The sequence below is a fragment of the Rhododendron vialii genome, chromosome 6a, assembly GCF_030253575.1.
Source record: "Rhododendron vialii isolate Sample 1 chromosome 6a, ASM3025357v1".
Taxonomy (NCBI): domain Eukaryota; kingdom Viridiplantae; phylum Streptophyta; class Magnoliopsida; order Ericales; family Ericaceae; genus Rhododendron; species Rhododendron vialii.
In genome coordinates this window covers 34,198,406-34,342,210 of record NC_080562.1, presented here as the reverse complement: position 1 = coordinate 34,342,210, position 143,805 = coordinate 34,198,406, and the positions used below count along the sequence as shown (strand labels likewise).

Genomic DNA, 143,805 nt, shown 5'->3' with positions numbered 1-143,805 from the left:
TTAAGAAAACTTTTTAAAAAATCCACTAAACACCAATAAATATCAATTTTTATTTCTTTTTAAAATTTAATTAGGCTACTTGACAGTGAAGAGATATTGTTTTTTGGATTAATGCTAAGAAAATGAAAGGGAGTGTATATAAGTATATATACATATATATAAATATATATATATATATATATATAAAAATACGCCTGGGCGGGTTCGGGAATTTTTACCCCGACCCGATACCCGAAAATGGGATGGAAAACCCACCCCGTTCGGAACGGGGCGGATTCGGGGCGGGGCGGATACAATTGCCATCCCTTGGTCAATCCATATGCAAGATAATTTTTCTATTTCGTAATCCGGAAAATAACTATATTGAGAAGTTAATTTTAAGGTTGAAATACACTGATAAATATAAGTTTCCTTTATAATTGGTCCCAAAGAGTACTTATTATACTTTGAAAACAACGCATCATAGCCTCGTAAGAGTATCAACTCTCGAAAGGGAGATAATGCATGTAATTTTTATGCATTTGAAACAAATCGAGATAATTTACAAATTTTTGGTTGAGTAAAAATAGCAAAATTTGCCTATAAACGATCATATACCTTATGAAAAATTAAGGCGAGTTGGGTTGTACCTATATGCAGGGTCGGCTCAAGAGTTTTTAGTGTACAAACTCGAATAAAAAAAAGTGTCATTAAAGAATTAATACTTAACAATTTTTATAATAACAATTACAATACAAGAAAGTCAAACCAATATAAAGTTCTACTAATAATTACATACGAACACAAAATACAAAGTCTCCAAATAGACAAATACATATTATCTCAAGAACGCATGAGTATCACTTGAATATTATCCGCGTTGCATTTCTAGAAGCAAAAGTATCAATTAAATTGAATAATCCACCTCTTTCATCAAGTTATTTTCAATTGACAACATGAATAACCCAAGTAATAAAAATTTTAAAATGTCCTTAAAATTTGAAAATTTTATAATGCTTAAGACTTAAGCCTCTTGGGCCTGCGCCGGCCCTGCCTATAATCTCGGCCGGTTTTCTTGACAATCAATCCTTATGAAAGATTGTCAGCGGTAAAAAACTTCTTTTGATCAGTCTGCAAATCTAATCACACTAGCATCATTTTTGGAGGATTACAACCGCACCGAGCTGTCTTTTCCGGTCCAGAAGCGGATTGCAAACAAGCCGGCCCGATTCCTTCTTCACTCTGTCTAGCCTAGCTACCAGCTAGCAGCCTAGCATGCACAAATTAAAGCCGACTGCTGGCATTTCCAACATTAATGACCTCAACAAAAAAACACACACCCGTCATAAAAAATCACACTCTCAGGCCAGACCCCACCAAAACCCAGTATTTATTAGTATCACCAGCCACCTTACCCTATACTAATACCACCCTTTCTTCGTCACTCTCTATGAGACAGACAGAGAAACCACAACCATGGCACTCCTCACCTACCTCGTCCTAGCCCACCTCTTCCTTTCGCTCGCCGCCACCGGAGCAGAAAAAGTCCCGGCCGTCATCGTGTTCGGAGACTCTTCCGTCGACGCCGGGAACAACAACGTGATTTCGACGATCCTGAAGAGCAACTTCGCGCCGTATGGGAGGGACTTCTACGGCGGCCAGGCCACGGGGCGGTTCTCCAACGGCCGGGTGCCGTCTGATTTCATATCGGAGGCTTTTGGGTTGAGGCCGTTTGTGCCGGCTTACTTGGATCCGATGTACAATATCTCGGATTTTGCTGTCGGAGTTAACTTTGCCTCTGCTGGGACTGGCTTTGATAATGCCACTTCTGATGTGCTGGTAAGTCCCCTGAATAAATGTGCCTTTGCCTAATATGGTTTTTTACTCGTGACAAACGATGTAATGTCAAAATTTGACTTAAATCTAGTAAGAATTCGGAAAAAAATAGCTAAAACGACAGGGTCAAAAAGTCACCAAAAGTTAAGCCAAAGGAACCTGAACTATAGTAAGTATTTTGATTGAGAATAATTTTTTTACGGAGCAGCATTCACGGCTTCTTTTGAATAAGTTATCTACAACGACACACAATCTCATTCGTCCTGCAATCAATGATCAGGAAAGAGTACGGTAAAACTTATGTCTTGTTCTCTTTACTCTTCAAAAAATTCCCTCTATATTTTTCCTACTTTCAACATTTCTCTATATCTCTCCACTTATTACCCCTACTATTTTTCAAATTTTTTTTTAAAACCCAATCCAAACATAGCATTAAGTTTATTGAGCCTTCGTAAATAAGTTTATATGATTTTGATTACTTTCCAGAAGATTTTGTTTGGGTAAAAGTACCTTGCCTATATAATCTTGCAGCAAGACCTACTTTTTTTTACTTTTTATGCCGAAATAAATGAAACCTTTTTGTACATGTACTATGTGCAAAAAAAAAAAAAACTTTTTGATAACTTCAGGCGTTAGGACCAATTTATGGGAGAATGATACCCCACCGCTATTCCCCCAACCGAACCGCCCACCGCACGCACGCTGGGCCCACTCCGGTCACCGGACGGCCGATCTGATCCGTTCAAAAATTCTATAAAAAAAAACTGAGTGGATCTTCGCGAGAATCAATGGCATGCGACATGTGTAAGTGCTCGAACCAATCTTCCATCTTTTAACGGCTCGGATCTCTGATTTTTGGAAGTTCGGATCGAGTACCTACACACGTCGGATGCCGTTGATTCTCGTGTAGGCCCACTCATTTTCTTATTTTTAGAATTTTTGGACGGATCGAATCGGCCGTCCGGTGGCCGGAATGGACCCGGCGTGCGTGCGGTGGGCGGTTCGGTGGGGGAACCGCGGTGGGGGTATCATTACGGCAATTTATGTGTGTCTTGGTCTAATATCACCGTATATATATTACCAGACCCTATTTAAACCGAAAGTAAAATATTGCGTAGATTACCTTAGAGCATCAGCAGTGGAATAAACAAATGTGAATAATCAAAACATGCCACATCAGATTTTGATTATCCATTTAGAGGTTGCTAAAGTTAATAATGTCAAATCCTACATTGGTTATTTTTTGCCTATAATCAAAACAAATGGGCCCGTCAAACTTTTTTCCTTCATTTCACGCATATTTTTTGAAAAAACGGTTTTTGAAGAAAAAAAACAGCTTATGTTAAAAACAGTTTAAAAAAAAGTTTTTCGAAACAAAAAACAGTTTTTCAAAAAATACACTTTTGTTCACTTAAAAACTGTAAATTCAATTTGGATAAATTTTGAAAGAATTATATTTACACAAATAGTTTTGAAATTTTAAAAACTATAAATACAGGTTTTTAAAAACAGATTTTGCGTAAAAACAGTTTTCTATAAAAGAGTTTTGAAATTTCAAGAACAGATTTTTGAAAAACACACTTTATTTACTTATAGTTATTTAAAATTTTTGAAAAATTTGTTTTTTTTTGTAAAAAAAAAAAAAGTTTCTGAAAAAAACATAAAAAAAATCTGAAAGTTTTTTAAAATTATTTTGTGAAACATTGTTGAGAGAGAGCATGGAAGAGAGAAGGTTTTTGTGTAATGTTGGTGTAATTGATTGAGAGATAAAATTTGGTTATTGACAAGATATTGCTAGTTTTGATTATTGAAGAGCCAAAATTTGATGAGTTGTTAAAAAGTTGGTAAGTTTGGTTATTTCAATGTGAACACTTTTTTGATCCAACATTACTAACTTTAACAATTTTTTGTTTTACTTATTCCACTATGATGCTATTATACAATACTGTTTGTTTTGATGTGCACCTGTTTGATGCGACAATGACCATGTTTTTGTATGTTGCGTATAATGTTTTTTTCTCGGGAATGTTACATGGAAATAAGAAAAGGAAAATTCTAAAATCAATCTAATGGGCTGACAATAATGAGTATGTGAATGTGTATTAAATGATGTATAAAGTACACAGAAATATATATATTTCTTGTCTTTTAATGTGTTTATTGTCAGCCCATAGCAAGACCGATAAGAAAATGCCCATTTTTACCTAACCACTAGTTGTCCATGCTGCTACTTGCATGCTGTACCGGTAGCACCTGTAGTTCTGTACAAATATGGCTCTTTTGTTTGACCGGATATTAGCAGTTGCGTCATGTGGACTACGTGGTTAGATAATCACATATATTATGTTTTATGATAGAAAAAATAAATAATTATTTATTTATCGTTACAAAGTGTGAACTAGAACACAGAGAGTGTGATATTATGAATCTGTAATACTGTGCATCCGATTAGATTATACATCCCGCTCTATTAGTCCTGTCAAATAAATGAGTACATAGCGAATGACAGAAATCACATGTATCCGAGAGGATTTTAGAGCTTTGGACACCCCCTTTAACAAGGGGAAAAGGGGATAATTTTGGCTTCTATTTTTATTTTTTTGTCAATATTATATGCATCAATGGGTATTACGGGTTAACAGGTTTTGACGACTCTTTATAGACTCGAACCCCATACCTCCATTAAAAAACCAGGGGTAACTTTGGCTTGCGTTTGCAGTCTGTCATACCTCTATGGAAGGAAGTGGAATACTACAAAGACTACCAAACGAAACTGAGAGCTTATCTGGGAGACAAGAAGGCCAACACGATCATAACTGAGTCTCTCTACCTAACAAGCCTTGGCACAAATGACTTCTTGGAAAACTACTACACAATGCGCGACCGTCGGTCCCATTACACGATCGATCAGTTCCAAGATTTTATCCTCGGGCTTGCTGAAAATTTCGTGAAGGAAATATACGGGCTTGGGGCTAGGAAAATATCCCTGGGGGGGCTTCCTCCAATGGGTTGCTTGCCATTGGAGAGGACCACAAATTTTCTTGGTGGGAATGGGGATACATGTACTGAGACTTATAACAATGTGGCCTTGGGGTTCAATGTGAAGATGACTGGTTTGGTGGCGAAGCTGAACGAGGAGCTTCCTGGTGCCAAAGTGGTGTTCTCCAATCCTTACTTCATTTTCCTGCAGATTCTTCAGAGACCCGCTTTCTACGGTACGTCTTTGCTTTTGATCTCAATAGTTGTTGGTTAATTTGGATTGACAAAATTAGTTCTACATTGGCAAAAATTGTAGATCATGCATGCCAATGTCCGTGAAAAATGATTGGGCGACCCCTGTTCACAATGCATTTTTATTTTGTAGAGAAGTTATCTTATTTTTCTGTTCACAGGTCATGTGACCACAACTCACCTTTTCAATAGAAAATGGGATAATGTGGTTGCATGGCCCTTCTATTCACCGGTGATTTCCGTTCGTATATGTGTAACGCAACCTTGAATTTTCGATTTCATTCCCTCTATTATTACATGCAACCAAAAAATTTATTACCTTATTTTGTTTTACCGTTTTTCCTCTTCAAACCAGGTTTTGACGTTTCCTCAGTTGCTTGTTGTGCCACTGGGATGTTCGAGATGGGTTACATGTGCAACAGATACACTGCTTTTACTTGCACTGATGCAAGTAAATATGTTTTTTGGGATGCTTTCCACCCAACGGAGAAAACCAACCGCATCATCTCCGATCATGTGGTTAAACATGTTCTTAGTGGTTTCTTTTGATTTGTTATTACGTATCCGTTGTGTAATTGCAGTACCAACCATATTATGTGGTGGCTATATACGTTTGTTGTATCAATCACATTATCCTCGTTGTTAGTATTAGAAGTATCTGTTCAAAGAAGTGATATTAGAGTGGTGGTGGCGGCGACGGCGGCGGCGCCAGCGGTTGGCGCTAGTTATTTTGTTCTATTGCTGTACTTACTACGGGCGAGTTGTCAATCTCCATATGGAGTTACATATTGTGGTTAAATAAAAAAAAATTTTGTTTAAATATCGGCTATTAATTACAAGTTCACCTTTGAAAACTGTACAGATTTGAATGAATGTTATGTGTGTTGAGACTGTTCGTCTTGTAGAACTCATTTACCGGTATCCACATTGGCACAAGCCACAGCTCCCAATTGCCCTGAATTTTTTGGTTATCCATGCTTTTGTTTTGATGACTAGAAATCACATAAATATACAATTAGCACGACAAAAACACAAGAACTAAGTGCTGTGGCTTAAAATCTATGTTTAAGGCAATATCAGCAGAAATGCCTGTATAGAGGATAAGAATACAACGAGTAAAATTCTTATGAATTGAAAGTACTGCCTCCATCCTTTTTTTAGAGTTCAGTATTTCATTTTATGTTGTCCCTTAATAAGTATTCATTTTGTAAAGTTAATGGGTAAAAGTTGGTGCATTTTCTATTTTGCCCATAAATGTGAATTTCATTTTGAAAAGTTAGTGAGTAAAAATGTAATAATGATATCTCCATAGAGGGTAAAGCCCCGTTCGGACAAATAAGCTACAGTGGCTTATTTTTTGTCCTTATTCAAATTTTTTTCGTATCACTTGGCTTATTATCATTTTTTTTTGGGATTATTGCATCCTCACGACAAGAGGAATCTAAAAAGTAAAAAAATTTGACCGAAATTCAATTTTTTTTGAATAAAGACAAAAAAATTGGCTTATTGATTTACTTTCGTCTTTATTCAAAAAAATTTGAATTTCGGTGAAAATTTTTTACTTTTTAAATTCCTCTTGTCGTGAGGGTGCAATAATCCCCAAAAAATGATAATAAGCCAAGTGATACGAAAAAAATTTGAATAAAGACAAAAAATAAGCCAAAATGGCTTATTTGTCCGAACACTCCCTAAATATAGAAAGTGAAGGTAAAAGTTGATGTGAAAGATGTAATGATGATGTCTTTTTAATAAATTGAGGTTACGAAGCAGGACACTTAAAATGGAATGAAATGAGTAATATTTTTATTTTGTTTGAATGTAAATTGATTTGATTTGGAGTTGTATCTTTTGGGTGACACTTTTTCGTCGTGGACGGACGCGTCTTTTATGAATAAAGGTTCCTCTTCCTTTGGCGACCTTTCGTAGAGTTTTAGTCTATAGATATCATTCTTCTCATTCATTTAGGATGATGGATTTTTCCCTTTCATTCGTGTCCATTCATATGAGAGAGTACAAACACAAAGAGGTTCAACAGACTCATCAATTGAAGTGCTTCTTCTGTGAGGAGTTCGATCAAGTAGTGCTGGGAGATAGACATTCATGTAAACCTTAAGCACCGTAGCGGAGACAAATCTGTCTGTCTTAAGTACAGAGGGTGACACACTCACACTCGCCTTGATCGCCAACTTTGTTGCTTCGATTTTTAGGTTTTTGAGTTCCGATTTTATTACACTTATATTATCGGTTTTCATCACAAAAAGTAAGCATATTTTTCCAACACCCACTACGAAAAAACTGTTCGGATTGGATAGATAGCCAGCAGGTATTCACAACCTGAATGGAATCAGAGACCGGACCTCCCACCAAATCGTCTAAAAGCTATGTGTTGTTTAGTAAGCACCAAATCATCTAAAAGCTATGTGTTGTTTAGTAAGCAACGTCTTGTGGCACACAGTCTTATGCGGGAATTTGATGATGTATGATATGGGTGTATTTCCAGAGTCTGCTAATCTGGTCCCTGACCTTGGAAGCAAGAAGATGGCATTCGAAAAAGAATCAGTATTTCCTGCTCTGGAATCAGTAGGGGACCTCGTTCCTGCTGTAAAATCAGTATTTCCTTATTGCTCTTTATTCTGCCCACTCTTTTGCGCTTTCTTTCCCACTGCCAACTAGTTACTCCTACGGAAGGTTTTAAATTGCGATAGCGAAGGTATCGAATGATACGTAGTATGAATCAGGTGCAGTGCAGCAAAGGTGAATCTTTTAAAAAATGTTTGGCACTGCAGTGGCCGTGAAGCAGTCAAGAAATCGGACTCTGAGTGATACGTATCTGGAATCGATTGATACGGGAGCGAATATCGGGTAGCAGTGATATACCCGGGTTTGGCGGTATCGGAGGGCTGAAAAACAGATACGCAGCGGCCGATACGTTATGGCGGATACTTAAAGTAGTACTACCTGTTTAGGGGAAGGTCCAAACTCCAAAGGTTATGGACACAGATAGGCCCATACTTTTTTATGCACTGAAATTTCACAATCCCCATTTGGGCAAAGGCTGCGGCAGGGAGTTGAGTTCAAGTTCTGTTACTGCTAGTAATAGTTGCTTTCGAATGCAGAACAGATAGAGATGGGTCCGGGATGGAGAAAACAAAGTACTAAAAAAGTCTGAATGCAATCCTTATTTTGGTACACCAAGGCATTCAGTGAAATGAACAAGATTATTCACGCTACGCAAAGTGAATTTTCAAGAGGAAAACAATGTTCATAGTGTTGGTTTAATTTAATATTTTACTTTAATTTAATTTTAATCACGTGGGTTTTTGTAAAGGAGATAATATATACATATACAGTTAGAGATAAAGGAGTGGAAATACCTTTTGAATTGGTCTCCTTGTTTTACTCCTAATTATTAGTAGCATATTGTTGCGCAAACCCACTTTAGCTTGATTATCTCTTATTTCTTCTCATATATATCAGAGAAGTTGTTTGCTTAAACTGCATATAAATCTAATCTCTTTTTTCGGCTGAAACACACAAGTAAAAAACTCATATCAATATCTCCTTCTCTACCCAGCCTTAAAAACATATAAAGTGGTTATCATATATTTCCTACGTACTGTTTTTGTTCCGATTAAATACATTCAGCCATCTTTTTCTGATATAGATTATATTTTATTTGGATTTCGAGTGTTGGGAAATTATATGTTTGGAGAACTTGAAGGTCGATGTATCTTAGAGAAGGAGTACTATTCAACCCTGTGCAAGAGGAGGGTATATTGTTCCTTAGGAGAGCGCTACCACGTGCCTCGACCACCCCACAGGCTATTCTATTCCTTTCTCTATTTATTTATATTGCTGAATTTGATCGCTGAATATTATTCAGAATTATTATTCTACCAGAAAATTCCTATTTCATCTATTTTCTCCAACAATCTAAGGAACGATATTTGTTAGGGTTTTTTGTTAGGGTTATACTTGTTGTACTGTTGAGCAGCTCTGTTTTAAAAAAAAATATGGCATTTGACGATTCGAGTTCTTGCAAGCCCGAGAAGTTCAATGGTCAAAATTTCAGAAGTTGGCAACAACAAATGAAATCTTGGCTCACCACTTTGGATTTATATTCTGTGATTCACAAGGGTTTGGTTTCAAAAGGAAAAGAAAAATCTTCTGAAAAAAGTGGAACTTCTAAGGCTATTGAAATTGTCGAAATTGGCAAGGATTCGATCCCATCGAAAAAATCTACTGATGATGATGGTTTTGATGAGAAAGATTATTTGTGTCATGGTAGAATTTTGAGTGCATTATCTGCTAGTATCTATAATATTTTTTGCACTACTAAGACTGCCTTTGAGTTGTGGGAAGCATTAGAATTTAAATATGGGGCTGAAGATGCCGGTCTTAAACGGTATTATGCGGAAAAAATTTTGGACTTCCAAATGGTTGATGGAAGGTTAGTGATGGAACAGGCCCATGAATTTTAAAATATACTCTATGACCTTAAGAGAAAAGGCATTGATTTAAATGATACTTTTCTAGTTGCTTCTCTTATTAAAAAATTGCCTCCCTCGTGGTCTAAGTTTGCTAGAGAACAAAAACAAAAGCACAATGACTATACTTTTGATGAGCTTTTAGTGTCTCTAAATATTAAGGAGAAGCATCGTGAAAAACTAATTGAAATTTTTGCTTCTGATTTTTCGGCTAAGGCTCTCATTGTAGAAAATCTTCATAAGCTAACGTATCAAAGTTTTAAGAAAACCAACTCTACTAAAAAGTTTGTGAGCCATGACAATAATAATAATAATAAACCAAAGGGTGAAAATATTATTCAGGAAAAGGTAGTGGCTTGTTGGGTGTGTGGAAATACTAATCACAAAGCCAAGGATTGTTACTATCGTAAAGGCCAACCTCCCAAGCCTCGTGGGAATGATGTAGCTCCTAGACCACAAGCTAATGTCATCACTGTGGAGGCCAACTCCTCTATCCCTGCTAACAGGTATTTTGTTAGTAGTCCTGAGTTAAATGCTGTTTCAAATCAAATGTTTGGTTTATAGACTCGGGTGCTAACGTTCAAGTGTGCGCTGATAAAAATATTTTTCCATCTGATTATCAGGAATCAGGCACAAGAATTGTAAGCATGCGAAATGGGAGCATGGCCGGAGTACTAGGAGAAGGAAACGTTAGTTTGAAGTGACCTCGAGCAAAGTTATCACCTTAGATCGAGTCTTGCATGTTTTGGACATTAATAAAAATCTAGTCAGCGCTTCTTTATTAGTTCGTCATGGTTTTAATATTGTTTTAGATTCAAATAAAGTTGTCATTACTAAGAATGGTAGTTTTGTTGGTAAAGGTTATTTAGTTGATGGTTTCTTTAGTCTTAATATTGTGAATTTTGATTCGAATAAAAGTGCCTATAAGTTCTTCAGTTTCTAATGTTGAATGTTGTGGTATTTGGCATGGCAGACTTGGGCATGTAAATATAGATATTTATATTCGGCTTCTCACTTTTTGAATAAAGTGCTTTACAAAGATTGTGATAAAACTCCTTATGAACTTTGAAAAAATTCAAAAGCTTAGCTTAAAATATTTCAAAGTGTGGGGGTGTTTAGATTTCTTTGAATTGGTTAGGCTGGTATGCTCGTAGTGCTTGAGAAAAGGAATGTCAAGATTTTATTTTTGAAGTGATCAAAAGTAGATGTCGATTTGCAGATCATATTGCACCACACTAATTTGGAATTACAGAGTGTTGTTTGAAAGACTTTTAGGTGCATGTCGCTAGCTAGCTTGCAATGATGAAACAATCGATTCTGCATCAATACTTGAAATATGTGGGGGCCTAATCAGCCCATTCAAAAATATTAGTGCGTAGGCTAATTCTTAAATCATCGATCGATGAAGTCCTTATAGAATTAGCGTGCAGGCTAGTTCTTAAATCATCGAGGGGAAAAAGACTGAAGCTTATAAGTTAGTCACCTCGATGGACACCTAACCTTTGTGATTGGAGATTCCATGAATCAGGTTCAATAGGTAACAATAAAGCTGAATGGTGACTAAGAGGAGCACTAAAAATATTAGAGGGAAAATCCCTGGTCCTATTCCTATGGTGATAGTGCTCATGTTATGTGACGATAGGAAGAGCTTAGCTTAAGCTCTGAATGTGTCCAATGTAGGATTTTTACAGGGTGTTGGTCACAAATCACCCTTGGAGGATACATCTATATGAGTGTGGCTGTGAGAAATTAGGCTACTCTCTAAAGACACTCATGAAACAAGATATGTGCGCATGACCGTCAATTGCTCCAAACCGTTCCAGAACCATAATTGTTTCCCGTAATTGTGTGTGTGGCAGGCGTAAGTTTGATTTCAAGGACCTAGTTGAAGACTTTGTTCACTACGGTTCTTCAAACTGAAATTTATTAACATTAAGCGTAGGTTCAAGTTCGGAAGACACCTATGCCCATTGCACAGTAAAAGCACTCTTGTAAATTGATGAAAACTAACTTAACAGATTTGCTGATATGCTTATTCTTCAGTATGTAAGCTCAATAATAAGACAGGAAATAACAATCAGCAAATCTCAATTGTTAATTGATGAAAACTAACTTAACAGAGTAGGAAACCTTTGTTTTGGAGATGAAATACCAACAAAATCGACAACTCCAAATTAAAGTTTCAAAAAAAAGAAAGTAGAAATCATCATTCATGAAATAGGAAACCATTGGTTTACATCTATAATACAAATCAAACACGACAACTCCCTATTAAAGTTTTAGAAAATCTAGAGACCAATGTCCAATTAATAGAGTATACCCAAAAGTAAGAAGAAAGTTAATGATTAAAATTATGTTTCAATATTTTTGACTCAATCTGCACAACTTAAAATATTGTTTCATAACAAAATGGACAAAAGCAAAGTAAATTTATATAAGTAAAATAAGCAAAGCACAGGTAATATTTGTTGGAAATTCATAAATCACGCAACACACGTACTAAAAATCCAATAAAGCTAAAAATCCAATGCTTTAACAACGATGTTTTCACAACGATCTCATTGGTTCTTTGCCAGTCCTCGACATTCCTGCATAAAGAATATCGAGAATTATAAGATTTATCACAATTTATAAACCAATTTATCTAGAATCTAGGTATGACAATGGAAGGAGAAGGACAACTTATTAGTACCTTTGGAAATGTGCAAACATTCTTCTGACCAATTAACTTTTAACACGAAGGTTACCACAGAGGCACAATGTTCATGGTACATAGGTTGACGGTAAAATTTGAAGTTTGCGTCCAGTGTGAGATTAATTTTCTGACCAATCAACTTATTAGTACCTTTGGAAATAAATTGTTCAAGCCGTGCCTTCAGGCACGGGAAGTTGTTTACATAATTGGATATACATTAATTCCCGAAATCAAAGGGAACCATCCAGAGAGAGAGAGAGAGAGAGTTAGGCACGGGTGTGACAAAAAAAAGACCCAATGTTGTAAGGAAAAAAAAACTAATCTCTCACACTCACATTTTTTCTTCCAATTTTCGGCAAAAGAAACCTAATATGAGTAAAAATAGTTCGCGAAAAAAATCGAAGTTGCAAGAGAACTGAAAAAAATCATTTAAGAATCTCCCAATTTTCGGCAAAAGAAACCCAATATGAGTAAAAATTGTTCAAGAAAAAAAAATCGAACTTGCATGAGAACTGAAAAAAATCCTTCGATGTTTGAATCCATTGCAACGTTCAAGTAATCGAACTTACCTCACGCGGATCAAAAAAAAAAAACTTACCTCACTATCAGTAATGATCGTTCGTGGAAAATGTATGCTTGTGACAAACAGACCGTAAAAAACGTGGGTCTTCTAAATAGAAGGTATAATCAAAATTGAAAGCTTTGAAGTAGCAAAGATTCCAAATTTTCGGCTGAGAATGTACAGTATTATAAAAAGTATAAGATAGTATGAAGAATAAAATCTAATAATAAACAAACATTTGATCTTTTAATTTACTGATTTAAAAAAAAAAGTTTGAAAACCACCCTAATTTTCGGCTAGCTGATTGGACTGATTCTAAATAAACCATTCAATCCTCCTGTGATTTCGGGTATACTTTCCTAATATACTATTCCAAATACACACAATCTATATACCATTCCAAATATTTGGTAAATGTGGTAACATTAATTCTCAAAATCACAGGAAACCAATCTTAGACGAAATTGTGGCCTTTTCGTAGTAATTTTTTTTTTCCAAATTTATCCCTCGGTTTTCTACACTGTAATCTCAGCCGTTGAAAAAATGTGTACCGATTCTAGGGTCCAAAATATTATATTATATAGATATCAGAGAAGTTGTTTGCTTAAACTGCATATAAATCTAATCCCTTTTTGTGGCTGAAACACACAAGTAAAAAACTCATATCAATATCTCCTTCTCTACCCAGCCTTAAAAACATACAAAGTGGTTATCACATATTTCCTACGTACTGCTTTTGTTCCGATTAAATACATTCAGCCATCCTTTTCTGATATAGATTATATTTATTTGGATTTCGAGTGTCGGGAAACTATATGGTTCGTGAGTTCAATTTACTGCACAGAAGAGAACTTGAAAGTCGATGTATCTTAGGGAAACAGTACCATTCAACCCTGTATAAGAGGGAGTACATTGTTCCTTAGGAGAGCGCTACCACATGCGTCGACCACCCTATAGGCTTTTCTATTCTTTTCTCTATTTATTTATATTACTGAATTTGATCGCTGAATATTATTCAGAATTATTATTCTACTAGAAAATTCCTATGTCATATATTTTCTCCAACACATAGAATCATAATTGTAAAGGAAAGGCGATGAATTGAACGAGTACGATACACGTAGTCACATTTCTTGCCTCCTTTTTCTCGCTAGTAGATACTCGGTAAAAGGCAACAGCTTGCGTCCAGAGTGAGAAATGCTAAGTTAGCAATTGCTTCAGAAGTCCAAACCATCAAGAAATGGGCCCAACAGTGTATGTTGTGTTATTAGCTCTACGTTTCCTCCCGGACAGTTCCTTCTTACTCACAGAGATGCTTTGAGCTCGAGTGGAGTACTTTACTATATTTTTTTTCCTTTTTTTTTTTTTGTAATTTTTCAGCTTACACTTTTTAGCGCGATAGAGTCCGATTTAACGCTACTATTAAAGTAGTCGGTTATTCGCTCTCTCATGTTTCATAATGTTATTCCAATAAAAGCTACAAAGGCATCAGAATTCATAGCATCCTCAAAAGTACGTATATATGGTAAAAGCTATGAAAAGTAGCTTTGATTTGTTCTATTGTGAATCCATTAACCCCACACCACACTGCAAGGACCGTAATGGGCAGATGAACACTGGGCGTACAAGGAGGCTTGTCCACACTGCAAAGAGGCATCATACAGGCGCCTCCATTTCTGTTGGAGAGCTTTCATTTCCCAGCCAACCACCCAACTGTTTTTATTCACCTGTACCACATCCCCTAACCTATGCAACCACGTGAAAATTCTCTTTCTAATCAATATTAATTACTTTTTATTTGGTTGTTCTTTTGGTGGGTAGCTAGAGATACAAATTAAGTGATTGATTAATTGCGGCGTGAAGTAGCGACCGGGCAAACCCTCCAGATGATACAAGGTTAGGAGTGTTCAACACTTATTAGTTTTCTCATACTCACTCGGCCAAACTTCATCGGGTTCAAATTTAGTATACATTCAAAGAGTCGCTCCCTCTCTCTGGCTTCAATTTCTTTCTGAATCTTATCATTCACTTGGTTCCTATTAGTTTTTTAGTTCTTCATTCCTATATGATCTCCTTCAACACACGTTACGTAGATTTGTCTTTGTACATGGACAAAGAAATCCACACAGACAATCCGGGTTGACATGGTGGTCGAGACTCGAGACTTGAGACTTAAGAATTCGCTTCCTCTTTTAAGTCTTTAAGATTTTAGATTCGAAATCTCCCAGGTGCTATTAATTCCTTTGAGGTCAGTCCATATGCAGCAATTGGTTGTCCGGCTTTAATTGGGCTTCCTGCAAGTGGACGATAGGATTGGACCTCCAAAATTAGTCGAGATCGGCGTAAATTGGCCCGAACATGAGTTATGAAAAGAAAAAAAAAAAGTAATCCACAGACATAGTAGCTGTAGCATTTTTTATTTACGTAATAATCAACATTTAAGTGTTCAAAAATTAATAATCAACATTTGTCCCACATGAAGTTGGCCCCTCACAAATTCAGAATTGGGGTGGACGCCACCAAATTGTAAACATAGGGTTCACACTGTTGTGAGGGGCGTATGGTTCATGGGCTGCAAAATTTTGGTCTTGCAAATAGCAGAATTAACCCCAACGGGGTTGGCCGAGTGAGCATGAGAAATCACATAAGTGTTTCTCCTCCATGAGATTGTATGTTCGAATTCCATAAAAACTAAACATTTCAAACCTCGGGGCGACCGGAGAGTTTACCCAATTTTTAACTTCAGGGCCTCCGAATTAGGCGAGGTCCGCCCAAACTAGTCTAGACATCCGGTTATTAAAATTTAAAAAAAAAAAAAAAGCAAAATTGTTTGACAATTATATCCCAGGCGGCAGACATTCATGGGCAATATTTCTGTTTTTGTTCCTTAAAAACCAGAGACTTTTTGGCTTACTTTCACTGTTTCACAGTTGCATGTCCCCATCGTTCCAAAGAATTAAATGAAACTCCCCAACAAACTTATTGAAATTTCCACAACTGATTTAAATTCACATTTGTTCTCCCTCACCGTTATTTATTCAGCCCAAAGTCCTTCCAGTACTACCTCATAACCAGTTTTTCTCCCATCACAATGGCATTTATGCCCATCCCATGGCTTCTTTTGACGCAATTTCTAATCCTAGTTCTCAAATGCGATGGAAAAGTCCCGGCAATTATAGTCTTTGGAGACTCGTCCGTTGACGCCGGGAATAACAACCAGATCCCGACGATTGCCAGGAGCAATTTCGAGCCTTATGGTCGCGACTACGTTGGGGGCCGCCCAACTGGTCGATTTTCCAACGGCCGAGTTCCTACTGATTTTTTATCTGAGGCATTTGGTCTCAGGCCAACCGTGCCGGCTTACTTGGATCCAACGTACAGAATATCTGATTTTGCTGTTGGAGTGACATTTGCCTCTGCTGGAACCGGCTATGACAATGCTACTTCTGATGTGCTAGTAAGTACTCTATTGAATGGACTTCATGTACAAATTTAGGAATATCTTTTCTACTTATGCTGTATGTGCAATTTGCTAGTGTCTTTGTCAGCAGATATTTGACATTTTCAGTTCTTCTTAGGAAGGAAAAACTTTGAGAAAACAACATCCACCAAATAGAAAAATACATTGAGAGATAGATAGAGAAATGTGAGTAATAACTGAAGAGAACATGTATTTATGAGGGGACCGAGCCGTGCTGGGAGAGAGGTGTGGTTCCGAAAACCAAAACCGAACAAAAAGGTCGAAACAACCAACCACTAAGTAGTTTAGTATCATATTGTGGCTCTCAGAGACGAAGAGAGGTGTGTGCATATGGGGGCCAAGGCCCCCACGCGGTCTTGAGTTTTTTTTTTTTTTTTAAATATTAATATTATTTATTTTTGTTTGTTGAGAATATCTAAGTATTATATTTTGTATAGAGTGTTATTTAGACATAAAATGTGTTCGTTTTTTGTCTCAAAACCTAATTTCTCTCTCTATGCACGGTCTTTCTTAAGTTTTTCCTTCAATTATTGATCTCATTTTTTTTTCTATCTCTCTTTACTTACTATCTAAAAAAATCCCCCTCAAAATCTAAACCAAACAAACTATTAGATTCCCGAACCTTTCAATTTCAAAATCTTGTTCATAGGTCGGCCCCCGTGTTTACAAAATCTTGGTTCCGTCCCTGGTGGCTCTGAGATATAGCTTTAGGCTTTAGCATCTCAAAAGTCAAAATTTTAGGTCGACACTTCTTTCTAATCATAAGCCAAAGGGAAAATTAGTGTCGAGCAAATTGTCACAACACTAAGAAATCAAAGGTGCAACACTAAGGCGCGGCGAACACTACTGTAGAAAGAATGAAGGGACCAAAAAAATACCCATATAACTTTAAAGATTTTTATTATTTATTATTTATTGTTTTACGAGACAGATTATTCTCTCATAATATATCATTTTTAATTCAAAAAATAAATATTTATTTCCTTTTGCGGAACAGAGCCTTAAAATTGTTGCCAATCTTTAAGCACAAATGATTCCAAATTTGATGGTTTTTCACTATTTCTTGCAGTCCGTGATACCAATGTGGAAGGAACTGGAATACTACAAGGAATACCAAACCAAACTGCGAACCTACCTCGGTGACCAAAAGGCCAAAGAAACCTTAACCGGGGCAGTCTACATCATAAGCCTAGGAACGAATGACTTCCTAGAAAACTACTACACCCTCCGCGACAGGCGATCCCAGTACACCATAGAGCAGTACCAGGTTTTCCTCGTCGGAATCGCCAGGGGTTTCGTCAAGGCCCTGTTCGATTTGGGAGCCAGGAAGATTTCCCTCGGCGGGGTTCCTCCCATGGGGTGTTTGCCGCTGGAGAGGACGGTGAATTTTCGGGATGGAAATAAGTGTCTGGAGAGTTATAATGTTGTGGCCATGCAGTTTAATGGTAAGCTGAAGGGTTTGGTAGGGGAGCTGAATAAGGAGTTACCGGGGATTACGCTGGTTTTCTCAAATCCGTATTACATTTTAATGCAAATAGTCCGGAGACCTTCTTTATATGGTAAGTTTGGGCTTATTTTGAATTTTGATTAATTTTGAGGTTATGTTGCCAAAATACTCGATTTTTGATGGACTGACAAGCAAAAATCGAAAAGAGGACTGACACGCAAAAATTGAAAAGAGGAATCGGAAAGTAAAAATACTTAATATTTACCCAAATATTTTTGAAAATATTTAAGAAAAAAACACCAAAAGTTGGGTTTTTTTTGGGCTTTATCTTGGATATTTTCAAAAATATTTGGATAAAAGTCATAATTTTTTACTTATCTAATCCACAAAAGTTAGGCACAAAATTAACAGTAAGAAAATTAAATAAGGACAAAACAAGAAAAATTCCCAAAAAACTTTGTGGAACAAGGCCTAAATGAAGTCTGGAAAGGATTCGAATTCTCTCCGGTCCAAGTTTGGACTAGGCAGGGTTGTCCAAATTTGGATCATGCATTAGAATAAGTAATGGTATGGATTTGCTCAAATATGTAACTGTTACCAGTTAGAGTATTTGAACAAATCTGAATCATCAATCGCAGCAATGGACGTAACCTTGAAAATTACTAAATTTTAAACTATCACCTCACATGCATGTTGTAAATCGATCTCTACTGTTTTATTAACTAGTAAATAGATAGATATTAGTTAATCATCCCAATATTCCACGAAAACTGTGATATATATATATCTGTGTTTTTTCATTGCAAAAAATAGGACGTAATAACTAGCAAATGTGTAGTTTTTTTAAATATTTGATCCTACTGTCCATAAATATTGGTTTGCAGAATTTTCTGAAGCAGCAATGGCATGTTGCGCCACCGGAACGTTTGAGATGGGCTATGCGTGTGACCGGTTCAATCCATTAACTTGCAAGGATGCAAACAAGTTCGTGTTTTGGGACGCCTTTCACCCCACTGAGAAAACAAACCATATAATTGCTCAACATATGGTTACGACTGCTTTGTACAAATTTCTTTAATTCATGATTCTGTCAGAGGAGTACTGGGGGTGTTTTTCTACGTATTCTGTCAGAGGAGTACTGGGGGTGTTTTTCTACGTACGGTGGATGGCGGAGTTTTATTTATTTATGAATAGGCCCTTTTGTATAGTACTAAATAAGGGTTGATTGATTACCTGATCGATCGCCTGTATTTTGATCGAATAAACTTCCTATATATTGCAGTATATATTTTGGTTTGATTACTCCATTTCCAGCCCCTTGAAGTAGGGATGGCAATCCCGGCCGCCCCGCCCCGCCCCGCCCCATTCCCCACCCCAAATAGGTTGGGGATTCGAGGATTTTTCAGGAATCGGGTAGGGGATGGGGATAATTTTTTTTAAAAATTGGGGAACGGGTAGGGAATGGGTATGAGCCCCGCCCCGCCCCATCCCCGCCCCGTCCCGCCCCATTGTGTGTGTGTGTATATATATATAATAAATAAGTTATATAGATAAATGAAAATTATATAGGAGTACTATATATACATAAGTGAGGAAGAAATAAAAAAACTAAATTTCACTGTCAATTAACATAGAAGTAATTGAATTCATTTACCACGGATAGAAGATTAGTAGAAAGAAGAGTTCAAATCGATAGTTCTAGTCAGATAAATATTGTTCGCGTCTGATAAATATTGTTCACGTCGGAAACTCATGAAATAGCATCGTGTTGAGAGACTAAGAAACGAAGCTTTAAAGAGCTCTGCGTGTGTTGTTTGTTCTTGGCGTCTTGTTGCAGAAGAGATACCGGATTAAGAATACCGATTTTTCCTGTGGTTCCAGTTGGATCCCCGATTCTCCACGGGAATCACCGTTTCCCGTTTGGGGAGGGGATGGAGGGTAAAAATAATTCTCCGGTGGGGATCGGGGAGGGGATGGAGATGGATTTGGATTCGGGGACGGGGATAGTGGTATCCACCCCCTACCCGCCCCATTGCCAACCCTACCTTGAAGAAACAATGTCTATGCATGCATGAAAAAACTGCATTTCAATTTTCTGACTGACAATTTTTAATTCCCAAGCAAAAACCCAAATCAAATCCACTTGCCGAAGCAGCCGTCGAACCTCCCTGTCGAAGTCAAACTAACCCAATTAATCGTCACCGGTGAAGTAGCTGTGAAGGCACAAAAGCCAAATTAGTTTAGATTTTTATCCCAAACAAAACCCAAATCAAATTGGCCATTGAAGTCGCTGTCGAACCTCCCTGTCCAAGTCAAAATAACCAACTGAACAGGATTGGAATCCTCGCTGGCAAAGTAGCCGTGAAGGCGGGGAAAGAGAGAAAGAAAGCGCTTTAGACAAGTTATTTTCGCTAAATGGATTTTTATAGTTAGTATAAAGTGAGGAAAATGACATGTCTTGAAATCCGTATTTTTAAAGGTTTTAAACCCGTTTAGCTCATTTAGACGATAGGAAAAACCCAGGACATGAACCAAGTTTCAGAATATGAACCAAGCCAGCATCTTATAAAATTTGAAGTTCTATCATGTATAAATTAATTCCTTTTTTTCTTTTTCTTTTATTTTTTTTTTTTAGGAAATCCATCTTTTTTTTTTAAACGGCAAAAATCTTTGGTCTGGCCAGGGTTGACTTCCGGCCTCATGTCAATTTACTGTGTTGTGTGATCACCTTTGTCCGGCCGACTAATTAGATATTCAGTCATAGATTATTAGATCCTACTTAATTAGTGAAGTAGGATAAAATAAAATAAATCTGCTGGAGACTGAGGTGGGTACGTTTGTCATTTCCTAGGGAGACTGAGGTGGCCAAACTAAATCTTAGCCTAAGGGATTATGTCATGTAATTAAAAAAAAAAAACCATGTGCGTCCTCACTGATCTCATCATTAGGTGGAGCACCGTCATTTTTATTAGTATATGTTATCGTTGATCACTAAAAATTATGATCGGACATGCAGAGAGGAAGAAAGAATGGAACCCTAGCTTGACCTCTTGCTGGGGTGCAAGGACATTGGCCAGCTAATCGAGCCTCGTTGATAAAAATTCAACTATTAATTGATGAATTATATATGTAATCGCTGATTAATAACTATCACACGAAATACCCGATATTTATTAAATATATACTATTCAAAAGATGTGACAGTCATTAGTCAAGCGATATCACTCGTGATTAGGTAATTGCATACATCTTCATTAATTAGCAGTCCGACCAATTAGATACTAGTATGATTTTGGGAATTGATTATGCCGCGCGGTCCCCTTTCAACCATATATATAATCTCTTCTTTTTAATACACACAAATTCTCTCACATTAAACATGGGGCTCACACAACTCTCTCACATCAAACACACAACTCTTTAACATCAAACATCGGGCCCACTCATGTTTGATGTGAGAGAGTTGTTTGGGCCCCATATTTAATGTGAAAGAGTTTGTGTGATAATAGCATAGTTGTAAAAAGAAAAAGAATATGGAGGGTTAGTTCAAATTCGTATGAATACGGTCAAAACAATAATTCTAAGTATTCCGAAAATATCAACTATATTGAAACTTTAAGGGGGGGAGGTTAGAAATTGAATTTCTGTTTTCGTTCGGATTTACCAATTTTTAAACGAAATGGACCTATTCAGTTTTAGATTTCTAGAGTTTATTTTGGGCTTTACTTTACTTTACAAGTAGTCATTCATTTAGAGGGTGTTCGGACAAATAAGTCAAAGTGGCTTATTTTTTGTCTTTATTCAAATATTTTTTTGTATCACTTGGCTTATCCTCATTTTTTTGGGGATTATTGCATCTTGATAACGAGAGGAATTTAAAAAGTATAAAATTTTGATCGAAATCCAATATTTTTTGAATAAAGACTAAAAAAGTGGCTTATTGGCTTATTTTTATTTTTATGTGGGTTTGTTTGACTTATTTTTGGCGGGAAAGCCAATGGCTTATTTAGACAAACAAGCCCTTACTCTCGTTTTGAAGATAATTAAGCCCACGAAGTATCTTGATCAATATCAATAATAAATTATTCGATCATATATATATTCAAATAAATTTGTTCCAAACCAATGAGTGTTTGTTTTTTCATCGTAAATGTGGTGTAAAGTTTGATCGTTTTCCGATCAACATGATGTGTAATATTATGATTATATTTCTCGGCGAACTTTATAAAATCAATAGTTCATCTTAATAAAGTGGATTATCAAATAAATTCAGAAATGTCAAAATTGAATGACCAGGTTTTCCTCCAAACTAGAGAGGAGCAAATTCCATAAAAAATTAGGTCAATTGCCCCCTCACGTTTAAAAAATTATGAAATACCCCTTGTCAAATTACTCCTTCGATCTCGTCGTGATAAAGCGGCTAGAAAATTCCACGGAATATGTCTGAAATCATCAAATCCTAATTACAGTGGACCACACTGTAAAGGCTGCAAAGGTATATGAAAGCATCATTTCACATGCTAAAAAAAGATAAGTTGGTCCATTGTAATTAGGATTTGATGATGTCAAACATATTCCATCGATTTTCCTGACGGCTACATCATGACAATGGAGTAATTTCTTACGACACATGGGGCATTTCATAGTTTCCCAAATATGAGGGGCAATTTGTAATTTACAGAAACTGGGGGTGGTTGTGGTAATTTATCCTAAAAAATTTGGTCCACGACTCGAAGCGCGTGAGCAATGAAAATGATTTCTCTTCTTCACTTCCTATAAATTACTAAAAAAAGAAGGAAAAAAAAAAAAAAAAGTACTCCGACCACATTTTGGTACCCATTTAAAACCCCTCTTCTTACCAAACCACCACTAAAAAATCATCTCCAAGAAAACTTGAGAGAAAACAATCCCTCCATCTTTCTTTCACTCTAGCCATGAAAAAGCTCTTAAACAGCAAAGGCAAAGTCCACCCATCTCCACCACCAGCCGCCGCCGACCACCGATTGTCTTTCCTCCCGGCAACAATCCTGACCCTCGCCGCCGCTCTCTCCCCGGAGGACCAAGAAGTCTTGGCCTACCTCATCTCCTGCTCCGGCTCCTCCACCAGCTTTTCCGGCCACCACAACACCCCCGCCGTAGCCGGCGGCGGAGACCATTCTCCAGAGTTCCACTGCAACTGTTTCAGGTGTTACATGAGCTACTGGGTGAAATGGGACGCGTCACCGAACCGTCAAGTTATACACCAGATATTGGACGAGTATGAAGATGGGTTGTTGGATAAAAAGAAGAAGACGAAAGGGAAGAAGGAGAGAAGAAAGCGAGTTGTCGAGACGGGGGATAAGTCGAAGTGCGACTCGGGTAACTCAGGCGAGTTGGGGTCGGTGGAAGCGAGTGGCATAGCGGATGTGGAGGTGGTCAGCGGAGAGGATTGTGAGGTGGGTGGTGAAAAGGGTGCGGTGAGGAAGCTCGTGAGCTTCATTGGAGAGAGGATTTGGGGTGTTTGGGGGGTGTGAAAATTTTCTCAGTAGGAGGTAGGAAAATCTTCCTTGGTTTTCTTAGCCATTTTTGTACAAAGATTACGCCTTTGTGATGTTAGTAAAAGATGGGTTTTTCGAGGTATGATTTGCCTCCCCCCCTTCTTCTTTTTTTTTTTTTTTTTTTCCAGAAGTTGATGGACATCTCTCTCTGTTTGATCAAGGTATGTATGTATATATATATATTCAGGGCTATCAAAATTTACAAGAAACATTAGCTGAGTATTTCATTACAAGGCACAGTGGAGTATATATTTTCTTTCTCTGAATTTTGTTACTTCGTTTTCTTCTCTTTCTGTTTCCTATGGAAGGTGAGTGATTGAAATTTCCATCCATGCCACTTCGTATATTCGCCCTTGATCAGTTTGACCAAAGATTTTCCCTTAAGGGCCCGATTGGATGCAGCCATAGTTGTCCTCCATAACTTATCCGCCGGGATAAGGAGTTGATTGACAGTTTTCACCTCTTTTGGCAACCATTTCTTCCCCCTCCATAGCTTAATTATCTCCCTGATTATTTCTCTCCTCTAATCCGGCTAAGGGGGCATAATTTATGGGCGGGTCCTGAGCTGGGGAAGTTTAATCCAGGACAATCCACCTTATTTTTGACGATTTTGGCCCTCCTTCATTCACAAGGAATATTTAGCTTCTCCAAGAAAATAATTTCCTTTTAGTTGTCTGTAATTTAGGGGAATGGATCGGAAGATGATGCCGAGCATTTTTCTGTAGAGCGGGTGCAGAGTGGCCGATTCGGCCGTTCATCTCGGAAGTCAACGTCTCGGATCTTAACCGAATAATGGACGGTTCATATTTGTATGCGCTTAGATTCGATCCGAGCAGTCCGTATCGAGATAAATGACCGAATCGATCACTCTGTCCCGCTCTTCAGAAAACTGCTCGGCAAGTACTAATTACGGTACTTTGTATTCAATCTCGGAAATTTTCAGATATTTTTCTGAACTCAGTGAAAGACAAGTTTGTGGTCACTCTCGGAATTGTATTCTTTTTTAGGACTGTTTTAATTGGAGTAATAAGTTTAGTTGAAAGTTGAAAGTTGAAACTTGAAAGTGGAACTTGTCAAAGGGAGAGTTGGTCAAAGGTCTAAATTGGGTGGTGTTGATCAACGACCATAGAAAGAAGACAAAGCTGGCCTAAAAAGACGACTCCTTCCACTTTTTTTAACTTTCAAATTTGGGTGAATATTATTTCGAATGAATTGGATCGAGAAAAGATAGTTCTGCCCAATGTCGGGTTTTGAAGAGGGAAATTACTTTCACACTCTTCTTTTATTAATTGACATTTTTTTTATTTTTTCTTACTCCTTGAGTCATTTTATTCATCTGAATAGCAAATTGATACTTTCGCATGAATAAATACGGGAAAGAGAATGCCAATTGATAAAATAATAGTATTAAAATCATTTTCCTTTTGAAAACTACAATTTGGTTCGACAATGCTCAAGTCTCACATATCGTTAATATCACCTACACGTTGCAGGATCTTAATTTAATTTGATCCCGATATAAGTGAGGTGGACGGCGGAATCCTCCCCTACAAATAGTGATATGGTGTGACGGAGCAATAATCTCTGACGTAGGCGACGGGATACATACTCTCACTTCCATTTCTCCAACCGAAAAATTAGGAAAGAAAGTACTTATCTTACTAGGAAATTAGCGGATCTACAAAAAATTGTCCCGCAGCTAACCTGATGATGTTTTTGAGCCCATGACAGTAGACTCAAGCTTAAGGGTTTTTTAGTTGAAGAAATTAAAGACTGTTTTCGCTTAATATTCAGATGAATTTTTTTTTTATTCAAAATTTTCTCATTGGCTTACTAATACATCCCAAGCTTACAGTTTATCTAATCATTGTTGGATAGTACGAAGTAAAATTAGTAATGGGTGTTATGACAGCGCAATGAAATTTATCCATCGAGTGTTATAGAGTAGCAAATATGTACGTAAATTATAAGACATATATGCTTCTTTTCAGTTTTTTTTTTTTTTCAATCGGTAGGAGAGATCATTATATTATGTATAAAGTCAGTGCCGGCCCCGACGTTTGGGTTGCCTAAGCCCAACCTCAAGCTTGATTGCCTGCTAATTATTAAGTCATAAAAAATACAAGGCAAAAAAATTAAGGTCATAATGTGCTTTTAGTTTGAATTCTATCAAAAAATTAAAATTAAAGTGAAATTTGGGTTATAGTGCTTTATGATTTAGCATGGTTCGATTCAAAAAAAATTGATGGATTTCTATTTATTTTATCTTTCATTTTTTATTTTGATCATTGTTCTATATTTAATGATAAATTGAAAAAAGAAATATTATGGACCAACTTGAAAAAATACAAACTTGACTTAAAAAATGGTTAATTTTTTTATTGAAGTTTTTTAAATTGGTGAGTTCTGTGTATACATTATATACATTTTCAAATTTGCATACATCACTATGCGAATGCGAATGCGAATGCGAATGCGAATGCGAATGCGAATGCGAGTAGTTGTTTTTTCTTTTTTTGGAGGAGTTTGCCATGCCGTTAAGGTTCTTATTTTCTGTTTTACGAGACAGACTATTCTCTAACAATACATCACCTTTAATTCAAAAAATAAATACATATTTTAGAAAGTGGAACACACCCTAATTGTTGATGTCGAAGAAGTATCTCCAAAAATAAAAAATGGACACCAACAATAAATGCCCTTTCACTTCTGGACAAATGAGCGAAAAGTGGGTGCATTGCAGTCGATGAAAAGAGGAGAGAGAGAGAGAGAGAGAGAGAGAGAGAGAGAGAGAAGTGTTTGGCACAGGAATTGAACGCGCACCTAAATATATGATATGAGGGAACTTAAGTATGCCCAACTAACCAACAAACCGACACAATCATTCATGTTGTGTTTGCGTTCAAATAAAAATATATACGTATTTATATCTATATGGAATTTTTATTTTTTGGGTTGTCCTAATCCGGGAGTTGCCCAAACCGACAAACTTGTGGGACGGCTTACCCCAAGACCGGCCCTGCACACATGTGTTGAAGGAAGAGTATCGGATCACCATCGGGGGGCCAACCACGGGCACGGAACGGCTAACAACGGCCCGAAACTGGACTGTAATGGGCTGATGAACACTGGGCGTACAAGGAGGCTTGTCCACACTGCATAGAGGCATCATACAGGCGCCTCCATTTCTGTTGGAGACCTTTCATTTCCCAGCCAACCGCCCAACTGTTTTTATTCACCTGTACCACATCCCCTAAGGGATGCAACCACGTGAAAATTCTCTTTCTAATCCATATTAAGAGAAAAATGACGGCTCAGGACGTGTTTTGATAATTAATACCCGCCAAAGACAAGCTAAGAACATTTGTAAGTCTGAAAATGTCCTTGAAGGGTATTAATTATCAAAACACATCATTGGCCGTCATTTTCCCCCATATTAATTACTACTTATTGGGTTGTTCTTTCCGTGGGTAGCTAGAGATACGAATTAAGTGATTGATTAATTACGGCCATGAAGTAACAACCGAATAAACCCTCCAGAGTCTACAAGGTTTGGAGTGTTCAGCACTTATTAGCTTTCTCATGCCTACTCGGCCAAATTTCATCGGGTTCAAATTTAGTATATATTCAAAGAGTTGCCCCCTCTCTCTACCTTATGTGAGCTTGTACAGCAATAATGGAATATGACGTCAAAGCTATCTATACCATATCCTAAACACCTACATGACACTCGACCCCTTCTTCTTTTGTGGTTAACATGCCATGCAAAAATTTCTTAAGCCACTAATGTTCTTCTCCCCTCCATTTCCCCTCTTCTTTTTTTTCCCGGAAACCTCAAACCTCCATTTCATTCTTGTAGGTTTTATTTTTGTAGGAATCTTTTGCGAATCTTTTTCAATCTTGTAGGTATTATTTTGGACAAAGTCCACTTTGACCCCCTGTGATTATCCCCATGTGCAGAAACCCCCCCCCCCCCCCCCCCCCCCCCCATGATTTAAAAGTGAGCACATAACCTACCCGTGGTTTCTAAAAGGGAGTTCAAGGCTTACGCCGTTAACGGAAAAGGATGAAATGTCTAATATGCCCTTGTATATATATATAACTATACACACACAGTTTTGCCTTCCAAAAAAATTGGGTTTTGCCTTTCAAAAAATTGAACAGAGAGAGAGAGATAGGTTGAGGACACCGTGGGGGAATCTGGGGATGGGTAATGCAAGGCTGTATTTGTAATCCGGGGATGGGAATCACCACCGTGGCCGTGGGGAATCTGGGGATGGGGGAATCTGTAGTTGATGGCACTGGTGGGTCGGCGTTGGGAGGGCGGGATCCGAGACGGAGTCGAGTTGAGGCGAGGTCTGTACCGATTCTGGCGACGTCAAACCCACTAAAAAGACCAGAAGAAATTGAAAAAGAAGAAAAGATGGGTCTCCACCTCGTTGGCAACCGATTCCGGCGAGTCCGCCATGGTAAGTTGAGGTTCTGACTAGGTGGCCGTTGGGTATCATTTGGAATTGTAATGATGCTAAGGCTCTGTTTGGAACTTGTGGAAAGGAAAGGAAAGGAAAATAAAAAAGGGAGAAAATGGGAAGAAAATGAATTTTTTTTTTCTCTTGTTTGATTGTAAAATGAAAATGAAAAGAAACTATGAAGAAAATGGTTTTCTCTTGTTTGGCTTCAAGAGGAAAATGGGAAGAAAAGAAAATTAGCAAAAGTTAGTTGCTTTTCCTTTGTATTTTCTTTTCCTTGTATGCTCCAGAGCTTTTCTTTCTTTTCCTTCGTATTTTCTTTTCCTTTTCCTTAGATAGGAACCAAACAACTGCTAAGGAAATTTTTTTATTTTCCTTTCTTTTCTTTTACTTTCCATAGGTTCCAAACAAAGCCTAAAAGTTCGCCGGAAAAAATGGTGAAAACATGTGGTGGGCAGAAGAAATGGGGAATATTATGAGGAAGAGAGAGAGTGGATTTTTGTACACATTTGAGGGCAAAATGGTCCTAAATCCATGTATTTTCACTGCCTCACACGCTTGCAAGGCGAGTGTATAACACTTCCCGTTAAAATAGACGGAAAAGGATCTATCTGCTCATTTTTAGAAACCACAGATAGGTTATGCGCTCATTTTTAAACCACGAGGAGAGCATCTGCACATAGCGATAACCATAGGGGTCAAAGTGGACTTTGCCCTTTTATTTTTGTACTTGTCCAATTTACATTCTATACCAAGTAGTTTGGATAAAAAATCTTGGGGAAAAAACTGTAATAGTCCTTGTAGTTATGTGTTTGTGTCAATTTGATCCCTGTAGTTGTAATTGGCTCGATTTACACTCTGTACTTTCCATTTTGTTTCAATTCGGTCCAATTGCTAACTTCCGTTAGTCCGCCGTTAGTCCTTTAAATAGCAAAATCATATGGCCCCCTTTTTTGGGGTTAAAACAGATCCGTTCGGCTAAATAAGCTAATTTCCTTATTTTTAGTCCTTATTCAATTTTTTTTCGTATTTGTTAGTTTTTCGTCAATTTTTTGAAGGTTATTGCATCGTCATGACGAGAAGAATCTAAAAAGTAAAAAATTATTATTGAAATTCAATTTTTTTTGAATAAAGATGAAAAAACTGGTTTAGGTTTATTTTTCAACATTCTTAGTCAGGAATCAATGCATGAGCCAAGTGTAGGAAAATGAATGGAATGACAGAGCATTATTTTTTATAACTACTTGGACTGTTAAGTTAGGTTTATTGTAACCTAGTTGAGTGATTTGTTATGTCTATATATTAGGTTATGACATGGTAAATTTGAAACTGAGTTTATATACAGAGCTGCTACACACACAGCAGTCTGTGCACAGATTGTGCACAGATTTTTTTGTAGGGCCCACCACGGGTCCCACACAAATCATCCGAGCCGTTCATTAAATGTAAAACAGTTTTTCAAAGGTCCCTGTAAAAAATAGGCTTAATCCAATACCTATAAGTGCTTCATCCAACCATCTAACTTTTCATTCAGATTTTCGGTTAATGAAAAGTTATGTGGTTGGATCGAGCACTTATAGGTATCGGATTGAGCTTATTTTTCATGGGGTCCCTTGAAAAAGTGTTTTACATTTAATGAACGACTCGGATGATTCGTGTAGAACCCGTGGTGGGCCCCACAATAAAATCTGTGCACAATCTGTGCACAAAGTGTATGTGTGTGTAGACTTTCTGGTTTATATAATATTTTGACTTTTGGACTTGATTATTTATCATGTTATGACTTTTGGATTTATATCATGTTGTGGCTTTTGGACATGGTTCTATATGCATTTTTAGTATTATGTAGAAAAATAAGGCATCTCAGTATTTGTCCACAAGTTGAACATGTAGACAATATCAGGGGTTATGATGCCTCATGGCTGATCATTAAAATGCTGAATTCGATGACAACATTTTGTAGAAAATTATAACCAAATTCTTCCCAAGTGCCTCTTTATCAATGGAGAATGGAAGAATGAGCTGTGTTTTGGTTCAGAGGTATATTAGGACAAGAGGGGAATGAGTAACCCTATTCAACCAAATAAGCCAACTGGCTTATTTTTTTCTCCTTATTCAATTTTTTTTCGTATTTGTTAGTTTTTCGTCATTTTTTCGAGAATTATTGCATCATCATAACAAGAGGAATCTAAAAAATAAAAAATTACGATCGAAACCTAATTTTTTTGAATAAAGACAAAATTTAGCCAATAAGCCAATTTTTTCGTCTTTATTCAAAAAAAATTGAATTTCGATCATAATTTTACTTTTTAGATTCCTCTCGTCATGACGATGCAATAACCCCAAAAAAATTGACGAAAAACTAACAAATACGAAATTTTTTTGAATAAGAATAAAAAAATAAGTCAGTTGGCTTATTTAGCCGAACGAGTCTATTTTAACCCCAAAAAAGGGAGCCATATGATTTTGTTGTTTAAAGGACTAACGGCGGACTAACGAGAGTTAGTAATTGGACCAAATTGGAACAAAATGAAAAGTACAGAGTGCAAATCGAGCCAGTTGCAACTACAGGGACCAAATTGACAAAAATACTTAACTACAGGGACTATTTCAGTTTTTTCCCCAAAAATCTTTTGTACATCAAATGAAGTGACCATTTTACCCTCGATGAGGTATTATCTTTTGAATATTTTTTCTTACCTTTTCGTCTTTTCAAGTTTGTCTTCCCGAGGCATCGGAAATTTGTTTTGAAGAAAAGACGGAAAAAAAAACCCGGCCATAACATGCAAAATTAAGTTACTCCAGAATATTAGAATATTCCGTTCGCTAATTTCCAACTTATTGAATTTTTCAAATTTTGGTCAAATGTAGTTTTCCAATACCTCTTTCGAAAACAAACCCAAAATTAAAAAAATTCGAGGAAAACACAAAAGAAAACCTACCAAGACGAAAAGATTCCTAGAAGATTTCAACAGAAAATAAGCAAATAGACAAGGAATTCCAACTGGGCCCTTTTTCTCGCAATGTAATGCTTTGATAATCGCATTTATTTGTCTCGGTTAAGCCGTAGGACTCAGGGTTAGGTATGCTGACAGCACCCCCCTTACGGATTGCAAATACCCATCAATGTTGCAGCTCGGCGTCGGAACTCGTTGCCTGTTGATTCAATTAAGGCGCTTGGGTTCAATACCAGAGTGCCTGAAGGAGTTTCTGGCTGATCCAGAAATTTGTTTCGTTGGCGTTAGTAGTACGCGTTTTGCCCGTCGTATGCCGAGAACTTACTGCGAAATAGAACTAACAAACGGCATTGACGTGGGTGATTTGGCTGCCAAGGTACTTAAGAAGAGTGATCTTGATTGCCTTTGCCCATTGAGAAAAACAGCAGCTATTGCTTGGGTCTCTCTTTCGGAATACCCAGGACTGGAGTATGAGATAGACGTGGAAGCTAAGTTCTACACAGGCGATGAAATTAAGCGCATTGTGTACAATGTTTATGGAGCGCATCTGATTGGAACCGAGCTGTTGAGCTTGCTTTAATATGTGATCAGCTCAACGTTCTTTTGTTTTGTTTTTTGGAGTTGCGATTTATTTGGCTCAAATGCTAATGACACATGCTTAGTTATGGGTTTTCCCTATCAGAGGAATAAATGTTCTTCTTTTTTTTTTTATCGGCGAAGAATATATGTTTTTCTTTTTTCATTCTACCTAAAGTTTTGTTGCTCGTACAAATGCTAGTTTAACAGCGAATACGACAGTATTGTTTGACTTTTTCCATAATGACAAAAGAAATACTCCTAACAAATTAAAAAATACTACTCACACAATAACTCCCACACAACCGCTGACGTCATGTTCAAAACGACGTCATTTGTTAAAATAAATAAAAATAAAAATAATGTCTCGAACACAAAACCCCTTTCCCTTTTCCCCTTCTCGTTCAAAATACAGACCACAGAAGCGAGGGAGGGGCTCCCACCACAACGCCAGCTGCTCCCCATCGCCGGCAACCACCACCACCACCGGCTTCTGGCACCCCGACACTGTCCACGACAAAGATCTCTCTCTCCTTGTTGTTTCAAATAGATAGATTATTCCCACTATCTACTCCTCATCCTCATCAATTAAAGGGTTTCAATTTGAAAAATTCTAAATTGTTGTGCTGTCAAAAAAAAAATCTAATTCGAAAATATGAAAAACCCTAAATTGGAGTTGTTAACCCCAGAATAGTGGTTTGATGTGTTGGTAATCTTTGTTAATTGATACCATTTTGTCGGTCACCTTAATTTGATACGAATGGGTGCTGGAAAGGACACCTCTTTGTCTGCTTCATGAAAACCCTCTTACCAAATTCTCATTTGGGTTTTCATTAGTTTCGAACGTGAAAGCAAAAAAAAAAAAAAAAAAAGAAAGAAAGAAGGAAGCTTATACTTTTTCTCCTAGATTCTCCTTCATCTTTTATTGGTAAGATATATATTAGCTTTGCTTGATTAGGAGATTAGGTAAGTAGATGAAGAAAATTGTTACGCTTCTACAATTGAGTTTTAAGAACCAGCTCCAAAAATAGTGTGTTTGAGAGCTTGGGTTATCAATTAAGTGTTGAAAATGGGTCTCTAAGTGAAGGAATTTCTTGTATATGTTAGCAATTAGTTATTTACACCTTTAACATGTGCACTTCTATGCCGAAAGCTAATTAGGGAAAGCTGAATCGTTTTTCTTAAGTGCTAAAAGTCGAACTAATTGCTTGACGAATTTCTAGTCCTAAAATAATGGGTTGCCCCAAGCGTAGGGCTAAGACCGACTAGCACAATATCCGGTAAGATCGGAGTTGAATTCACAGAGACGATGATGTGTGCTGACTTTAAAACTCGGGTTGTTATGATTTAAACTGGCTCTTAGGTAGCCACCCCTTCTCGATTAATTGAGATTAACTAAACTCCCGAAATTGATTGTATTTTTCTAATAATTAAAAGAAAGGTACGGTTGTAGGGTTTTATTGCACTCGCAACCGATCCAGACTCATCTGCTCCAATTGGTATTCTTTAAAATGTTTGATTTTAGACTGAAAAAGATACCCCGCAAGATGCGAATCCCTATGGTCGCTGTTTACCCATGCACAGTGGAGAATGAGTTTTGGACCCCCATTTTCCCATTCACATGGGCTTTGACAATGCTCAAATTTGTCTACGGAAAATATTTTACCAATCTAAAATTATTTTTGTCCATTTTTTTATTTCAAAATAGGAGAAGAACCCGTCTGAACAACCGGCCATGGTGTGCTAATCACCCGCGACCCTACCTATATGACTACTCACTCATTATTAAATAAGAAACAAAAGAAATCCTAATTTGAGACATACTTCTATTTCTTGAGATGGAAAAATAAGCGAAAGATTTAAACTAAGCAAGCATAAACGAATAACTTTAATTAGAACAAAAGTTGAAAAATACTTGAATATTTGAACAAATGTTGAAAACTTCAAAAGAAAAGCTCTGAAAAGAAAAACGAACGAGCCAAAAGCTGCTACAAAATAAAATCTGAACTTCTGTTGTCGCCTCCGCCCACACTTCGTCCTATTTAAATAAGTGACGTGCCTATCTTTTAAAAACCCTTCTTTCTTTTCTTGTTAAATCTCAGCCGAATAAGCCCATTGTCTGTGGCCCACCATGTAGTCAAAATAGTATTGGGCCCACTTGGTGGACAAAAGTCCAAATCCAATTCTTATTTCCACTGAATCTATCCTCTGCCAATTCTTCATTTTCACTTGATTGAATTTCGACGGCCCAATATCGAACACCGTTTAATATTTTAACTTTACATATTTTTGTATCAAACTCTTCAAATACCTACAACAAAATAATTAAGCATTAAATTCCGAGTAACAATATTAAAAAGACTTAGCAAAGATAAATTAGAGGGCGCTTATGTAAATATTTACGCGCTTATCACTAATATGCTGAATTCTGTGCTTAGATGGTAGAAATTATTCTCGTATATGCTGGAAATTATAATTGAAAGCTAAAAACTGAAGTTTATATGCTGAAACTCATACTTTAAGTGCTGAAAATTGCTATATGGTGCTGAAACGATGTTTTTAGAGTGCTAGAGCTACTGCTTTAGTGCGGAATTATGGGAATAGATGCAGAAAATTATGTCTAGAAACTGAAATTAGGTGACTTTTGCACAGGACTATATATGTCCAATAAGTTGAATTTGATAAACTGTGAGTTGTAAGTGCTTTTTTTATGTGGTGGAACTTTGTCTAGTGCTGAAATCTACATTTCACTGCTAAAAATTTATATTTGAAGTGCACTAGTTCATGTTTGGTACATTTGGGGTGATGGCTAGAAGCAAAGTTACGAATAGAATTTAATTGAGTACATGGTTAGTTTGTAGCATTTTTTACTGTGCACAAAGTCAGTGGCAGACCCAGGAATTTGACATAGCGGGGCACCAATTTTCTTTGTAACGCCATAATATGTGAGTTATAGTTAAACACATTCACACCAAAATAATTTTAGCATTCATGATAATGTAATAATTTAAAAGTATATATGCATTTTAATAATAAGCTTCTTGGGCAAATAAGCGCACCTCGACTCTATGTGTTAAAACAAAATTATTACATATTCATCATCTATTTTTCTATTATTAACTCTACAAGTACAAGTTCGGGGACCAAAAATGTACAAATACAATGTGCGAGTTCACATTGAATACTACACAAATGATGGGAGACGTTGGGCAGTGGGAGAAACCTTGGTTGTGAAAGAGTTTTAGTGGATTTTGAAAATAAATAAATAAAAAAAGAAAACTTCGGAGTGCGGGGGGAATTGAACTGATTTAGTGGATTTTGAAAATGGATTTTGAAAAAAAATTAAAAAAAAGAAAACTTCGGAGTGCGGGGGGAATTGAACTGTTTTAGTGGATTTTGAAAAAAAATTAAAAAAAAAACTTCGAAGTGCAGGGAGGGTGGGGAATCGAACTCACGCCACTTAGTCCTTAATGCATGTTGCTTATCATTGCACTAAACTTCAACTTCTTACACATGTTAGCATATATAATATATATACACACAAAATCGGGAAATTTAAAAATAAAAAAAAAGGCGTGTGGGCAAGTGACCCCACGTGTCCTATGGTGGGTCCGCCCCTGCATAAAGTATACTTGGCACTAGTAAACTTTTTGGATAATTTGGCACTTTTGGTTTGTATTATGAAAGATAATGTTGTAATGGTTTGTGCTTGATAAATTGAAACATCTCTTAAGTTTAATTGAGTACATGGTTATGGTTTTATCCTTATTGCTCATTGTTATTCTCAAGTTATGGTTGGAAGATTGGGGAGGGCAGCTTAATTACATATGGCTGCTAACTTAAGTTTAAGAGTATTAGGTTGCCAATGAGGATTGAACACCATAGAGGCTTTGCTTTTGTAGAGTTTGGCACAAAACAAAAGGCAAATAATGCCGTACAAGCTCTTTCAAGTACCCATCTATATTGTCGGCATCTTGTACGTAGTATTTTACCAGCTCCTCAAACATTTTTATCTTCCTATATATATGGACCATAGAAAAAAAGCTATAACGGCCAAAACTTTTACATTCAAGTTCTAGAAAGAGCAAAATAAAGGGAAAGCTTAGAAGATTTACGGGCTAGAACTGCTACTCAATTTAGTGACAGGCAAGATGAGATGAGTTCAATAATGCCTTTGTTCATATGGCGCGGCCAATGGAGAGAGCCATCTTTAGTCAATGACTATATGGGATCACTTGATGGTGGAGCATATCAGGAAAAGTATCAACACATCCCAGTCCTTGGTTGATCCGAAACAAGTATTAACACTAACTATGGGACCAATAGTTTTGCAAAGACTAGTGGAGACTCGAAAAGGCAGTGACAGAGATTGAAACTATTCAAGTGAATCAAAGGCCAAGGAAAATGATCAATTTGTTGTAGTTTGGAATATCAATATGTACTAAGCTTTGTAATATGTGGGGGCTCCGTTCCGGTTGGTTCGTACTTTCTGAATGTGGGTTCTTGGTTAGCTCCTGTCTCCTTGATCAGTCTTGCAAAACGAAGCACGACTAAGAGACCACACCGGAGGTACTCCGGGATGGCCCCCCGGTGCAAGAGTCAGATTGCTTGCAAGAAGGAGTTAGGGATTAGGAGCTAGGGTTTTGTTTGAGCATACCTCTTCCAAGTAGGCATAATGAAATATTTATAGGGAACCCTTAGCTTGGTCTCCAAGATTGCACCAACGCTCAACAAGCGTCGGCTGATGTCACTGTTGCATCACATTTAGGGTTTTACAACCGTTTTCATGATGAGCTGGCACCTTCACGTGCCACCATCATTGTCCTCATAACCGTTTGGATAACGTCACGACCATCATCATTGTCATGGTTACTGTTCTGATGCGGATGAGCTGGATCGTCGGCCAGGCTACGCTCGGCACCGAGCATGTTGTGGGACCTTCGGCAGTTATCCAAACGAACGTATCCTCCACCCCGAGCAGGTGCAGGGAATGGAGCATTAAAGGAAGTAGTAATTAGAGGGACCCTCGGCTATGGTTGTTGATCCGAACGTCCAAAGAAAGATGTCTTGGAGTTGAAAGGAATACTAGATCACGCTCGGAATGGCCCGAGCCATTTTGCTCGGCCTGCTACATAATATCAAGTTGTAGTATTGTGAAACCTAATTTCATATGTAATTGATAATTGTGATAAGAATGACCCAGCGTGAGTTTTAAATTTATTGTATTATGGTTTTCGTTGTGAAATGATAATTTGGCAATAGATTTTGGCTATGAATGTTGCTTGTGAATGGTGATTTAGAATGGGAATTGTCCGGCGTGGGCTTATGCATAACCTCATGTTGTTTCTATTGTTGTTATTGTTGTACTGTCTGTGACGCGAGACGTCAAACCAAAAAACAGGGGAGACTATGCCGAAATTTTTCTAGAACCAAATTTCTAGTATTGATATTGCTTACTGAATTTACCTCAAAACTTTGTACTATTTTGTTTTTATTCTAAGCTATTGATAACACCTTGAACTGACCAAATCATCCTCCATAAAAAAAAACTTAGAAAATCTTATCTGATGGAACTATGAAATCAACAAGCAATCAAGTAATTACAGGAGCAGAAAGAAAGTAAAAAAGTGGTGCAATTTTATGAACAAAAGTAGAATGCGTCACATTAAAAAAGTCAATTTGAAACAGAAATCTCCAAACCATCTACCTTATGAAAGGTTATTACCAGACCAACAAGCAATTAGGTCTTTCAAGGACACAAAAGGGGACACAGGACACGATATGGATAGCTTTTAAAGAAACAAACGAGGACACAGGTCATAGGACACGATATAAAACAATACTTCTGTTCATAAAATTGCGCCGCTTTAGTTGTTGTTGACGATGGGTTATTCTTTTTGATTAATGAAAATGGACATAGACATGTTAGAATGTCAAATTGGCTATCTATATTCTTTTTGCTCATATTTTATGTTGAGATCATGATATTATTATTATTGAACATGAGATTCTATTCGATTTGACATTATCATTTCGTGGCCGAAGGAATAATAGTCAATTGAGTTTTTAAAAGCTTTTTCTGGAGTAAGATTTGGTCACTTGAGATTCTATTCAATTTGACATTAACCTTTTCCCTGGACTGGAGGATTGATAGTTTGGAAGGTTGAAGTTGAATTCATAGTTCCATCAGATAAGTTTTTGAGATTTTTTTTTTTATGGAGGATGATTTGGTCAGTTCAATGTGTTATCGATAGCCTTAGAATAAAAGCAAAATAGTACTAATTTTTTAGTTGAACTCAGTTAGCAATATAAATACTAGAATCATGCTAGTATATTTGGTTCTGGAAAAATTTCGGCATAGTCTCCCCTGTTTTTTGGTCCTAGCTAACGCCTCGTGTCTCAGTCAGTACAACAATAACAACAATAGAAACAACATGAGGTTATGCATAAGTCCACGCCGGGCATTTCTCATTCTAAATCACCATTCACAAACCACATTCATAGGCTACAATCGAAGTTAGATTTTGCAAAACTAAAACTTGATGCTACAACTTGATATTGTTAGGAAAAAACCTCGCCAATCACATAATATTCCAGAGAACAATTTCATTAACATTGATAATGTAACAGTTACATAATCGAAACAAAAAATAGATTGAAATAGTCGAGATACAACTGCATTTTCAAAATATCAAACTGAGTCCTGTGTGATAACATAATCTCCTTAAGAAAGATTCGCCGCCTACCGTGCGTGTTGTAGGATCTTGTTCGGCGTCTTCCTCCCTGGGTTGGCTCGGCTAAACCGCAAGTCGTCGAAACACCATCGTCGACCGCCTTGGCGAACTGACTACCGCCTGTGTCTCTCTCTCAAAGAACAATATGCTAAAATGATGTAAGTGCTTGAGTTTTCTGATGCCTTCTCCAAAACGTGATGCACCAATTTATAGTCAAATGGAGATCTTCACAAATGCTGGTATTGAATTAACCCCCAAAATGAAATCAACCATCAAGAGGAAGAATAATGCTGCCATTTATCAAGGTGGTGGGATTACGAGAGTTACTGAATCTACACATCAATACGTCTATTGATTGTGGTGCGTCCAGATATAACGAACCCGGTATCTGTTGCTTCGGGAGACCCTCCAAAAGTCCCAGTTTCATTCATCCGAAATTTCGTAAATTTTCAACAGATATTCCAACAAATTACAACAATTGATCATTTTCTTGGCCTTTGATTCACTTGAATAGATTCAATCTCTTTCAACGGCATGTGGCACCTCGAAGTTGTTGAACTGCCAAGCAGAGTCATCTATGTGCCAATATATCTCTGTTTAAACTTATGAATCATCTCGGTTGCTGCAGCTTTGTGGGATCCAAGCATTTGTATTTGGGTAAATTGGGTCCAAGTTTCTTTGTTGGCCACAAGCCCTAGCAGTTCTTTCTCCTCGAGTCCTTTCAGTGGTCCCAGGCTTGCAACGATATGAGCTGTGCTTTGCCAACGCATTTCTGAATTTCTTGATCTGCAAAATCACCACCATATCAGCAATTCTTCAGAAAGCTCATTTATTGAAAACAGATATTTGGAAAAGACAAATAATTGCTTTCACGGGTGTAGTCTTGGGAAAAATTTGACATTGTTCCCTTGTTTTATGGCCTAGTTGGACGCCTCACATCTCAAACTAAGAATGACAATTCAATAAAATTTACAACAACATTGGTAATTATCAAGGGAAAAAGGCGAAAATCATTAGGTTTCTAACTCTTTTTTAACTACTACAACAAATTCATAACCTTTCAACCCTTCCCAATCACCAACTTATGGTTATGGATCAACAAAAAATACACTAAATGGAAAGTCAAACTTAAGGCATAACGACTTGAGTCACTTGACTTAAAATAAGTTACAACTTCTGCAACTAAAGAGTAATTACATAATTACACTAAATGGAAAGTCAAACTTAAGGCATAACGACTTGAGTCACTTGACTTAAAATAAGTTACAACTTCTGCAACTAAAGAGTAATTACATAATTACTTTACTAATAACTTACACGATGATGAAAAGAAGTGTTTCTAGGAGAATAGTACAAACAAAACCAAGGATACCTCCAGCAGCATTCTGAAAAGAATTAGAGAACTATCAATTATTGTAGTATCAGATGAATCAGAAAAGATTAGAGAACAAAAATGAAATATCTGATTGGCAAAAAGGAGATCGTGTTTAGTAGTTCCCAAGTGGATTAAAAAGGTATATGAACTTAGAAAGGTGCTCTGAAAATACCATAACAAGACTATGGTTAAACAATGCTCTGAATGCAGCATATCCAAACAAATAGCCAGTAAACATAGTCACCACCACATTGTGCAAATCAGAAACAACCATGCAAAATTAAGGGTCGAAATCTAAATCCTAAAGAGAATGAACAACGAATATTCTTCCTTAGAACAACCAAAATCCTAAAGAGAATGAATACCCTAAGCCACTAACTGTGGTTTGGTGGTTGATTAACTAAATGTACAAGTTCTTGCAAACTATTCGTATAGACCGACAAAATGGTATCAATTTACAAAGATTACCAACACATTAAACCACTATTCTGGGGGTAACAACTCCAATTTAGGGTTTCTCATATTTTCAAATTAAGGGTTTCTCAAATTTTCGAATTAGGTTTTTTTTTTTCTTTCAACACAACAGAGCCGGTGGTGGTGGCGGTCGCCGACAATGGGGGAGCAGCTGGGGTTGGATAGTGGCGGTCACCGGTGGTGGTGGGAGGCCCTCCCTCGCTTCTGTGGTCTGTATTTTGATTGTGAAAAGGGAAGGAAAAGCGCCCCAGTTCGCGACCTCTTTCTTTTTTCTTTTTACAAAACGACGTTGTTTTGTGCTGAGGTCATGTTGACGTCAGTGGTTATGTGAGTTGTTGTGTGGGAGTTGTTGTGTAAGTAACATTTTTGTAACAAATTAGGTACTACACCCACAAGTGAAAAATTCTCCCAAGATTGGCAAATGACCTAGCTTTGTCATTTATGGCAAACTTGGAGAGATAGAGTACCCAACACGGATGCAACACACTTGACTTTTTTGTTTTATTTTTTGGCAAAATGAGTCAAATGACACTATTCATCGAGTAATAATAACAATACAAAAATGACATTCATGGATCATGTGAATGCTCTTGCAAATGAGGTTGTGGCCTAGCCCAAGTGGAAGGGTATTCCCTTGCCCCACGCTCATCCAGGATTCGAACCCTGGCCTCCCCTCCAACTCCCAATAATGTAATGTAGTGTAAAAATTAACTGAGTACCAAAAAAAAAAAAATTGCTCTTGCAAATATGATATGTCAAATCTATCCATCTATTTATAATAAGGGAAATTTTTAAAAATGGTCCCTCTAGTTTGCACGAGTTCTCATTTTTGTCCCTCTACTATTAATTGTATCAATTTTAACCCTGTAGTTTTCATTCCATCTCAATTTCGTCCTTCTCCCTGACGCCGTCCATGAAACAAACGGAATCGAAGGGCAAAATTGTCATTTTCTCTCACAGAGGGACCAAATTGAAATTTTATGCAAACCAGAGGGATTATTTTTAAAATTTTACATTTTACTTTCGTTTTTTGCAAATAAAATAAAAAAGACCATAAGTAATGTATTTGACAACTGAATTATTTTTTATTCGGTAATCAAACTATATTGAAAATTTTATATTTCATTACACATTACAAAAATATTAGAAAATGCACAAATCAACCCCTTAGCTAATGTCTTTGTATCATGTTCTTATAATCTTCTTATTTTTTCATCCAATAAAAAAATGTTTAAAATCCGTATTTATTTGTTATATGAGTGATCTTATGAGTAAGTCCCAAAATAAATACACTTATACCCATATTTTAATGTATTTGATCTCTTAATATTTAATAGTGTTTCATTGCTTAATTAAACACAATTACAAGATTTCTAAATACTACTGAACAACTTTTTCTTTTTAATCATGTGACAAAAAAATAACGATAGTGAAAATTCAATTGAAAAAAAAAATACAAGACTAAGACAATTATCATAAGGGTTGTTTTTCGAATTTTCTCATATTTTTTGTGATGTATATAATAAAAACTTTACAAAATTTCAACATATTTTTTATTATTCAATATAAAATGAGATGAGAAATATATTATATATGATGTATTTTAAATTTATTTACAAAAACAAAAGTAAAAAACAAAATTATAGAAATAGTCCCTCTAGTTTACATGAAATATCAATTTAGTCCCTCTGTGAGGAGAAATGACAAAATTGTCCTCCAATTCCGTTTGTTTCATTAACGCCGTAAGCGAGAGGGACGAAATTGAGACATAATACAAATTATAGGACTAAAAGTAACACAATTGATACTAGAATGACGAAAATGAAAATTCATGCAAACTAAAGGGACCATTTATAAAAATTTCCCTTATAATAATGTACTCCAAGCATGTGTAGTACAAGTACACACGATCACTCTTTTTGTTTTTAAAAAATTACAGAATCGTACAAATCCACGTAGACTCTTCTCAATTCCATCATTTCCCTATTCAGTATTCGCGTAGGGGAAAAAAAATTAACATTCAAACTTTACATGTAGCTAGTCTTCAAAATTGACTAAAGCAAAATGACTACTATCTGTGTTGGAACATGCACCTAAAAAAGTGACTAGGCCAATCTTTTTAACGTAAAATATTTATTTTACGATAATAAGATCAATTTTTTTATTGTCAGTCCAGTGGGCTGACAATAATAAGGCTAATCTTTTTATCGTAAAATAAATATTTTGGTTTCAAGTTACGGTGACGATTTATTTGGCTTTGTGCTTGCTTCCCCAAAACAATTAAGGTTTTGTTTATTTCTGCATACATCAAATTCGTCCAATGTTCGAGTCTAATTCCATTAATTGCCATGCCAGTTGGGTAGAATTATTGTTTTGGTAGGTTTATCTGGTTTTTCTTTTTTGAATTTTGTTAGATTCATATCAAATTTTTTTGAACTAATTATTTGCTTCGTCGAAATAAATATAAAAAGTAAAACAATTATGATCAATAAAAAATAAATATTCGCTAAAGACAAATAAATCAAAACAACGATATTTTATTTTTAGTAAACTAAAGTTTTTAAAGTTTAAATTTTTTCTCGTCAAATAGAAATTAATCTTGAAACACCATCCTCTAAGACTAAAAATCAACGGCTCGGATTTTTTTTTATTGAACGACCTGAATTTTTCGAAATTCAAGGGCTCCCGTGGCCGTCGGCAGAGAATCGGCAGGGCTAGCGTCGGTGGCCGTAGCTTTTTAGTTTTCTTTCATAGCTTTCGATGAAGCAACAGCGGGAAAGAATAGGCTGTCCAATGTGGATCGATTGAAGCAGAGGCGTTTAGACTTGTTACGCATAACGAAACGGCGCCAGAGAGAGAGAGAGAGAGAGGTGATCACGATGGATGTACTGTTCAACTCGATCGACGTCCGAGACCTCCTCTCCTCCCACGACCTCGACGACTCCTCCCCCTTATCCGCGCCTGATCTCCGCCTCCTCATCGACCGCCTCCAAATCCACTCCCTCCACATCAAGTCCAAGGTCCACGACTACATCCTCTCCCACCACGCCGACTTCGCCTCCCTCTTCGCCCAGTGCTCCGACGCCGTCTCCGCCTCCCACCGCCTCTCCGACCACCTCTCCGACCTCCTCCGCCTCACCTCGGACCACCCGATCGACGTCGAGATCCGCGACGCGACGGCCGAGATTGGGCGGAAGAGGAAGGAGGCGAGGGAGAAGAGGGAAGTACTGGAGCTGGTGAGGGTGGTTTTGGAGTTGAGCGAAGAGTTGAGGGCCGCGAGGGAGGACGTGAGGGCGGGGAGGGTGGTCGAGGCGGCGGAGAAGGTGAGGGGGCTGAAGGTGGCATTGAGGGTACGTGGTGACGCAGAGGAGGAGGAAGGAGAGCCGGTGGTGTATGGGTTGTTGAGGAAGGAGTGGAGGGAGTGCTTTGAAGAGGTAAGGATTTGGTTAAAACTCTGTTTCGTTTATGAGGTGATTGAGGGAAAATTTGAAATTCAGAAGCTTATATTGTTTCTATGCTTTTCAGCTTAAAATGTTCAGCATTCAGGCAATTGATTAGTTAATTTTCTACTTAAAATGTTCAGCATTCAGGCAATTAATTTTTTAATTTTCTACTTTCAGTTTTATCAAATGGCAATGTAGTGTTTTGGTTCAGTGTTTTGGGAGAATGGAGCGATCATTGGCCTTTCACTTGAATGGCTATTCATCGAAATTTGGTTAGTGATGGTTCCATATGTAATGTATGTATACGCAATAATTGAGGTAGTGTTTGGTTTGGTTTGGTGGAATAATTTTGGGAGGAAACGGAATGATATGTTGACGAAATAGGCAGAATAGTATCCCAGTGTGATAAATATTCACGATGTCCATTATGAAAAGCCTTTTCAATGGCTTCTCTTGCGGTACCGGATATGAGTGGTTTTGTTCTTTTGTTACAGAATTAACAATCTTTTTTGGAATAATTACCAGCCAAAAATGTCTTTTAATGCCAGAAATAGTAATGACTTTTGTAAATTGTAATGGCAATTGGAATGATGTTAACTCTTATGGTCCTTGGCCTTCCACTTGAATGGCTATTCATCCTAAGTTGGTTAGTGATGATTCTGTATGTAATGTAGATGCTGTTATTTTGTAGAAATTCAGACATTGGTATTAGCATGTTACAAGAGGATGCCCCTTCCTTCTTAGCTTTATTCCATGGAACCAAATACTGCAGGAGTTCAGCCCAATATTGCTGAAATGGCTTTTCTTGGCAACAAAGAGAGGGTAGGCAATGAAAGAAGAAAAAACAATACATGATTGAACCTCTAAATTATCTTTTGTTTGCGTTGGAATGGTTGGTATAATATGTCAGAACAAAAGTTTCATGTTTCGTGTGTTTAAAATTAGAAATTATGGTGTTTGTCGATTTCATTTTCTTTTAACTGTTGGCGGTGACCAAATTTTGAATCGTTTAAATTAATGGTCTGTTTTGGTGATTTTATTTGTGATCTCTATAGTTTGTGAGTATTTCTTAGAGGAATTGGATTGGGTTTGTAGATCCAAGATTTACTGGCAAGATTTATGGAGAGAGCGGTGCAGTTTCAGCAGCAACAAAATGAAGTTCGAGTAAATTACCTGTTGAGTTCCAATGGAATTGATGGGGTTGAGTTGCATACGATTTTGAAAGCAATGGAGGTGAGTTTGGTCCATGCACTGCATCTTTTGGCTTTTGGGATGAGTTAACTAGGAATTGAATTCTTTTGGTAGGTAGATACTCTTCTTTAGTTAAAAAATCCAAGCTTAATTCGTCCTTTCATTTTGAGGTTTCTTTTGGAAGATTGGTCTCAGTCAAATAAGGCTAGTTTTGGTATTTGTGTTTTTGTAGGTGGTTGGCATTCTAGATTATGGCCTTGTGAAAGTAGCGGACAAGATGATTAAGTATGTTATAGCCCCGGCATTGAAATGCCAATCTCATGTTTCTTTTGCTGAAGAAATGAATCAAGAGAATGGACATGTCTCTGAGGCGATTTTGAGGATAGTTCCATCTTCTGATCCTAAGGTGAATTTAACAAACATGCATTTGTTTTAAGGTTCGGTTGCTTGCTATCTTTCACTTTTTATATACGGAGACACTAATAGCAGATTACATCAAAAGAATCACCTAGATATTTATGATTTGTGTTTTGAGACAGCAGTGTATGGGCTCTGAAGCAAGAACAACAATTGTTGATCAATTTTATTCATCCTGGTTCATATTAGAAATGTATTTTGTGAGGTTGTATGTTGCCCCTGTCATATTGTGATACCAGTTACTCCGTAAAGTACTATGCAAAGATTCTGAGAAATCGTTAACGGCTATTCTGGTTAGGCCTGAATAAATTAGCTATGTGTTTAGTCCTCATGCCTTGTATGAGACGTTAGTATTGATATTTTACGAATACATCTTAGTCCTCACGCTTGTGGACTATGAAGCACAGATACTCAATATGGGAGTTGTACCCGTAGCATGTCTGTATTGGACAATGATACACCTCCGTTACTCTCAGACATGTATGCAAGGAATATCGACTATACGGAAATCGATTTTCTAAATTTTTTGAAGTATTGGATACTTTTTGGGTACTATTGCGGTATTGTTCACATATCCAAGCTTTTATGAAATTAAGGGTGTGGCACTTCTTGCATACCATTCGATTCAAATTGGTAGGAATACATGAAGTCTCTTCTTTGATAGCTTTGAATATCTTATTGTGTCATACATGTCTAGTGATAATATTGGAACCAATAAGTAACCAAGTAAACTTGTTTGCAACACTTTTGCGTACTAATAACAGTGTCTCACCATTATTGTAATAATACGTAATATTATGCTTTATAGTCATACAAATATTTTTAACTTTAAAATATCATAGCTGTACTCGTATCCTATTTTTTTCACATTCCCATATCGCCGTATCCGTATTGTATCCATATCCCCTATCGGTATCTATGCTTCATTGTTTAAGGACGACTCAAAGTCATTTTTCCATATCACATAATGTATATGTAGTCTAGATACTAATAAGGAAGTTGTCATTCCATCAATTTATGTGATGGAACATACTTCTCTTCTTCTGTAATACAATAGGGATGCTCATTGTGCAATAAGGGTGCCCTTTGCCTTGAAACATATGCAGTGCAATTTGCTTATGGCAGCCACTTTCCTATGGTGTTTGCAGAACAAAAACGTCCAGGGTGAAAGTATCTTTTCAGCAACTATTCAGATCATTAAATTTATTCACAGATCCTTATGCTTGGAAAATGGTGCTTGGATGCAATATTTTGGAAGATTGACATGGCCAAGGATGTCAGAGTTGATAATTACGAACTTCCTCTCTAAGGTTTGTTTTCCACTCACATGTAGTGTGTCCTGAGTTGCTAGCCTTGGTATTCTGTAGAGTTATGCTCTATCCATTCCTGTTTTTTGGTTAGTTAAAGTAAAAATGTTATTGATTTGTCTCATGACTCCCATCTCCCCAAATCTGGCCTTAGTAGCTGGAGCACCCACAAGACCAAAATTGCAAAAATAAAATATAAACTACTCTTGTTTGTAAGTTGAACGTGGCATGCGGATTTGTGTACTAATATCATAAGTTGAAAATGTGAAGCTTTGGTATCAAAACGGACTCTGCTTAACTTTAATGGCTGCAAGCAGGGCTGGTGATCGGAGTGTTGATAACTTAATGCATGTTCTGTAGCCTCCTACTTTATCTTTTACCTCTGTTTACATTGTCTTGGGAGACCTTTCACGCCTCTTCATTGTTCTCTCTGTCAACGATTTCTGTGCTTAATGTAAATACTATCCTTTTTGCTTGGTGCTATATTTAGTGTTTGTGCAACTTGCCTTGATATAAAACTCTGTTCACTGCTACCATTTTCTTTTAAGGAAGTATTTTTTATTGGATTAAGCATGGGACAAGTTTTTTAGATTGTTTGATAGCAAGTTATCTTTGAATTCTAGTAGCTGGCTTCAAGTTCTACTGGAGTTCAGTCCCCTCACATCGGAACAGGCATGAGATTTGTCTCCCCTATTATTGTTAGTTACGTTGTTATACAGAATGTTATTGGTTAAAGGATAGAATATATTCTAGCACTGAGAGAGGTTGCTTCGATTATTATGTGAGCTGAACAGTGTGGTATTCAGTTGTTGAGCGTGGTACACACCAGATATGTGTTGTTTGTGGTGTGAATTGATTTTATTCTCTCTCTCTCTCTAAACGTATGCATCTCAAAAAATTTGAAATTTCTGGATCCAGGTTGTCCCTGATGATGCTTCCAAAATTGCCGATTTCCAGAGGATCATTAAACTTACGTCTGAATTTGAGACGACTTTGAAGGAAATGATGTTCATTTCTAACGATGAAGACAGGTTGAGTAGCTTCACTGATAACATCGAGGTTCACTTTGCATCAAGGAAGAAGGTTGAGATCCTAGCGAAGGCCAGAAATTTGCTTCTACAATCTGACTTTATCCTTCCTCAAGTGAGCTTACTACCTCGGAGTCTTTATTTTAGTTTCTGAGATGAGTTAGATTGTAAATAGCAATTTTTTATTTAGCAGGACCATACAAGGAAAGTTACTGAATTCAAGAATGTTGGAGCTGCACAAAGCTTTCCTGATCATGTTGTTGACTTGCTTTTTTCATCGGAAAGTTGTGTGGTGTCTAAAGCAGCTTCTCAACTGATGGAACTGGTGCATCATACTCTAAAGGTGGGTATATTAAAAGAGGACTCTCAGGGTTTTATGCCTTTTGCTGCTCATTTTCTCTTGTGGTTCTGTGTCACCATTAAACCACTTGCAATGTGCTTTAATGCTAATCTCAGTTGGTCTGAAGTAGGGAGAAGATATTCTTTGCCATAAAATGAAATCTATTTCCCAAACACAAGTAATCGGAAGAGTACTATTTTATTGGATAAGTTGGAGAGGTTACCATACTTTTGAACAAGACCTTTTTTTTTTGTGGCAAGTAAAATTTTATATAACCAAAAAATGCGCACGAAGCTTCAAGGAATCAACAGGGGCATCCCCTGGCCACCTATACATCAAAAGGTCCAAGAGACGACCAAAAAACAAACTCACAAGGAAACTATGAACAATTATTTATAGAAAAAATCCTAGAATCTAGGAGCCAATCATCACAAAGCCTCCTGTTCTGCATGGAGAATTTGACAGATGACCAAGAGCTAACCTAGGTTCTCACAAAGTTAAAGACTTCACCCACAATCCCATCAACACCTCTGGATTTGCCTTGGAAGATCCTCAAGTTCCGTTCCCCCCAAAGAACATAAATGAAGGCTGTCAAAGACAGCTTACACAGGGAATCACGCAAGCATTTCCCTTTTCTATACTGGACTGCCCACTCCAATTCCTGGGCCAAAGGCAGAACCAGCCTCGTAATCCCATTTCTAGCCAAAATTTGCCTCCAAATCATCTTAGAAAGCTGGCATTCAAAGAAAAGATGGCTATGGGGTTCTATATCAGTCAAGCAGAGAGAACAAAAAGGGGGCACCACCATACCCCAACTCACTAACCGGTCCTTTGTTGACAGCCTTCCCAAGACAGCCAACCAAGCAATGAAACTCCATCTAGGCACACCTTGGCTGAACCACAAGCGTATGCCAAGGTTGGAAAGAATTCCTATGCTGACAGGCTTCCCAAGCTGATTTGGCTGAAAACTTACCATCTGAGGTTATAGTCTATATGACCCTATCAGGAATAGATGGATTAGGGAGAAAGTCAGCTGGAGTTTGCCTAATAATGTTCATAATGATCCTGTTGCGCTGCCTAGGCCATTTCCAGAGACCATTCTCAATAATAGAAGATACTTTAGCCGTGAGAGCCCGTCCTCTATGAACCACCACAGAATCACCAAACCTTTGGAATAGAGCCCCAACTGGATGCCAGTTATCAGTCCATAAGAAGGTGTCCCTGCCATTACCAATAACATATTTCATCCACTCCTTACAGATAAGTCTTAGCTTCAGAAGTTTCCTTACTACCCAAGAAGCTTCATTAGGAATTGGAATCCCCCATAGGCTTTGACCTTTAAAGATATAGACGTGTACCCATTTCACCCATAAAGTGTCAGCTTTTTGACTAACGGCCCAAAGATGTTTCATGTTAATAGCTCTATTCCACTCTTTTATGGATTGAGACCCCAAACCCCCTTCATTCTTGGGGACACAGAGAAGACCAGCTTACTTTTATCCCAGTATGTTTCAAATCTGCTCCAGACCAAAGAAACGCACATAAAACACTCTCAATCTCCGTAGTGATTTTTTGAGGAAGGATAAAAATGGCACTCCAATATGTTTGGATGTTGAATAGGACAGACTGAACTAATTGAGCCCCGCCTCCATAAGATAGAGATTTTTGTGTCCAGCTCTGAATCCTAGCCAAAATCTTGTCTTTCAAAACAGCACAATCAGTTGAAGTGAGCCGTGTACTAATCAAAGGAATCCCCAAGTATTTGACTGGAAGTTGACCTATAGGAATACCCAACAAATCAGAGAAAACTTGCTTATCAGAATCAGGGACACCAGCAAAATACATTGCACTTTTCAGCAAGTTTGGTTGTAACCCAGAAAACCCATGAAACTCCTGCAAAGTTTTCAACACAGTCTGTACAGACCCCAAATGCGCACCACTCAGAATAAACAGGTCATCCGCAAACACAACATGAGAAATTCCCAACTCCTGGCATTTAGGATGGAACTTGAAGTCCCCAACCTCAGTATTCCTCTGTAAAAGGGTTTGAAAAAGCCTCCATAACAAAGAGAAAAAGGTAGGGGGAGATTGGATCCCCTGCCTAAGGCCTCTAGCTCCCGGAAAGTAGCCAACTAACCCACCATTAAGCATGATAGAGAACTTAGGAGTGGTCCGAGTGGATATGCATTCTTTTATCCATCCAACAAATGTAGCAGGAAACTCCATAGCAAACATAGTGTCTAGGAAAAAATCCCAATCAACCGAATCGTATGCTTCCATAAGATCAACCTTGATTGCACATCTAGGAGGCCCATCATTTCTATGATAATTCCTAATAAGTTCATGCATAAGCAGAACATTGTCCACAATGCTTCTCCCCTTAATAAAAGCTGACTGGGATTGGCTAACTACAACAGGCAAAACCTGTTGTATCCTCTTTGCCAAGACTTTGGTAAAAACATTTGAAAATAAATCACCATTGGTAGTTTCACTTTTAACATTGTTGCAGTTAGAGGACGTAGCCACCATTGATTGCAGCAAAGAACTCACAAAATGCAGGTCTGAAAAAACAAGTAGATTTTGCAGAAAAAACATTTGAAAATAGGAAACTCACTCTAGATTGCTTCAAAAATTCTGAAAAAAATCACCATAAATCCTAGAAAAGGAGGACGAAGCACGTAGTGAAGTTGCCAGAGTTCATAATGCCTATGGACAATGACATCTGCAACCCAAAGACTCCCGATTTTGTTCTCTCACAATGCTCAGAATTGAGTTGTCCGAGTTTTAGTTTGGGAAATTTTAAGATGGATTGATTTAGGCTCTGATACCTTGTAAAGTTGATGATACGAAACTAGGGTTAGGTTTGGAGAAGAATGACGAGTGGAAGTAGAGAGAACATTAAGAGAATAGGGTTCAAATCTTGATGAGCCTTTCTCACCACCGTGTATTTTCATAAGTTGAGAAGACAGGTACATTCATACTTTGAGACAGAAAAACAGCAAAATGATAACCCGCTTATAGTAATCAATGACTTTATGTGCAGGATGTTTGCTTGTCATCTCCAAGAGTGGCTTGGGAGTTCTATCATGCTGCCAGAGATGCTTTACTTCTTTATGAAGCTATTGTCCCTGTCAAGGTTAGTATGAGGGTACTCGCATTAGTGGATTATGCTCGACATACTAGCATATTCAAGTTTTGCTTTACTGTCTTGATAATTTTCATATGATTTTCATCTTGCAAGAAAGATTAATTTCAAAATTTCTTTAAACTAGAGCTTTGCAATTAGCTCTCTTTGGATTGTTTTGGTGGAGCAGTACATATACAATAGATAAATATTGCATACCCTAACTACGGTGGTAATCTTTTCACTTGAAGCAAGAAAGGAAGCTTGAGGGCATTAACCAGGTCGCTGTTCTCATTCACAATGACTGTCTCTATCTCTCTCAGGAGATTCTTGGGCTTTCATTTGAGGTATGAATGAAAGTTTGTAATTTGAATTATAATTTCAGGTCCAAGTGTGATCCGCATTTGTCTGCACACTTGGACAAATATGCTCTTATACTCCTATATCTGATTTGAACTTGAAGCAAAGTACCAAGTCTACCTGGTGCAAAATTTGCTGGGGAACATCGATGTACCAAGAATGTTGTGTAGTGGCAGTATAATTACTTGGATTAGTTGATTAAAACATGTAAACCTTTTTTTTTGCTCAGATTAAAACATGTAAACTTAATGTTCATGTGCTAGTGGTTATGCTAGCTATGATTTGAAACAAAGTAATATCTTCTAAAGGAACCTGACGTTGAATCCTTCTCTCATGGCTCGACTTTTCTTGGTTGTGCTCTATTTTGAACCTTTGTGTATGAAAGGAGAAACATACGAGAAGAGACATTGGGTATAGTTAGCATTCCAAAAGGAAATTGATGATGGAATTCGGATTTATCCAAGATTATTAGATACATTTGTATACTACGATGCTAGCGGTAGACTGATACGCTTGCTCAGATTGGTATAACCAAAAAAATTAATAGCGAGTCTATGAACAAGTCCTTTTCTCTTGATAAGCACTCTCTGAATGGAACTAACTCGTTCTAGTTTTTCAACTTCTATTGGAGTCATTGACCAGATAACCAATATTGTTAATACTTCCTGAATTTTACTTTGGCTAGTCTTAGGTCATAAGGCGAATAAATTTAGTCAAAATTGAATTGTCGATATACAGAAATTAATCAATATTCTGAAAGTTGTTTATGCAATGCTGATTCAGCTTACTCTCTTAAGTCATGGAACATGTCTGATGTGTCATGATATATACGTACCTTAATAAAGCTTATGTATCTGTATTCCTCTGTTTCAGTATCGCTCGGACTTCCCAAGTTCCATCAAGGAATTTACCATCTTTGTTGATTTGGCTCCACGATTCCAGCTTATGGCAGAAGAAATATTACAAAGACAAATTCAACTTGTCATTTACAACCTGAAAGAGGTGTGGTCATTGTACGGTAAACGCAGCAATTAAGTTGTGTGTATGAAAAGTTCTTCACTCTTTCTTTCTGCTAGTTAATTCCATGATGAATCGTCTGCATAACTTTCTGATATCAGGCTATTGATGGTGCGGATGGCTTCCAGAATACCCACCAAATCCAACAATATGAATCTGCAAAGTTTGGTATAGATCAGGTAGAAATGCCATAACATAATGGGATAGAATTTTGTTTCATTATGTTTCCAACAGGATAGCTCTAAACCTTCGTTGATCAGGTTGTTTTTATCCTTGAGAAAGTACATATTATTTGGGAGCCTCTCTTGCTACCTTCAACTTACAAGAGAAGTATGTGCACCGTGCTGGAATCAGTCTTCTGTAGAATGACAAAAGACATTCTCCAATTAGATGATATGGCTGCTGAGGAGACAATACAGGTCAATTTTATAAACCTGATTTGGATTTTTTGTTGTCTGGAGAAAACTCGATTTAAAGCTAACCCACATTGCACATTTCCTACGCTCTCACAGCTTCAAAGACTGATTCATTTGATGCTGGAAAGCCTATCTTCTTTACTGAACTCCCTCAATACTACCACCAGCCAAACAGGGAAGTCACATGAGAACCTCACCTGCTCCCTTGATTATCTTGTACCTTCTCTTGGGAAAATACGTAAATTGGCAGGCATGTTTCCCTGACCATCACCCTTCACTGCCTTGATTTTGTAATATTGAAATATATTTGTCCATATAACCAACCACTTGATTCTTTTCTTTCTTCATTTTCTCCATTTGATTTTCACTAGATTTGCTGGACATGCCTTTGAAGTCCATTACAGAAGCTTGGGAAAGTGGAGAATTGGTCAGTTGTGGTTTTACATCATCTGAGGTACAACAAGATGGATTCTGAATCTTTGACTGTTGTTTGGTTTCAATAGCTCTGTTGCCTCTGGAGAACTAGCCCACTTGTTTTGACGAGTACTTGACTCGTTATCGGTTTAGCTCTTGAATTACAACCTGATTTTTACGGGCATAGTCAATTAGTCTTTTCAAATTTCGGCCATGACCTGCAGTTATGATCGTTATGGTTTCTAATTATGCTTATTTTCCTAAGCCATTCAGTCACTCTTGCAGGTGGAAGATTTTGTCAGAGCCATATTCACTGATTCCCCTTTGAGGAGAGACTGTCTTTGGAGAATAGAAAGTGCCAGTTTTTACTAGTTTCAGAAACCAGGCTGCTTGGACGTCTGGTGGAATTACCGTTTCAACCATGAGATAGACCACTCACAGCCCCTACTAACAGAAAGCGGATGCAGTTTTCCCTTGAGTTCTGAAAATCGGTCGGTTGTCTTTATATAATCTGTTTACAAGCAAAAAATCTAACACGGATGTCTTCTTGTAAAATATGTGATCTTATTTCTCTTGAGCGAGATGTAACCGGAAAGTTCTAGTCGAATGAGATGCAGCAATTGCATTTTGTAAACTAAAGTATATATTTAAAATAAAAGATAGATTGATACAAGGTTTTGTTCTTCACATGCCTCCTTGTTGAGGGGTAAGCTCGTCGCCTAGGTGGCAAGCTGACCGATGGTTCTTCATTGGCTACGGCACGATAAAGACTGACTGAACAAGGCTTGCTTCCAAAGAAAATACTCTGATTAGAAGAAGAAAAAAACAAGTCATCTTGTTACAACAAAATATTTATCTTGGCTGAATAATTAAGTTGATGGTAAAATAAAAGACGAATGAACCGAAGAAAATGCTCTAATTAGATTAAACAAATCATCAAAATGAGAACAATCCATTGCTCAGAACAATCCATGACATTTAACAAATTGCTCGTAACATCAAAATCATTTCCAGACAGGGTTCTCATTATCCTTAGTGATAATAATCTGAACTGGTTAGAGCTCATCCTTGCTTGCAGATTCTTCTCCCATTAGTTCTTCGAGAGAGAACTCATCTTCTTCGACAATCTCTCCGTCTTTACCATCCCAAGGTTCAGTCTGAACAATTACGGGCGTGCTCCCTAGGGGTAAATTACCCTTTCCCCCACGTCCAGCTTCTTTTACAAATTCTCTGAGAAACCAATTTGGGTATTATAATCATGCCTCACTCCTAAAACAATCGTGTTTGAATGAAAATGAAAATGAGAAGCAAATACTTACATTATATGTTCAAGCTCAAATGCACTCCGAAGTGGGGCATATGCTCCTTTCTTCGCATTAAGGGCTACCAGAGCTGGGTACCCATAACCACCAACGCCCACATTCTTTTCAAGATCCGGCTGCTTACCAGCAGCTGCCCATACATAGCTGCAACAATGTTGAATCTATTATTAGTTATATCAGGAGTTTGCTCGACCTATCAAGCAAGATGTATTTTGCGCAAAGTGGAAGGCTACTGAACGAGTGATATCTGAATGAAGTCTTCATTCCTCGAGCAAAAACAGGAATGAAAAAGAACTACCATTGCCCATTCCGAAATAAACAAAGGCAGTGTTTGGTCCGCTGGAATGATTTGGGCAAGAAATAAAATGGTTATTTTTTGGCCTTTCAATGGAATGAATTGAAAAATGTTTTGATTCGTAATATACATCCTGTCATTTTATAGCAAACCATAAGTCCTTATGAGCAATCCGAGTGAACGAACCATTTCATTCTAAGTTCATTCCAGATGAAACAAACACTGCCTAGAGTTCTCTGATTCTTACCTGTAAGGACTCCTTTTGAACTTCTCGGCAGTGGATAACATCATCTGTAGATACTTGTTCCTCCCCTCCGCCTTGGAGTCCAAAATATCAGGGAGGAAAGCAACAAAACAAATGGCAGCTGAACCACACTTCTCTTCCATGACATCCTAATGAAAAGGAACACGTCAGTTTTACAGTACATTGATCTCAGACATAAAATGTATCTCATGTTGGAACAACACTTACTGGGCCAGTCAACTCGGTTACTTCAGGAGGTGCAACATTTGTTTCCAGCTGCTCCAGAGCAAATGATTCGATAGCTGAGGCAGTTCTTGCACCTTCATAAGGGAATGGGCTGTCTTTATCTGCACCGAATACGAAAATAGTGGGGAATCCTTGTACATTGAACCTGCTCATCAGAGACTGCTAACACCACCACGTTAGATCCATGGGTTTGGTAAGAACACAATTAAAAGCAATATCCTATATTCCGTTATATATTCAGGTTTTGGATTCTGCAGTGCAGAAAGGTCAGCCTGTTTTCACAGGTTCTGGGCAAAACGTTAATCTAGTCCAAACTCTGCACTGAAAATTTGAGTTTATAATGAGAGCAACCAGGTGGAATTGTTAATTATGGTTATAATCTATAGTACGACCATAATTGCAAGGTTCCAGACAATCCAGACACGAAAAAATGGAAGTAAAAGATGTCAAATAGGAAGTCATGAATTACCTTCTCTGCATCACAGTCCACATGACCCAGCTTGACCTTGCCTTTCAAGTTATTCGAAGCTTTCTTCCATTCTGGAGCAAGCTTCTTACAGTGTCCGCACCTATAGAAGGAAAAAATTTAGTTTTGAAATCACTAAATGGAAGGGGAAAATAAAAGCAGATACAAATATCTTATCCAATCATAAATGAAGCACCCACGTAGCATGACTTGTCAGCTCTTCTTTTGTTGATATTTGTTAGATAGTCTTGTAATACAACTTATTCAGAAGATTTTAGCTCTGCATAATTATGATTTGCTTTAACTTGCCAGTGTCCTTTCAACCAGCCTGTGCCTAAAATATCTTGCCGTCTCGTATCTCTTTCGTTACAGTTTCTATAATTCTATTGAGAGCTGAGTTATATAGTTTCAACTTTCAACCATCAAATTTACTTCAGTTGCACAAGTCATGCTGTTATGTTGTATTCAAGGTTATCGATGCAGATGTTATGCAAAAATAACTGAGTTAAAGAACAAAACCAATGAGATATGAGGTTTTTGTAGAATACCAACCACTGCTAACTCTTAAGTAACCAAGACCATAATATGAACCAACAAAATCAGTATCATTAAGCATCACGTACCAAGGTGCAAAGAACTCCACAACCCAAAGTTCTTTACTTTTAACCACTAGCTCATCAAAATTATGCGAAGTCAGTTCCACTGATGCAGTAGATTCAGATTTCTCACTTGATCCTCCTGTATCTTTTCCGTGTAACCGATCTTTCAGAAGTGTCTTTACCTGTACACAACCAAAAAAACCTGGCATTCACTATAATGATAGTCGATGGAAGTAGGAGTAGCTAACCGTGACTTTAGACTAACACAATGCCTGAGAGCAAGGCAAATGGGCCCAAAAATGTACATCGGTACATGAAACACATCCTCACGGGTGAACCGCTCCCTCATGTGAATAGAAAAGACACAGATAGAGGAGAGTCTTTATAGACTGACAACAAGGTGGAATAAATGGAAGCGGATAGAACATGTTTAGAAAGCTACAAGTCCAAAAGCTTAACTTGTGAGGGAATGGGACGGGGGAAAATGACGGCCAAGGACGTGTTTTGATAATTAATACCCCGCCAAGGACATTTTCAGCATTAGCAAATGTTCTCAGCATGTCCTTAGCGGGTATTAATTATCAAAACACGTCCTGGACCGTCATTTTCCCATGGGACAGACAGTGAATGCCTCGATCTCCCAAGTTGGTTTAGTATCGGTTTTTAATTTTGATTAGCTGCTTACTGCAGAACCAATAACTGGCTACTAACCCACAAACCACTGAAACCAATAATCTTTTTGTTCCAAGAAGTACGAATACCATTGCAGCAATATTATGGCTCTGTTAGGAACTTAGGGAAGGAAAGGGAAAAGAAAGGAAAAGAAAATAATTAAGAAGAAAATGAAAGGGAAAATTGAAGAGAAATTGGAAAGAAAGTTGATTTGAAAATTGAAAATTTTCCTTCTCTTTTTTAAGAACCAAACAATGGAAGGGAAAAGTTTAAAATTTTCTCTTCTTTTCCTCTTCTTTCCACAAGTCATCCTAGCGAAAACATATCAATTTGAAGCACGTTATTCTTAGGGCACCTTCATATTGATTAATGAACATCTTGCTGATAATCATACCTCCATTTGAGTACAAACAATTCTCAAAAAAATAAAATTAATGTAGCCAATGCTGTTTTAAAATCAATAAAAACGAGAAAAAATTGTGTAATGCATGATAAAGATAATAGAAATAGACCTGCTTTTATCCAAAGCTAAATAAATGATAACAAAGCAATCCCCGCAACAAAAAAGAAGAAGATAAACAACGAAAGGAATGGGATAAATGGGACTCAAGTACCAAAGGGAGACAAGGACAACCTGTTGCAAGGCGAATTCTGCAATGGGTTTGACATCCCTAGCTCCTTGGTAATCTACTGGAGGTTTCCCGGGAACAAACACCTTTATGGTAGGAAATCCCTTAATCCCGTATTCCTGTGAGAAAAAAATAAGTCAATCAGTATGGTGATGAATCAGTCATCAAAAGAATCAAAACATATAGTCCTACAAATTTTATCCCAAAGGAAAAGGAAAAGCATGAAATCTCAAAGGTAAATGGAATCTCAATACAACATTTGAAATGGTGCCATAACTATTTTGTGTTAATCAGTACTTTGATAGATGATAAATGTTGAATCTTGTTAAAATGTAGAATGACACCTACGGATTATAATGTTTTATATAAAAAATTACGGATTATAAATTTATCCCAAACAGTCACTTCACAATCTTGATCTGACAATATCAATCAATCTTTCAGTTCAACTGGCTCTGATGACATATTAAGGTGTTTAAGTAGCAATTCGGGTATAAACGTAAGATAATATGAGAGAACAAAACCTAAATCTCTAGCCTGCTATTATAAATGAGTGAAAAACATCCTGGAGCTCCACTCAGAGTCCAAACTCCAAACTCAACTTAGCATAGAAATCCAACCAAACTGACTAATGACAAATTATGGAGCTATTACGTCATCTGAACACATTCAAAATGACCAGTCCCGTTCTGCTCCTAAAACCACATATTTATTAGCATTAGCAACTTTAAATAGCTGCCAGCGTATGTACATCACAATTTTTCACTCCATCCCTTTCGTAGAAGCTAATATGCACACCAGCTAGTCAGCTACAAATGAAGACAGACAAGATATTCATTTATTTACAACCATATAAAGTAACTATCTGTGCAACATACCACGGAAGGATAAAATCCAATGATGTTGGTTAAAATTGGACCTGTAACAATATACTTCCTCCCCTTTTTACTCTGGCTTCAGAGAAACATTCGAAAAAGAAATATAAACCCATAGTCAATGATGGAATTAACTTTGTCTTTCGAACTACAAAAGACACCCTGATGAATACGGATGACATCAAGGAGCTACAACTACTACTTCGCTTTTGCAACGTTATGATACAACCACTAACAACTACATATAGAGCGATCTCTGTCGAGATAGCACCGCATTGCAATCAGTACAAGTTTTCAGCTTCATCTACAACATTGCCAGTTCTAAAGTTTACCATCCAATCTTACCACCAGAAAGCACAGTCACCTTGGCCAGTACCACCAGCATCACTATTGGAGCTTTCATGTCTTTCATATCACCAACTACCAATTGCCCGCCTCAAAACATCATTGTCACCAATGACGCCACCATCACCACAACAACCAGGGCCACCGCAATCACAATTCACAACCAACCATATTGTCATCTCAATCAGCCATAACCACTTGTCCACTTCCAACACTACCCCAAGCCTGGCCAATTGCCAACAGAACACCCCTTCGTTCTTTTCTGGTATGTGATGACATTTTCTTTTGTTTCTTTTTATTTCAACTTTTCACCCAGGGAACCAAAACCTAATCCACTCTTTTCCAAATGTTTTTCTTTTCTATTATTTAGTTTAGTCTGTTAATAATCGAACATAATTAATAACACAAAGTGGAAATTGAACCCTGCATCTTCCCCTAAAAACTGCATGATATACCATCTACACAAACAGCGGGGCAGATGTTGACTGCGTCACTTCTCCTTAATGCTATGCTTGGTTCATCCGAGCAGAAAATAATTTCCGTAATTCTAGAACGAACAACAACATATCCAAAAGCAATTACTGAAAGTACAAACATCTCTAATATGAAAAACACCTGGGCAAGGGACTGGTGAGCGTCAGCATCAAGTGCTGCCACAGTAGCAACACCTTTCAAGACAGTAGCCGTCTTTTCCCATATCGGTGTCAGAGCTTTACAGTGACCACACCAAGGTGCAAAGAACTCTACCAGAACAACCCCATTTGAATTCAAAACCTGCCACCATTTAAGGACAACAAATCATATATCATTTCACTCCACATATTTTTACTCTTTTAGTTTCACAATTACTGATGAAAAAGTGTGATGCCAGGAATGAAAGAAATTTACTTTCTACTAATAAATATTTAACATAAAAAGAAAAGGAAGGAAAAAATAGAGGCACATTTCCACACTTACACTAATTTTCCAAAAGAAACTCCTTCTCCAGAATGGAATCTCTAAAGAGAAGTACTACTACAAACCAATAATAACAGAATGAATCCAAAAGCATGGGCCAATGGTTATAAATTAATTCATCACTCTCCTTGGGTTGCTACCCAGCGCCTGGTAATTATCAGATATATTTGAGGGGGGCAGACTACATGTTGCCAAGGATTACTTGTGGCAAAACTCCAGACACCCTTGTCATTAAAAAAATCTCCAAGTAATACCGCTGTGTAACCACCCATTGAACTGATATGCCATGGACAAAAGCACGCAACAAGTGCAATGCTCAGGGGACCATGTATCCGGTGTGCGACTAAAAATTTTACTGTTTGGATTAATGTCATAGAATTACATGCTGTTTGTGGTACTATTAATCCCACAGAGTACTGAATATACAATAACATAATATTTGCGGGATTATTAATCCTGCGCAATTAGGCCGACCGTTTTACCTATCTAATTATTCATTGCTTCACTATTAGTCTGGTTAAACAAATGGACCCTAAGTTCACTGGATTACCTGCAATATATTGGGAAGGCTAATTTGCAATTTTATCCGCTTAGTTATTCAATTTCTGTTTAATTCATTCTTAATCCATCAATTAAATCTACTTAAGCCTCAATTGGAAGCGGGCAAGATGGTGATGGATTGCCTCCACATATTATTGGCTTATTGCTCTCTGATAGCAACTTCTAGCAAGTAGAAAAGGAGGGCAATTGTCAAAGAACAACCTAGGTGCCTGTTCGAGACTCAAAATTCACAGTCTTTCACGTGACAAATCAAATTCTGCCAACCATCAAAAAAAAAAATGACCCATTCTTCTTTTTTCATTCCCCACTAAAACTGATATTCATCATCAGATTATAAGACAGCTTTGCTTCCTCCATATCTCAAATGCAAATCCTTTCAATTTTGTCATTTCCTTACACATTTAAATATTTGACTGTTCCAAAAAAGTTTAAAAGGTTTATGATTGGGTCATTCTACCGTAACTAAAGCTGATCTCACAGGAGGTGCTCTCGATAATAGCTGCCGAGTGCCGTCCACTAAATTCATGGAGATTCTCAAACCAGACTAAGTAGACATCAGTTTGGATAGTTTAAGGATTCAATTGGTTCAACCGATAGATTAAGGATGAATTAAACAGAAATTGAATTAGAGTCTAATTGACAACAATGAGTAGGATCTGAAGAAGAAAGACGAAAACAAATACGAGCCAGAAGATATACTTCATTCGTGGAACCGAAAATCAGCCTCTTTTTACCTTAGACTTGAAATTGGTGGGGTTTAGCTGAAGCACCGGCGATGATGATCCGTACAATGCATCGACCTGTGAACTGAGGCCGAAAATTAACAAGAATATCAAAGCGGGCGCGATCAATACAGGTGATGATGAATGCATTCTCACTCTACAGTTCTCTCTCTCTCTCTCTCTCTCTCGCTCGCTCGCTAGAAATTTCGGCTTCTGTTGTTTGAATCAAATCGGAGCAGAAACCCACTCGAAGCAGAGTAGAAAAACCCTTCCCGGTCTACTCCTGCTGGAACGAAGATACGTGTATCCACCAATCAGAAAAGCACACCTCATCTTCTGTGACTCGCGAGAGAGAGAGAGAGAGAGAGGATAGAGCTACGGAAGAGAATATGGAAACTCCGAGATGTGAGGCGTAATTGCAACACGTGGCCAGAGTAAAGTGGGTGTTTGCCAATATTTTTATCTTTATTGGAAAAAATTTGAGATTCGATGTTAATTTTTTAATTTTTATATTCTTCTCATGACGATAAAAAATTTAAAAATACAAAAAAAATTTGAGTAAGAACCCAAAAAAAAAAAAAAAAAAGTCACTTTCCTTATAGCCAAAATAGGCCTTTAGCCTGTTGAGAGCTCATCTGATTTTGGGCCTGCTCAAGAACAAGAGATTGGGCTTGTAAGTTATACAGCTCAAACTGATCCCACCTGACCAGCAAGAGATTCTGACATTCAGTAAGATTTTGGGCCGAGCCCAACTTGAGTTCACCTGACACAAGGCATACAACCCGCGTGTGTGAACGGGTGCGAGAGGGAAAGCGTTGCTATTTGAAAGAGCGGTAAGGAAGAGCGTCTAAGAGCATCTCCACCAGTCTAAGCAAATTTTTAGCCATTTTGGTTAGAATTTCTCTCTTAGCTAGTCACCAAACAAGGGCAACAACCAGCAGTCTAGCCAATTGTTTAAAAAAAAAAAAAAAAACCCTTTACATACACATACACTCGCACACTGATTGCGTCCATTCGGTAGTCGTTGAAGTTTACCAAACGGCCGTCAAATTCAATTATTTATTAATCGGACTACAACTAAAGATTTGCATAGTATAGCGAAAAAGTCCGAGTCGATCCACAGAGAGTTCGAATATAGCTTGTTCGGATTGTAGATGTAAGGGTTTCCGGCGTTTAGGCGGCCAACTTTTAGTTTTCCTTTGAAATGTGAGAATTGCCCTTATGAAAATGACTAGAAAAAGAGTTAAACTTAATTTAACAAGCGGCAAGGCATAGAAGTTCATAACACCCGTAACTTAAGCCATCCAACAATTTTCAACGAAAACACGGTTGAATCACACGGCATAGGCTATCAACCGGAAGATTTAGCTATGAAAATGGTTAGACTTAACATAGAGTTTGAACAACAAGCTTAACACAAGGCGTGACATAGCTCACGGAACCATGTGAGCGAGCACATGATCACCGGAGATTAACAACGCCAAGACTTGCATTCAAACTAAATATCAAGGTCAAGAACTAGAAGTATGGTTTGGAAAGCGAGCAAGTTCTTTGGTTCTTCTCGCAAACACGAGTCGAGACATAGCTCACGGAACCATATGAGCGAGCATATGATCAACGGAGGTTAACATCGACAAGTTTTGTTACATAAAAGGCGAACCACTCACATTTCCAAACCAAACCTCAAGTCTTAAGTTGAGAAAGACAAGATTAACCAAAGTCACAAGAGGTTATTCACCCATGGCCAAGCCTTATTGACTACTCACACATAACTAAAAGACTAGACATGGTAAGAAAATAGAGCAAAAGATTTAACCGGCAAAAACGAAAATAAACTTGAGATTAAGAAAGATCTGGTCTGTAGCTACAACATTAATACACAACAAAACAATAAACGAGAAAGACTTACTTGAGTTCTTAAAGAAATTAACTAAGAAAGCTTGAAGCAAGACAACAATGGAACTTAAAACCTAAGCTAACTACTTCCTTCTTTAAGAGAGAGAAAGAAGAGTATTTATACAACTCAGCATTTTCTCTCCACAAAATATCCCTGAACTTGCCAAAAGTGGCAAGTATTCAATAAATGGAAAGTCCAAAAAACAGTAAAAATATCTGCAGGAGACAAAAGTTATCGATACCATAGGCTAAGGTATCGATAACATCCTTGAAATGATCCCCCGAAGAAAATTGGTATCGATAACTCCAACAAAATGTTATCGATACCCTCAGGTCTGAACAACTTGTGGACCAAATGGTATCGATACCATTGAGGATGTTATCGATAACATTCTTCAAAACTGTAGATTTCAGGATGAGGCTTCAGCTTTAGCAAATAGCTCTCAGCACTTCACAGCTCTTCAGGATGAGGCTACATTTTAAATCTTTCTTTTACCTTTCCTTTACTTTAATTTATTTAATGAAAATAAGAAAGTACCCTCCATTTGGAAACAATGGCATTACCAGAATTTCAAGATTCCATTTAAATCAAAATGTCAACCCCCCACTTTTAGTGTAAAATGAAAAATTGCGCATTTTTCTCAAGAGAAAATGACTCAAAACATGACCTTGCTCTTCAAATAAAACCTTGCAACTTTGTAGTTACTCTTAGAAAAATTCAAAGATCAATTACCGCCATTTTTTATCTCGAAAATCGATACTTTTTCAGAAAGTCATTTTTCCATACTTATACAGATTTTTAAGGGGCCGACAGGGTCTCGAATACTTGGAAGCATCCGGAGCATTCCTTGGTGTTCAAACGCGCCTTATTTGCACGTTTTACCTGAAAACACTAAAAACACACCTTACGTGCAGTATCACTATAAAAGCTAAATAAACGCAAGTTAAAACAACAAAGAACGGGACTAGTCGCACCAAATATCAGCAATATTTGGTGCTCATCACACACCTTATATATATTAACGGCGACGGTGGAAAGCCACCGATCTAAGATCGGAAAACCCACAATCTGTGCTTCCTCTTTTTGAAACTCAGATCAGAAACCACCTCCCTCCATCTCTCTCTCCCCGAAATTGAAAAACCCACAAATCAAACTCCAAAATTGAAAAATCCACAAAAATCGAACCTCAAACCCACAAAGTAGAGCAGTTCACGACGATGATGATGTTGACGATGACGACGCTACTCAAGATCGGAGATGTCCGTCGACTCTGCGATTGTGAGATGAGTCTTTGCCGGAATATCTCGAAGTACGGCAACTGTTTTTACCTTCGCCGGAGCAAGCAGATCTAACTTGTCGGAGGCCGTCGCCGATCTGTTTTCTGGGAGAGGCCCTGAAGCGAGCCTTCCGTACTCGCTGGGTTGGGCGAGGTGGTCGAGCGAGGAGCTCAACTGGCGAGACCCAGCCGAGGCTGTTGGGAACGGGAAAAGGGAGTTTTCTCGCCAGTTAGACGTCGCCGGAGCTCTAAGCGAGCCTCCTGGAGATGCTCTAAGAGCATATACGCCAGTTGAGCTAAATGCCATTTTTAGTTCCTTTAAAGAAGAAAAATCCAAAAACCTGGCTGCACCGGATTAGGTATAATAAAATCTTTTTGACCTTTGCCACATTTTCTCGTTATTTTAAGCGAGCTACTATTCATCAATAGTGAATTTAAATATTATATTTTCACTCCAACTGTCTCTCATTTTTCTCACCCATTGATTTACATCCCTCTCCCCCATTGAATTTAATAGTATTTTATGGGATAGAGAAGATGATAGAGACTTTTGGTGCAAGCCTCAAAAAAAAAGAAGAAGTGAATATGTAAAATTGATAAAGGTCCATATTGAATAGGTATTTTAACCAACCTTGGTGTACATGCTTGATCTATATACACCGTTTTGTGTGTTTCAAGCACAATATTTTGAAAATTTTGCTATTCTTCATAAAATTATGCAAATAAAAATATATGACGCTTGTTAATAGACCATGGAGATAACAAAATTGAAGTAAGTAATAAAATGATTTAATTGAACACGATGATGCAGGTGTAGGTACATGGATTTGTGTTTGTAGAGTATTCGAAATCTCCAAGGGGTAACAAAATGGATAGGGAAGGTGATATAGGAAATTATTGATGTTCAACCAAATAAAAAAGGAAGCCGATAATTCCACGAACCCTCATAAAGAGAACCAAATAGTTTCTCCACTCCCAATCTACTTCATCTCCTACGTCTCTCCCTCTCCAACCATTCCTCGCATTAAATTGTCTAGAATAATCTGATAAATTTAGAAAAAAAACTAATAAAAATGCCAAATAATTAATTAATTTTTTGATAAGTGTCCAAATAATTAATTTAGCTCAAAGGCCCCTAATTAGGGGTCAAACACATCTCTATCATCACAGGGCAATGGCCAGGTTACGTTTGGAACCTGAAACTATTCCATGCGTCATATATATACTTTCAGTTTCCCTTTCCCTTTAGATCCAATGGTAGTATATCAGCAATGGCTATGATGCTTCCAAGCGGTTTGGGAGCATGATGCTCCCAATTGTTTCTAATCGTAGGATTGTATGAATAAATCTCAATTATTTATTGTCAAAATATCTTAGTAGTAAGTGTAGTCATACAATGCAGTAAGTGTAACCATATAATATAGTAAGTATTGTCTTACTAAATGGTACGTAAACTTTGTTTTTATGATAAGTTATATTGTGATTTTTTGACGGAAAATTGTAAAATCATCTTGTTTTTAACAAATTCACGTACACCTTACTTTTATGGGTGATTTTGATTTAACGATCGTGATTTACATATTCAATAATAGCATCATGATGATCTTGGTGGCTTGCGGGGTCTGATTCCTACGTGATCATAATGGTACTTTTATCATGGGTTTCCAAAGGAAAATTGGGAGCGGCTCGGTGATGGCGGCAGAATTACGGGGCCTGAGAGCATCCACATCTCCCTCACCACTTTGAAATGTTTTGACATTTTCTACAGTGACTCGTCTAACAAAAAGAGCCACTATTTACTCACTACTCCTTATTTAATTATTTCCCAGCCCCTTTTCATGGAGAGAGACAGAGAGAGACGTTCTTTCAATTTGGAGTCACCGATTAGAATGACTTTGAAGGGGTTTATCGACACCGGACAGATCTGTTGGATTTGGGGTTTTCAAGAGAGATTTTTTGGGGAGAGAGGTATCTCCTGGGTTTTAGAGAGACCACCTGGATTTGGGTTTCTCAACCCCTTTACACAACCCACGACGAAGAAGAAGAGATGCCCCTTTTCTCAGCATTTGGACTGCTTTTGTGTAGTAAACCGAAGAATAAAAGTGGGTCTTGCCCTCTCCTCAAAACCGAAAAAATAAAAAATGATGTATAACAAAAATGAAGAATTTTTGTATTTTATTTTTATTGTTTTGAAATAAGATTTTGGCTAGAAATATTTTCGTTTAGGTTAGAATTATTAACTTTTCATATTCAGTTTGATTTTGATTTCTACCTTTATTAGGATTCTTGGTCTATAAGAATTAGGATTTTATTTTAATTAATTAGAAAATATTTTTTATTTAATGCCGCTTGCTTTGGCATGATTTATTATTTCTTTTATAGTAGGATTTTTAAGATTAGGGTCTTATAAAAAGGGCTATAACCTATTCAATTATTCAACTTTTTAAAGTTTCTTATCAATAATATTCAAACTTTGTTTATTTCTCTTGTGGATTTAAGAACTGCCCGTGGCTACGAGTACCTATCATTCGTTTGATTAGTACGCAACTAATCTCTTCGTGAATTCCGCTACGTCAAAAAATGATTAAAGAAGATAAATGAAATATTTAATTGAAAAGAGAATAAGAGTAAAGAGCGTAATAGATCGACATTTTAAAAGTGGATATCTAAAGTAATAAAGTGATTTTTTGAAGTTTAAATTAATTCAAAATGTAGAGAGTCTGATGCGGATACTCTTAGGGATGGGCTCATGTTAGCTAAGGACACTACAACAATAACAACAACAACAACAATAACAGAACCCATATAATCCTCAATCATTGGGAGTATGGGCAGGGAAGAATTAGTGACAGATCTAACCTTTGACAATAGTCACAAAGTGGCTGCTCTCAGAATACAACTGAAATAGTGGTCCCCTATACATGTTTTGTTGCCGAACTATACCCTCAAATCAAAGCCCAAAATGACATCAAAGAAGGCAGACTTAGAGACCCAATTCAATTTTTGCACATATTACCATGCTTCCTTCATTTATAGTTTAGAGCATCGGTATGCACAATATGTTTGCTAAGGACACTAATTGTTCAAATATTGTTGTTTGCACAGATGCTATTGCAATGATGAAGGCCATTCAAGACCCAATAAGTCTATGTACACTACTTCCAACCACTACACCATTCAATATATTTTTTGTAGGGCCCACCTCGGGTCCCAAAAAAATACATAAAAATATTCATAAATTTTAAAATAATATATTAAGGGGCCCTGTAAAAAATCAGCTCTAACAAATATCGATAAGTATTATTTCTTGATTCGTAAGGGCGAAACTGCACAATTGAACAGTTTTGCTCCTACAAATCAAGAAATAATACTTACCGATATCCGTTGGAGCTGATTTTTTACAAGGCCCCATAAAATATTATTCTAAAATTTATTGACATTTTTCTGTATTTTTTTAAGATCCAGAATGAGCCCCACAAAAAATATAGTGGATGGTGTAGTTGATGGATGGTAGTGTATGTAGCATCTCTCTTCAGGACCGGAGAAAATCAAGTGCTCGTCCTCTTAGCAACTTGATTTTTTATTGCAGGTTCCTATTGGAAGGTTTCACGGAGGGGCAAATCAAGCATGATTACCGGGAGACTAATCGGTGTGTCGATATTTTAGCAAAAAATGCGCTCTCCCTATCATTGGGTTTTAGTTACTTTAATGTTGTTTCATCTTGTTTGTTATTTTAATTAAATACATACTCTGTAGGATTAAATACCCCCGACTTATTTCTATTTCATAATCTATGTTTCTCCGTTCACTACCAAATAAAAAATAAAAAAATCATGCTCTTATACCCCTTTGGAGCATGGCAGAAATTTTCCATACATACTCGAAAATCATCTCTCTCTCTCTCTCTCTTTCTCTCTAACAAACTGATTTGTAACATCCTCAAGAAAAGGCTACAATAAGTTCTAAATGCAGGAAAAAGACAAATGCCAATGAGGCCACACTCATTCATTTTGAATCCTCTAATCATCTCCCTTTTGGTTACAACTCACACAAGCCGTTAATTAACCACATGAAATAAGCATGGTCCCCGCAAAAGCTAGCTTCCACACATTCCATGTGATACAACCCTTCTTAAATACTCATTTAATCAGGTGTCAATACATAAACTAATTAGAGAGAGAGAGAGAGAGAGAGAGAAGGAGAGAATTAAGCACAGTATGAGAATGGAGATGCTCGTGAAGTGTTGGAGGAAATTGAAGAAGATGCTGACATTCCCAGATGGGAATTCCGATCATCATCGAGCAATGCCTTTGGTTGTGCCGTCTTGTGCTGTTCAATGTGATGAGCTCTTCCTAACATCAGGAGGAAAAAAGAAGCGGCTCAGAGATGATATGGATGTTGGTCCATTGGTTGCTGCTCATCTTGCTGCCCAAAGACATTTCAGCTTGAGGCCAAACATCTATCTTTGAGAGAGAGAGAGAGAGAGAGAGAGAGAGAGAGAGAGAGAGCATGTGTTGGCTCCAGTAGTACTTTGGAAATCGTATTCTGAGCTAGCTTGAGAATTTCGTGTTTGCAAGTATCACGTATTTGGGGAAATCAAATTTTTTTTCTTTTTCTTATGAACAATGAAATTTGATCTTCTTGCTTCTCTAAATACACATGAACATTTCTACAACTCATCCAAATGAATGGTGTGTAAATTTTTCAGTGCCGGGTGGGTGCCACGTGATGCCCGCTCGGCACATCCAGGCTATCCATTGCGGTTTTGGACGGCTCAAATTTAGAGAGAGTGATGGGATGAAAAGAGAGAGTTTCAATTTGGGCCGTCCAAAAGTGCATTTGATGGCCCGAATGAGTCAAGCGGGCGCCACGTGGGATATACCGACCCAGCACACACTCCTTTGTATAATGTTTTTTTTTTTTTTTGGTAAAAACCTTCGAATAATATTTTCAGAGGAATTAGCAATATATACTAAATTGCCGGAAAAAAAAAAAAAAAAAACCTACTTATGGATTCTACTTTAAGTTATCAATGTAGAAATACATGTGAATACGTGATTCGGGCCCGCTAAGTGCAAATCCTGTTAACAAGCATAGGCTTGTAACGTGGAAAAAACTTTTAATGCGAAACTAACAACGATTCTGATGTATTCACCGTACCAACATTTTACATATGGTTTACAGGATATGCAAATCGCATACAAATTTAAACCGTTCATTACTTGGTTAAGATTCGAACCGTCGATTGTCAAGATGAGTGCACCGCTTTACTGGGAGATGCTTCCATAAAACAGTATCAAGGTATGCAACTTTACAGAAACTTACTTAATTACCAAAAAAAAACCTCGACAGTGACTCACTCTGATTTGGATTTTTCCTAGTTTATATTCTCACTGAAGCCTAAAAAAAGGCAATGACAGGATCATATATACAACAACTTGTTTAGCATTCACAGCCATGAACATAATCGGCATGAGCATGGTCCTCTCTGTACGACAAGCTTGTCTCCCTCATGATTTTAGCGGCAGTCCAAGCAACATCTTCACGTCGTTTACATCGGCGAGAGCGCGTCTTGACCACCGTAGCTGAGGAAGAGAGGAAAGTCGTTCGGAATGCTTTCCATGTTATACACGGGTGGAGTCGATTGCCCGTAGTGTGTTCTCGTGGGATGCGCCTGGAGCTCATCAAATTGCACCTGAGGCGCATAAAAACTACACAATATGTCAAACTTCATGATGAGCTGAGTTTGTTCTGAATACTTTCGAACTCCGATTTATGCGTGGTTTGAACCATTAAAAAGTTTGTTAAATCTACTTTTAACCCCAATAGTTTGGATACTAATTTATTTTTACATCAAAAGATATGACCATTTTATCCTCAATTGGTCAAAAAACAAATCATTTTGATAAAATGCTCACATCTCTATCTCTTTAAATCGGATAAAGACCTATTTAAAAATAATTTTCAAAATACTAGAAAATTGTTGTATATATACAACTATAAAAAATGGTTGTGTTTGGTTGAGAGTTTAGTTTAGTTTAGTTTTGGTAGTGGGTGGAGAGAGAAATAGAGTAATGATTGAAGATAGGGATAATGATTGGAGAGAGATAGAGAGAGATGGGAAAGTAATAATTGAAAAAATAGGGTAATGATTGAAGAAAAAAATAAGGTAATGATTGAAAACAAAACTAAAACTAAAACTAAACCGCGAAACGAACAAAGGCAATAAACTTTAGTTTACCAAAAAAAAGGGATAGAAAGCAAGCCACTACAAAAATCCTCCAAATACTACCACCCCTCAACCACCAACACTATTACCCTAAAACAATCCCACCACCGCGTCACTTCACCATCACTTCACTGAATGAAACTTATTGTGGTCTCTAGTTGAAAAGGTGGGTCTCGCACAAGTAACTGACGTCAGATTCAGGGTCTTCATTGGGTTCTCTTACCAGGTACATTGCATTATATTGAGTATGATATTCCAAAACACAAGAAAAAGAGGTACGAATAAATAAATTTTGAACAATTAAAACCCTTAATTAACTTGTAAAATTTACAAAGACAACGGTAACTCTAATTTTCGATGCCAATGAACTGGTCATTTGTACGTGGTAAAGATACCATAAGAACATATTTTTTGCTCCGTCACCCGCTGTGTTCGTGTCTCTATTTGTATAAAATTCTCATGTCACGTGTCCATGTTCATAACAGAGCTCAACGGCAATGGTCCAGCATCATGCAACAAACAAGGAAATCGTTCATTTCTGAATATATCTTTGTATTAATCTGAACGCAAATTATCTGAGGTTGTGTATGGATCATGAATTTGTGGTGGTTTTCCAAAATATCAAAGCTCCGCATGAAACAGTTTTATTGTCTATTATTACTCCATGACGAAGCATTTGGCCCATGCTTTTCTCATCCTCATGCCTGAGATTTCGTTGATGCTACGATACTGAAACGAAAAGTTCCTTTATTTTAGAGGTTACACTAAATGTGTGCTGGAATTAGAACATGTGCCTTTATGTTTTTTTTTTTGGAAAAAATAAGAAATTCATTAATTAATAATAACGTGCGAGGTTACAACCCACAGTGTGCAACTATTATGATAAAATAAGAGTAAGGGCCTTATGCACACCGACAACACGCAATAACAAAAAGGAACCACCAGCGAATAATGATATATATACAGTTCGAATCAAGTCCACACCCTTTCGGTCCGCACCTCCCTTTTTCTGATCGAATTTCGATAATCCGAGCCGCCTAATGTGATCAGAATGTGATTTTAAAGGTATCCGTAGGCAATCGGCAAAAAATTGATCGGGAAGGACTTCATCCGAACTGTTTTTTATTGAACGATTCAATAAAAAATTGCTCAAATCAAGCTCTTCTCCGTGTTTTTTTTTGCCGATTTCTCGTGAGTACCCTTAAAATCACGTTTTGAACACATTGAGCGGCTCGGATCATCGAAATTCAATCGGAAAAGGGGAGGTGCGGACGGTGCAGACCGTAAGAGGTGTGGACTTGATCGGAACTGATATACATATATATATATATATATATATATATATATATATATATATATATATATATATATATATATATATATATATATATATATATATATATATATATATATATATATATATATATATATATATATATATATATATATATTGCGTGAAGTCCTTTCCGGTCATTTTTTTGCTGATTTCTTACGAGTACCCTTAAAATCACGTTCTGATTACATTGAGTTATTTGAATCATCAAAATTTGATCGGGAACTTTGGGGGGGTTTTTTAGAGGTCCCCGGAACCGTCCAGTTTATATATACACACACTAGCAAATAAAGATAAGATGAGACCATGTCGAAGGTGCGCTGCACGCGGCACGCTTAGCCTAGATAAACAAGTGCGACAATGGTTCAATAGCGACGAGCTTTTCCACATAAAATGACCAATAACCAACCCATAGCCCGTTAAAAATTTTCAATTATACTCGACAGTTAGTTATCGAAATTGAGATATATTTTCAGCATCCAATTACCGAAATATAATATTTTTTCAACAGCTATTTACCGAAAATGTATGTTAGGTAGTTGTTTACCGAAAGTTGAACATATTTTCGACATGTAGTTACTGAAATATAATCTTGTTTTCAACAGCTATTTACCGAAATGTTATTTATGATTTTCAACAACCATTTACCGAAATGTAGTGGGCTATGGGAGAAAATAAAGGTCTGCGAATAGCAGCGCCCTAGTTTTTGGGCGCCGCTATTCGCAGCCCTCTATTTTCTCCCATTGTTCGTTAAAAATTTTCAATTATACTCGACAGTTAGTTACCGAAATTAAGATATATTTTCAGCATCCAATTACCGAAATATAATATTTTTTTCAACAGATATTTACCGAAAATGTATGTTCGGCAATTGTTTACCGAAAGTTGAACATATTTTCGACATGTAGTTACCAAAATATAATTTTGTTTTCAACAGCAATTTACCGAAATATTATTTATGATTTTCAGCAACCATTTACCGAAATGTAATGGGCTATGGGAGAAAATAAAGGGCTGCGAATAGCGGTGCCCTAGTTTTTTCCACCTCTATACACAAAAATTACCTCCGCCCAAATTACTCATGTGCCTATCCCTGCTAACATCTTTGCTTTCTTCTTTTTTTGAACCTCTTTGCTTTATTCTCATCCAATTGTTTTTTTGTTGAACTTTAATTTAAAGGTAAAACATAAATCTTGAGGACATAAATCATTCTTAAAAAATTAAAGGTCCGTAGTCAAATTTAACAGTAGTAAAATTTTCGTTGAAAGCACAAAGATTAAATGATACTGTGAGTAATAATTATGGTATACTGTGAGTTTTTTCAACTAAATGATCTATCCCTAGTGAGAGAGATGCGTAATAATTATGGGATATGTACTATGAGTTTTTCATGTCATAGGTCTTATATAATTGTATGAAATCTTGTTTGCAAAGTAATTAGAACACCAGCCTAAATGATGTTTATTTAATTTTGGAATTTTTTAGCATAGAAACTCAAATAATTGGAAAATTAGATATTCAGTTGATTTTGATTTTGGAAAAAAAAAATTCTACAATGAGTTCTATAGTAACATGCATGACTTGTATTTCCGTAATTCATTGATTTTTTTCAATACAAATTAAGCAAGTATGATTTTGGAAAAATCAAATCATATACTAATTAGGAAATTGAAAAGAATCACAGTTAATCGTGTTGTGTCGTATTTGAGTCGTGTTGATTTGGGTTAACGTGTCAATTCAGAAAATTAAACAGTTACTATGTCCTTATCCAGTTACACGAGTCAAATTTGTGTTTGTCCCATTTAATTTTTGTGTTGCCGGGTCGTGTCGTATTTGTATCGTATTAACAGATAGTGTGACTCGTCTCCGGAATTTCCACCCTGCTGGGATAGGCAGAGGAGTAATTTGGGCGGGCGTTAGTTTTTTTGTGGACAGAGGCGGGAAAAAAACAATTGTTTTAGTGTCAACAGTGAATTGGAGTGGAATAATTACAGTTGAAGTCCTAAGAAAATACAGTTTGCCACATGGCATATTTTTTTGTGAAGGGCCGGGGGATACCAGGTCTTTGGTATACCAGTGATACCAAAAAGTTTATCTGCATGCAGATTCGGTCATCATAGAACCTAGCTAGCATGCATGTGTGTTGGAACATGCTTTTCTCATCCTCACGTACCCTGTGACAAGAACATATAGCTTTGACGTTATTGTTGTCCAAATGTGTGTTGGAATAAGCTGAAGTGCGATACATGACTACATGCACCACATGAATACTGGGAAAAGATACAATATTAGTGCCATCATCAGCTAGAAACTCTTGAAAACATTTTCCCACCTATCTGAAAAATTAGGTCTGTTTGTTTTAGATTTATTTTTTAAAGCATTCATACCACTAGAAATCGGCTCTTAGTGTTTTCCAAGTCATTGATAAAATATGAGAGGAAATATTTTATTGAATTTGATGATTAAAACTATCAATGAGGCCTCTATTTATATAAGGGGAGGTAGTCTAACTATAGAAGGGAATCATCCTAATTATAATGAAATCATAATCAATTATAATCAAAATATATAAAACCAAAGGAATCATATAATATCGTAATCATATCCGGATATGATTATGATATTATATGATTACTATATTCTAACATCTCCCCTCAAATTCAAGTAGGCCTACTAACCTAAGTTTAAAAAAGCCAAGAGAAACTTAGGAGCAGTCAAGCCAAGCTAAGAGAAACTAGGAACAACCAAGCCAAGAAAAACCAGGAGCAGCCAAGCCAATAGAAAATTTGGACAACCAAACAACAGCCATAAGCGAGAAAAGCCACGAGAGTAGATATTTGAGGTGAAATTTGAATGAGCAAGCCAGTTATATGTTACTAAGAGTGCTCGGCGGACGGCAACAAAGTTTAGGCTGCTCGCCGAGAGCAAAAATTTCATAGGGCCTAAATCTTATAACTCTGATACCATGATAAAATATTATTGAATTGGATGATTAAAACTATATATAAAATGGGGAGGGAGCCTAACTATTGAAGCAAAACATCCTAATTATAATGAAATTGTAATCAATTACAATCAAAATAAAATCAAGAAAATCATATAATATCGTAATTAGGGCTACAAAACGAATAAAACTGCTCACGAGCCACTCTAGACTCGGCTCGGTAAAAGCTTGACTCGACACATAAATAAATAAGCTCGAGCTCAAATTATTGGCTCGTTTAGTTATCAAGCCAGTTGAGGCTCGGCTCGAGTTGGCACGCAAGCCAAGACTTAGTAGACTTTTTACGTTAATTACTACAACTAACGTTAGCATTTTTAGACCCCGATGCAGAATTCTTACAAAAATATTATTACATGTTATTATTATTCTAAAATTGATATTATTTTTTTGTAGAATATAGGAAAATGAAAGATATATACCTTCACAATCAAAATATTTTTTGTTGTATTAGGTCTATGCGAGTATATATATACATTTTTCGTTGGTCCATTGAGGCTCGTGAACAAACTCGAGCTCGAGTCAAGCCAAGGCCCGCTTGGCTTGAGTTTGACTCGTTAAGTTTTCACTGAGCTCAAGCTTGGGTTTGTTAAAAACTTAATAAACAAACTTGAGCACGGTAAAGCTCGACTCGGCTCGACTCGTTTGCAGTTTTAATCGTAATCATATCAGGACATGATTATAATATTATATGATTACTATATTCTAACAATCATAATCTATTTCCCACAATCCCGTATATATTATAAGCATCGCGAACCTCTCGAGTGATCAAACAAGTCATCGATCCAAGGAAGAGGATGACAGTTTTTGATCGTCACCTTGTTGAGAGAGATCCCCAACAAAACCCAAAACAGAGGACAAGCAAGGGGCCGGGAACATCTACCCAAATTAACCTAAAGTGCAATCAAACACCACTAGGTTCCAAAAAACCAAAAAAAAAAAATTCAAACACAACTAAAGAACAAAGAACATAAATTATGTTTTATTCATATTTATTTAAGTAAATGCTGGCCCAGTACATACAATTGTTGCAAGTACCCAATCCAACAACCTCACTACATACCAATTATGTTTGAAAATTCGAAAGGAGTATTCGTGTACAATATTTTCGGTATTTCGTGACAAATGCTCTCAGTTGAGACTGAAGAAGCCCATGATAGGATCATACACAACTTGATTCGCATTTCCAGCCAGAGTGAAGTCCAAATGTGCATACTCCTCCAGGTAAAGTACTACAAGCTTATCGGCATCATGATCGCTAAGAGCACCCATCAGTGTCTGCACATCTACGGGATCAGATAGGTAGTCCTGCCCTCCATGGGCAAGGAAAAGAGGAAGGTCATTCGGGATGCTTGACATGTTGTATACGGGAGGCTTGGGCTGCCTGTAGTGTTTTTTGTTGTCATCTTCGCTTCTATAATCGTGCATTGCTATGGTCCCTTGTCGAACCACTGCACAGCAACCACAGATCACAAAGTAAAGATTTAGAGCCATTCTTACCAGTGAACAAGGCTAATACAAATTTTTCCTTCCCTGTTCATCTTTCCCTCAACCCAAAAGATTGTCTATTTCCATCATGATTTGACCCAAACATTAAACCGAATTTCTTGGAAGTCGAGATTCATTGCAATCTGATATACTACCAAACAGCTTCAAGTACTTATAACAGCTATTCGTAAAAGGTTCAGAAACTTTTGCGCGTGAAACTGAATAGCCGGACTATTTGGTTGCTTAAGTGGTCTTCTTCGATTTGGGCAAAGTTCAATCACTCATACATTCACACATTGAAAGCAGTCCTTGGCTGTGGGAAAATAAATCTTGTAGAAACTTACTCTGTGCTAAATGGAGCATGTTCTTGGTTGCCGTTGGCTGAGGTCCATACTTAAAAACCGCATCCATGGTGGAGGGACTAATACAGCAAGGCGGGCCTATTTACAGCAAATTACAAAAGTTAATTAGCAGTAGATATGAATATCTTTTCCTAAGTGCAGAATGCAGATCAAACAAGTAGGTCATGAGATTAATGTTACCAGCAATAGCAGACGTTATTGAGGAACAATCGATGTTCGTTGTCAGGCAAATCCCATTTATAAATTTGGTTACAGTTTCCCTGCTCAATAAAAGAAGTTAGATTTTGGGCAACGGTGGGAATCTAAAATGGTCAAGAAGATATGACAATAGAACACAATAAGGCTTGTACACGACGTCCGATTGACAACGTGTACATTGAACTGAACCCGCCAACATACACATATGTTGGTGGAGCCATCAGCACAAAACTTCAACTGTGAGACCATCCGACAGTAAAAGGGTTTAATCGAGATGTGTGCAGGTAATTGTGTCAAAATTGTAGGGTCAGTTTCTCACCCTCCTGGAATGAATTCATGGACGCCCGACCAGTACAAGACCTGTCAAGAAAAAGAGAACAAAAAGAAGGCCATGGGCAATGTTTTTATCGCGATTTGAAGTAAAAAATATGGTAGTAGAGATTGATGGTTACATCGCCTATCATAGAATAAGCAGCAGCTTTTCCAAGAAGTGTGGTGATCTGATCCAGGTAAGCTATAGGAGATAACAAAGCAGCTGATCTTATCATGTTCAGTGACTGCTGTTGGGAAAAAGCAGCCAGAGCCATCAGAGTTCCCTAAAAAGGAGGCATCAAAACATAAAATCAATCTTAGCAAAAAAAAAATTCCGAATTTTTTTTCTTCAGAAAACTAGTTCATAAACTCAATATTGTAGAGAAAACAAGGATATCATACCAAGGAGTGACCAACATAGTGCAGATTCTGGCCTGTTTGGTCATGAACATATTGGACTGAAGCAGGAAGATCATAAGCGGCTAATTCATCCCACGACCAATCCCAGTAAGCCTATGAATTATAGAACAAACATCAGAACAAGTTTAAAACAATGTGTTTTCTTGTGAACTTCTCACAGTCATTAAGATGAAGAGAACCGGATCACTCGGACTAAGCGACGTGTGTCCACTGCTATATTTAGTCCCCCGGGTGTTTGCAAGCCAAACATCGTATCCATTATCAGCCAAAATGAATCCCAAGGATTGTTCTGGGGTGTTCAGCAGCCAGTTTGCTGCATCCTGCAACAAAACAAGAAATTTTACATTGTCAAATAGTTAAGGTTCAGCATATGCATTTGACGTGTATGGGAAGAAGCTGAGTTTGAAAAGACAAAAAGAAAATGAAGGGAAGAAGCTGCGTTTATCAACTTGTTCCCCAACTCATTTTACAAATATTCCCATGTAAATTACGATCCAAACGTATGTAACATCAAGACATTTTAGAATGGAGAAGGTTACTTACTACCAACAACCCATGCTGCAAAAGAACAGGAGGTTTGTCTGCTGTCACGCCAGTCCTCCTTGCCGGAATCCTCTGCAAACTAAGAATATATCCATCCGTTGTTGTCACCTGAGACTCAGAAAAGCCACGTTAGTAAATTTCATACATAGTTCAATGCTATAAAACAAATGACAGATTATTCGGTAACACGTATCATACGGTGTGCTCTTCACAAGAGTAACCTTGTGTCTCCACCATTGATTTGCAGAAACCAACATCGGAATCCGAGGACGATAGCAACCTGCCATTGTTGGTGTTGATTGTATAAGGTACTTGCCTAGCTCCATCTGCAGACACACACAACAGGAATACTAAAATGCAGATGGTTAGAGAATTAGCCATGCTGTGCATATGTGTGTTGTCTTTGCCTTGTTTCCAATAAGCTTTCCCTGTATATATAGTAGAAGAAACACACGTGTTACATAATAAAGCTTATGGCCATCTTCTAAAGCTAACTGTTTCAACATAGCATCCGTTAGGTTCTGTTTGATTAGAATGAAAATGATAAAAATAAAAAATAAAAATGCAAGAAAGAGAGTAAATTTTATGGTGTTTGATTAGCATGAAAATAGTAGAAAGTGCGAGAAAGTAAATTTTATCGTACGACTCATTTAAGCATAGGTTACATAACTTTCACTTTCTTACTAAAAACATGGGGGAATTTATTTTCTTGTGAAAGCTGTCACCTCTTATGACACTTACCATTATGCCTATAGTGTTTTTCCTTTCGTATCAAGATTCAATATATATATATTAAGGGTAAGTTAGTAACTATAAGTATTTTCTTACAAGATTCACAAAAACAAATTTCCTACTGATCAAACACATAAAAGAAAATAAAAATATATATTCTTTTACTTTACTTTTTCTCATTTTTACTTTCCAATATAAATTTCTTTCTAAAAATAAAAAAAATTCTTTTACTTTACTTTTTCTCATTTTTACTTTTCAGTATAAATTTCTTTCTAATCAAGCAGACCCTTAGGGTCCATGCTTTTTCATCCTTAATTACCCCCCAAAATTATTGTGGAGAGGGAAGATTTAGCCACTCATTATGGAGAGGGAAGTCGCGAGATTGATGGCGTTGCTCTTTATTTTTCCTAAGGTGCAAATTCATTTGTTCCCATTTTACTTTTTAGTAAAAGCCCAATTTCAATCACGACTCAATTAGACCACTTGAAAATTCATCAATGAAGTCATGGGCTGCCAACATATGCTCGTGCCCAATGGACTTGTCTTGACCAATATTTGCTTAATTGCCTTGTAAATTCTTTTAATTCCTCAATATAGCTCCATGTATTACTCAATTGCTCCGCAAGTCCTGAGACGAGGAAAAAAAGTATCAAACTCCAAGTAATATAATAAATGGAAATAACAAGAGTAAATTAGGGGGCATAAATGGGCACATTTACGCACCTATCAGACATCTTCGCGTAATAGTATTCTTGCCACATACGAAACTTAAATAAATACAACTTTTCAAGTTTAGTTAGCTCTTTAAAAATTGCAATGATTTGGTCTCATGTGCTTCAAAATTGCCATGATTTATTGTTAAACTTGTCTTACATCGATCATCTAAGCCATCCAAGCTTGGTTAATAAATTCTAGATGTTACTCCGCCTATTACCAATTGGTTTTGAGGTGGATGCTTTAACATGGTATCAATGCTAGGTTTTCGAAGGTTTTTCCCATTTGTTGTGCTATAGTTGCACTTTGTTTCGTTGTAATCCATGTGTTTCAGATCCTTTGTTGACCTCTCCACGTGCGAGTCGAGGGTCGCACATGCGGGGAAGTGTTGAAAATTGTCCCACATCGATTAATTATCACCTTGAAAACTAGTATATGAGCTTGGGCGGCCTTTTCTATCATTGCCAATTAATTTTAGGTGGAAAGCCTCTAAGAAATCAAACATTTATTTAAGAGATCCGGTTTCAAATGAAAATTTCTTACGCCATTCAAACATGAAACGTTACTTTCAATTCAAACATGCCATAATAATCGTTTACTTTTGGGTTACCCCAAGCTGAGGGCTTACTTTATGGAAAATGCTTAGCGATTTCCTAGTCCTAAATTAATGGGTTACCCCAAGCGTAGTGTGAAGACCGACGTAGTACAATATCGGGTAAGACCGGAGTCTAATCCACAAAGACGGTGATGTGTGCTGACTAAAAACTCGGATTATAATAATTTGAATAGCTCTTAGGTAGCCACCCTTTTCGTTTGATGTTAAGTTTAACTAAACTTAAGAAATTGGTACGGTAGTAGTGTTCATAGCACCCGCAACCAGTTCCGAACTTATCTGCTCCATTCGGTGTTCTTAAAAACGTTTGACTTTAGAGAGAAAAAGCTACTCCGGAAGATGCGAACCTTTAGGGTCACCGTTTACCCATGCCTAGCGGAAAATGAGTTTTAGACCTTCATTCCCCCGTTCACATGGGCTCCAACAATGCTCAAGTTCGTCTAATGGACGTACTTTATTACCCTAAAATTGATTTTTCATTATTGTTTGAAAATAGGAGCAATGCCCGAACTGGTCACGGCGTCCTAATCATCCCGCAACCCTACCTAAACGACTACTCACTCATTACCAAGCGAAAAATGGAAGAAACCCTAGTTTGAATCATGCTTCTATTATGCGAGATAAAAAAAATAAACTAGAGATAACAACTAATTGAATACCAACGAACAATAAAAACAGAAATTAAAACGAATTATCAAAGAGCGAGTAATTGAATAAATCTTCAAAACTTGAAAGGAAAACAACTCTGAAAAAACAAACGGAAGTTAGAAACTGCTCAATAATGTGCGGCGAAATCCTCCTGATGGCAGTCCCGGCCCTTGTTTGTACGTGAATCCCCCGTTCGTCTTCTGTTTCGCGTGATATCCGGCCAAAAGCGCAGCCCTCTTTTACTTGCAAAAGCCCTCGTAATACACGAGTGCGAGTTGGAGTATTTTCTTAGATTCTTAGTCAAATCAATTAATAAAACATTTACTTTGGGCACACCAAATACACGTGTGAGTTGGAGTATTTTCTGCAACCCATTTTTCACTTCAAACACCACTGTGCTGTGGAGGAAAAATTATATGGCGCAATTCACGCTTCGATCGGCAACTAACGCATTAAGCTTCCAAACACCTGTAGTACACAAACTAAGTATTAAGCTCTGATTAATAATATAAATAGATTTAACAAAAACAAATTAGGGGGCGCTAATGTGAACATTTACGCGCTTATCAGAAAATCAAGTGTTTTCAATAATCGTAGGGCTGCAAACGAGTCGAGCCGAGTTTTGTAGAGCTAGAGCTCGGCTAGTTTACTAAACGAACAAAAAACTTGAGCTCAAGTTCGGCTCAAGTGTTAACGAGCCGAGCTTAGTCTTTTATTAAACCAGCCTCCCTTATTAAACCAGCCTCCCTTAATTAGCCGAGTTTTTTTTTTAACGAGCCGAGCTCCACTTGGCTCATGCATTTACTAAACAAGACAAAAACTCGAGTTCGAGAGCCGAACCAAACTTGTGAGTTGCTCGGTTCATTTACAACCCTAGTTTTCATCCTCACCTGAACTATAAATATACCTAGCTAACATACTTCCATTCTTGACATCCTACCACTACAATTAAAAATACAAGCTTTCTGTTTTTCCTCTAACCAAAGACGCATAGTTTGGGTCAACATCATTACCTTCTTTCTCCACAACTCTAAAATCTGTTTTTTTTTTTAATTGATTTTTACACTTTCTTTTTTGATATCCACACTCTCTTTTTGGTTTTTTCGTGTTGAAAGTGTATTTATTTTTTTGCTAAAAGACAAACAAAAAAAAATAAGTGTGTGAATATAAAAAAGATAGTGTGAAAATCAACTCTTTTTTTGGTGATGAAAATCGACGAATTGGTAATATACGCCGACTTTCATTTTTATAGGGCTGTCTATGTTGACACAAACCTATGAACTCATCCAAATTCGCTCGAACTCCATCCATCTATGACAGCAATTGGCATTAGTCAAAGATGCAATGAAATAGACGAGATTCACCATCAACCTTTCAAGAAATGTCTCTTTTTCTCTTTACAGTTGAGTGTCGGAGCTAGTTTTCCTCTGTATCTCAACTAATTCGAGAGTTCTGAAATTAACGACAGGGCAACCCTATAGTGACCCTAGGATATTTCTAGCGGTAGAAGCAGACCCTTCGAATTTGGGACAGTAAACTCCTTATTTGTTGACATGCTGTCACTCAACCAACCTTTTGAGTTTGCCTTTAAGAAGTAGTATATTGAAGCCTAGAATTCAATAAAAAGAGAAGAAGAAGAAAAAAAACTTGCTTGTGCAGGCAAGACTAATACACTCAGTTCCGACAATGTGTTCTCTACTCTGGATCATTGTGGCAATCCAACAGCAAGATTACAAAACAGAGTACTGGACTCCACAACTATAGCAAAATCAGACCACAACAAACCACCGTCTCCCATAAAAACCAATAACAACACATGGTATAAGTGCCTTGAACTGCTTGTTTTATCTTTTCCCATTCCTCGGATCTGGGGACTCTGAAGTGCAGGGGGCGCACTACAGAGGTGTCGTGTTATCCATCTCAACAATCAAAGGTTCGGATTTTAGAAGACTCGTCCCGGAAAGAGTAGTTTCTTCCCGGGATGAGTCTTTTAACAAAATCTAACTATTGAAAACACTTTTAAGCGACTGCGATGATAGCATGTGTTAAGTAGTAAGATTTATGGTTCCCCAGAACAACTTCACCTGAATTGTGCAAAGATGTTCTTGTTTCTTCTTTTCCAAACAAAACTCAGTATATATGTTCTTTTTCTTCTTTTTTTTGGTCAAACGGAAAGAGTTTATATGTTCGTTGTTATCTATAAAGTCATATTTCAGCCTCATCTGTTTCCCTGAGGATTGATAAAGAACAAAGAACAGAAATAATGTTTTTTTTTTCATATTTATTTATGTAAATGCTGGCCCAGTACATACAATTGTTGCAATTAAGTACCCAATCCAACAACCTCGCTAAGTATGAATTATGTATGAAAATTCAAAAGAAGTATTCGTGTACATATATTTTCAGTGTTACGTAACAAATGCTATCAGTTGAGACCGAAGAAGCCCATGATAGGATCATACACAACTTGATTCGCATTTCCGCCCAGAGTAAAATCCAAATGTGTATACTCCTCCAGGTAAAGTACTACAAGCTTATCGGCATCATGATCGCTAAGAGCGCCCATCACTGTCTGCACATCCTCCGGATACGAAAGGTAGTCCTGCCCTCCATGGGCAAGGAAAAGAGGAAGGTCAATCGGGATGCTTGACATGTTGTATACATGAGGCGTGGGCTGCCCGTAGTGTTTGTTGTTGTCATCTTCATTTCCATAATCATACATTGCTATGGTCCCTTGTCGAACCACTGCAACAAGAACCACAGATCGCAAAGTAAAGATTTAGAGCCATTCGTGCAAGTGAACAAGGATAATACAAATTTTTCCTTACCTGTTCATCTTTCCCTCAACCCAAAAGATTGTCTATTTCCATCATGATTTGACCCAAACGTTAAACCGAAATTCTTGGAAGTCGAGATTCATTGCAATCTGATTTACTACCAAACAGCTTCAAGTACTTATAATAGCTATTCGTAAAAGGCTTAGAAACTTTTGCGCGTGAAAGTGAATAGCCGAACTATTTGGTTGCTTAAGTGGTCTTCATCGATTCGGGCAAAGTTCAATCACTCATACATTCAGACATTGAATGCAGTCCTTGACTCTGGAAAAATAAATCTTCTTGAAACTTACTCTGTGCTAAATGGAGCATGTTTGTAACACCCGACCCAAAATTCATATGTGACTCGACTAAAAGTGAAGACAATGTTGGAATCGGCGCTTGAAATTATCTAGCTTTATTTTCGAATAAAAAAAAAAAGGAATATTTCCATGCTATACGCGTAAAAAAAAGAAAAGAAAGAGAAAGCAGATAAATACGGAAGTAGGCTAGAGGTTCTGTGGTTTTCTAGGAAACATGAGATTGCCATCTCATGCTTATATATTGCCACCTAAGAAACCATGTGTCCAAATTAAATTAAGTTAGGCACACAAGTGTCAAAGTTATGCTAATTAGGAAGCCATGTGTCAGGGCTAGACCAATATGGAAAGCCTATAAATAGAAGCCCTATTCTAGGTTCATGGCCAAAAAATAGCAAAGAATTACTACCTACTAAGTACGGCAAAAAAATAAAGGGAAGAAAGAAAGTGTACTGAATAGTAGTAGATTAGTATTGAATAAAGGGAAAAGAGGTATTGGACTCCCAGCCGTGCTTTAGTTTTCTTTCACTGAGCTACCACTACGTTGTCCAGAGGTTAACAAGTATACGTAACAAAGAATTCAAAGGTGAGATACTTATACTCTAGTTACATTATTTTCCTTTATAAAGTAGCATAATTTTGTGTTGAGAAAAGATTATAATTTTTTAGATATGCCATGGGAAAAGATATGATAAATTTTTCATGTTAGAAGCACGTCAAACAGAGGTGATGACGCTGTAAAGTTTAAGCTTAGAAAATGAAAGCGGTCAGACAAAGGGGATGACCTATTGATGCATCCAGACAGTTGTCCCGAGTTTGGGGGACGCTTAAAAAGATACCATAACACAGAATGGAGTTATACGGACGGAAAGAATAGGGCCCTAGTGGCCAGTGACTTGATCATTTCACACAACAAGAGGGGTCGCTCCCCTACAGAAAGATTAGGCTGTTGGATGAACATCATAAGATTACTTGTTTCAGATTATGCAAACATTTGTGTTAAAATTGTTTCCATGGTATAAAACGTGCAACTTTTGTATTTGTATCTCACACGAGCATTCGGCTTATGAAAATTGATAATTTTTACAGATAATGAAGAATAGAGATGGAGTTGCTGCTACCCTGGGATATGCTTGTTATACTTTTGTGTAGATATTGTAAAGAAGTTATCTTTTTAAAAGACTTGGGTTTTGTAATAAGGGTATATGAAATAAAACAGTTATGTTTTTCACATAACATTGTCTCCAAATTTAATTATGAAAAAGAGGCCTGGATGAGCATTAGGACTCATCGGCCGGTCACGATGACTCGACAAAATTTCTAGAATCGGGGTCGTGACAATATTCTTGGTCACCGTTGGCTGAGGTCTATACTTAAAAACCGCATCCATGGTGGGGGGACTAATACAGCAAGGCGGGCCTATTTACAGAAAATTACAAAAGTTAAATAGCAGTAGATATGAATATCTTTTCCTAAGTGCAGAATGCAAATCAAAAAAGTAGGTCATGAGATTAATGTTACCGGCAAAAGCAGACGTTACTGAGGAACAATCGATGTTCATTGTGTGGCAAATATCATTTATAATTTGGTTACAGCTTCCCTGCTCAACAAAAGAAGTTAGATTTTGGGTAACAGTGGGAATCTAAATGGTCAAGAAGATATGACAATAGAACACAATAAGGCTTGTACATGTTGTCCGATTGACAACGTGTACATTGAACTGAACTGTTCATGGTTTAGATAAGAGCCCGCCAACATGCACCTATGTTGGTGGAGCCATCAGCACAAAACTTCAACTGCGAGACCACCCGCCAGTAAAAGGGTTTAATCGAGATATGTGCAGGTAGGTAATTGTGTCAAAATTGTCAGGTCAGTATCTCACCCTCCTGGAAAGAATTCATGGACGCCCAACCAGTACAATACCTGTCAAGAAAAAGAGAACAAAAAGAAGACCATGGCCAAGATTTTTATTGCGATTTGAAGTCAAAATATGGTAGTAGATATTGATGGTTACATCGCCTATCATAGAATAAGCAGCAGCTTTTCCAAGAAGTGTGGTGATCTGATCCAGGTAAGCAATAGGAGATAACAAAGCAGCTGATCTTATCATGTTCAGTGACTGCTGTTTGGAAAAAGCGGCTAGAGCCGTCAAAGTTCCCTAAGAAGGAGGCATCAAAACACAAAATCAATCTTAGCAAAAATCTTTTTTCTTCTCAAAACTAGTTCAAGAACTCGATATTGTAGAGAAAACAAGGATGTCATACCAAGGAGTGACCAACATATTGCAGATTCTGGCCTGTTTGGTCGTAAACATACTGGACTGAAGCAGGAAGATCATAAGCGGCTAATTCATCCCACGACCAATCCCAGTAAACCTATGAATTATAGAACAAACATCAGAACAAGTTTAAAACAACGTGTTTTCTTATGAACTCCCCACAGTCATTAAGATGAAGAGAACCGGATCACTGGGACTAAGCGATGTGTGTCCACTGCTATATTTAGTCCCCCAGGTGTTTGCAAGCCAAACATCGTATCCATTATCAGCCAAAATGAATCCCAAGGATTGATCTGGGGTGTTCACCAGCCAGGTTGCAGCATCCTGCAACAAAAAAAGAAATTTTACATTGTTGAATAGTTAAGGTTCAGCATATGCATTTTACATATATGGGAAGAAGCGGAGTTTGAAAAGACAAAAAGAAAATGAAGGGAAGAAGTTGCGTTTATCAACTTGTTCCCCAACTCATTTTACAAATATTCCCGTGTAAATTATGATCTGAATGTATGTAACAACAAGACATTGTAGAATGGAGAAGGTTACTTACTACCACCAACCCATGCTGCAAAAGAACAGGAGGTTTGTCTGCTGTCACGCCAGACCTCCCTGCCGGAATCCTCTGCAAACTAAGAATATATCCATCCGTCGTTGTCACCTGAAACTCAGAAAAGCCACATATGTATTAGATCAGTAAATCTCATAGTTCAACACTATAAAACAAATGACAAAGAATATTATTCAGTATCGTATCATACGGTGTGCTCTTCACAAGAGTAACCTTGTGTCTCCACCATTGATTTGCAGATACCAACATCAGAATCCGAGGACGATAGAAACCTGCCATTGTTGGTGTTGATTGTATAAGGTACTTTCCTAGCTCCGTCTGCAGACACACACAACAGGAATGCTAAAATGCTGATGGTTAGAGAATTAGCCATGCTGTGCATATTTGTGTTGTCTTTGCCTTGTTTCCAATAACAGGCTTCCTGTATATATAGTAGAAGAAACACACGTGTGACTAAGGGGGAGTATAATATTCTTGTTACATAATAAAGCTTTTGGCCTTCTTCTACCTGCAAATGTTTCAACTAAGTGACTCACTTTGATTTGGATTTTTCCTAGTTTATATTCTCACTGAAGCCTAAAAAAGGCAATGACAGGATCATACAACAACTTGCTTAGCGTTCACAGCCATGAACATAATCGGCATGCTCTCTGTACTGCACGACAAGCTTGTCTCCCTCATGATTTTAGAGGCTGTCTAATCAACTACTTCACGTCGTTTACATTGGCGAGAGCTCGTCTTGACCACCGTAGCTGAGGAAGATAGGAAAGTCGTTCGGAATGCCTGCCATGTTATACACAGGTGGGTGGAGTCGACTGCCTGTAGTATGTTCTGAGGGGATGCGCCTGGCCGGGGTGAAATGAAGTGCGCCTGAGGCGCATATAAACTACACAATATGTCAAACTTCGCGGGCTTATTCCGAACATTCCCAAACTCCGATTTATGCGTGGTTTGAACTGTTAAAAAGCTTGTGAAATCTATTTTTAACCCCAATAGTTTGGATCCTATTTATTTTTACATCAAAAGATATGACCTTTCTACCTTAAGTTGGTCGAAAGACAAATCATTTCAGTAAAACGCTTACATCTCTCTTTTTAAATCGGATTAAGACCTATTATACATCAATAAAAATGATTTTCAAAATACTAGAAAATGGTATCCAACCATAAAAGTAATGAACTTTAGTTTACGAAAAAGAGATAGAAAGCAAACCACTACAAAAATCATCGGAGTACTACCACCCCTCCACCACCAACACTATCACCCTAAAACCATCCCACCACCACCGTCACTTCACCGAATGAAACTTAGTGTGGTCTCTAGTTGAAAAAGTGGGTCTCGCACAGGTGACTTGACGTGAGATTCGGGGTCCTTTTTGGGTTCTCTTACCAGGTACATTGCAGGTATGATATTCCAAAACACAAGAAAAAGAAGTACGAATAAATAAATTTTGAACCATTAAAACCCTCAATTAACTTTTAAAATTTACAAAGACAACGATAATTGCCAATGAACTGGTCATTCGTCGTAAAGATACTATATCCTAATATATTACATATTTTTTGCTCCGTCGTCACCTGCTGTGTTCGTGTCTCTATTTGTATAGAATTTCCATATCACGTACGTGTCCATGTCCATAACGGAGTTCAATGGCCACGGTCCAGCATCATGCAACGAACAAGAAATCGTTCATTTCTGAATATATCTTTGTATCAATCTGAACGCAAATTATCCGAGGTTGTGTATGGATCATGAATTTGTGCTGGTTTTCCAAAGTATCCAAGCTCCGCATGAAACAGTTTTATAGTCTATTCTTACTAGGTAAATGATATTGGCACTCCAAAAAATAAAAGAAAGTGGCTTTAGAATTATACTGATATTAAAGTGCCTGTATCAATTTTTAGAGTGTTAATATCATTTACCTTCTTACTACATGATGAAGCATTTGACCCATGCTTTTCTCATCCCCGTGCCTGAGATTTCGTTGATGCTACGATACTGAAACAAAAAGTTCTTTGTTTTAGAGGTCACACTAAATGTGTGTTGGAATAAGAACATGTGTCTTTTTGTTTTTTGTTTTCTCAGAAAAAGTAAGAAATTCATTAATAACAACATGGTTACAACCCAGTAAGAAATTCATTAATAACAACATGGTTACAACCCAGAGTGTGCAGCTATTACGACAATAAGCGTAAGGGCCTAATGCACACCGACAACGCGCAATAACGAAAAAGAAACGACCAGCAAATAATGATATATACGAAGGCAGCAAAGCGATATATACACGTGGTTGCAGTGGAGGAGTTGTTGGTGATGATACGAAGGCAGCAAAGCGATAGCAACAAGAGCCTGGGATGCGAGGTGTTTTGCGGCTAGCGGCTCTTGGAGTGTTTTGGGACCGGCGACTTACAGCGGTCCTCGTAGCGGCGGCAGCTTTTCGGATCCAGGTTGATGATGTTTCGGAAAGGGGTGGCTGTCCTGATTAGGGTTTTGCTATGGTTTGATTTGGGCTTAATTCATTGGGATGTTCCAATTGTCTGGGTATTCGGCCTTTTAGGTGTTCGTATATTAATTGTTTGGGTTTGACCCATTTTATCTAGGCTTTTTGGCCTTTTAGGTGTTTGGGCTAGTCCCATTGGGTTGTTCCTTGGTTGGCATCTTGCCAATCAAAGGATTGGGTCTCAGGCTCGGCATACGTGTCGTTCTCTTTGTCCTGGTAATCTTTGTACCTTGTTCAAAGATTAATAAAATTTTTCGCCGTTCAAAAAAAAAAAAAAAAAAAAAAAAAAAAAAAATGATATATACCCACGAATTATGATAAGGCCAGGCGAGACCATGTCCAAGATGTGCATGTATAGCCTAGATAAACAAGTGCGACAATGGTTCAATAGCGAAGAGCTTTTCCACATAAACCGACCGATAACCAACCAATTAACGAACACCCCAAGTAGAATGCTGCATTCAGCTAGCGGTAACACATGCAGACTCGATCATAGAAGGAATTGTTGGGAAAAAATATGCGAAATTTCCCACAAGTAAGTCACGAAGGAAATAGAATAAATGCAGCGAATAACAGTCCGAAATGCACAAACCACAAACCAAACGAACACAAGGAATTTTTATGTGGTTCCCCCAAAATCGTGGTACGTCCACGGGACCGGAGTCTGATTCTACTATCAATAAATGTTCTTACAAATGGGTTTACAAGAGATACAAGATCTCACAAACACCCTAAAGTGTATCTAACAAACTCCAAATTCAAAGAGGAAAGACCTCACCAAATTTAGATGAACCAAAGCCCTCCAAAATAGCCGAAATGGAGAGCCCAAAAGCAGAGATTAAAACAGCCCCAAGGATCCGAAATAACTGCTTCAAATAGCTCCAAGAAAGAGAGAAAATGGCTGCCCCAATTTTGCTCTTGACCATATTTTATTTCGGGAAATGATATTGACACTCTAAAAATTGATGCAGGTACTCCAAAATCAGTGCAACTCCAAAGCCACTTTCCTTTGTGTTTTGGAGTGCCATCCTTCGTGATTTACTTATGGAAAATTTTGCATATTTTTTCCAACAGGAATAAGCCAAAGTGCGATATATGACTACACCACATAAATATTGAGAAAAGAAACAATTCTATTGCCATCTGCTAGAAACTTTTTGAAACATTTTCCCACCCATCTGGAAAATTAGGTCTGTTTGTTTTAGATATATTTTTTAAAACCATGCGTTCACACCACTAGAAATCGGCTATCAATGTTTTCTAAGTCATAAACCATTTCCCACTTATCCCACGATCACGTAGCAAGTGGTTTCTATATTATAATTAGCATCGCGAACCTCTCAAATGATCAAACAAGTCGTTGATCCTAGGAAGAGGATAACTGTTTTTGATCGGTCACCTTGTTGAATTGGCAAGGTGCCTGTGGTGGGCCGAACCCGACTGTGCCATGGGTTGGACCACAGTGTAGTGATAGGCTGATGGCACAGGTGGCTTGGGCCGAGCCCACACGTTTGGTTTGGGCCTAAGCTACATGCAAGCCCAGAGTTTATTGGGTTGGGTTGAACGGAGATGGGCCGAGCCGAATGGTACTTCGGTCTAAGCAGCCCCGGTGTAAACCCGTGGATCGTCCCTTCGGGTCAGCCCGAGCTAGGCTAAAGATCCGCGCGGAATTCCTTCCAGCTGATTCTGGGGGCTTCTAGAACATTCCGGAAGCTAGGGCTAGCATGAGCCATGCGTCACCAAGCTAAAGCGGTTACATGTGACGTCACAGGCACGTGCTAGGCACACCTAGCTTGGTTAGCAAATACATTAGTTAGTCTATAAATAGGAGAGGAGGTGCCCTAAGAAAGGTGCGTTCTCACACCTCACAAAAATACTCTCCCTTCCTCTCCTGTGTATTGACTTGCTCGTCAGAGAGGCGTATGATAGCCAACCACCCTATGCCTTGGTACAAGTACCACGGAGCTAGGGTGACGGAGAAAAGATCTGAGAAGGTCGAGCAGAACCACCACACCACAGTATGTGCCTACAAAACCCAAACAGAGGACCAGCAAGGGAGAACAACCACCCAAAATAACCTAAAGTGCAATCAAACACCACTTGGTTTAATATAAAAAAAAAATTAATTCAAACACAACTAAAAGAACAAAGAACAGAAATTATATTTTTTTTCATATTTAGTTATGTAAATGCTGGCCCAGCACATAAAATTGTTGCAAGTAACCCATCCAACAACCTCGCTACATACCAATTATGTTTGAAAATTCATAATAGTATTCGCATCCGTCTATTTTCGGTGTTCCGTGACAAATGCTCTCAGTTGAGACTGAAGAAGCCCATGATAGGATCATACACAACTTGATTCGCATTTCCGGCCAGAATGAAATCCATATGTGCATACTCCTCCGTGTAGTGTACAACAAGCTTATCGGCATCATGATTGTTAAGAGTGCCTATCAGTGTCTGCACATCCGCGGGATCCGAAAGGTAGTCCTGCCCTCCATAGGCAAGGAAAAGAGGAAGGTCATTTGGGATGCTTGCCATGTTGTACACCGGAGGTGTGGGCTGCCCGTAGTGTTCGTTGTTGTCATCTTTGCTTCCATAATCGTACATTGCTATGGTCCCTTGTCGAACCACTGCACAAGAACCACAGATCACAAAGTAAAGATTTAGAGCCATTCTTGCTAGTGAACGAGGATAACACACATTTTTCCTTCCCTGTTCATCTTTCCCTCAACCCAAAAGACTGTCTAGTTATTTCCATCATGATTTGATCCAAACGTTAAACCGAAATTCTCGGAAGTTGAGATTCATTGCAATCTGATACACTATCAAACAGCTTCAAGTACTTATAACAGCTATTTGTAAAAGGTTTAGAAACTTTTGCGCAACTGAATAGCCGGACTAGTTGGTTGCTTAAGAGGTCTTCAATTCAGGCAAAGTTCAATCACTCATACATTGAAAGCAGTCCACGGCTGTGGGAAAATAAATCTTCTTGAAACTTACTCTGTGCTAAATGGAGCATGTTCTTGGTTGCTGTTGGCTGAAGTCCATAGTTAGCAACCGCGTCCATGGTGGAGGGACTAATACAGCAAGGCGGGCCTATTTACAGCAAATTACAAAAGTTAATTAGCACTAGATATGAATATCTTTCCCTAAGTGCAGATGAAACAAGTAGGTCATGAGATTAATGTTACCGGCAAAAACAGACGTTAGTGAGGAACAATCGATGTTCATTATGTTGCAAATCCCATTTGCAAATTTGGTTAATGCATCCCTGCTCGGTAAAAGAAGTTAGATTTTGGGTAACAGTGGGAATCTAAAATGGTCAAGAAGATATGATAGTAGAACACAATAAGGCTTGTACACGTTGTCCGATTGACAATGTCTAGATTGAACTGAACTGTTTATAATGGGTTAGATAAGAGCCCACATATGTTGGTGGAGCCATCAGCACAAAACTTCAACCGCGAGACCAGCAGCCAATAAAAGGGTTTAATCGAGATATGTGCAGGTAATTCTGTTAAAATTGTCAGGTGCAGTTTCTCACCCTCCTGGAATGAATTCATCGCCGCCCAATCGGTACAAGACCTGTCAAGAAAAAACGAACAATAAGAACGCCATGGGAAAGGTTTTTATCTCAATTTGAAGTCAAAGTATGGTAGAAGATATTGATCGTTACGTCGCCTATCATAGAAAAAGCAGCAGCTTTTCCAAGAAGTGTGGTGATCCGATCCAGGTAAGCTACAGGAGATAACAAAGCAGCTGATCTTATCATGTTCAGTGACTGCTGTCTGGAAAAAGCAGCTAGAGCCATCAAAGTTCCCTAAGAAGGAGGCATCAAAACACAAAATCTTAGCAAAAATCTTTTTTCTGAATTTTTTTCTTCTGAAAACTATATCATAAACTAAATATTGTAGAGAAAACAAGGATATCATACCAAGGAGTGACCAACATAGTGCAGATTCTGGCCTGTTTGGCCATGAACAAATTGGACTGAAGCAGGAAGATCATAAGCGGCCAATTCATCCCACGACCAATCCCAGTAAGCCTACGAATTATGGAACAAACATCAGAACAAGTTTACAAAAATGTGTTTTCTCATGAACTCCGCACAGTCATTAAGATGAAGAGAACCGGATCACTGGGACTAAGCGATGTGTGTCCACTGCTATATTTAGTCCCCCGGGTGTTAGCAAGCCAAACATCGTATCCATTATCAGCCAAAATGAATGCCAAGGATTGATCTGGGGTGTTCACCAGCCATGTTGTAGCATCCTGCAACAAAACAAGAAACTTTACATTGTCAAATGGTTAAGGTTCAGCATATGTGTTTTATATGTATGGGAAGAGAGGTGAGTTTTGTTCACCCTCCACTTAAGAGGATGAACATTACCCTCCTTCTTATTGGTTGAAATAGTGTGGATCCCACTACAAAGTGATGTCATGCTTACCAAAAACTGTATTGCAGGGATAAGCATGACATCATGTGGTGGGATCGACACTGTTTCAACCAATAAAATGGAGGGTTACATTAAATTTAAAATTGCACTCATGGGAAGAGGCTGAGTTTGAAAAGACAAAAAGAAAATGAAGGGAAGAAGCTGCGTTTATCATCAACTTGTTCCCCAACTCATTTTACAAATATTCCCGTGTAAATTATGATCCAAACGTACGTAACAACTAGACATTGTAGAATGGAGAAGGTTACTTACTACCAACAACCCATGCTGCAAAAGAACAGGAGGTTTGTCTGCTCTCACGCCAGACCTCCCTGCCGGAATCCTCTGTAAACTAAGAATATATCCATCCGTTGTTGTTACCTGAGACTCAGAAAAGACACGTATGTATTCGATCCGTAAATGTCATAGTTCAACACTATAAAACAAATGACAAAGAATATTGTTCGGTGACGTATCATACGGTGTGCTCTTCACAAGAGTAACCTTGTGTCTCCACCATTGATTTGCAGATACCAACATCGGAATCCGAGGACCATAGCAACCTGCCATTGTTGGTGTTGATTGTATAACCTACTTGCCTAGCTCCGTCTGCACACACACACAACAGGAATACTAAAAAGCAGATGGTTAGAGAATTAGCCATGCTGTGCAAATGTGTTGTGTTTGCCTTGTTTCAACCGACTTTCTGTATATATAGTAGAAGAAACACACGTGTGACTAAGGGGGAGTATAATATTCTTGTTACATAATAAAGCTTTTGGCCTTCTTCTACCTCTAACTGTTTCAACAAAGCATCTGCATGTTAGGGTCTGTTTGATTAGAATGAAAATGATTTTTTTTTTTTAAATGCAAGAAAGAGAAGGGAAAAAAAACAGTTGTTTTTTTTGGGTGTTTGATTAGCATTGAAATGGTAGAAAGTGATCAAAAGTAAATTTTATCATACAACTCATTTAAGCACGGTCACATAGTTTTCACTTTCTTACTAAAAACACAAAGAAAACACAAAGAAATCTTATTTTCCTGTGAAAGACGCCACCTCTTATGACACTTACCATTATGCCTATAGTTTTTTCTCTTTCATATCAAGATTCAATATATGTATATTAAGGTTAAGTTAGTAACTGCTATAAGCATCTTCTTACAAGATTCATAAAAATTAAATTAAAAAAATCATATTAATCAAACAAATAGAAGGAAATAAATTTTCTTTTCACTTTCTTTTCTTTTACTTTCTTTTTCTCATTTTTACTTTTCAGTATATATAAATTTCTTTCTAATCAAGCGGACCCTTAGGGCCCATGCTTTTTCATCCTTTCCCATCATTCATAGTATACCAATGTATTATTTTTCTCATAAAGTTCTCTCTCTCTCTCTCTCTCTCTCTCTCTCTCTCTCTCTCTCTCTCTCTCTCTCTCTCTCTCTCTCTCTCTCTCGATCTCTCTCGAATCCTCAGCCGCCTCTAATTAGAGTTTCGGGGGGGAGGCTCCCCCCAATCTTTTTCCTGACCTCTCCTCTCTCTCCTCCAGCTCCCCTCTCTCTCCACCCTTTCTTCTTGTCCTTCTTAGCCCTTGTTCCCGCCCTCTGATTTGGGGATTTTTGTGTTGTGCGACCGGCTTGGAGGACTGGACCATAGGGCAGAGTTCCTCCTTCAGCTCGGCTCCCTCCGAGCCTTTCAGATCGGTTGGTGGCGATGGTGGAGGTGCAAGGGTGCGGGGTGATTAGGGTTTGGGGTTAATAACAAGGAGGAGGTGAAGGGATTTGGTTTTCTATTGTTTTTTCTATTTTGCTACTCCGGCTTGTCCGGATTTCTCCGACTGGGGTTCCCAGTTTGACTTGTTACCAGTCCGGGGTTCCCCCGAATCTGGTGGGTAAAGGCGGTGGGCGAATAATTCTCGCGGGGCTTGACTTCGGAGCAGATGGCATAAGGGCCGGGGCTTGGCCCTGGAGCCTGGGTTCTACAAGTTTTCAGCCATGGGTTTTACCCTGGGGATTTGAAGAGGCCAAAGAGGTTTTGCAGTCATCGGGCGCCGTGAAGTCGTGGTTTGATCGGAGTTTTAGCCCAGGAGGATTTCTACCTCGATCTCCATGCGCCTCGCGTGTCAGCGGAGGCTTGTCGGAGATGTCATCTCCTTCGTTTTGGTTCGTGATCCTGTTTGTGCCTCAATATCCGGTGACGTGCAGGGCTCAGCCGAAGTAGGCCGGTGTGCTTAGTGGTTTCATCCATGGTGCTGCATTTTCTATTTTGCTAATTCTTATCTGTTTCTATCGGTTTTGTAGTGCTCGTCTCTATTTTGGATTCTTCGCCATCCCGAGGCGACTGTTGGATAAATTGCTAGCCGCTCGTGTCCCGGCCCTTAGTGGCAGTGAGGAGAGAGCCTCTGGCTCGCGCTTAGGATCTAGACACTTTGCTTCTCTTTGTCCCAGCATTTCTTGTGTATTTTTTTGTGTCGGGTTGGTTGTAGTCTCCTTTTTATTGTATTCGGATGGATTCGTTGTAAGTGCCGCTTGGCATTTTAATGAAACGTGTTTTCGGATAAAAAAAAATTTGTATTATTTTTCTCTAATTTTTTCCAAAACTTTTTACATGGCACCCTCCTATCTCGATCTTCTACCTAATCTGACAAGATCGTTTCTAAACTTCTAGTAATCCATGTTATTGGTGCAAAGTAATTACAAGTGATATGTGACAAACTTTTTCATTTTGACAAAGGACACCAGCGTCATAGCAAAGACAAGTGCAGCAACACCTTTATGTACTCTACTAAAGGATCGATCTATCTTTTTTTTGGTCTTCTGAATTAGTCGAAATGCGCGTAAGCTGGCCCAAATCCTTGAGTTATAAAAAAACAAAAAAGGAAGTTTTCTGGAGGATTAAATCTCCTAATTGTCGACGTAGGAACGTCGCTTTAAGAGCAATTTGGGGGGGGGGGGGGGGGGGGGGGGGTGGTGGTTAAATTAATGAGAAACTAAAGTCCATAAGCTTTAAGCACAATTCAATGCTTCTCCTCTACTCCCACAATTATTGATCTCCAAGTAGATTTTATTGACTTTCATACTATTGTAGCTCTCCAAATGGCACGGGCTCTCCATTTTTCTAATTTGTTCTTGTATATTATTTTATTTTTTTTTATTTTTTTGGTTGAAACCATGAATCTCTCCCTAATTTTTTCTACCTCGTCGTGATTTGAAATCAAGGCATATATCGTGATTATGAATTTTGATTTGCTACTATACTAGCGATCAATTACATCGATTGGAGGACGGCAATTAAAGATATATCCAACATGATGGAGAGGTGGATTTATACTTGACTTAGCCATTCCACAAGTAAAAAATAATAATTGGATTGGGAAAAAAGCTGAGTTGCGGCACTTACAATTACTCCAATTTTTAATTTAATTCGGAAAGCAAATAGGAGTTGGATTTGTGATTGATTTGATTAAACTCATACTAAACTAGAAAGCAATTAAAGTTTTGAAGACATGAGAGAGAAGAGACTAGGGTTTCGATTCCACATTCTCCTTGCAATATAATCCTAATAAAAACTAGGGTAATTGTTCAACGTAAAACAAATAAGATTGTCGCTAGGGCTTACAATTCCTATCGACAATCGTCAAGAGGGTTCACAGGATTCATACACCGTAAAGACTATCTCAACATAGTGCGGACCATCTCACTGAATTTAATCTCAGAGACTATCTCGGAAAAATGAAAACTATTGTATGATGGTGCTTGATATCCGGAATTCAAACACAATAAATAAATAGAAAAAATCTCTTCTTTCATAAAACAATGAATCAACCCAAAAAGTCAAACAATTAACTGTTGAATAAAAACCTAAGAATCAAACGATTACATTTACTCGGAGAAAGTTTCCTCATTACCCTATGTTGAGATGCAAATTTCACGATAATTTGATTGGAAAGTGACAATCACCTTGATGGTGATTTAACAAAAAGTAACGGATATTCTTCATAAAATAGCAAGAGAATAAATTATATATACCGCCGTGTAAAGCCCCATTTTTTCACCACCAACCATTATGGACCCCACCGAATATCTATTCTTGTAATCTGAATAGTTCATATCTGAAGACCCGCAATATAGTATTGCCAAGCAAAAAATCAGCTTGATTGGAAGTCGATAGATATAAACATTTGAATTTTGATTTATAAAATGGACGATATGATTTTTGTCAATAATAATAAAGATACACTGTCCATTTTAGCCAAATTCAATTTTTGATACTCGTTTCGATCTCCAATCAAGTTTATTTTTTTGGCAAGGATACACTACTAGTCTATAAAATAAACGATTCAAATCAACAATAAACATTCAGCAGAATCAAAAAATTTAGTGTAGGAAAAGTGAGATTTTTGACCACTAGAGAGAGAATCTAATCTCAAATAGCAAAGGCCCAGTACACAACGTGGGTCAATGAACAAACTCCATTTTTGTTCCTTTTCTACACGCAAAAAAAGAAAACTGACGTGCATTGCATGGGAACCCACCCACATCAGTGAGTGGGTCAGTTTTGTTATTCAAAGTGCTCAACGTGGGAAACTGCCTCATTCTCTGTCAATATATTACAGATGGAAACTGCACAGAATTGGGGCAGAGAGAGAGAGAGAGAGAGAGAGAGAGAGAGAAGTGCAGTCGAGAAGAAAATTCTAAGGAAGAAAACAATAGGCAAAAAGCAAGTGTGAGATCGAGAAATCCTGAGAGAAATTAGGCAAAGTTTTGAGCAGGAGAAAGCAAAGTACCCACCGGTGATCAAGATCGAGGTAGAATTTCTTCCCTTCTCCGTCTCCATTCTCTCTTTCTCTTTTCCTCTATTTTTGAAGCTTCCTCTTTCTTTCCAAACTCCGATCGATCTCTCTCAAAAAGGGAATAAAATCTGTTTTCTGCTTCTCCTATATATATATATATATACACCCTCAGTTTGTGTGATGATAGAAACAAACGCCAGTTCGAAGTTATCCAAAAAGATTTGAAACTCTTTTCAAATAAGAGTCCTGTTTGAAGTGGGAGAAGTAGCAATACAAAAGGGTTTAATCCGAATATTCTAGTGTTAACCCTGCCCGCCCGTATTTCAAAAGAGGTCGAAACGCAAAATGATTTGAGCCATGTTTTTAAAACGTAAAAATGCCAATGAGTTCAGCCTTGCCATTCCTGAAAAGAGTCGAAATTTTATTGCCGTGAAGCGGCGAGAAGTTGAAATTCAATTCAAACATGCCACAATAATCCTTTACTTTTACTTTATGGAAAACCAAGTGTTTTCAATAATCGTAGGGATGCAAACAAGTCGATCCGAGCTGAGCTTTGCCGAGCTCGATCTCGGCTCGTTTACTAAACGAGCCAAAAATTTGAACTCGAGCTCGGCTCGATCGTCTTAACGAACCGAGAATGGAAAAATAAAAGACTAAGCTCGGTTAAAAAATACAAGCTTTCTGTTTTTCCTCTAACCAAAGACGCATAGTTGGGTCAACATCAATTAACTTCTCCACAACAACTCTAAAATCTGGGATTTTTTTCTTTTGTGTGATGAAAATCGACGAATTGGCATTATACGCCGACTTTCCTCTTTATAGGGCTGTCTATGTTGACACAAATGCCTTTTTTCCTCTTTACAATTGGGTGTCTGGGCTAGTTTTCCTGTATCTCAACTAATTCGTGAGTTCTAAAGTTAACAACAGGACAAACCTATAGTGGCCTTAGGATTTTTTTTAGGATTTTTTCTAGCAGTAGAAGCCAAACCTTCAATTTTGGGATAGTAAACCCCTTGTTGACATACTGTCGCTCGACCAACCTTTTGAGTTTGCTTTTAAGAAGTAGTATATTGAAGCCTAGAATTCAATAAAAGGGGAGGGGGTGGAGGAATTTGCTTGTGCAGGCAAGACAAATACACTCAGTTCCGACAATGTGTTCTCTAATTTAGATCAATGTAGCAATCCAACAGCAAGATTATAAAACAACACATGGTATAAGTGCCAACTGTTTGTTTTATCATATCCTATTCCTTGGATTTGGGGACTCTGCAGTGCAGGGCGCACTATAGAGGTGTAGTGTCATCCATCTCAACAACCAATGATTCGGATTTTAAAGACTCATTCCGGGAAGAATAGTTTCTTCCCAGGATGAGTCTTTTCACAAAATCTAACCATTGAAAACACTCTTGGACGACTGCGATGATAGCATGTGTTAAGTAGTACTAGTAAGATTTATGGTTTGCCAGAACACCTTCACCTGAATTGTGCAAAGATGTTCTTGTTTCTTCTTTTCCAAACAAAACTCAGTTCATATGTTCGTTGTCGTCTATAAAGTCATATTTCAGCCTCATCTGTTTCCCTGAGGATTGATAACACAACTGAAGAACAAAGAACAGAATTATGTTTTTTTTTTCATATTTATTTATGTAAATGCTGGCCCAGTACATACAATTGTTGCAAGTACCCAACCCAACAACCTCACTACGTAGGAATTATGTATGAAAATTCAAAAGGAGTATTCATGTACATATATTTTCGGTGTTTCATGACAAATGCTCTCAATTGAGACTGAAGAAGCCCATGATAGGATCATACACAATTTGATTCGCATTTCCGGCCAGAGTGAAATCCAAATGTGCATACTCCTCCGGGTAGAGTACTACAAGCTTATCGGCATCATGATCACTAAGAGCGCCCATCAGTGTCTGCACATCCGCGGGATCCGAAAGGTAGTCCTGCCCTCCATGGGCAAGGAAAAGAGGAAGGTCATTCGGGATGCTTGCCATGTTGTATATGGGAGGTGTGGGCTGCCCGTAGTGTTCGTTGTTGTCATCTTCGCTTCCATAATCATACATTGCTATGGTCCCTTGTCGAACCACTGCACAAGAACCACAGACCACAAAGTAAAGATTTAGAGCCATTCTTACTAGTGAACAAGGCTTTTATTTTATTTTTTTTTAATCCGAAGTGAACAAGGCTAATACAAATTTTTCCTTCCCTTTTCATCTTTCCCTCAACCCAAAAGATTGTCTACTTCCATCATGATTTGACCCAAACGTTAAACTGAAATTCTTGGAGGTCGAGAGTCATTGCAATCTCATAAACATACAAGAAACTTACTCTGTGCTAAATGGAGCATGTTCTTGGTTGCTGTTGGCTGAGGTCCAATGTTAGCAACCGCATCCATGGTGGAGGGACTAATACAGCAAGGCTGGCCTATTTACAGCAAACTACAAAAAGTTAATTAGCAGTAGATATGAATATCTTTTCCTAAGAGCAGACAAGTAGGTCACGAAATTAATGTTACCGGCAAAAACAGACGTTAGTGAGGAACAATCGATGTTCGTTATGTTGCAAATCCCATTCATAAATTTGGTTACAGCTTCCCTGCTCAATAAAAGAAGTTAGATTTTGGGTAACAGTGGGACTCTAAAATGGTCAAGAAGATAGGACAATAGAACACAATAAGGCTTGTACACGTTGTCCGATTGACAACATGTACATTGATATGAACTGTTTTTGGTTTAGACTTCAGATAAGAGCCAGCCAACATGCACATATGTTGGTGGAGCCATCAGCACACAACTTCCAACTGCGAGACCATCCGCCAGTAAAAGGGTTTGATCGAGATATGTGCAGGTAATTGTGTCAAAATTGTCAGGTCAGTTTCTCACCCTCCTGGCATGAATTCATCTACGCCCAACCAGTACAAGACCTGTCAAGAAAAAGAGAACAATAAGAATGCCATGCGCAAGATTTTTATTGCGATTTGAAGTCAAAATATGGTACTAGATATTGATCGTTACATTGCCTATCATAGAATAAGCAGCAGCTTTTCCAAGAAGTGTGGTGATCTGATCCAGGTAAGCTATGGGAGATAACAAAGCAGCTGATCTTATCGTGTTCAGTGACTGATGTTGGGAAAAGGCAGCTAGAGCCATCAAAGTTCCCTAAGAAGGAGGCATCAAAACACAAAAAAAATCTTAGCAAAATCTTTTTTCTGAAATTTTTTCCTTCCGAAAACTAGTTCATGAACTCAATATTGTAGAGAAAACATGGATATCATACCAAGGAGTGACCAACATAGTGCATATTCTGGCCTGTTTGGTCATTAACATATTGGACTGAAGCAGGAAGATCATAAGCGGCTAATTCGTCCCACGACCAATCCCAGTAAGCCTATGAATTATAGAACAAACATCAGAACAAGTTTAAAACAATGTGTTTTCTTATGAACTCCGCACAGTCATTAAGACGGAGAGAACCGGATCACTGGGACTAAGCGATGTGTGTCCACTGCTATATTTAGTCCCCCGGGTGTTAGCAAGCCAAACATCATATCCGTTATCAGCCAAAATGAATCCCAAGGATTGATCTGGGGTGTTCACCAGCCATGTTGCAGCATCCTGCAACAAAACAAGAAATTTTCCATTGTCAAATAGTTAAGGTTCAGCGTATACATTGTATGTGTATGGGAATATACATTGTATGTGTATGGGATGAAGCTGAGTTTGAAAAGACAAAAAGAAAATGAAGGGAAGAAGCTGCACGTTTATCAACTTGTTCCCCAACTCATTTTACCAAAATTCCAGTGTAAATTATGATCCGAATGAAGACATTGTAGAATGGAGAAGGTTACTCACTGAAAAGATCCCATGCTGCAAAAGAACAGGAGGTTTGTCTGCTGTCACACCAGACCTCCCTGCCGGAATCCTCTGCAAACTAAGAATATATCCATCCGTTGTTGTCACCTGAAACTCAGAAAAGCCATGTACGTATTCAATCAGTAAATCTCATAGTTCAACACTATAAAACAATTGACAAAGATTATTCGGTCACGTATCATACCGTGTGCTCTTCACAAGAGTAACCTTGTGGCTCCACCATTGATTCGCAGATACCAACATCAGAATCTGAGGACGAATCCAAGGACGATAGGAACCTGCCATTGTTGGTGTTGATTGTATAAGGTAGTTTCCTAGCTCCATCTGCAGACACACACAACAGGAAAACTAAAAAGCAGATGGTTAGAGAATTAGCCATACTGTGCAAATGTGTTGTGTTTGCCTTGTTTCCAATAACAAGCTTCCTGTGTATATAGTAGAAGAAACACACGTGTGACTAAGGGGGAGTATAATATTCTTGTTACATAATAAAATCTTTTGGCCTTCTTCTACCTCCAACTGTTTCAACAAAGCATCCATCAGAGTCTGTTTGATTAGAATGAAAATGATAAAAAAATAATAATAATAATAAAATAAAATTGCAAGAAATAGAAGAAGAAAAAAAGACACTTTTTGGGTGTTTGATTAGCATGAAAATGATAGAAAGAGCAAAAGAGTAAATTTTATTGTAGACTCATTTAAGCATGGTTACATAGCTTTTACTTTCTTACTAAAAACACAGGGAAATTTTAATTTCTTGCGGAAGTTGCCACCTCTTATTACACTTACCATTATGCCTATAGTTTTTTTCCTTTCGTATTGAGATTCAATATGTATATTAAGGGTAAGTTAGTAACTATAAGCATTTTCTTACAAGATTCATAAAAACAAATTTCGTATTAATCAAACACGTAGAAGGAAATAAATTTTATTTTCTTCTATATTACTTTTTCTCATTTTCATTTTCCTGTATAAATTTCTTTTTAATTAAGCGGACCCTTAGGGCCCATGCTTTTTCATCCTTACCCAGTCACTGCACATAGAATACTGTTAGCACCTTGATTTCCAAGGCTTGCTAAGCTTGGCTAGCGGTGGCACCTTGCACCCTAGCCAACCGGTGGAAACAAAGGCATGAGGCAGGCATGTCTTTACAAGGTGACCCGACGGTGTCGGTTGGTGTCGGCACTAGTCCCTAAGGCAAGTGACAGTCGTGATGCACATGATGGACCGATGATATCGAGGCAGGGATGCTAAACGGGAAGCAGGCTTGTGGGACAAGGCAATCGAGAAAAACGGCTAAGTATTGGGAGCTGGGGTTGGATCACGAAATTGGCCAGGCAGCCTTGAGTTGGCTCGGGCAAAACGGAGGCAGACTTGAGTTGGCTTAGGCAAAACGGTTATTGACGGTTAACAGCATTCTGCACATGTTGCTGGGAGCATGGGACAGGTGTCCAAGGCAGAAACGGGCTGCATGTGTTGCTGGCAGCATGGGACAGGTGTCCAAGGCAGAAACGGGCAATTATCGGCAGTTATTTCCAGGCAATTTCATGTTTCAGTGTGCTGGCAGATTCTGGCAATGCCAGCACAGCCCTAGGGCAGTTGGGGGTGTCAACTGCAAGATCATGGGTTGGCCCCATGATCTCATGTACTTAGTGGCCACGTTTTTAGGATTGTAAGCCTATTTAGGCAAGCCTTTTCGTAGCCTAAGGCAGAGGAGGTTGTTCTGTCTAGGTTCTTGAGTGTATTCCTTTGTAAGTTGGTGCTTAATAAAGGTTGGGACGGTTCCCGTAACTCTTGAGTTTGTTTCTAGACGTTCAAACATATCGGGTGTGTGAGTAAACACTAGTTGGCTGAGACCAAGTTGTTGGCAAACTTGGTGCCATCACGGGCAGATTTCTAGGCGAAAAATAGCCCCGTGACAGTTGGTATCAGAGCAACTCAGGTTGCGAGCAAAAGTTGCAGAACTTCGGGTTGAAGGTATGGCTGCAAATGCTGCACTCGAGGCGGTACGGGTCAGAGTTACACAGTTGGAAAAGCTCGTTGGTGATGATGATTCTGATGAGGGCGTTACCTTGGTTGAACGCCCGGACGTCGTGTTGGCTTCGGTCGAGTCACAGAAAAAGGCTCACGAAACACACGTCGGTCAGACCGAAACCAAGTTTACAGAGATGCTGGCGGACTTGAACAAACTCTCAGATGTCATAAAGGAGCGGGTTTCTAACTTGGAGTCAGAATTGCTGGTTGTGAAGAGGGCCTTCTTGGGTCACTCAGACGGATTCGAGACTCATGTAAAGGTCCCTGAACCGAAGGCTTTTGGTGGTGCCCGAAATGCCAAGGAGTTGGAAAACTTTCTGTGGGATATGGAGCAGTACTTCTCTGCTACCCGTGTTCCAGAGGTAGATCATGTGACAATCACCACGATGTTTCTCATAGGCGATGCGAAACTCTTGTGGAGAACTCGATGTGAGGACAGCGGACGTCCAAAGATCGAGCAGTGGGATACGCTGAAAAAGGAATTGAAGGATCAATTCCTGCCTTGCAATTCTTCGTGGCTTGCAAGGGAGTCGCTGAAACAATTGAAGCACACAGGTTCAGTGCGAGATTATGTGAAGGAATTCAGTTCTTTGATGCTGGATATCAAGAACATGTCGGAGGAGGACAAGGTTTTCAATTTTATGTCGGGTTTGCAGAATTGGGCACAGTTGGAACTACGAAGGCTGGGAATTAAGGACTTGCCATCGGCTGTTGCTGCTACCGACGGGTTGGCAGATTTCAAACTAACAGGAGAATCCAATTCTTTTGAATCCAGCACGTCAAAATCTGGTACAAAGAAATGGGATAAGAGTCAGAAAGACAAGGGTCAGAAATCTGAATCAGTTGCGGAGGACAAACGGCAAGGCAAAGGGAATTTCAGCAAGGGTTGTTTCATTTGCGATGGGCCTCATCGGGCAAAGGATTGCCCAAAGCGTGAAAAGCTGAATGCTATTTGCGTGGATGAAGGGAAAGATGGTGATTCAGACTCGGAAGTGCATGTCCGGGTCAACCCTATGCAATTGCTCAACGTGATTCATGCAGACAAGGTAGTAACCTCGCAAAGATCGGGTTTGATGTATGTCAAAGTGTTGCTTTGTGGAATGGAAGTGTTGGCCATGGTGGACACGGGGGCCACACACAACTTTGTTTCAGAATGGGTGGTGCAGTCGCTTGGTTTAAAAGTTGTTGAAAGTTTCAGTCGGATCAAGACAGTAAATTTCAATGCACATGTGGGGCATGGAATGACGGGCAATGTTGCTTTGAGGATCGGGGACTGGAACGGGCATGTGGATTTGATGGTGTATCCGCTTGATGACTTCGAACTTATACTGGGTAATGAGTTTTTTGTGGCTGCAAAAGTGGCTGTGATGCCACATCTCGGTGGGATTTTGATTGTTGATGAGAAACGGCCCTGCTTTGTGCCGCGTTGTTCCAAGGCAGAGAAGGGAAAGCGGGGAAGGGAAGGAACGGGTGGCTGGCAATCGGCAATTCAAGTGCAAAATTTTCCAGACTTGGTGGTTGCTGGAAGAAAACAAGCTCAACGGGCTTCTCTCGCAGTTCAGATGCACGGGATTCTGGATGATAAGGCGAAAGGGCAGAGCGAGGCAAATGGGAGAACCTCCTATTTGGCGAAGTGTGAAAATAGGCAAGACTCGGAGGCTACATGGGAAACGGATGGGACTTTGTGGCAGTCTGAGAAGCAAGTGCTGGAGTACTTACGGGCCTTACCGACGAGGACGTCGGCTTCCTCTGGTGGGGGTGGTTTGTTAGCACCTTGATTTCCAAGGCTTGCAAAGCTTGGCTAGCGCTGGCACCTTGCACCCTAGCCAACCGGTGAAAACAAAGGCATGAGGCAGGCATGTCTTTACAAGGTGACCCGACGGTGTCGGTTGGTGTCGGCACTGGTCCCTAAGGCAAGTGGCAGTCGTGATGCACATGATGGCCCGATGATATCGAGGCAGGGATGCTAAACGGGAAGCAGGCTTGTGGAACAAGGCAATCGAGAAAAACGGCTAAGTATTGGGAGCTGGGGTTGGATCACGAAATTGGCCAAGCAGCCTTGAGTTGGCTCGGGCAAAACGGAGGCAGACTTGATTTGGCTCAGACAAAACGGTTATTGACGGTTAACAGCATTCTGCACATGTTGCTGGGAGCATGGGACAGGTGTCCAAGGCAGAAACGGGCTGCATGTGTTGCTGGCAGCATGGGACAAGTGTCCAAGGCAGAAACGTGCAGTTATCGACAGTTATTTCCAGGCAGTTTCATGTTTCAGTGTGCTGGCAGATTCTGGCAGTACCAGCACAACCCTAGGGCAGTTGGGGGTGTCAACTGCAAGATCATGGGTTGGCCCCATGATCTCATGTACTTAGTGGCCACGTTTTTAGGATTGTAAGCCTATTTAGGCAAGCATTTTCGTAGCCTAAAGCAGAGGGGTTTGTTCTATCTAGGTTCTTGAGTGTATTCCTTTGTAAGTTGGTGCTTAATAAAGATTGGGACGGTTCCCGTAACTCTTGAGTGTGTTTCTAGACGTTCAAACATATCGAGTGTGTGAGTAAACACAAGTTGGCTAAGACCAAGTTTGCCAATCACGGGCAGATTTCTAGGCGAAAAATAGCCCCATGACAATGTGCTATTTTTCTCTTATTTTGTCTAAAACTTTTTACATGGCACCGACACCGTCCTATATCTCGATCTTCTACCTAATCTAACAAGATCATTTCTACACTTCTAGTAATCCATGTTATTGGTGCCAAGTAATTACAAGCTTCTGCAAGTTAGTCACATATTCTTCACATCATCTTAACATGGTGCCAAGTAATTACAAGCTTCTGCAAGTTAGTCACATATTCTTCACATCATCTTCTTTCATTTTGACAAAGTACACCAGCGTCATAGCAAAGACAAGTGCGGCAACACATTTATGTACTCTACTAGAAGATCGATATATCTTTTTCTCGGTCCCCGGGATTAGTCGAGGTACGCATAAGTTAGCCCGGACACTTGAGTTATCCAAAAAAAAAAAAGGAACTCTTTGTGGTGCAACACAATGGTCGGCCTAGAGGGTAGATGGGTGAAGTTTTCTGGAGGATTAAATCTTGGGTGATTAAATTAATGAGAAACTAAAGTCCATAACCTAATCATTTTTAAGCACAATTCAATACTTCTCCTCCACTCCCACAATTATTGATCTCCAAGTATTTTATTGAATTTCATACTATTAATGTAGCTCTCCAAATGGCACGGGGTCTTCATTTTTCTAATTTGTTGTTCTTGTACTTACATCGATTGGATTGATTGGCAGACATTGGAGGATCGCAACATGATGGGAGAGGTGGATTTTTACTTGACTTGGCCATTCCACAAGTACAAAAAATTGGACATCTTCGCGTAATCGTATTCTTGCCACATACAAAACTTAAATAAATACAACTCTGTCAAGTTTAGTTAGCTCTTTAAAAATTGCAATGATTTGGTCTCTCTGTGCATCAAAATTGCCATGATTTATTTAAGGGAGATGGTTTCAAAAGAAAATTTCGTAGACCCTTCAAACAAGAAACGTTACTTTCAATTCAAACATGACACAATAATCCTTTACTTTTAGTTTATGGAAAACCAAATGTTTTCATCCTCACCTGAAATACCACTACAATTAAACAAAAAACCTTCACCGTTCTGTTTCACCGCTCCCTCCACCGCTCTCAATCTTACTGTCCAAAAGTGTTTTGGACAGTCCAGATTTTAAAAGACTTTTCTTGACTCTTCCCTAGAAGAGTTTTTTTTAAATCCAGACTATTGATTGCGGAGACGGACGGTAAGATTGAGCACTATGCATAGTTTGGGTCAACATCAACTTGGATACCTTCTCCACAAGTCTAAAATCTGGTTTTTTTTTTTTTAGTGATGAAAATCCACGAAGTGATGTTATATGCCGACTTTCCTTTTTATAGGGCTGTCTATGTTGACACAAACCTATGAACTCATCCAAATTCACTCAAACTCAATCCATATATGATAGCAATTGGCATTAGTCAAAGATGCAACGAAATAGACGCGATTCACGATCAGCCTTTTTAAGAAATGTCTTCTTCTTTTTTTCTCTTTACAATTGAGTGTATGGGCTAGTTTTTCTGTATGTCAACTAATTCGGGAGTTTTGAAGTTGACGACAGGGCAGACCTTAGGTGGCCCTAGGATTTTTCTAGCGGTAGAAGCCGACCCTTGATTTTGGGACAGTAAACCCCTTACTTGTTGACATGTTGTCACTCGACCAACCTTTTGAGTTTGCCTTTAAGAAGTAGTATATTGAAGCCTAGAATTCAATAAAGAGAGAAAAAGAAGACTTGCTTGTGCAGGCAAGACAAAAACAGTCAGTTCAGACAATGTGTTCTCTAATCTAGATCAATGAGGCAATCCAACAGCAAGATTGCAAAAACAGAGTACTGGACTCCACAACTAGAGCAAAATCAGACCACAACAAACAACCGTCTTCCATAAAAACAAATACTGTTTTATCTTTTCCTATTCCTCAGATTTGGGGACTCTGAAGTGGAGGGACGCACTATAGAGGGAGGTGAAGTGCAGGGACGAGTCTTTCAATGGTTCGAATTTTGAAAGACTCCTCCCAAGAAGAGTAGTTTCTTTCCGGGATGAGAATTTTAACAAAATCTAACCATTGAAAACACTTTTGGATGGCTAATATGCTGCACTATAGTGTCCCGCGTCCCTTATTCCCCTGTAAATTAAGATTTCCTCACTGCAATGATAGCATGTTTTAAGGTAAAATTGTACTGTAGTTTACTATCAGAGGAACCTGGTTAATGAGACAATTATGCACGCAAAAACATGTGCAGCAAGAGAAAGGAAAAAAAAAAAAACAATATTTCGTGACCGACAAAGTAAGTATAAGAAAATACTCCAAGATACCTTCTCATATTTTAAAGGCATCCTTTCGTCTTTGCAAACCGTTTCATAGTGTGTACTGTCTGCAACTTCTTCGCAAGAATACCTTCACCAGAATTGTGCAAAGATGCTCTTGTTTCTTCTTTTCCAATCAAAACTCAGTGAAGTATATATGTTCATTGTTGTCTATTCATATTTCAGCCTCATGTCTTCCTGTGAGGATGATAACTCAGAAAACTTGATCCCCCATTCCGGGGTCAATGCACCTTTAAATTCTGCATCAGCTTGGATTTACACTTTTAAGAGCATTCCGCCTGCCCCCAACAGATACAACGATGCTAGTGACACACACGTCAGCACAAACACTCAAACTACTGTGTAAAATGTGTGTCCCCTCAATGTTTCGTGCTGTGAGCGTGTGTGCAAACTAGAGTGTAAATTGTGTGTCCCCTTGATGTTTTCCCAGCAGAAAATACAGCACATTCACAGAACTCTTATAAAATGTAGTACCATTAACTTTGTTGAATTGAAGATTCCTGAGGTAACAAGTAAGAACACATTAAATTAATCATATTTAAGGCCAAAAATTAATGTTAAGAGAAGAATAAGTCGAAGAAAAAAACAAAACTGTAGATCATATTTCTTTTCTAAGCATACATGTATGAGAAATGCCAATGTTTCAAATGTCCACAATAAATGTACTCTCTGGTCATTTTTCTCAATTAACAACCTCCACAAGTGCTGCTACATAATTTATCTGCTACCGAAGAGGTATGGTTTCTCCAGAATTTTGTGAAACAGGTAAATCCTTTTGCAATGCATCTGACGTTTTTGCAGCATTTTCTGGTGATCTGGGTTTTAATAACGGTCTTCGTAAGAACTTGAGTTGCCACCGTTTAGGTTTGATCTGCCCTAGCAATTTCAGCTGCTCCTTCTTGAACTTCCTATTCGCATACCATTTTCCACCTCGCCAGCCAAGACCATACCTACGATACAAAGAGAAGCAGAAAGAGAAAGCATTAAGGCCAATTACACTGTAGTAAGAAATATATCCCAAAGTGCAGACTTGGTATCAAATATTTGACAAAAAATCCACGTTAAGTTACCAGTAGCCCCAAAAGCTTAAGCTGATAGGGAATGGGCCTAACAATGTATATCAAGCTATCTAAACCCTCCCTTCCGTGCAACCACGTCTTGCACGTGGAGGCAAATTTTTCACAGATTTGATTTGCTTCACCAATGAGAATTTCAACCAATTCTTATTTTCTTCATCAATCCTCATCCTAATCTCCGTCAAGATTACTGCCATAGCCTTGTCCCATCATTTGCATAATGGAGTTCGTCATTTATTGACGGATTTTTCGGGATTTCTCTTTTTTGGAAGAATGACTGTTCAAAATTTCAAGAGAGAAACAGAATACAAAAGGGAGAAGCAGAATGCAAACAGGGAACAAATGCAAACAAAGAGACTTGAACCCAATACCTCTTGCAACCCTTAGCTCTGATACCATGTTAAGTTACCAGTAGTCCTAAAAGCTTAAATTGTTAGAAAATGGGCCTAACAATGTATATCAAGCTATCTACAATCCACACTCAGCTATAGACCTCTTATACAACCCTTTCTTGGGGTATGAGAGGCCAAAAGAGGAGTGCCAAAAAGAGACGGAGGATACAGCACTCATTTGAGATAAAAATGAGGAAAAAACGACCAAGTGATTTTCCCTTTCGTAACTGGACAACTAACGAAAGAGTGGAAGTGGAAGTATCCCGAAGAAAGGACAAGGTTATCGGTCGTCCTGGGACAACCAATCCTACGACTACTTTCTCAAAATGGGGATTACTTTTGTGGTGATTCGTTGGGCATGAGATAAGTGATGGGATAGGATGAGTCCCACAAGTCTTACACCATTGGATCAAACATCAGTATAGGATTATCTTATTCCCCGACATGCAGTTACAAGTCCCAACTGCATGAATAACACAACCTTAAATGGGAACGCAAAACCTTGACTTCTCTATTCTGCAAGGCAAAACGTTATTTGCCAATTTGGCATAGAAGGCTCAAGAACATTTTTTGTCCATTCAGTCATTAACCCTGGCATTATATGCACAAAGTGGCGTTTATTAGATCGAATATTTCTTGTCTAGTATTAAATGTCCCCAGTTTTGACCAAACACCCTTCTTCCCCTGTCCATTCCAGGGAACAAAAGCAACCTGGAAAGGTACTCTGCTCTCATTACTCAAATCAAAGAAGCATTTTGGAGAAAGCCTCTCTACACGCACTGGAAATAAGACATAATACAGATAATATATGCACATTAAACAAAATGAAGCAAAACTGCGGTCCACCCAAATTTTCTTAAAAGTATTTAAGAATGACTATACTAGACCAACATTATTTATTTTTTCCTGCATATCCATCTTTCAAATTACATTGAAACAGTTTCTCCCAAATTTAGAATGAAGCATCAAGATAAGAGAAAAGGTCAATAGCAGTCAATCAAAATTTAAGTATAAGCACTAAACTCCCAGAAAGCCATGGTCAAGGATTTCATTCAACCTGCAGTTGTACCCCAACTGAAGTGATAGTTTCCGACTCTCCATCAGTGAAGAAATACAAAAGTAGGTGCATGATAAAGAATTAAATACTCAGAAACAATTTAATAATAATGGCAGGAAAGAAAGATAAACTAACCCAATAATCAAAGAGGTTCCGGCAGTGGCAACACAAGCTTCGGTGCTGAAACCACCTGAACCAACCAGTTTCTTGAACTCTTTATGCTCCATTTGGTAATTGTTATTCATCTGCCAAAAAAGAGAAAACTCCATGTCTCAGAATAATAAACACCACCAAAGAGCAAGGAGTAAGCGGGAGCAGGGAATGATTAAGTTTAAAAAGTGCAGCAAGGGATCCAATTAGAAAAAAAATCAACGGATAACAAATGTTTCTCTTCCCCTCTTTCAACCCAAACCTGCTTTGAATCCTAAAGAAGGCAGTGACACGCTAAAGACAAATGAACAGAACAAATACTGCCTCATTCAGCACAGACCTCATATTTGCGTATGGATTATTACATATTATCCCCTTGCTTGTACGTGCTCATGACGAGATATGGACAAATGAATTGATCAACTATGATTGTTTTTACCTTACCAAAACCTTATACAACCACGAAATCTGAAAGTTTGATGTGCCTTTACCAAAGTATTAGATCTCAAAAGCATAAATGCATGGTAAACAAAGAGCTACAGTAAATTACAGTAAAAGCCCCAGCAGTTAGTCCGGTTGGTTGGTGGGTTTGCTCCTCATATAATTGACTAGGAGGGGATTAGTTGAGGTGAGCGTAAGCTGGTCCGGACACCTCTGACCATCGAATAAAAAAAATACTTTAAACAGTAAAGGCAGTTCAGCTATGTCTATTTTATCCCAAACATATACGAGTACACTTTTTGAGCATCGCATAGATCATTAATCTGTATGGGAAGTCCATATTCCTATGTATCCTTGTCCAGCCTGCTCCTTCTTGCCTCTTGGCATACCCGTGGCCTTCTTATTTAGGATTTTCTGCTTGTTACAATACATGTTTACATAAACACATTATATGCCCCATATTCAGCCGAAACACTTACAGCTTTTTCAATTGAGTCAAGCCTTTGTTCAACTTTCGATTCATGGAGGTGGCGTAAAGTGTAACCTGCATCATCATTTACTCAACACAAGATCAAACGCAGGACATAGAAGCAAAAACAAAACATACCGATACGATAGGTTGAAACCCATATAAAAATTGAGCACCAAATTATCATGACAACTATTATTTATCTCATGATTCTTACTACGATCAGAACACCACAAGAAAGCACCTCAAACTAGCAACGATCAACTACAAGTAAAAAGACATTAGTGAAAGACATGTAGCATGATTAGCATCGTGCAATGTGCAGGTATAAAAGAACACATTGTCTAGGTTAAATATCCCAAGGATTAAAAGAAAGGACCAAAAAGTATCTCCACAACCAAATGAGCAAAGAAACCCCGACTCTTTATTTAACAAGACCAATGCCTAACTAGACTGAATGGAAAAACATCAGTCTCGTATCCAACCTCAAATTGCTAAGATGACAATTTGTTCAGTGACCTACTAACTATGATCTCATAGTTAATGGTCATCCCAAATGTGAATAATGTAAGTACTACCACCCAAATAAGATGTCACCCGAATTAGCAAAGAAAACAATCAAAGTAATGATTTTACAGTAAGCAAAGCAGCCCTCGAAGCATAACTTTCAACGGCCAGACCAAAATCACAAACATCAGTTGTAGTTACTGGCTAGCAGCAGAAGCTTAGTTTACTTTAGACGCGTCACACTAGTCATAGACTCAAAGTTAAACAGACTTACAGTTATCACTTCTCTCCAAACTACCCCACTGAATGATAAGACGACTACAAAATTACATATTTCTATAATCAACTCCAAGGGCTATGCATGCAAAATGCATACTTATGACTGTGTGTTCATCCCTACTCAAATAGGCTAGCGAAGGATTTTAATTTGGGCTGGCATAAACACTTTGTCAGCCCACATTAAAATCGTTATGTGAAAATGAGACTCTAGTTCTCATTTCCCAGTTGATGTCATAACTAGGGCTGCAAACGATCCGAGCCGCTCGCGAGCGGCTCGGAGCTCGGCTCGGCTCGGCTCGGTTCAAGACAAAAACGAGCCGAGCTCGAGCTAGTCGAAACTCGGCTCGAATTGGCTCGCGAGCTCGATTATATAATATATTTATATATATATATATATATAAATATTTATATATATATATATATATATATATTTATATTTATATTTATATTTTTACATATTTATATTTATTTATATATATTTGTTTCATAAACGAGCCGAACGAGCCGAGCTCGAGCTCCGTAAATACATATCGAGCCGAGCTCGAGCTCGAGTCCTGCAGCTCGTCACGAGCTCGAGCCGAGCTCGAGCCAACTAAATTTTTGCCGAGCCGAGCTCGAACACTCTAAAACTCGGCTCGGCTCGGCTCGGCTCGGCTCGGCTCGTTTGCAGCCCTAGTCATAACACAGAATAAACATCACTAAAACCTAACCATATTCTCATTTATCAGTTTGGGTACTCTGTGAGTCTGGGACACATGATGACGGAGGGGTCATGAAGGATCGTGACAACGAGACAACATATCATGACGGACCACAATGGGTCACAACAGAACCAACAGGGTAAAATCTTCCCTATCTAAGCTTTCTTGCTTCTCGTTAGTGATGATTGCATCCATCTTGAACTTGTGATTACGTTATGTAGCCTCATGAGGAATGACTCAATTTCATCCGGAAATGTCACACAACTAACACGGGTGACGTTAAAACCATCTATACATTCAAACATTTAGCAAAAAAGGAGAAAAGATGAAAATTGATGAATACATTACTTATTCAGATATGTCAATTTCACATCTTCAGCAAGTGTATAAACATATAATGGCTCATCTCAATTGCGAGTTGCAACAGCTAAAAAAGAAAACATTTTTAAGAGAACTTTTGCAGCAAACAAAGGGAAAACCTAGACAACAAAACAAAACAAAAGAGAGAAGATTTCAAGCAATTCAGGATCAAACAGAACATACCAGCCCAGGCTGTACCAATTGAGGCTAAAGAGGTTGATATTGTAAACACGACTTTGTGCGTCTCAAAAATATCCTAAACGCCAATCCCAAATCACAGAACATGAGAAACCCTAATCCCTATTATTAAAAAAAAAAACCCAATCCTATCAAAAGAAAATTACCCATTAGATTATAGTGCATGTAGCAAGATCAGAGGGAAAAGGTTGTACCTTGGTTGAGTAAAAAGTGTCCTGAACTGCAGAAAACGCATTGGAAGCTTTTCTCTTAACCAGAGGCACGAATCGATGCCCTGAGGTCCTTAAACGATGCATGTTTAGTTACCCAGTAAACCCAATTTGAGTTTATTGAGGTTTCTCCGATTAAAAAGAAGAAGCAAAGGAGTAATCGAATTTCGTCGGAGGGAAAGGCCGTCGACAAAATATTTCAGTCGGGAATAATCCCAAAGATCACATCGACGCTAGTTTCCACTTTCCAGGTCTTTTTTTTTTTTTTCATTGTTCAGGAAAACAATCGTAGGAGTATTTGATGGAAATGTTTCGCGAATAGCAATCACGTTCTTAATACTTCACGGCCAGAAGTAAATTGTTGCGGCCATGAGTAATTGTTTTTAGGCAAAAAGCATGTAAAATACAATAGAATCGTATATAGTAATCACGTTTTTAATACTTTGTAGCCAGAAGTAAATCGTTGCGGTCAAGAGGCATGTAAAAAATAATAGAATTGTGAATAGTAATCACTCTTTCAATACTTTGCGGTCAGAAGTAAATCATTACGGCCAAGAGTAATTGTTTGCGGCCAAATGTAATTCTTAGCAGCCAAGAGGCATGTAAAATACGAGAAAATTGTCAATAGTAATCACACCTTCGATACTTTGCGGCCAGGAGTAATTGTTTGTGGTCAAGTGTAATTATTAGCCGCCAAAAGAGGCATGTAAAACACAAGAGAATCGTGCATAGCAATCACGCTTTCAATACTTTGCGGCCACGAGTAATTCGTTGCGGCTAAGAGTAATTATTTGCAGTCAAGTGTAATTCTTTATGGCCAAGAGGTATGTAAAACACAAGAGAATCGTCAAATAGCAATTTGATTATCATAATCGGTTTTAGAAAACATCAATTAGGTAAAAATAAATACATTCATCGGCTATCATCTATGATTTTGGAACACATTAATGTTAAAGAAAGTATGTTTCGATATAGTGTTTCAAAAAAGTTCATATAAAAGTTTTCCAAAATCATCTCAGTCGAAAATGCGACCAACAAGATTCTTTGCTCAGTTAATGTTCTCAACGAAGTCTAAAACGTAAACAAATGAAGCACCAAAATGGACTGTCTAATCCCTTCTAAAAATCGGAGATGATTCAATTCTATTTTAAATCAGTGTTTTCAGTCAAGTAAATAAGATGCTAAAAAAAAAAGTCATCGAAATAAAGGAAATTTTGGACAGTAATCTAGAAAGTAAGGGAGAATATTGTAATTGATACAAATGTTAGTGGAGATTTCTACTTTTTTCAATAATTTCAGGAGAGGTCAGTTTTATGTACATATTCTTTTTATTCTTTTTGGGAAATGATTTTGGCATTTCAAAAATTGAAGTAGACACTCCAAAAATAAAAGAAAATGGCTTTGGAATTACATTGATTTTAGAGTGCCTGTATTAATTTTTGGAGTGTCAATATCATTTCCCTTCTTTTTCGATCATGTTGAATTAAAAATAAAACTATGTCTTGGTGGGATATAGAGCTGCATAATTATGAAAATACATGGCCCAATTTCAGAGACCAGGCCGACCCAATCTCAGTGGGTTTGCTTGGCATAATTAGACTACTAATCATAGTGCTTTGTCAACAAAATGACGCTACATTTGATATTTCTAAATAATATAAAACTATGGGTACACCGTTTTGTGTACATCAAATGCACACCGCATTATGTGAGATCCATCTCAGGGTCCCACAAAAATGATCGGAACGGTTCAATTTGCTTAAAATGTATTTTTAAGGAACCCTGAAAAAATCAGCTCATTTTTAATATCAGGGCTTGATCGATTCTTTGCTTATTTTCTGATATCCAACTGAGCAAAATTTTTTTTGCAGTGATTCTTAGAAAAATATTTTACACAAATTGAACGGCTCCGATCATTTGTGTGGAGTCCACACAATGCGATGTGCAAATGGTGCACCCATGGAATGATTCATTTCTAAATGTCTCTGGCTTTGGTCACCATAGAATTAAATTAACCAAGTAAGAATAATTAGTTGGTAGAAAAGAATATTTACCATTATACATTTACTACACATCGAGTGAACTAGAAAAGTAAAAATAAAAAATAAAAAATTCATCATATATATAGCGCCATCCTCAAAAGAATATTGACTTGGTATTTTAGAAAGTAATTGCTTGTGACGCGTTAGATACGTACATATCATCAAATTTAGGTACTAATTTGAGCAAAATACAACTCTAATCACCTCGCATTTTTCATTTTTATCTTGTTCCCTTCTATCAAAGATACAATTTACTGAGCAAAACATGATATATTCTCCTCTTCTTCTTCTTCTTCTTCTTCTTCTCATCTGTAGCACAACATCTCTGTCTCTTTCATATCAAAACAATGAAACAAACTCAAACCTAATTATTAATTCTCTATGTAACCAATCAATTAGCATTCGATAATATCCAGATTTAATCACCAATAGAGATTCAATAATTTAAAGGATGATTTTTCTTATGCTACGCATTGTAAGGATTGAATCCCATTTGGTTACAAGTTACTGGAGAATACGTAAGATTTTGTACCCTTATATTTTAGTTATGCGTCTGCCATTGAGAGTGAGGAACAAAAATAGGAATGTCAGAGTTGGGAAAAAAGAAATAGAATTTCAAGATTGCAAAATATCTCTGTAGGCCTTTGCAAGAGATCACAAACGTCTTGACCAAATTTATGTTGTTATTTTGACCAGGAAATATAAATTGAAAATGACTCCCATCGTTTTATTCCGTAGAATTTGCCAAACCATTTGAAGGATGTTTACTGGTTTAAACCTTAGATTTATTGAAATTCTGGTACTCTCCATGAGTATTTTATTTTCCTTCTTGTTGCTTACAAATTAAGGAGTAAATTAAGAAGGACAAATTTCAATGACATCCAATGAGATTGTTCTTAATGAGAATATTCCTTTTGCATATGAGAAATGACTAACCCCATGTGTTTTCAATGTATAGTTCACTGACATCTAACCAACAATAGTTCGATCAAAACACATAACAGAATTAATCTGCGTGCGTGAGCGAAAGTGCGAGCGTGAAAGAGCTTTTGACATACATCACAACCTAATAAAATTCGTGAGAGAAAAAATCAAGAGCGTAAAGGCAATGTAAGAATTGAGAGCAAGAGCATACGACAATGACATTTGAAAAGATTAACCGAGGACGGAGCCATCGTCACTACTTAGGAAAACAAACTAAAATTAACTAAAATTGCTAATAAGGTGATATTTCCCCTAATTTTTTTGGTTAACAAGTTGTGGCAAATTTTCATGTTGTTCACACTTATGGAGAAATTTTGCATCCCCATTCATTAGTGTGAACAATAACTCTCATGTCCATATGAAATGTCGCCAAAAAGAAAACGGTTGTCCATGTGAAATCAACAATCCCAGCATAGTCAAAATACTTCTAATCTCTCAAATCTCATTTCAGCATCAAACATGAATCAAGAAACTGTGAATATTGCAATTGCATACGAAATCATCGTTAGCTTATCCCAATTGACAAGTCCACAAGACTCGGTTTGGTTTGGTATACGAAATCGTAGTGGAACAAAGATTGGTAACAAGAATCAGATCAAGAAGGGAAAAAAATCCTCAATATCGAATACACAATTCACCTCTGCTACTCATCCAATTGTAGTCTGTAAATTCGATCTGAGAATATGCAAACAATTCTACGGGCACCAATCATGGATGCACCTATGGTACACTGATCGGCGCGCAGGGCTCACTGGAAGTGATCGGGGCTCACTTCCAGGTTGTGTGAAACCCACAAGGTTGAAAAAACCTTGTTCACAGCACCCAATTGAATCATGATTTTTTTCTTCCTTCTCTTTTGGTTATTCAATCCTCTGCGTGAAAATAAAATGGAAACTAGTAACAAAAAGGGAAAATTGACCCCAAAAATTATACTAGTAATAATTGTGTACAAAGATGGGTAAGAAGAATCAGATCAAGAGAGGAAAAACCCATGTCCCAGCACCCAAATGGATCGTGATTTTTTTCTTCCCTTTCGGATTTTTGTTAATCCCCTATACGAAAAAAGAAAAAATGGAAACAAACAAACAATAATAGTACAAAAACAGATCCATTTAGAGGCGCAGGACCGTGGCGTGTAAATCATCGTCGTCGCCGGCGTCCGCCGGCGGCGCCAGGTTGAGATCGAACGGAAACACTACAGATTTCTGAAACCTCGACGTGGGATCGTTCTGACAACAATCGTCGACCACCGAAGACGACGAGTCGCAGTCGCTCCGGCACTCCTCCGGCCGAACCGGTGGTTTGAACCGGTGCTGTTGCTGAGCCGCCCTCATCGACCGCGGCGGAACCGAGGGCCTGGGCCCGCTGGACGACTCCACGGTGCTGCTGAGGCTACTCGTGGCGGGACGTGATTGGACGTGATTGTTGTCGTTGTTGTGGATCGGGTGGTCGTTCGAGTTGGTAATAATATCGGGGATAGGGAGGGGCAAAAGGGGAAAGTTGGTCTTGGCCTTGGACCCGCGGAGGGAGACGGCGGCGGAGTCGTAGGCGCGGGCGGCTTCTGCGGCGGAGTCGAAGGTGCCGAGCCACACCCGGGTCTTCTTGATTGGGTCCCTGATCTCGGCCGCGAACCTGCCCCAAGGCCGCTTCCGGACGCCCCTGTATTTGGGCTGGTGATCCGGGGGAGAAACGGCGGCGTTCCTCGATGGTCCGATTGGGTGATCAGGGTCTGAGGCGGCGACGGCATCGTTTCTTGGCGCCGGTGTCCGGCCGCCTCGCATGACCATTTTTTGGGGGTGAATTTTAGATCGGAGATGGCAGGTTTTGAATTGAATTGGGGATACTACCACCACCTCCTTGGGGTGAATTTTATTATTCTTGTTCTTCTCTCTCCATCATTTTTATGTCTCTCTCTCCTCTCTCTCTCTCTCTCTGCTTTATCGTTTTCCTTTTCTCTCTGTGGGAGTTTCGGTTTTTATTTCCTCAAAGGAGTTTTTTTTTTTTTTAATTATTATTTCTGTCCTTTGTTTAAGATGGAGATACAGAATGGGGTGACGAAATGACTACGGGGGGTGTATGTATCCGCAGAAACGATATAGGTACCGTGTATGAAGGTTGACGGCATTTTTTTTCAACTCGACTATCTGTACCGATGGTGTACATACCGGGTTGCATCATGCGTGTCCCACCTTAGAGTCTCGCACAAATGATTCAAAACGTTCATTAATTTTAAAAGTAAAAATTAAGTGGCTGTATAAAAAATTAGTTTAATCGGGTAATTGGAAGTGTTTTAATCTAATGTACTTCTTTTTCATTTAGAATCCGGGATCTTGTTTTCTGAATGAAAAAATAGTGCATTGGATCAAGTATTTGAAGTTATCCGATTGGGATTATATTTTACAGAGCCATTTGAAAAATACTTTAAAATTAATCAACGGTTTGGATCATTCATGCGAAATCCCGACGTGGCCCCATATTCCGATGGGTACTCCGTAGTAGGAGTACAAGTTTGTAACTTTAGTTGAAAAACATTATGAATTGTTGAAAAACTAAACTAAAATTATTTCTCCCTTAATGAGGTTATCGTTTAGTTTTTTTTTTTTGGTTAAAATGGTAGAAGTTTCATTGTCAATCATACGAAATAATCGAATACATAAAAAAAGTTCGTTATCTCTCCCAAAATGAATCAATAACCAAACAGAAGGTCTAGCTTCCTAAGTTCTATCGCCAGAACCTCACAATTCTGATCTTGAGAACGGACACTTGATGTACTCCAATGAACCAACACCAGCACCAAACTCACAAACCAACACCAAAAAAATTGAAAAATAGTAAATAAATCCATTGGCTTCCCTTCTTTTCATTTTGCCAACGCCCCATCAAACCCCAAACTCGCCGGATCTGCACCTACCGGGAAAGTTGAATGTGAAATTAAGGAACTAGAGACAAATCGGCCAGAAAAGAGACAACGTCGAATGGACTAAAGAGCGTAGAATTGTAGCCTCTGGAGCAAAGCCAAGCCACCGAAACACTGTCGAAGATGATTGAAAGGATGGAGGGGTAGAGGTAAGAAATGGCAAGGAGGGCAGAGATCCTTCAAGAAAGGCGACATCGAGGAAAGGAGGTAATGAGATTGAGAAGGGGGAGGGGGAGGGGGAGGGGGAGGTGGAACGTGGCAGCTACCCCCGCTGCCCTAGCAAAATCTTAGTCGGAGGAAAGTTCTCTAGAGAGAGAGAGAGAGAGTGAGAGAGTTTAGATGAGTTTATAGTAATTGTTGACTCGTTTTCAGTTTGATGTAATCCCGATACTTGTGTTCTTCCACGGCCGCATATTCTCGGTATGAATAATGTGACTAAAAACAAAAAACAAAAAAACAAATTCCAGTAAAACGAGAATACCAAATCATCGATACATGTAATTACTTCACCCATTGTTATTCTGAACAAATACAGTCATAATTCAATGGGCTGTCTTTATGGGCATTCACACATATAATCAACGTAGTCTGGTCAGCATTGAGATATTTTCATTATTATATTGCCTAACACCATCAAACGCATCGCATCCAATAAAAACGTGCAGTGTCCGTCTGCTCAAGCTAGATATTTAGTTAGGATAGTCACCTCACAATTTTAAATTTCGCAGGTCACATAGAAATAAAAGACTTATAAATATATAATTATTATATATAGTCTATTTTGATGAATTGATTAGCTTCAACTAATTCTCATACACAAACAAACATACTCCTAGATATTTATTTAAATAATAATAACAATGTCTTAAATAAGATATACTCCTACTAAACATAAGGGGAAATTGAGCCTTTTGTTTTATCACTAGCTTCGCTTAACCAAATTAAATAAATACCCATGTTAAGCATTAGCGTAAAGGTAATTAATCATTCATCCACCTCATTTTGTTTGTTTGTTATGAAAAGTCGTGTCATTTTGACCTTAAAAAGATAAGGTGGTTTTCATTCGGATCCGAATCGATTTGAACATACTTGCGAAGACCTGTTTCGGATCGGATTTAGTTTGTTCGTAATCAGATCGAATTCGGATCTTGACGGACGCGGGTAGAATCCGGTTCAGACCTAGATCACTGAGTAACCACAAAAGAAGAGAGGGAAAAAAACTTGAGGCGATGATCGAGATCAATGGATGAATGGACCACGGGATTCCGAAGTGTTTTCCAAGCCACAAGCAAATTGTGCCATATTTATTGGCCTGTCAAAGGTGCAGTGAATTTCACATTACATACCTCTCTCTCTCTCTCATTTCACATTACATACCGAGCTCGACACTCAAAAATCCGGCTCGTTTGTAAAGGCTCGGCTCGTTAAGTATATTAGTCAGGCTTGACTCGTTTACAAATGAGCTGAACTCGAACTCGACTTTCAGACTCGTTTAATAAACTAGCCGAACTCGAGCACTATAGAGCTCGACTCGGCTTGACTCGCTTGTTTTACACCCCTAACGAGGTTATATGTGTCCATTAAAGAGTATTGGCTCCTTTCACCTTCCACCATCCGTTCTGTAAAATTTTCATGATCGTTTCGAAGTGTAGCCTTCAAGCAATGTTGCACATTAAATTTATTTGTTACGTTACGTGAATCGTGGTAGTTTGCAGTTATTGTATACAGTATTTTGTACGGGTGAGCATAGACCAGATTGGTTCGATTTTATAATAATAAATCAATAACCAAACCATTATTTACGGATTATGAATTTGGAAAACCGAATCAACCCACAAAAAGTATAGGACCAATCCAATCCAAACCATTAGACTACGGTTCGATTTCGATTTCAAACCACGGTTTACTTGAAACTGAAATATCATCTTCGTAAACTATTTAAAGTATTCAAAATTGCAGAGATAACTTGAATTGGTTTTCATTTTAAGAAGTATAGAAAAATTTAGGAACTAATTGAGCGGTGGAATCACTATTCACTAAATGGAGCATTATATCTTCATATATACCATGTGCTTTTGGCGTACCAAAATTATAGAAATGGGTTGTGATAGAGGATCCATAGAAATTTGTGCTAAATAATTTTGGTAATAAATGAATATTGAATAGGACGGTGGATTGAATAGATTATTAATTTAGGAAATTAGTTGACTATAACTCCCATATATACTTGTTGTATCTAAATTATATATATAACATATATGGTTTGGATCGATTTGGAATCGAAACTATTAACGTAAATCCACAAACCAAACCATTTAACACGGTTTCTAATTTTTTTAAAATGAAACCAAACCACATTACTAAAAAACCAAACCAAATCATTCTGTTTGAATTGATTTGAACTGAATTCGCAGTTTGACAGATTTTTTGCTCATCCCTAAACTATTTTGTCTTTTTGGGGAGAGGAAAAATAGAAACATACTGTATTTATTATTTGTAGATCAAGAAAAGGAAAACTAGAATCAATTCACGTGCACATAATGAGCTCGTAGGAATGACAACGGGATAGGACGGGTCGGCCAGATTTGTGGTATCCCGTCTCCCAAGTCCCATCGTTGGTATTTTTTTCGGCTATCGAGAAGCACCAAATTGGCGTGCAGGGCCACTTTCGGAATTCTCAACGAAAAATTCGTATATTGAATTAGGCACTTGCGAGATCACTCAAGAAAATAATTTAAAATTAATAAACGGTTGAGATCAATTGCACGGGACCAATAAATTCATATATTGAATCAAGCACTTGCAATTATTTTTTGAAGCAGATTTTTTGTGAAATCACTCAAAAAATATTTTAAGATTAATGAACGATTCAGGTCATTTGTACGGAACCAAAGAGTGAGTTCCGCATGCCGATCTGTGTGCATGGTCTGTCCCCCGAAATGATGATAGTGTGTGAGCCTGAGTTGTGTGAGCTAGAGGAGGCGGTCTGATAAAGGAGAGAAGAGTCGTGGAGCTAACCGCACGATAGCCTAGCTCTTGCACACTCTTATTATGATTTGCTGGGCAACGACGCGCCGGCATCTGACCGGGACTTAGGTTAGCTACACCGAATAGAAAACGAAGAGATGGAAAAAATTTCAGTGCCGGACGGGTACCAGTGGTGCCCGCTCGAACGCCGAGCCATTCATTGTATTTTTGGACGGCTCGAATTTGGAGAGAGAGAAAGTGTTGAGATGAGAGGAAAGATAAAGTTTTAATCTGAACCGTTCAAAAGTGTATTTGACGACGCGAATGTGCCGAACGGATAACATATGAAATATACCCACCTGGCACGGTGGCACCGGAAAATTTCTCGAGAGAGATGGGTATTGGGTCAGAGGCTTTTTTTTTTTGATCCGCTGGTCAGAGGCTTCTTTTCTTTTCTTTTTCTTTTTGTCTTTTTGACTGGTCGGTGATTGTGCCGGTGGGGGCGGGGGAAGGGAAGAGAAGGACAGCAGCGTGCATGCGCTGCGTTGAGTGTGTTGGGCTCTATCTATAGCATTCCGTTCCGCATGTCCCACTCTCCAGATTGGGGAAAAAAATTTCAGTGCCGGGTGGGGTAGGTATCATGTAATGTCCATTCGTTAAATTCGAGTTGTCCGTTGTGTTTTAGGATCGCTCGGATTTGAAGAGAAAAAAAGAAAGAGAAAGTGTTGGGGTGAGAAGAGAGAGAGGGTTTCAATTCAAACCGTCTAAAGTGTATTGAACAGTCCGAATGTGCCGAACAAGTACCACGTGGAATATATCGGATGGGACCGGAAAATTCCTCCCAGATTAATTTATTTTGAAATCGATTCAGCAAGCCACACATTATTAGGAGTATTCAGGTATAGTTGTGTTTTTCTACCCAAAAAAGAAGAGGGTATACTTGTCTTTAAAATTATTGATGCACGTTGATTTCTTAAGCAGAAACGCTAGGGGTACAAATGGGGGTCTGAACCTGTAACGATCCGGATTTTTGATCCAATTTTTTTTAATACAAATTTATATTTTTAAATTTGTAATTCAATAATTAATTAGATTGAATAATTAAAATATATTATTTTGTGTATAATTGATATTTTTTGCACTATTGAATAAGATATGTATTTAAACTTTAGATATACAGGAAATCAGTGATTCATATTCATCTCTTATCTTTCCTATCTAAACCCTAAGTAGAACTCTATTCAAACTAACTCTCCACTTCTCTATCTCTCATCCTATACATAAAAGCGTCCAGATACATTCTCACAATGTACATACATGCGTCCACATACATTAGAATTGAAAACTCCCCCCAAATGTGGCACTTGTCTCCTATCCTTTTATCATTATCAGTATCCCTCTCCTTCCTCATTCCACCACTTCTACATTTATCCTCACCTTCTTACTATCTTATTATCTCTTATTATACATACCCACACAATCCAAAAATTGAACACCAGTATATTATTTCACTCCCAATTCTATTGTTGAGTCTAGAATAGAGAGAGAGAGAGAGAGAGAGAGAGTTGTGGCCGTAGGTGTGTGCACACCGTGAGTTTCGTGAGTACACCGCCGCTGCGAGCCCTGTCGGAGTGCCGCCGGACGCTGCCTCGATATCTCAAAACCACCATGGCGATCTACGGACTCCGTACAACACTTATCCGGACTTAGAATCGCGTTTGAGGTAGTTTTTCGGAAACCTGATACCTTTATCTGCATTTTAACGGAGTTACTTAGATTTAAAGTTTATTGAAGATGATGACCTGCTGTTAAATTGTCAATTTATTTTTAACCCTATTTATATTAAAATTTAGTCCGGTTGTGCTAGAATGATTAGTGTTATACCCTGTGAAAATTTATGATCGTTTAACAAGTGTTTGATTGTGAAATTATTATTGATTATGCATTATTGATTTGTATTGAGTGAACGTTTACGTGTTTAATAAATTATTGGGGTAGATAAATGTTTATAAAATATTCACAAGAATATTTTACTAGTAAAAATTTATTTAAATTGTAAACAAGAAATATTTTAGATTATGTATTAGTTAATCTTTAACTTTAATAAATATTAACTAGAATAGCCTCTCATAATTTTGTTGTTATAAAAATCTCATATTAATATTTAATATAGTTAGTAAATACTAAATTTTGCAATAAGTATTTTTTTTCAATAAAAAAAATTAGTTTGTAAAATCTATAAATAGTATGAGAGTTAAAGAAAATGTTTAAATAGTAGAAATGTTTTATAAAATTTCTAAATGAGAGAAATAGACTTAATTTTAAGTGTAGTAATTAATTGTTTGACTGAATATTATTTTGTTACTCGCATGATAAATTCTATGACATGATTAATTTTATCGCATGGTTATGTGTTGTTAGTACTTTTAGTTGAAATGTTGAACTGTGTGATATTTTGTTGTGGCTGTAGATTGGACAAATAGGTTCCCTGGGTGGTTACGAGTAGTGACTCATGTAGACGATGTTAAGTAAATGGAAATTGATAAAGTGTTGGAAGTGTGATTGTGTGGATTGTGATTTGAGCCATGGTGATGGCAAGGGTAATCTATGGGGCCCTGTGTTGAAATGGGTTACTTGAGGGGCCCGGTGTTGTGACGCTAACGTATGATACGTCATGGAAAGTTTCTCTTCGAGGAAGAGAATGGGTCCCATGAGACGGTTATAGTTAGTGAGACGTTAATGTATGATACGTCATGGAAAGTTTCTCTTTGAGGAAGAAAATGGGTTCCATGAGACGGTTATAGTTAGCGTGGGGTAGTGGATGTCCGACCCTAATGTACGATACGTCATGGGATGACTCGATCCTCCTGTTATGGTCTTAAGTAAGAACATACTCGGTACATAACTTAGGTGCGCTCACCTAGGACCCTGGTGCAGGACAAGCAAGAGGAAGAGTGGACCCATGAGACGATTGTAGTTAGTGGATATGGGAGGAAAGGATCTCGCAGAGAGAATCCTTAGATTACATGTAAGATAATGGATAGTAAAGAAAAAGACGATGTGTTATTATTTTGTACATTCGGTGTATTATGAATTATTATATTGTTGATATGCATATTGTGGTATTGGGTTTTAAGATTTCTACTTGGTGAATTATCACTCAGGATACGTTTGTATCCTGGCAAATCGTTTGCTTCGGCGTTCAATTTGCCAGAGTGTGCAGGATTCCACAGTGGAGCAGTTGATACAGGTGGGACCCCTGGAATGGAGTCTGGGCCAACGTTGCTTGAAATTCGAGTCAAAATTAGAGTCGCTCTGGAATTGCTTTTATTAAGTAAATGTACATAGATTTTTGTATTATTTTGAAATTGTAATTTTTGTATAAGGATAAATAAGGGCCTAATAGTTTGTAAAATTCAGTGTATTTTAGGGTTAATGTTTCCGAAATCCCTTGAGAAATCGGGGCGTTACAGAACCTGCTAGGGGTACAAATCGTTCAAAATTCGTCTCTAAGTTTCAAAATGACACATCGGAACCACTCATTTTTAGCAAAAATGCTAAGGGCGTCGACGGTGCCAAGACCGGCACGCGGGGCTCCGCACAGATGATGTCGCTCAATAATTTAAAAAAATAACTTTGTAACTTGAATAAGAAATTGAAAGATTGGATCGAACACCTATACATATCCAATTAAGCAAATATTTCACAAGCCCACTAGTTTTTTTTTTTTCTAAACTATTGAACAGTTCGGATCATCCGTACGGGATCTAGAGTGAGTTTCGCATGCCGGAGCATGCACCATCGGTGCACACCTGTCAGTGGCCGTAGTCGGGATGTTTTTTTAGGGTCCTTCTAAAAAATTTAACTCAATCGAAAATCGATAATGATGTTTACAAAATATTCAACTTTGCTTCAAAAATTTTGGCCTGAATTCATCCAACACCCTTACCAACATCTGATAGAGTTGATCTATTTCAAGGACCCTAAATAAAATGTTTTTAATTAAATGAATAGCTTCGATTATCTTTATGGGATTCGAAATGAGTCTCAAAGAAATCCATACGCGCGGGTACAGATTTGAGATTTGGACACATAGCAATTGTAGGAGTGGTCAAAATCATACTCGATCTCCTCGGGGTTCAAAACAGAGCCCAAAATATTCATGAGAATAAAATGTGCTAGAGAGATAAAGAATGGTTAGCGTTTTGAATGAAGGAATGGAGGAGTGATTTGGAGGGATCGAGGAGATCGAGCCCGAGTCATCAGGGTTGCCTACGTATCCTAGTGTACAGGAAATCAAGTCAAACGTAGTTCCATCTTCTCTCAGGGGGATTGTCTTTCCCTCTCTCTGGAAATATGTCTTCTCTCTTTAGAGAAGATGACTCTCTCTCTCTCTAGAAATCTTTCTGTCTCATCTCTTTTCCCTGTCTGTGTCTCCTTCCCCAAATGAATACCAACACTAGTATTTATAGGCAGAGACCAAAACCTCCACTGGACCCATCCTGTCGCGAACCTAGCCTGTCCACGACCCTGTCGCGGCCCTGTTTGTGAGCTTGTCAATCTGTGGCTCTGCCGCTGGACCCATCCTACCGCCGGCCTATTCCCAACCCTACCAGTCTACGGCCCTGTCGTTGGACCCATCCTGCTGCGGACCTGTCCGCGACCCTGTCAGTCCGGGGCCCTTTCCGCTGGACCCATCCTATTGCGGCCCTGTCTGCAACCCTATTAGTCAGCGGCCCTGCCGCTAAACCCTCCCTTCCGCTGACCCTAACTGTCCGTGGCCCTTTCTGCTGGACCCATCCTGTAGCAAACCCTGCTTGTCCGCGGCCCTTTTTGCGGGAGCCTACCTGTCCGCAAGTTCGCTTGGCGCAAGCCTATCTATTGCTGAAAGTTGTCTGCATCTCCAACAGGCGCGAGCCTGTTTGCCATGACCCTAGCGCGAGCCTACCTGCCACGACCCTATATGCCGCGTGTCACTCATCTGCAAGTGCCACATGTCTTCTGATGATGTGGTCAAAGCTCTGATCTGGTGAACTAAAATAATTTTGACCTTTCCTACAACAATACTGCTATATGTTATATAATTTCAGATATAGTAGTTATGTTTGAACCTTTCCACTTTCAGTCTGTGTTCATAGCACTTTTTATTTGAAAAAGAGTGATGCTACAGGTACCGACCCCGTCGGTACCGAAATCGTAGGGACGGCCCGGTGCGGCCGTCTCTATTATTTCGGTACTGACGGGGTCGGTACCAATATTATTTCTGTTTGAAAAATACTCCAACACACAAAATCACACACAGTTGCTCACACGTTATTGTAGTTTAGCAGGGAGCCACCCCACATAAAATGGCTTTCGGTTTGATAATAGTACTAATAATTGAAGATAAAATGGTTGAGCAAAATGATTTCATGGGTCTTTGTGTGCATGCCGCTGATCAAAATTCCAGAATTTCAGCCAAGTGTTCTGAGATTCGTCCGTATTTTCAGCTAAAAGAAAAATAAAATAAAAGTCTAACTGTTCTAAAAGAATAGTAGTAAAACACATTTAACTTGTTCTGTTCGGCCATTCAATAATCATAACACTCATATTTATTATTCAACAACGTGTCATAAAAAAAAAAAATTAAAGACTCAACAAACTAAATTGATTTCGATTTCTAGGGATGAGTTTAAAATACACACGCATCTCAGGGTTTAGGGTTTTAGGCTCTTGAATCTGAACAGTTTGGTGACGGATTTTTGAGCTTTCTGGCAACGGCAGTGAAGGCGCCAGTAGCAAATCTGACGATCTAGCAGCGGGAACAAGCTTACCGAGAAAGACATCCATGGACTCTCCACCCTTCCCTACAAGCAGATTGATGGGTCCGACACCGAAGCTGTTTTTTTCTTTTCTGTGTACTTTTGCTGCTGTTGGTTTTTTTTTTTCCCTTCTTGTTGCAATTGTTTTAGTATTAATATAATATGATTCTATTTCTTAAAAAAAAATGAACATAAACTTTCTCCAGAGATGCTATTAGTACCAGCGCGTACAAAGCCCTTTTGGGTCCTAAAAAAATGATCAAAATTGCTCATTTTGTTTAAAATATGTTGTTTATAGGCCCTGCAAAAAAGAAGCTCAATCCTGTATTGTTTAGGACATCAACGAAACTTTCCATTTTGTCCCAAAATTTAGGCTTGAATTCTGGGACAAAATGTGACATTTTATAGACCCCATAAACGATATGGGATTGAGTTTTTTTTTTAGGGATCATAAACAAAGTATTTTAAACAAAATGAACTGTCCCAATTATTATTTTTAGACGCGAAACAGATCCAAAATGACTTTCGTACGCGCTGATACAGATTTTAAATATGTACCATTAACCTTTCTGAACTTTCTCTCTCTCTTTGTCCTTGAAATTGGTACTCCAATCTCTTGATGGGGTGTACCTTAATTGATGGTTGGTATGGCTAAAATAAAGTAGCCAACTCCTTAGAGCAAGTTTACCGAATGAGGCATAATGTTTTTTTTAGCTATTTTACCTAACAAAAATACAGAAAGTCACCTGCAGTAGATGAGTTAAAGGAGAAGGTAAAATAGATTTGAAGAAATGGATAGCTATTAGAGCAAGTTTACTAGTGTAAAGATAAACTATCCTGTGAACAGTTCTTAATTCTATTTTAGCTATCAATTTTTTCTTTTACAACTATACGAACACAATCCATTTTACCTATCATCTATTAAATTTTTTTTCCTTTTTCCAATATTAAAAATAAAGAGAGGAGAAAGGAGGAAGGAAAGAGAAGAAACAATAAAAAAAGAAAAGAGTATGAACAGTTCTTAGGAAAAAATTACTAAGAATTGTTCACAAATAGGTTTTACCTCTTCTTTTATCTAATCTGGTGCAAACATGTTTTTGTGATTTTTCTCTCTAAAATAGAGAAAAAGGCATTTTAGATTGTTTGATGTACTTGCTCTTAGAACATGTACACAAGGTGAGGTAAATTACACTTTTTAGCTATAATACCGACTGAGAACTAAAAAATAGTTGTGCACCAATCTCGGTAAAATGTAAAAATTATTGCTTGATGGATGGTACCTCGGTAGATCTGTCGAGCAATTGTGCACTAGGTAAACAATAATTTATTATTATGTTTCACTCATACACGTTTCTCTCTCCTCTCAATCTCTGTGTGTGAGAATGAGAGAGAGAAAAGGGTAATGTTTTATACTATTTTATAAGGATAGAGATGATAATAGAGAAGATTGGTACGAGGTTGAAAGAAATTTGAGTAGGTAAAATAGAAAAAATGCACTATTAGAGTATGTACACCAACAAAATGTATTTTACCTATCCAATAACCCACTTTTTTTATTTTACCTATTAATCTGTCTCAACTCCACACCAATGCTCTCTATTATTATCTCTATTTTTATAAAATAATATAAAGTATACTATAAACAGTAAATTAGAGAGGAAGAAAGAGAGACTTGAGGGGGGGGGGGAGAGAGGAAAAAAAAACCAATAAATTAATGTATAGCTATGAACAGTTCCTCGGTAGTTTCCCGAGCAATTCCATCAAAGGTATTTTACCTTCCAGTTTTGCTATTCTGCTGCAATTGATTTTTAGGTATTTTACCTAATTGATCACATATAGCTACATTGATGTACATGCCCTTAGAGCATGTACACCAATGGTAGCTAAAATACCTAGTTAAAAAGTGTAATTTCTATTTTACGTACTCACTTTTTACTTACACACTACATCAATCTTCTCTATTACACCCTCTCTATCACTATTTAAGAATTATATAAAATAAAAAGATTCTACTGCGTTTGGCTCTTGGAGGAGAGAGAAGAAGAGGCTTGCATCAGAGAAAATATTTGTTTATTTTTTTCCTTTGCTACAGTGCCTAGCTTTTTTTTGGAGAGCCACAGTGGGTTTTTGTAAAATACCTATGTTGATAGCTAGGCTGGTGCAACCCCTTTTTGAGAAATTCCTCTCTATTTAACCTAAAAGTGGGATATAGAGGGATTGGTGTACATGCTCTTATGTAGCTAAAATACATATCCCTTGGTGTACATGCTCTTAAGAGCAAGTTTACCAGTCATTAGGTAAAAAAAATGGTGAATAGTGTATATTTTTCATTTTATCTACTCATATTTTTTTCAACACTACACCAATACTCTCTATTTTATCTATCCCTGAATATAATATTATTAGTTCATTATGTGGTAAAGTACAAAAAAAAAAAAGTAACCAATTAGACAAGAGAGAAACTGCAAAAGGAGCACAAAAGAATAAAATAATCAATACCTAGTGAATAGTTCTACGGTATTTAGAGCAAGTGTATCAGAGTAGTCAAAGTGCATTTTTAGGCATTTTAGAGGGTCAAATACACAAAAACACCCTGCAGCAGCATAGGTATATGCCCAGGTAAAATGAAAGAGACATGATATGTAAAATAAAAAAAATACATGTTTACTAGCATTTTTACCTAACAATCGGTAAACTTGCTCTTATTAAGCCAAACCGGCCATGAGCCGTTTGACACTTCAAAACTACTCCTCTTGGGTGAAAGGTGGGTTCATTGGGAATATTTTGAAACTACTTCCCTACACGGGTATTTCCCCATTATGTTGAAGAATTAAGCCTTCACATTTCTATCATGTAACCAAGCTTTATGGTCCATGTCATATATAAATACCACGGGATGTCACGAAAAACGAAAAAGGATACAGAGCCGTGACCTGCAAAACATTCACGTTCCACAACAATGCTTTGATGAAATTGCAGTGCATATAATCTGCATAAATTACCCGAACTTCTGGATAAAATAAAACGAAAAAGGAAATTACAAAAACATTTCACCTGCTTTTATTCACCACAAAAAGAGCCTTCCAAAACCCCCCAGGTTTCCTTCACATTAATTGTACCCCAAAACAACCCATCCCATTTTACATAACCGCAGGTGAAAGGGGGATCGGAGGCAGAAGTCATCAAAATGTTTGTCCGACAAACTCAGCAGCAAAATGAAAGGTGACAAAAAGGCCGAGAAATAACATTAATCAGATTGGTCCTGAGGAAGTTCTGAAGGAGCTGGCAACGGATTTGGTGGAGAACTAGGCTGTTCTAATGAACCATCTGGGGTTTCAGTATCAACGTTTTGATTCTTCCCATCGCTATCAGCCTCGGGCTTCCTTCTCCGATCAGGAACTTTAGATGATTTTGATAGAGATGTGTCTGATGAGAGGAACATGGGTGAATTACTCTGATATGGCAATAGAGGTGGATGAAAAACGGTCGGATAACTCAAACCATAGTCATAAGAATATCCAGGCAAAGGGTGATCAAATTTGCACGTGGGACCATACTTGCAGAGTCCATACAAGCTGTAGTATGAACATACTGGTATACCCTGCATAGTAAAAAATAGATACAAAGTTCAAAATCAACCAAACACATTGAAGCATTCGACCAAATTCTGCAGGATTTCACACAAAGAAAACTTACCCTCGTTAACTTGGATATCCAGTCCTGTTTGGTTTTTGTTTTTGAATCAGTTTTCCGTAGCACTTTTCAGATAACTTGCTTGGTTGACGGATTTCGAAACATATTTCAGAAAACCTTTCGGGAAATAACCTATAGCAAAATACCTGAAATCTTTTCCCAAAATCTCGAAAACTATTTGTGCTTAAATGTAATCAAGAGATGAAAACAAAGAGTGTTGTGTTTACAAAAAATTACGAGAAAAAAAACTGCAAAATGTTTTTTTGTAAACAGCAACCAAAACTATGTGCATGGTACCCAAATTGAGAAACATAGTGCGCGCAATGCAATAGGTATACAACTTACAGGTCTCAATGGAAGCATAAGTGGGCCTAGAGAATTTGTTGCCAATTGAGCAATCCTTTCTCTAGGATGATGGTACTTGCAATCAGATCCATATTTGCAGCTTCCATTGCTCATGAATTGCCGGCATTCTGGTTGTTCCGGTCTATCAGGTAACAAATGCAACATGCCCAACCCACCCTGATTCTTGGAGTCATAAATAAGATCAGATCCAAGAACACCAGTAGAAGATACAGACCTCATGCCGCCCTGAGATTATCAAAACATTAGGAATCAGTTAATGATGATCCCGACTAAAGCCATACAACTTATCTCCCTTGCATATTTCTAAAAGCAGAAAGTATAGAACCTCAGATTATGCCAAAATGTGTAAGTAATGATGATAAAGAAGACAGATTAATACCAAGTTGATAGTTTTACCGGTAACTATCAGTAAGGGACCTAAAGGTAGAAAGACAAATCAACACCAAGGGAAGGAGTCGTTCCGTAAATCGTAACTAATAACTATCTACTATGCAGACTCTTCCCTTCAAATAAATCCAACAGTCTAACTCATGTTACCCATAGATCATGCTACAAAAAGTAGCAATTCATTCGATTGAGCATACCAAACGGTAGACTCAGTCCAAACACATACAAAACATGTATGGTTTTTCATGTTGTTTCGTGTTCACATACAACAAAACAAACAAAAGGAAATTGCATAATTGATCAATAACTCCTACAGCAGCTTTAGGCTTCAATTGTAGCTTAAATTCAAGTTTCTAAGTTTGTAACGCGGTGCACTACATATAAACGATATCAGCACAAGTTGAATGAGATTTTCGCCCATCTCACTTTGTTGCTGCTTTTAATCAGAAGGGAACGACATATGTGTTCTTTGTCTTCCTTGAACAAGATTACCAAAAAAATTAACCAACCATAGGTCATCCAAAGTCCAAACTATAAGGTTCACCCCCACCCCCACCCCCTGGTTATGCTTAGAGGGATAATAGTACATTCTACTGCAAGTGATTTTCCTATTCAGTCGCAATTGAGACAGAACTCCAGCTCAAAGAGAAGAGAATGGGGCCGTAGACTGAAAAAGAAAGTTGGCAAAGAAGGAGAGATGCACTCTGCCGGTAAGCTCAACTAAACCATTTCACAAATCAATCACGTTTCCATATGAGTAGCAAGCGTGTCGATGCTTAAATTGGATATAGCAGAGGAAGAAAAAGGAGGTATGCCCTCTTCAAGCAGTAACTCAAATAGACCTTCAAAACAAAAGTAGGATACCATAACTTCAGTCGAGAGCTTTCAAAGGCAATACTTAAGAGCTTGGCCAAGAGAACCATTTTTCACTGTTTCACACTGATGAATATTTCACCGATGGAATGACACCTAAGCTGGCTTTTCTGGGGTTATGAACCTAATAACATCGAGACAGATGTACCACCTATGCGTTTATCATTCTGTCCATCCCGTCTTCTTCAAAACAAGAAGTGTACATACTTTGACACACCTTGAAAAAATCATAGCATCATGTTTGGATACTTTTCCAAATATTTGTCATAATCATAATCATAACCGGAACAGAATAGTTTATGCTTGTACTGGGTTCTAATGCACTCTCCTAATGAGAACGCAAAAGCGATAGCAATCAAGTTTATCAGCCATAAATCACATTAACAGGAAAAAAACAGAAGGGAAGGATATAGTTGGTGCTCCAAATCACCAAGCAGTGTATGAATAACCTTTAGTCACTAAAGTATTCAGCAACAAAGCAAATACTGAAATCCAGTCACTGGTTACTATATAGAAAAGGGTCCAATACAGAAGAAGCCAAGGGTCAAGATGGAGTCAATTTCTGGAAACAACAATATCATCATGAACCATGGTGGTTTCATCATGTATATGTCCAGACTATGCAATAAAAACCGAAAAGGGAAGAGTTAAAATTTCTGCTTGACAGTGTGTAAGATAGTGATTGGGAGTTACGGCTCAGGTTGGTTTGGTTGAAGTGAGTAAGATTGCAATAACATTCCTAAGCATAATGGTGCCGACATAGAAATATGATGAACTTAATTGCATCAAAAAGGAAAGGTAGAAAGGGAAGAAAAAAGGTAAACATCCTTTCAATAGTATGCAACCAAAAATACTATGAATCGAACTTTGGAACCATATCTGTAATGTCCTGAGTAGATGAATTAAAAATGCTTAAACTCCATACAAACTGACTGGGCAATAACCTTCTTTCCTGTAAAAGACATCATTCACTAACCATGTAAGTGTTCCAGCCATATCCTGGTGCAATGCTTGGAGACATAAGGCCCGGCATATAGGTCTGGGGGACTTGTACACCTGAAGCAGGTAAGTATGGTGTTCTTGAAAATGGCAACTTTGAAAATCCTCCCATATAAGCTGGCCCAGACGAAGGCAGAACTGATAAACCTGGAGATCCGTAGGCAGCAGGTGGAGGAACGGCCAAGGCAGTTCCAGCGGATGCAAGTTGAGGATGATCAAATTTACATGAAGCTCCAAACTTACATGATCCAGTTTTCAGATAAAAAAGGCATGGCTTTTCTTCCTGTGAAAATTAAGTGAATAATCTAAAAGTCTTATTCATAGCTTTAGTGAATAAGCATGTACCAATAAGTCACGAATATGGCAATAGATGAAATCGAAAGGACAGTGTAGACCCATAGGAGGAGCGAACAAGTGACATAAGCACCTGACGCATAGGTAGGCCCAAACTGTTAAGTAGGACTGGTACAGCACCATGCCTGTCCCGTGGGTGATGATATTTACATGCTGAACCAAATTTGCAGGTTCCTGTTTTCAGATAATACTGCAGTTCACATTCAAAAGTAAGCAAATTAATGATTATCAATGGAGGCATGAAGCCATTAAAAACCATCACTTAACAAAAATGGGGGAAATATAGTTTCATTTTCACCCCTAAAGGAACATTTCCTCATTAGCTAAATAGTACACTGCTAATCAGAAGAACTAAATCAACTTTCGAGGAATTTACTATGGTTAACACATAGACATATTTGACCCAAAGCCAAAACAAAGTTTCACCATCAATGGTGCTTGGTTCCAAAGCCAGACTCACATTTATCAAGAAACATCTGCTCAATTATGTGGTACAAGAAATGTCTGGCCAAAGCATGTGAACACCAACACATTTAATTTTAGCCATGTTTTCAAAGGCAATTCTGGGGCTCGTCTCAAGGCAAGGCAGAGCTAAAACACTCCCGGGCATTGATTTTTTGGGGAGAGAACCAAAAAGGTGTTCAGCTATCTGTCAGAGGCATATGGAGGCATACGCCTTTTACGCCTTTCTCACCCAGAGGACGGAGGCTAATGCATCAGAAGAGTTGGTTCTTCTTTTTGTAAGTGAAGAATCAATTGATTATAAGTTGTCAGGGCGAAAGACGAAGAGTTTTCGCGGAATGTGAGACAATTTAGAGCGCTTTTAAAAGTTGGATCTATTAATGAACTATGTTTTTATGCCTTAACATGCTTTTTTGTCAATTCTATCTACTATTTATTTGTAACCATCCCCCCCCTTTTCATGGTATTTTTTAGATAAATTTATGTTTTAGAAATAAAAAGTAAAACCTCCAAAGGCTTATGCCTCAACGCCTTGAGGTTTACAGCTCGCTTCATGAGAGGCCAAGAGCTTCGCCTTGCGCTTTCACCTCTCAAAACTTTGAATTTTAGAGAGCCCACTTAAGAAAGGATCTTCCGGAAAAAGTAATGTAAATAATATCAGACTGCAAATCCTCCTCCGACATTGTTTATAAAGTCAATATTATATATTATTATTCAGTTGAAAGTAGTCCATTGGCAGATTGAGTTGGAGTCAAATCATGCTGCACTTCTTGTGGTAATACAACTACCACTAGCATAATGTGATTAATGTTTGATGTTTCACACATGAAAAGCATATAAAAGCACTGAGTAATCGTTAATCAAAATTCGGTTCCCTATTACTCCAACATCAAATATCCCAGGGAAAGGAAAGACAAACACCAACGCAGTAGAAAGAGAACCATCTCTAATTAGGAAAGGCAATTACCCCACAGTCGGGTTGTCCAGCTCTTTCTGGCAGTTCACCTTTATACACACTGCCCTGTACATAGATTCAAGTATTACTGTACACAGCTAAAAACTATCTTACCCTGAATCAAAGATGATTTGCTCAAACCAAGTTAAAACAGAATAACAAGTTCACAAGCTTCAAGAAGGTGTCTCTAACAGGTCGATCTTGTTACTACGAAGAATGAACATAATTGGACAGAAATCTAGTTTACCTGTCTAGGAGAAGTGGGGTGATTGAATTTACAATTGCTTCCATAACCACACAGCCCAGTCCTCAAGTAGAAAATGCAGTCTGGTTCCCCGGGACGGTCTGGGTAGGGGCCTGAATCAGCCACCTCGCCCCTGTCCTGCTTATCATTCGTCTGAATTTTCAACCTCTGTATGGCATCTACAACGTATTCAAAGGGGTAAAATCAACACCAGTGACCAATAAAATCACCCAGTATACATACACTCATCTATATTCAAGTCCTAACGGGCAAATAAATATATAATAATAAACCGCGTATTTAAATACACATAAAAATATGTTTTATGTTTGTGTAAAGATGCAGAGGCATTAACTTAGAGCAATTTTAAGGAAACTAAATAAATAGCTAACTAATATGCTATTACACATTCGGTACATTAGTTAGTAAACTATTTATTAACTCTAGCATTAGTGATTACCAGATCAAAAGCAAGAATCACGAATCTGTCCCCCAATCAAAAAAAAACAAAAAAAAAAAAAGAACACAACGATGACAACAAGGACACCAACACGATCAAAAGATAGTGAATTCCGCATATATACAAAATAAGCCGCGCATCTAAATACGCATTAAACTACGTATTTTGTGTAGAGATGGAGATTTATTAACATAAAGCAATTTTAAGGAAAAGTAAATAAATGACTAACTAGTATGCTATAGATTTGGCACATTAGTTAGTAACCATATTCAGAATTCTGTGGCGTTATTGATTAATTAAGTAAATGACTAACTAGTATGCTATATATTTGGCACATTAGTTAGTAAACTATTGATTAATTAATTACTTAACAAAAAAAACTATTGATTGATTAAATAAATGACTAACTAGTATGCTATAGATTTGGTATATCAGTTAGTAAACTATATTCAGCATCTCTAGCATTATTGATTAAATAAATGACTAAATAGTATGCTATAGATTTGGTACATTAGTCAGTAAACCACAAACGTTAGCATCTCTAGCATTATTGACTGATAACACGTAAAAAAGAAAGAATCGTGAATCGTCACCCGATCAAACAAACAGAAAGAACAACACAGACGACAACGAGAACTAAGATTTCAACAAAGGGGGAGGCAGCAGAAGAAAAAAAAAGCCACGATCCGACTCTAACTTCATTGCTTGAAACTCAAGCATGTTAAATATTGCGAGTAAGAGATAATACTCCAAGATTATACCTTCGAGGTGATTGACGGACGAATTGGAAACGACGCCGTTGCTCTGAACCTGCCGATTTCCCGGCATCGGTCCCTCACGATCTCAACCACAAAGCAAAAAACAGTAGTACGGGTGACGAAAAGCAGTTTCTCTCTCTCTCTCTCTAAAAAAAGAGCGAAACCGAGCCAAAAACAAGGAGACCGATTCGAACGAGTCTGTCAAAATCAACAGTCCGACGAAGAAGAGAAAAGGCGTGTGATTGTTCAACAAACTGAAACAGAGGGTTTTGGCGATTGATCAATGAGGGGGAAGAAAAGAATCACATATGTACTATGGGGGAAAATCTACAAATATATTCCGATACAGTGAAAATCGGCCTTCTCTCTCTCTCCCTCTCTCTCTCTTGGATGTTCTCTCACTAAATATCTCTGCGTGGGATGCTTTTTGTATCCTTTCACGATTTAGATTTTGATTCGAAAGTAGGGAAAATTTTCGGATCTCCTCCTCAGTCTGAAACTTCTCCTCAAAAATTGTAAAATACTACGTAGTACTATAAACAGCTTTAAAAATTCCCATCACTCGTGTACGAATAATATAAAGGAAAAAAAAAAAGTGGTCCAATTTTCCTTTAATTTTTTATTTAAGACTTGTCCAGTTTCGAGAACGCCCCAAGTTATTTTCGTTAAATTGTATTTTAGTTCGTATATGTGATAAGAATAATCTGTCTAAAAATTTATTTTTAAAAAAAAGACTTTTGTCCATTTAGGTTAGTAGAAACGAATAGCACTAGTGCCTTGATGCATGTATGCACTCCAAACCAATTTGTGATGGTGTCGCCAAGCCACCGAATATTCCCTTCAAAGAAAGGACGTTGGGCTTGTCATCTCTCAAAACCTTTATCAAACAGTCCCGACTTGTTCTCCGGCAAGTTTTCTAGGGAGAAAATTGTCTTTCAACCACAAATTATGCTTTTAACAACCTATTAGGTTATCAATAAGGTAAGAAAAATTAAAAAAAACACACGCACACACAAACAATTTTCGATGCACTTTTTTAACCCCTTTCAAATCACTTTGAGCTTATGAGAAACCATGTTTGGTGAGATGGTTTGCTCGTGTTCTTTTTCCGTGGAGACCAAAGTTCAAGTCCCACGAGAGGCGGAATTTGAGATTTTAGGGCTATTGATAGCATCATCTAAACCTCCTCGTTGACTAACTTCCCACCAACTCCCGCTAACTATAAAAAATGACAAAAAAATGAAAAAGTACTTTTATCGCTATACACTTCAATTTAACACAGAGAAAATTGTTTCTATAAATCATAGCTACTTTAATGACCTCTCGGACTGTTATTAGTATTTCCCTTTTACTAGAATAATTTACTAATAAATTTATGGACTGAAAATAGAAATATGCGTCTGCGTCGATACGAAAAAGTAGTGCAAAATCGTAGCCGTCAAAGCGCGTGAGGTTGGGGGTTTTTGCAATCGGAACGCGTTGTTCGATCTGGGCCGTTGGAAGGTAGGAAGTTGGTGGGGTCGCAATTAAAGAGAAGCGAGTAGGTGGGGTTGAACTTGGGACCCACTGATTTTTCTCTCTCTTTGAGGTTCCAACGGCCAGTCTCCGGTCGGTATTGCCCGACAGCGGAGCTCCTCCGCCGCCGCGAGCGGCCGAAAGACGCGAGGTTGACCGTGACGAATCATGACCGGAGCCCGCATTTCGTGAAAACATCTCGAAGATTTTTTTCTTACCATCATCATTCTCAAAAAAAAAAAAAAAATACGTTTGGGTTTTTTCTTTATGTTGTACTTTATGATATATTTCTCGTTTTAGTAATCAAAATTGCTATGGGTACACCATTCGGTGTACACCAAATGTACACTACCTTCTATAGAACCCATTTAGAGATCTCATCTAAATGATCGAAGTCGCTCAACTTTTTCAAAATATTTTTTTAAGCATCCTTGTAAAAAATCAACTCCATTGGATATTGGTAAATGCTTGATCGATTCTATGCATGATTTGCTGACAGGAAATTGGGCATAGAATCGATCAAGTCTTTACCGATATCTGACGGAGCTGAATTTTACATCACTGCTTAAAAAAATGTTTTAAAAATATTGATCGGATCTGATCATTTGTGTGAAACTCTTAAGTGGGTCTCATAGAAGGCGGTGTACACTTGGTGTACCCATAGCAGGTCTCTTTAGTAATGCATGATCCGTCGAAGACTCCCTAATATGGGTGCTTTCGGTTAATCCGGTTACTAGTTTAGTTGAGGTGCTCGTAAATTTACCCGAACATTCTTGACAGTCAACGAAAAGGGATCAAAGTTATGGACACATATTCCCACACACACACACACACACACACACACACACACACATATATATATATATATATATATATATATATATATATATATATATATATATGAACACAAATGCTATGAAGTCGTTCAATGTACAAATGCAACACACAATGCGGATGAAACGGGGGCGTTTCAGCTAAGGTTTAAGTTATAAACTATTTCTTGTAGTCTAGAAGTAGTCCAAAAATGCCATGTTTTCATTAAACTATATAAGCTGTAGAAAATGTGTTGGGTTAGTAGATGTATTTAATGTTTTAGTTTAGCGTGGAAACAACTTAATTTTTTGACAAAAAAAATTTAGTAGTTTGACATGAACAACAATACAAAAGTTAGTAAAGTTAGTGGAAACGGAGCCTTTATTGAACCAATGCGGATACAGTTGTGATTGAACATTTACGTCGTTTTCAAATTTTTGATCAGGAGACATTTATGTCCAAAAATATTTTCCTTGATAGAGAGGAGGAGAGTATAACAAAAGAATAGTTTGACACCCTTTGGAGGTCATTGAAAGTTATTTATTCCCATCCCCATCACTAAAAAAGACGAAGTTCTTATTCCCCTCTTAGGAAGGAGGATAAGAAAAAGTGGTAGTATTTACTTACAAATGGTTCAGTCAGAGTAGAAACTAAAAGGAGGATACTATTCCCATATATTTGTTTCTTGTTACTTCGAAAACACGACTCGTTAGAGTTGATTATGATCGAACGGAAGCGCTATTATGATCCTGTCACATTGAACGAAATGAGCACAAGTAGTCCCTCCATGATATTTTTGTTCATTTAACACCGGGTCCCCGACAAAGATGATACGTTTTCAAGAAAGATTATGCATTCAACAATGAACATAGCTATTTGACTCTTTGTAATGACCCTGCAATTTGTTCTTTGTCATGATACATATCTTGAATCTTTGCTAATGGCTTGTAAAATTTGTACGTCGTTTAGGAAAACTTTGTTTACACTAAGGTTTAAATGGATTAAATTGGCAAACCATGATTTAAGTGAGGGGCATGGCGGTGGGTTGCTGTACTAGTCTCCCCCGAGGTTTAGATTGCACAATCAGGTTCAATAGTAATTCGGCTGCAGGGTTGTTTCTCGTTTGAAAAAAAAATGGATTAAATTGATAGGTGGTGGTCCTTTTGTGGAAGCAATATAAACCATCACGACGAATTATTTTTCTACGCTATCTTTTCTCCACTTGGCCACATCACAAATATTTGACTTCGGATCTCCCACAATGGACGAAACACTTTTAAAACTCTATGACAATTTAATGTCTTATAGTGCCCCAATCCACTTTTTTTTTTTTTTAATGGCAAGACGGTCAAGGTTGTTTGGGTCAGTTTACAGGCACTACAGCTAATCTCTTTTTCCAGTTCGGTCATAGACAAGCCAACCATGTCGGGATTAGGGAACTCAAAGGATATTACTTTTTACGGCCTAACTCCAAAAAATTGAACCATGGTAAATGATATGGGGACAAACCCACCGACCAACCGCACTACGGCCCCAACTCCCAAGCTACTCATCTCTTTATGACGGGTTGAAATTCTTGGTCTCCCACTTTTTAATCTAGTCCAAAGGAATACGCCACGCAAACTTGATTCACACCAAGTATATGTGTAAACTGGAATAATCTGCTATGGTTTAGGGTTTTTTGTTTCCATTATTCCAAACGTTAGTTACTACATCAAATTCGATACTGGAAACAAACGTGACATTGTTTTTTTTTTTTATAACTCAGATGTTCACCTTGACTACCCGGAGGACCAATCTCACCGTTCACCAGCGGGAGAACCAATGAAAGCACGAGCAAATATTTCGAACCAGAGACCTTAGAGGAAATGAATCCCCGGTCTTGACCATCAAGCCAATTGCGTAGTACAGAAAAATTCTGAAAACGATGGATCCAGCTACCAAAGACAACTACTTACAACACGACATAATTGACATTAATCACCGTCAACTTCCCTCTTTGCACCATCCTTGTGGTGGTACTAGCAAATTGGACTGCTACCAATGTTGGCAATATGGAGCCGCCCACATTTATATCTCTGCTTTAATTTATGGAAAAACTAGCATACTGTAATCTCAATTCACATTAATCCAGCAATTTTAGGTTATCATTGAAATTAATCGTAAACTCGAACGTACTAATACGATAGACGTTCGAGTCAATAGAACTTCAGCGAT

General features: G+C 38.0%; 9 protein-coding genes, 1 long non-coding RNA gene, 1 other non-coding gene and 1 pseudogene across 13 annotated transcripts; 4 read left to right on the top strand and 8 right to left on the bottom strand.

The window, feature by feature from the left end:
• The first annotated feature begins 1,293 nt into the window (after positions 1-1,293).
• LOC131328927 (GDSL esterase/lipase At2g04570-like) lies at positions 1,294-5,866 on the top strand. Its single transcript, XM_058361898.1, has 3 exons — positions 1,294-1,818; positions 4,535-5,030; positions 5,402-5,866. The coding sequence occupies exons 1-3, from the start codon at positions 1,456-1,458 to the stop codon at positions 5,593-5,595; spliced, it is 1,053 nt and encodes a 350-aa protein (XP_058217881.1). The 5' UTR covers positions 1,294-1,455; the 3' UTR covers positions 5,596-5,866.
• Positions 5,867-15,788: 9,922 nt separating this feature from the next.
• On the top strand, positions 15,789-19,004 carry LOC131330895 (GDSL esterase/lipase At2g04570-like). The gene is made up of 4 exons (XM_058364646.1): positions 15,789-16,247; positions 17,341-17,830; positions 18,603-18,818; positions 18,859-19,004. The coding sequence occupies exons 1-3, from the start codon at positions 15,882-15,884 to the stop codon at positions 18,794-18,796; spliced, it is 1,050 nt and encodes a 349-aa protein (XP_058220629.1). The 5' UTR covers positions 15,789-15,881; the 3' UTR covers positions 18,797-18,818; positions 18,859-19,004.
• LOC131330896 (uncharacterized) lies at positions 18,602-19,823 on the bottom strand. Its single transcript, XR_009201281.1, has 2 exons — positions 19,764-19,823; positions 18,602-19,035 (listed from the first exon to the last, which is right to left on the bottom strand). It is a non-coding gene; the product is annotated as an uncharacterized LOC131330896 (long non-coding RNA).
• Positions 19,824-22,540: 2,717 nt separating this feature from the next.
• On the top strand, positions 22,541-23,504 carry LOC131329253 (uncharacterized). The gene has a single exon (XM_058362351.1). It carries the CDS (start codon positions 22,653-22,655, stop codon positions 23,229-23,231), a length of 579 nt encoding a protein of 192 aa, XP_058218334.1. The 5' UTR covers positions 22,541-22,652; the 3' UTR covers positions 23,232-23,504.
• Positions 23,505-42,485: 18,981 nt separating this feature from the next.
• Positions 42,486-53,567, top strand: LOC131330542 (centromere/kinetochore protein zw10 homolog). Of its 2 annotated transcripts, none has more exons than XM_058364163.1 (14): positions 42,486-43,274; positions 44,379-44,516; positions 44,707-44,880; positions 46,040-46,201; positions 47,117-47,341; positions 47,420-47,569; positions 50,610-50,702; positions 50,942-51,037; positions 51,924-52,052; positions 52,169-52,246; positions 52,328-52,486; positions 52,580-52,733; positions 52,855-52,937; positions 53,183-53,567. In XM_058364163.1, the coding sequence occupies exons 1-14, from the start codon at positions 42,720-42,722 to the stop codon at positions 53,267-53,269; spliced, it is 2,283 nt and encodes a 760-aa protein (XP_058220146.1). In that variant the 5' UTR covers positions 42,486-42,719; the 3' UTR covers positions 53,270-53,567. The 2 variants fall into 2 exon arrangements, with proteins under 2 accessions (XP_058220146.1, XP_058220145.1); XM_058364162.1 differs by having other exon boundaries at positions 47,417-47,569.
• Positions 53,568-53,794: 227 nt separating this feature from the next.
• On the bottom strand, positions 53,795-61,214 carry LOC131330543 (protein disulfide isomerase-like 2-3). The gene is made up of 9 exons (XM_058364164.1): positions 60,843-61,214; positions 59,206-59,364; positions 57,376-57,489; positions 56,094-56,251; positions 55,474-55,573; positions 54,987-55,163; positions 54,762-54,907; positions 54,217-54,363; positions 53,795-54,127 (listed from the first exon to the last, which is right to left on the bottom strand). Exons 1-9 carry the CDS (start codon positions 60,978-60,980, stop codon positions 53,953-53,955), a joined length of 1,314 nt encoding a protein of 437 aa, XP_058220147.1. The 5' UTR covers positions 60,981-61,214; the 3' UTR covers positions 53,795-53,952.
• A 5,711-nt stretch (positions 61,215-66,925) lies between these two features.
• LOC131331639 (small nucleolar RNA snoR100) lies at positions 66,926-67,035 on the bottom strand. The gene has a single exon (XR_009201448.1). It is a non-coding gene; the product is annotated as a small nucleolar RNA snoR100 (small nucleolar RNA).
• Positions 67,036-75,547: 8,512 nt separating this feature from the next.
• LOC131330540 (triacylglycerol lipase 2-like) lies at positions 75,548-98,551 on the bottom strand. Of its 2 annotated transcripts, none has more exons than XM_058364161.1 (10): positions 98,306-98,551; positions 78,091-78,242; positions 77,893-78,000; positions 77,529-77,669; positions 77,332-77,442; positions 77,070-77,213; positions 76,937-76,977; positions 76,600-76,679; positions 76,402-76,497; positions 75,548-76,020 (listed from the first exon to the last, which is right to left on the bottom strand). In XM_058364161.1, the coding sequence occupies exons 1-10, from the start codon at positions 98,349-98,351 to the stop codon at positions 75,701-75,703; spliced, it is 1,239 nt and encodes a 412-aa protein (XP_058220144.1). In that variant the 5' UTR covers positions 98,352-98,551; the 3' UTR covers positions 75,548-75,700. The 2 variants fall into 2 exon arrangements, with proteins under 2 accessions (XP_058220144.1, XP_058220143.1); XM_058364160.1 differs by lacking the exons at positions 75,548-76,020; positions 76,402-76,497; positions 76,600-76,679; ... (4 more) ...; positions 77,893-78,000; positions 78,091-78,242 and adding exons at positions 91,216-91,711; positions 92,082-92,177; positions 92,273-92,352; ... (4 more) ...; positions 93,791-93,898; positions 93,999-94,150 and having other exon boundaries at positions 98,306-98,463.
• Positions 82,907-87,372, bottom strand: LOC131330541 (triacylglycerol lipase 2-like; annotated as a pseudogene).
• A 1,381-nt stretch (positions 98,552-99,932) lies between the features above and the next one.
• Positions 99,933-115,314, bottom strand: LOC131328658 (uncharacterized). Its single transcript, XM_058361572.1, has 18 exons — positions 114,984-115,314; positions 114,775-114,847; positions 112,755-112,819; positions 111,820-111,929; positions 109,888-110,109; positions 109,600-109,659; positions 105,954-106,047; positions 105,555-105,884; positions 104,496-104,758; positions 102,376-102,616; positions 102,171-102,278; positions 101,793-101,933; positions 101,596-101,706; positions 101,334-101,477; positions 101,202-101,242; positions 100,835-100,914; positions 100,648-100,743; positions 99,933-100,405 (listed from the first exon to the last, which is right to left on the bottom strand). Exons 1-18 carry the CDS (start codon positions 115,083-115,085, stop codon positions 100,086-100,088), a joined length of 2,601 nt encoding a protein of 866 aa, XP_058217555.1. The 5' UTR covers positions 115,086-115,314; the 3' UTR covers positions 99,933-100,085.
• Positions 115,315-118,922: 3,608 nt separating this feature from the next.
• On the bottom strand, positions 118,923-119,996 carry LOC131330184 (ethylene-responsive transcription factor 3-like). Its single transcript, XM_058363679.1, has one exon. The coding sequence runs from the start codon at positions 119,809-119,811 to the stop codon at positions 119,137-119,139; it is 675 nt and encodes a 224-aa protein (XP_058219662.1). The 5' UTR covers positions 119,812-119,996; the 3' UTR covers positions 118,923-119,136.
• Positions 119,997-132,746: 12,750 nt separating this feature from the next.
• Positions 132,747-139,807, bottom strand: LOC131330738 (zinc finger CCCH domain-containing protein 3-like). The gene is made up of 7 exons (XM_058364422.1): positions 139,264-139,807; positions 138,046-138,221; positions 137,811-137,864; positions 136,455-136,571; positions 136,005-136,310; positions 133,748-133,993; positions 132,747-133,310 (listed from the first exon to the last, which is right to left on the bottom strand). Exons 1-7 carry the CDS (start codon positions 139,328-139,330, stop codon positions 132,957-132,959), a joined length of 1,320 nt encoding a protein of 439 aa, XP_058220405.1. The 5' UTR covers positions 139,331-139,807; the 3' UTR covers positions 132,747-132,956.
• Positions 139,808-143,805: the final 3,998 nt, after the last annotated feature.

Coding starts and splice junctions, on each gene's coding strand:
- LOC131328927 (XM_058361898.1), top strand. CDS start 1,456: ATGGCACTCCTCACCTACCTCGTCCTAGCCCACCTCTTCCTTTCGCTC. Junction 1,819..4,534: donor ATGCCACTTCTGATGTGCTG/GTAAGTCCCCTG, acceptor TTGCGTTTGCAG/TCTGTCATACCTCTATGGAA. Junction 5,031..5,401: donor TCAGAGACCCGCTTTCTACG/GTACGTCTTTGC, acceptor TCTTCAAACCAG/GTTTTGACGTTTCCTCAGTT.
- LOC131330895 (XM_058364646.1), top strand. CDS start 15,882: ATGGCATTTATGCCCATCCCATGGCTTCTTTTGACGCAATTTCTAATC. Junction 16,248..17,340: donor ATGCTACTTCTGATGTGCTA/GTAAGTACTCTA, acceptor TATTTCTTGCAG/TCCGTGATACCAATGTGGAA. Junction 17,831..18,602: donor CCGGAGACCTTCTTTATATG/GTAAGTTTGGGC, acceptor ATTGGTTTGCAG/AATTTTCTGAAGCAGCAATG.
- LOC131329253 (XM_058362351.1), top strand. CDS start 22,653: ATGAAAAAGCTCTTAAACAGCAAAGGCAAAGTCCACCCATCTCCACCA.
- LOC131330542 (XM_058364162.1), top strand. CDS start 42,720: ATGGATGTACTGTTCAACTCGATCGACGTCCGAGACCTCCTCTCCTCC. Junction 46,202..47,116: donor TTACGAACTTCCTCTCTAAG/GTTTGTTTTCCA, acceptor TTCTGGATCCAG/GTTGTCCCTGATGATGCTTC. Junction 51,038..51,923: donor TTCTTGGGCTTTCATTTGAG/GTATGAATGAAA, acceptor CCTCTGTTTCAG/TATCGCTCGGACTTCCCAAG.
- LOC131330543 (XM_058364164.1), bottom strand. CDS start 60,980: ATGCATTCATCATCACCTGTATTGATCGCGCCCGCTTTGATATTCTTG. Junction 57,490..59,205: donor CTCACCAGTCCCTTGCCCAG/GTGTTTTTCATA, acceptor TTTTTCTCACAG/GAATACGGGATTAAGGGATT. Junction 54,128..54,216: donor TTTGAGCTTGAACATATAAT/GTAAGTATTTGC, acceptor TTGGTTTCTCAG/AGAATTTGTAAAAGAAGCTG.
- LOC131330540 (XM_058364161.1), bottom strand. CDS start 98,351: ATGGAGACGGAGAAGGGAAGAAATTCTACCTCGATCTTGATCACCG. Junction 76,978..77,069: donor CTTATTCTATGATAGGCGAT/GTAACCATCAAT, acceptor TTTTCTTGACAG/GTCTTGTACTGGTCGGGCGT. Junction 76,021..76,401: donor CATGCTCCATTTAGCACAGA/GTAAGTTTCTAC, acceptor GTTGCTGTGCAG/TGGTTCGACAAGGGACCATA.
- LOC131328658 (XM_058361572.1), bottom strand. CDS start 115,085: ATGCATCGTTTAAGGACCTCAGGGCATCGATTCGTGCCTCTGGTTAAG. Junction 106,048..109,599: donor AAGAGTTCTGTGAATGTGCT/GTATTTTCTGCT, acceptor CCGGTTGGCTAG/GGTGCAAGGTGCCAGCGCTA. Junction 102,617..104,495: donor GGCACCACCAAAAGCCTTCG/GTTCAGGGACCT, acceptor CTATATACACAG/GAAGCTTGTTATTGGAAACA.
- LOC131330184 (XM_058363679.1), bottom strand. CDS start 119,811: ATGGTCATGCGAGGCGGCCGGACACCGGCGCCAAGAAACGATGCCGTC.
- LOC131330738 (XM_058364422.1), bottom strand. CDS start 139,330: ATGCCGGGAAATCGGCAGGTTCAGAGCAACGGCGTCGTTTCCAATTCG. Junction 137,865..138,045: donor ACCCCACTTCTCCTAGACAG/GTAAACTAGATT, acceptor ATCTATGTACAG/GGCAGTGTGTATAAAGGTGA. Junction 136,572..137,810: donor CTGGACAACCCGACTGTGGG/GTAATTGCCTTT, acceptor TGTGAACTGCAG/TATTATCTGAAAACAGGAAC.